Here is a 144,179-nt window from a genome sequence, read left to right on the forward strand (position 1 = left end):
TCTACACTCGTTAATTTTCATTACAATTGGTATCATAACAAGGTTATTTTTGTAGAATTCATTTGTTTAGAGTGGTGAGCAATGGCAGGAGGTTATGTTACCATATTTGAGGTCTAGAATTTTGATGGCTCAAATTCTTCCCTTTGGAAGCTGAAGATTCAAGCTTTACTGGTAAATGATGGTTGTGATTTAGCTTGCAAGGGAGTTTCATCAAAGTCTACAAATATGACTGCATCATATTGGAATACTATGGATAATATTGATAGAGCTACAATCCATTTATCTCTAGCAAATTCAATTTTGTTCAATGTTGTAGAGGAGAGATCTACTCATAGTTTATGGAGTAAGTTTGCAAAGTTGTATTAAAGGAAGTCTTTGGAAAATCAAATTTTGTTATAAAGACAACTATATAATTTGAGGATGCATGAAAATACATATGTGATAAATCTCCTGAATCATTTTAACACATTGAAAAGGAAGTTGGCTTCTGTGGTAGTTAAGATTGATAAAGAGGATAAGGTAACAATTTTTACTTTTCTCTTTGGTTGATAGTTGGGATCAATTGGTTATGGCTCTCAATAATTATGTACCATGTGGGAAGCCAGTCATTGAAGATGTGGTATCTTCTTTAATCTTTGAGGATTCAAGGAAAATGACATCTCAAAGATCCTCTTCTAACGAAGCCTTAGTCACTAGAGGAAGAACTTGAGAGAGAGCCAATTTTGATCATGGACAAAATTAAGTCCAAATCCAAGGGGCAAAAATAGGATAAATGTTAAACTATGAGAAAAATCAAAACAACAGAAGGGATTGTAGGTTGAAAAATGTTAGGATTAATCTCAGACAGAAAATAACAGTTACATGCAAATATAACCAATACCAGAGAATAGTGGATCGCATAAAAGAGAACACAAGACACCAAGATTTAACATGGTTCACCCAACCCCTGGGCATCCACCAATAGTGAGTCCATTATTATTATTATCTAGTGATTACAACCTAATTACAATCTGTAATCCCTTACAGCTCAATACTACCACAAGAACCAATTTTCACATCACACATATGAAAATCCCTAACCCTAAGCCTTTTTATAAAAGCTTTTTTCCACTTACAAAATTAGGGCTAGAATTAAAAAAAAATAGTAGTTGACTCCTTTTACAATATAAGGTCATTTTTGGCTTTGGGGGTGCTGCCCCCAAAAACCCCCATGGGGGTGTTGCCCCTTGACCCCACCCTATATTGCAATAGGGAGTGCTCCTCTTAGGGGCGTTGCCCCCAAATCCTCGTAAAAATAATCTGGAAGAAAACTACATCAAATAAAGCTCTGAGTTTGATTAGGCTCCACATGACAACAATCTCCCGCTTGGAGATTGATTAGACTCCATAATAATAACCTCCCACTTGGAGACTGATCATAGCACTGCTAAACTTGTAGCTCCCATTGGAATATCAAACCACCCTAGACATTGATGTTCTTTTATTCTATTCAGTTAGAAGACCAAACAAAGCTGAAGAGGAATGCAACTTCTCCCTTGTCACTACCTTTATAAACATATCCGTTGGATTGTTATTTGTATGTATCTTCTCCAACTTTAGTTGTCCATCATCTAAAATTGATCAATTAAAATGGTACCGCAACTGTATGTGTTTTCTCTTTGAATGTAGAGCTGAATTCTTTGCAAGATGAATGACACTTTGACTATCTGTAAACACAAAATTATCCTTCTGAGGGTGTCCTGATTCTTCTAAGAAGAACTAAAACCATATCATCTCCTTATCTGCCTTTGTAGCAACAACATACTCTGCCTCTATAGTGGATAAAGCATTAACCTTCTATAATCTAGAAGCCTAGCTCACAGCTATCCCACCAACAGTAAATACATAATCTGTAGTACTCTGCCTGGTATCAATATTCCCTACCAAATCTGAGTCAACATAGCCCTGTAAATCAGTAATAGAGCCCCCAAAGTGTAAACACTTACTAGATGTTCCTCTCAAATATTTGAGAATCCATTTAACTACATTCCAATGCTCAATTCCTAAATGCCTCATATACCTGCTAACAACTGCCATTATATGTGCAATATTTGGCCTTGTAAATACCATAGCATACATAAAGCTTCCTACAACTGAAGCATAAGGTACCTTGGACATCTTATCCTCCTCTTCTTGTGTCTTGGGACAAATCTCCTTAGTCAATTTCAAATGACTAGGTAAAGGTGTACTGATAGCTTTAGCATTCTCCATAGAGAAACATTGCAACACCTTCTCAATATAATCAGCTTGGGATAATGTCAATTTCTTGTTCTTCCTATCTCTATAAATCTTCATATCAAGGATTTTCTTTGCTGCCTCCAAATCTTCCATAGAAAATGCATGTGCTAGCTAGCATTTTCAACCCCTTAATATGATCAATTTTAGACACAACTACAAGCATATCATCAACATATAAAAATAAAATAATGTAGTTGTCATCATCCAACCTCTTAAAATAAACATAATGATCTAAATGACACCTGCTATATCCATGCTCATCCATAAACCTGTCAAATTTTAGATACCATTGCCGAGGTGCTTGCTTCAAGCCATATAAACTTTTCTACAATCTACACACTAAGTTCTCCTTACCCTTGACATCAAATCCCTATGGTTGTGCCATATATATCTATTCATCCAAATCACCATGAAAAGTTGTTTTAACATCAAGCTACTCCAAATGCAAATCTTCAATAGCCACAATACTTAAAACAATGTCATCTTAGCAATAGGAGAGAATATCTCATCAAAATCAATGCCTTTTTTTTATGCAAATTCTTTTACAACTAACCTGGCTTTAAATATTTTCTTATCTCCATCCTCTTCTTTTAACCTGCAAACCCATTTATTCTGTAAAGCCTTTTTACTTGTAGGCAACTTGCATAAATCTCATGTCTTATTTTTTTAGCAAAGAATCTATTTCTTCTTTCATTGCATACTCCTACTCAATCTTTGTATCCACTTGCACAACTTCATCATAACATTCTGGTTCACTAGCATCAGTAAGTAAAATAGAATACAAAGAAGGAGAAAATCTTTCTGGAGGTCTATTGGGCCTTGTTGATCATCTAACATTCATTGGTGTGTGTGGTATTTGTTGTTGCGGTTGTTGTAGATCATGAGGAATTACTAGAACATCAACTTTTGGAGTATCATCCAACACTATATAATCATCTTCTTTTTTCTCATGTTGTTGCAATAGATCTTTGTACAACACTTTCTCATTGAATATGACATCCCTGCTTCTTACAATTTTATGATTTTCAAAATTCCAAAGCCTATAACCAAATCCATTAATGTCATATCCAAAAAATACATATTTCTTTGACTTAGCTTCTAGCTTGGTTCTATTTTTAGAATCTATATGAGTAAATGCTTCACAACCAAAGGTTCTAAGAAAAGAATAACTCACCTTCTTACCACACAATGCTTCCTTTGGAATACCATAGCCCAAAGGAGTAGAGGGACCTCTATTAATCAAATATACAATAGTATTGATAACCTCTGCCCACATGTATAAGGGCAACCCAGTGTGCAACCTCATGCTTCTTGCACACTCCATTATAGTCCTATTCATGCGTTCAACCACTCCATTTTTCTATGGAGTCCTTGGAACAATTTTTTGTCTACAAATACCATTAGCGGAACAATAATCTTCAAATTCATGACTGCAATACTCACCACCTTTATCAAATCTAAGACATTTTAATTTTTTTCCAGTCTCATTTTCAACCAAACATTTCCATTTCTTAAAAGTTTGAAATACATCAGATTTTTGTCTAAGGAAATAAATGAATACTTTTCTAGTTGCATCATCAATAAATGTAACATAATAATGAGAGCCACTAAGGGAAGATACCTGAGCTGGTCCCCATACATCTATATGCACAAGCTCTAATTTCTCACTTTTATTTTCCTTCCCAGTTTTCACAAAACTCACTTTTGTTTTCCACGCACACAACTTTCATAGAAATCCATATTAACACATTTTAGACCTAGTAAAACTTTCTTTGAATGAAGTACTTTCATACCTTTCTCACTCATGTGCCCAAGTCTATTGTGCCACAACATTGTATCAGAATCTACAACAATTATTTGTTCTCCTTGCTTAACTGCAACAACTATTCATGAATATTTATTTTCCTCTAAAACAATCAAAGTAGAAGGAACAATATAACCTGTACAAAGATATAAGGAGCCTACTTTCACACCTTTTCCTACTACAAGAAAACCTTTTGAAATCTTCCAATTTTTATCATTAAAAGTAACTACACAACCCTCATCACCAAGTTGCCTTGTTGAAATTAAATTCTTACTCAACCTTGGAACATGTCTTACCTTATGTAGTAGCCAATGATTCCCTTTTGAAACTTAATCTTAACTTTTCCCTTTCCAATAATCTGACAGAGCTCATTATTCCTAAAATAAATAAGCCCAAAATCCCCTTGGACATAATCAATAAAATAACCTCTATGAGGTGTAGCATGAAATGAAGCACTAGAATATATAACCCATGAATCATCAACACTTTCTAAAGAAAGAAGCAAAGCATCCTCTTCGGATTTGTTACTTACCACATTTGCTTCCTTGTTCCATTCTGGTTTATCTCCTTCATTGTTCTTTCAAGTCCAATAATATTTCTTCTTATGCCCTGTTTTACCACAATACCAGTAATCTCTCAGTCCTTTGGATTGAGACCCCTTCCCCTTTGACTTTCCTCTTGATTTTCCACAATTTTCAGAATTACTTTCTCTCTCAGTCGTTCCACCTCTACTTTGTGCTTTTAAAGTACTTCCTGATGTAGATCCACTCGAGGTTTTCCTATGAGTTTCCTCACTCAAAATAACATCGATCACATCATCATATTTTAGGGTATTAGATCCAGAAATAGAATTACTCACAACCATTACCAAGCCATTCCAGCTTTCAGGAAAAGAACATAAAATCAAGAGAGCCCTAATTTCTTCATCAAGATTAATACCCATAGAAGATAACTGACTAATAACAATATTAAACTCATTTAAATGATCCACAATAGATCTACCTTCTACCATTTTCATATTAAATAAATGCTTCATGAGAAATATCTTATTTGAAGCGGAGAGTTTTTCATACAATTTCCCTAGAGTTTTCATCAACTCTTCCGTTGTCTTCACTTTTGTAATATTAAATACCATTGATGGTGTTAGGCATTACCGAATGCTCCCAAGTGCCTTTCTGTCTAAAAGATCCCAATCCCCATTTGTCATAGTTCCTTGGTTTTTAGTTTTTCCTACCAACGACTTCCATAAATCCTTCTAATAAAGATAGTCCTCCATTTTCATCTTCCATAACTAAAATTTTTGCCCATTAAACTTGTCAACCCTCAACTTACCCTCGTTTTCCATCGCTCCAACTCAACTGTGAGACTCCCACTCAACCGTGAGACCTTCCTGCAGAGGATTGCTAAAAAAAATGACGATGAACTAGCTAAAAAAAATGATGACAGTTTGGCTCTGATACCACTGGTTAGGATTAACCTCAGACAGAAAATAATATTTATATGCAAATATAACCAATACCAGAGAATAGTAGATCGCATAAAAGAGAACACAAGACACCAAGATTTAGTGTGGTTCACCCAATCCCTAGGCTACATCCACCAACAACGATTCCAATATTATTATTATCCAGTGATTACAACTTGATTACAATCTATAATCCCTTACAGCTCAATACCGCTGCAAGAACCAATTTTTCTATCACACATATGAAAATCCCTAACCCTAAGCCTTTCTATACAAGCTTTTTTTTTGCTTACAAAATTAGGGCTAGAATAATTTAAATAATAGTAGCCGATGCCTTTTACAATATAAGGTCATTTTTGGCTTTAGTGGCACTACCCCCAAAAACCTTCATGGGGGCGTTGCCCCTTGACCCCACCCTGTACTACGACAGGGAGCACACCTGGGGCGCTACCCCTTGACCCCATATTGGGGTGCTGCCCCCAAACCACTGTAGAAATAATTTGGAAGAAAACTACATTGAATAAACCTCTAATTCTGATTAGGCTCCACATCACAACACAAAAAGAAACCAAGGAGAATCCTACTACAACTACCTCTAAAGAAAATATTGCAGAAGTTCAAATGTCATTGGAAGATGGAGACATATTAGTTGTTGATTTAAGAAGCTATCTACTTAATGTTTGGAATCTTGATTCTGGTGCTTCTTTTCATGACTCCTCATAGATACTAATTTTCTTCTCACTGTGCTTGTGATGGAGGTATGGTTTATTTGGAAATGACAACCTGTGTGAGGCTATTTATGGAGAGTTAAGAATCAAGATGTTTGATAGAATGGTTAGAACTATTCAACATGTGCTTATTTAAAGAAATATATTCTTTCACCTGGGAGTGTTTGATGACCAAGGTTTTCAATTTAGTGGTGAAACTAGTTATCTAAAGGTAACAAAGGAAGTCTTGGTTGTTAAAAAGGACAAAATTTTGGCAATCTCTATAAGTTGTTAAGACTAACAATGGGGAGGATATTATTGTATCTGATGCAAATATCTACTCATTAACAAATTGGTAGAGAATAAAAAAGGTAAGAAAATTAAATGTCTAAGAATAGATAATGGAGGTGAGTTTTATTAAGCATAATTTAATTAGTTTTCTAGTGAACATGAAATTACAAGTCAATAATGGAGTGAGTTGGGTGTATGCTAAGCATTGTTGGTTTTGGAGTAGAAATTTTAGGTTGCGGATATTAACACAACTTGTTTCTTGATCACTAGATCTCCCACTATTACTGTTGATGTTAAAATTCTTACGAAATATGTAAAAGTAAGCTAGTTGACTACTTATTTCTTTATTTTTTTGTTATGATGCTTACCCATATACTGTTAGCATGAATGTTGATGGTATTCCTTTGGAGGAGTATCCTAAGCATTACTAGAATAGTTGGGAAGATTGTTAGCATGGTTGACATGTTGCATTCATGTTTGTGTTTGTCATTGATGTCAACATAGTATTGTTTCTATAGAGACTAGTACGGTAGAAGACAAAGGATGAGTTTGTACAAATTGAGTATTGATGATGAGGTCAAGTGTAGTTGAGGATATGTTCTACATTCTGTCTTGATGTTGTGAACAAGTGTACATACAGAGAGTCAAAGGCATGCAAGAGTTATTCAAGAATTATAGAGGACAATGTGCCGATAGGGTACCTGAGAAGTAGTTTCTTATATTTGGATTGTATCTCTTATCAGGGATAGAATCATGATGAGTGAAGTTAGACAGACAACAGACAACCTGATGATGACATCCACAAGTTTAGAGGTTGAACATGTGAGAAGTTGTATTTACTATGAGCCAGCAATGTTTTGTAATTACAAAAAGATGCAATGAATTGTAATGTCTTAATGAGGTCCTATTATAATTAATTAGGAAAGCCTTAAGGCCGACTCGATGAATTATTTTAAGGATATGGTATAAAGGAAGATTATTTTCCCTACGGTCAAGTATGAAAAGAGATGTGATTTGTGAATTGTGAAAGTGATATGCAAAGTTGGTAAAAATGTGTAAGCGATCAAAGGGATCAGTGTGTTGTAAGTTTAAAGATTTGGTATTGAGATCTGAGAAGGCATCTGGTGCGGTATTGGCATAATAAGAGGAAAGAGAAAGAGTTCGAGTTGCGAAGTTCAAATTCATTTCTACTATTCTACAAGGAATGGTATAGAGACCAATTGGATAGTGAGTTTGGAGGTATTGCCCCTGAAGCTGTTTTGACAGTGGGTCCATTTGCCTTCTACAACTCCTAACAGGGTTGGAATCTCCTAATAGGGATTCAAAGTCTCCTAATAGGGACTAATATGTATTGAATCTATTTCATTAGCTCCTAATAGAGTCCATCCTCTCTTAAAGAACTTTTATATTAGTACATCATTTTGTGGGTACCATCCACACTAGGGTTTTCCCTTTGATCAAAGTTTTCCTTAATTAACATATCTAGTGTTATTGTGTATGTGTATCTTCTTATGGTTGCTAATTATATTGCTCACATGCTTAATGCTTAATAAGGTTGATAAAAGTTATATTGTTCTGGTAACTGATTCACCCCCCTAGCCCTCTCAGTTATCTTGATGAAATTTACTTTCTAACAATTGGTATTAGAGCATTGGGTCCTTGAAGGAAAACCTTAACAACTTAAGGAGATCAATGGCAAGTCATTTCAGAAAAGAAAGTCCTAAGTTTGATGGAGTTTAACACATTTTCTATGTATTACTCCAAGATATTGGATGATGACAAAGAATGAGAAGTCTATTGTGGAAGAAAGGAAACTTGAAGAGTGTAGTGAAGTTGAAAGATATCTATTTATGTGTAATATGCTTGCTAGAGAAGCATTATTGTCAGCTCTTCTAGTAATAGATCTAAAGATGAAGATGAGATTATTTGGAAGATCTTGAAAATTAAACCTTGATACCACCATTCAAGTAGACAACGCAGATGATTAAGCAAGTGATACCTTGCACTAAGAAGTTTACCACAGAGACTCTTCTTGGAGAACTAGAAGCAGTAAAACTCAGCTTAAAGCAAACTGGAGATTTTCCTAGAGTGGAAATCACTTTTAGTGCATTAAGTATTTTTTCTTCCTTGTCAAGAAGTGCAAGCACCAGTGGAGATTTTACTAGCAACATCATATTTAGGTCTGAAGGGGACAAAAGGATTGAAGAAGGAATTGCATTGCTCGTAAGGAGAGAACCAAATGATAAGAGAATATAAATGTTGGACTTGCGATGAATTTGATCATTATGCTTTTAAGTGTCCTAAAAGAGAGAAAAAGTATAAGAAAAATTTCAACTCTAGAAGGTCTAGATATTGTTTGTATGCAAATGAAATGATGAGTCTGATGAAAGAATTCAGAGTGAAAGTGATGACGAATTAGGATTTGTAGCTATAAAAGAAGAAAAACTTGATATAGAAGTTAGTGAAGAGAAAGTCCAAGTTTTGCAAGTTGAAAAGAAAGTTGATTGGATCATAGATAGTGATTGTTCACATCATATGATTGGTGACATAAATAAATTTGTTAAGTTCAGTAGTCATGATGGAGGGATTGTTAGAGTTGGTAACAATGTGGCTTGTCATATCAAGGGGACAAGATCTATTACTCTAGATAGAAAGACTAGCACATATGATGCTTACTTTGGTGATGTATTAAAGCATAACCTATTGAGTTTTGGAAGGTTGGTTGACAAGGGATATCAGTTACAATTCACTACAAAATACATGCATTATCAAGGATAAAGATGGTAAGTTGATTGGCACTGGTACAAGATCTAGAGGTAATGTTTTTCAGTTGAACCCTATCGAGATGACATATTGATGGGTACACAACCCAAGAACAGAATGGACACAACAGAAAAGGAAAAATTATATTAACTGAGAAAATAAGCTAGTACAAACAGTACAGAGAAAATAAACTTCAGAACATGCCCTAAGGGCTTACAATAGTATAAATCTGGAGATAATTTCTCCTTTCAGCACCTCCTCTCAAACTCCACTCCGAACTGCCTTTTACAATGCCAGAAATCTCCTTAAATAGACCCCAGAGGGTTAAGGACTAGGAGTACATTCTAGAAAGTGCTAGTAGGCATCCACCGACCAAATAGAAGGTTCCGAAAGCTGCGTTAGAAGTCGGTGCAAATTTAGAAGAATCCAGAAACGGTAACCGAACTTTCGGGAGGCATAACTTTTGAACCGTAGCTCCGAATTACGAACTGTTTACATTTTCGGAAAGCCCTCAAAGCGCTCTATGGCCCTATGGACTAGCTTCACTCGTCCCCCATTTTTTGGCCCTTTTTGAGGTCATTTAATGCCCCTAACCTAACTTTGAAGCATTCTTAGGAGGCCTCCAAAACTCGAAAAACTGCAATAACTTTCAAACCGTGGGGCCTTTTGACCTGATTCTTTTTCTGAAATGCTCTAAATCACAATTACATTCATTTGGCCAATTCACACCTTCTAGGTCACCAAAATGATGGCCAAATTGCATGCTCTTATTTTTTTGAGATTTTCAAACACATCGATAGTGGAACTGTGAGAGTTGGAACCTTTATTTGACCCAAATGGGTATCCAAAAATGAAAACACATGAAACCAAAACTAAGTCTAAGTATATTTTTTTGGGTGACACAGGATTGCCCTTATACCTCTGGATGCTCCTGCATCAGACACCCAGGGTAGATTGAAAAGTGACCCTGTCACTTAATGGATGGTAGAGGAAATCCCAAATGGGAAACCTCAGCTGCTGAAATCCAAGTTGAGTCCTCGATCGTTCGTCCTTTCCATTTGACCAAATACTCTTCATACTGCCTGTTTTTGGTATTCCTACCCACACGATGATCTAAAATGTCTTCTATCTCCTCCTTCTTAGAAGCAAGAATTGGACATGGCTCTAACACCAGCTCATCATCTGCACCATCATCATGATACTCTGTTAAATCTGCAATGTTGAAAATGGGAGAAATGTGAATACCATCTGGTAGCTCCACTTCATATGCATTTCCTGAGTCATGTTTCTTCAAAATTTTGCAAGGGCCAAATTTCTTCATTTTCAGTTTATTGCAAGTACCGGCTGGAAATCTTTCTTTTCGTAAGTGCACCATGACTAGATCCCCTACTTGGAATTCCTTATGTCTTCTCCTTTGATCAGCCCTAGCTTTATACTCTTGATTCATCTTGATAATGTGTGCTTGAACCTCCTCATGTAGATGCTTGATATGTTCAGCAAATTCTTCCGCTTCAGCACTTGTCCTCTCCCCTTGTTCTATCTTTCTCAATTCTGGTGCAGTCCTTGGGCTACTCCCATATACAATTTGGAATGGTGATTTTCCAGTACTCCTATTTATAGAGTTATTATAAGCAAACTCTGCCTGTGGTAGAATCAAATCCCATCCCTTGGGCTTATCCCCAACTAAACATCTCAGCAAATTGCCCAAACTTCTATTTACCACTTCTGTTTGACCATCAGTCTGCGGGTGATGCGTGGAACTGAATTTTAGGTCTGTTCTCAACTTCTTCCACTATGTCCTCCAGAAATACCCCACAAATTTAGTATCTCTGTCAGAAACTATACTCCTTGGAAGACCATGTAGTCTTACCACCTCTTTGAAAAACAAGTCTGCAATATGGATAGCATCGTGAGTTTTGTGGCATGGAATGAAATGTGCCATTTTGGAGAACCTATCAACCACCACGAATACTGAGTCATTACCCCTTTGTGTCATTGGTAATCCAAGAACAAAATCCATACTTATGTCCTCCCATGGCCTTGATGGAACAGGAAACGGCTGATATAGACCAGTATTGTGACTAAACCCCTTGGCTACTTGAGAAACCTGGCAACTTTGTACGAACTTCTTCACATCCTATGAAATTTGAGGCCAAAAATAATGTTCTCTAAGAATGGAAATGGTCTTATCTCGACCAAAATGTCTTGCCATCCCTCCACTGTGTTTCTCCTTAATCAGATTTTCCCTCATGGAACTCCTTGGAATGCACAATTGACTACCTTTGAACAACATGCCATCTTAAATCAAATAGTCTAACCACTTGGTTCTATCTACAGCAACAGGTTCTTTACAAGCTTTCCATGCTTCAGCAAAATCAGGATCCTCAGGGTACAAATTCTTGAGTTCATCAAACCCAACTACTTCAACCTGCATTACTGTAAGCAACAATTGTCTCCTACTTAGCGCATCTGCAACCCTGTTAGATTTTCCACTTCTATGCTTCAACACAAATGTATAACTCTGCAAGCACACTACCCACTTCATATGCCTCTGATTCAATTTACCTTGGCTATTTAGGTACTGTAATGCTTGATGATCAGTATACAAAACAAATTCCTTTGGCAATAAATAATGCCTCCATTTCTTTAAGGCCTGAACTATTGCATAGAACTCTTGATCATAAATAGAGTACTTCTTCTTTGCATCATTCAATTTTTCACTAAAATATGCAATAGGCTTACCTTCTTGGCTTAATACAACCCCAATAGCGCTGCCACTAGCATCACAATCCACCTGGAACACTTTTCTAAAATTTGGAAGTGCCAACACAGGCTGTTCTATCACCTTCTTCTTCAGCAATTGAAAACTTCTCGTAGCTGCTGCAGTCCATTTGAACTCTTTTCTATCCCCTCTTATTGTATCAGTTAGGGGTGCACATATGCCACTGAAATTCTTAATAAACTTCCTGTAAAAACTAACTAGACCATGAAATGATCTTACCTCAGTAGCCGACCTTGGAGTAGGCCATTCCAAGATGGCTTTTACCTTCTCTGGATCCATTTTAAGACCTTCGGGTGATATAACAAACCCCAAATAGACTAACTCCCTTTTTGCAAAGACACACTTCTTTAGATTAATTAACAGTTTCTCTTCCCTTAGCCTTTCAAGGACACTACGAATATGCAGTAAATGTTCTTCCAAAGTCTTGCTGAAAATTAAAATATCATCCAAACAGACAATAACAAATTTTCCCAAGAACTTCTTAAGTACCTCATTCATGAGCAGCATGAAGGTGCTTGGGGCATTCGTCAATCCAAAGGGCATGACTAACCACTCATAAAGACCCTCCTTGGTCTTGAAGGTTGTTTTCCACTCATCTCCTTCTCGAATCCATATCTGATGATAGCCACTCTTTAGATCTATCTTTGTGAAGTACTGAGCTCCACTCAAGCAGTCCATAAGATCATCCATCCTTGGCAAAGGAAATCGGTACTTGATGGTTATCCTATTTATAGCTCAGGAATCTATACACATCCTCCACTCTCCATCCTTCTTTGGTGCGAGTACTACAGGTACTGCACATGGACTCAGGCTCTCTCAAATCAAGCCCTTCCTCAATAGCTCCTGAACCTGTCTATTTAGCTCCTCTGTTTCAGTAGGAGTCATCCTGTGAGCAGCCTTGTTAGGCAAACTAGCTCCTGGAATTAGATCTATCTGATGACTGATTTGCCTTACTAGTGGCAATCCATCTGGAACATTATTAGAGATAATATCTCCAAACTCCCCTAGTAAATCTCAAACTTCAAATGGTATTTCACTACTACCTTCTTTATCTTTCCTAGGAATCAAAGCATAGCACATATGCTGATGTTTCATGCCATCTAAAAACTTCCTTCCATCCACAAGACAAATACTAGCACTGCTACATACCTTTTCACCTTCCTTTTTCATGGGCTTCAATTTGTGGCGAACTCCATCCTTTGTTAGAGAGTATGTGTTTGCATGTCCGTCATGTATTGCATGTCTATCAAACTGCCATGGTCTACCCAACAATAGATGGCAAACATCCATCGAAATAACATCACAGAGAACTTCATCATGGTAACTCCCAATTTTGAATTTTACTAAACATTGTTCACTTACCAGGACCTTATGATCATCTTTTACCGAAGAAATTCGATAGGGCTGGGGATGTTTCTCCCTCTTGAGCTTCAGCTTAGAGACCATCTCTTCTGATACCAAGTTATCAGTGCTGCCACCATCAATGATCACATCACAACATTTATCCTCACACTTGCATCTGGTATAGAACAAACTCCTTCGTTGTCCTGGTTCATTCTCACCACTTAGTAGGACTCTTTCATTTACCAAGGTCTCTCCTCTTTCTGCATCCTCTGAATGTGATGATTGTGCATCCTCATCCACATGAGCAACCCTAGCTTGGCCCTCAGTTCTCCTATCTGTCCTTCCTTGTCGTTGAGGGCATTCAAAGGCGCGATGACCTTCTTCATTGCAATGGAAACAGGTACCACGAAAGCCTCCTCTTCCTTGTCCACGTCCCCTACCTCTTCCTCTCTGATTTCCAAAGTCTTGATCGTGGGAGCGGTTGAAGCCCTCATTCCTCTGGTTCCTGCTAGTACCCTCATCTTCATTTTTCTTTTGAGTTTCATTGTGGCCTCCAGATGATCTACCGCTTCCCCTTCCTCCTTGACCGCGCCCTCTTTGTCTTCCTTCAAACCTCTTATTCAGCTTCTCTTCAACTCATAGGAAAAACTGGTATGCCTCTTCAACGCTGGTCATTCTTACCAGACTTAATTCCTCCTGGATGCTAGGTCGCAACCCATTGATATAACGAGCAACCTTCTCCTTATTTGCTTTTGCATGTCCCGCTCTAATCAAGAGTCAGTAAAACTCCTCTGTATATTCTTGGACTGATCTTCCTACTTGCTTTAACGCATGCATCTTCTTAAACAGATCTAGCTCATAGTCCATAGGAATGAACTGCTTCTTCAATTTGTCCACCATGCGATTCCATCTTGTGATCTTCTCCTTTCCTCTTCTATTTCTTTCCAATTGAACCTCTTGCCACCAGATTTTGGCATGGCCTTTCAGTTTGGCCTTTGCAAACTTAACCCTATCTGGGTCCCTGATATCCTCATACTCAAAGTATTCTTCCAATTCATTGATCCAATCGATCAACTCATCTGGTTTCAGATTTCTTGAAAATACACCCACTTCAATTGTGGGTCTTTTCCCAAACTTAGTAATGGCTCTAAAAAGCCTTTCCTCTGCATGATTCAGAACTTCCCCATCAAATTCCTCTTCTAGTCCCATTACTTCTTCTTCATTTTCATCCTCACTGTTGTCACCAGCGGCAACATTTGCTCCTCTACGGAGCTCCTCTTGCAATGCCTTCACCTGCCTTTGGAGGGCTCTAACCTCCTCAGGATTAATAGCTCTGGCCCTTCCACCATGCTCTCTTCATGGAGGCATCTTCTAACTCGAACCCACAACCACACAGTCCTGGTGCAAACTGCCTCACAGTCGGCGCTTTGTCTACACACTTAGGAAAACCTGCTCTGATACCACTTGATGGGTACACAACCCAAGAACAGAATGGACACAACAAAAAAGGGAAAATTATATTAACTGAGAAAATAAGCTAGTAGAAACAGTACAGAGAAAATAAACTTCAGAACATGCCCTAAGGGCTTACAATAGTATAAATCTGGAGATAATTTCTCCTTTCAGCACCTCCTCTCAAACTCCACTCCAAATTGCCTTTTACAATGCCAAAAATCTCCTTAAATAAACCCCAGAGGGTTAAGGACTAGGAGTACATTCTAGAAAGTGCTAGTAGGCATCCACCGACCAAATAGAAGGTTCTGGAAGTTGCGTTAGAAGTCGGTGCAAATCTAGAAGAATCCGAAAATGGTAACCGAACTTCCGGGAGGCATAACTTTTGAACCGTAGCTCCGATTGACGAACCATTTACATTTTCGGAAATCTCTCAAAGCGCTCTATGGCCCTATGGACAAGCTTTGCTTGTCCCCCATTTTTTGGCCCTTTTCGAGGTCATTTAATGCCCCTAACCTGACTTCGAAGCATTCTTAGGAGGTCTCCAAAACTCAAAAAATTGTAATAACTTTCAAACTGTGGGGCCTTTTGACCTGATTCTTTTTCTGAAATGCTCTAAATCACAATTACATTCATCTGGCCAATTCACACCTTCTAGGTCACCAAAATGATGGCCAAATTGCATGCTCCTATTTTTTTGAGATTTTCAAACACACTGATAGTGGAACTGTGAGAGTTGGAACCTTTATTTGACCCAAATGGGTATGCAAAAATGAAAACTCATGAAACAGAAACTAAGTCTAAGTACATTTTTTTGGGTGACACAGGATTGCCCTTATACCTCTCGATGCTCCTGCATCACATATTTGGTTGCAAAAGTGGATAATAGTTGGTTGTGGCATAGAAGTTTTTTTCATATAAATTTTGATAATATTGTGAAGGCTAGTAGTAGATTTGTTGTTAGAGATTTACCAAAAATTGTGAAGCCTACTAATGTTCTATCCAAAGCATGTGAAATGGCTAAGCAGAAAAAAAAACTGCTTTCCTAGCAAGAAGTTTACTATAATAGCAAAATTGGAGATTGTTCATATAAATCTGAATGGTCCTACTTGGACAAAAAGATTTGATAGTGAAAGGTACTTCATGATTTGTTGTTGATGACTTTACTAGGATGATGTGGGCAATATTCCTTAAAGAAAAGTCTAAGGCATTTGAGAAGTTTAAGTTGTTTAATAACAGAGTTGAGAATATGTCTGAAATGAAGAATAAATATTTAAGATCACATAGAGGTGGAGAACTTACCTCGAATGATTTTAACACCTTTTGTGAAGCAAATGACATTAAGAGATAGCTATCATCACCTAAGACTCCTGAGCAAAATGGAATTGTTGGAAGAAGAAATAGGTATGTAACAGAAGCAACAAGAGCCATGATGTTTGAGAATGATGTATCAAAGACATTTTGGAGAGAAGCAACCAATATAGTAGTATATACAATGAACATAGTACAAATCAAAAAAAGTACGAACAAGACACCTTATGAACTTTGGTTTGGACATACGCCATCAGTGAAATATTTCAAAAAAAATGGAAGTAATTGTTATATCAAGAGGAATGATGATATTGGTAAGCTTTATGCAAGGAGCAATGAAGGTATGTTCCTTGATTATTCATTGAAAAGAAAATCTTAGAGATGTTTTAATCAAAGAACTAAGACTATTATTGAGTTCGGAAATGTAAAAGTGGATTAAAGTTTGGAGTCAAAGAAAGAATGTTGGATTATAATTTTGATGAAGAAGAAGCTAATCCTAATCCTATCATAGAAAATGTTGAAAGTTTCTTTGAGACTAACAATGATTTTCATAATGATGTTCAAGTTGTGGAACAAAGAGAAGAACCAAGATCTAAGCCTAGAGAAGAAGTACAAGTTGAGTAAGTAATGCCTACACCTAACAAGAATTTGACAAAGAATTTTCCTACTAATTATATTATTGGAAGCAAAGAAAAAAGAGCTATGACAAGAAACAAAGTGCATGAAGAATTGTCTTTGATTTCTCAAGTTAAACCAAAGAGTGCAGATCAGGCATGCAAGAATGATCATTGGATTCAAGAAATGAAGGAAGAACTAGATCAGATTGTGAAGAATGAGACATGGGAATTGGTTCCTAAACCTAAAGACAAGAATATTTTTAAAAGTAAATGGGTTTTCAGAAACAAGATGAATGAACAAGGTGGGGTTGTAAGAAATAAAGCAAGATTGGTATGTAAAGGATATTCACAACTATGAAGAGACATTTTCCCATGTTGCCAAAATTGAAGTAGTAAGAATGTTCTTGGCTCATGCAAGAAGTAAACATTTCAAAGTGTATAAGCTGGATGTGAAGTCAACGTTTTTGAATGAAGAATTTTACATTAAGCAGCCTGAAGGATTCCCTTTAACAACAGAAGGAAACCTAGTGTGCAAATTGAAAAAAGCATTGCATGGACTAAAGCAAGAACTTATAACCTAATATGTGAAGTTATACAAGTATTTGGAAAAAATGGGATTTGCTAAAGGTAATGTAGATAGTAATTTATATTTGAAAGAAATTAAAAATGGCTTGTTGATTATTGTGATATTTGTGGATGATATAATCTTTGAATGTAATGATGAAGCAAGTGACAAATTTTCTGATGAAATGAAGAATGAATTTGAGATGAGTATGATTGGTGAGATGAAATATCTTTTAGGTTTACAGATTGTGTAGAATGGTGATGGTATTTTTTTTATCACAGACTAAGTATTTGAAAAATTTGTTGAAGAGATCTGGTTTGGAAAGTTGTAAGCCTGTTAGTACATCTATGATAAATGGTCATAAGTTATCTAGCAAAGATGAGTCACCTACAATTGAGAAGAAGTACAAATCCATGATTGGAGGTTTACAATATCTTACTCACAATAGACCAAATATAACAAATGCAATTGGTATAGTAGCAAGATTTCAAGTACACCTTAAGGATTCACACTATTTAGTAGTAAAGAGAATATTCATATATTTGAAGGGTACACTTGATTTTGGCTTGTGGTATGACAGATCAAATGACTTTACTCTATGTGCATATAGTAATGCGAATTAGGTAGGCAACATGGATGACAAAAAAAGTACAAGTGGTGGAACATTTTTCTTGGAGGAAGATTGGTTTCTTGGGTGAGCAAGAAACAAGATTATATTTCACAGAGTATAGCAAAAGCAGAGTATGTAGTAGTAGCAAACAATTGTAATCAGATCATGTGGATGAAATAGATGCTGCAGGATATTGGCATAGAGTTTTCAAAACTTGTTATCATACATTGTGATAACACAAGTACTGTGAGTATGTCTAAGAATCATGTGTTTCATGTGTTACATTCTAAGACTAAGCACATATCAATTGAGTATCATGTTCTGAGAGAGAAAGTTGCAGAGAAAGAAATAAGATTAGAGTATGTGAATACAAAAGAGTAGATTGCAAATATTTTTACGAAGCCTTTGCCTAAGGATACATTCGAGTATTTTCAAGGTATGCTTGGGGTTACACCCCTTCTTACTTCTGAGTAGATGATGCAAAGATTGCGTCATGCTAGTGGTACTAAACACTATTATTTATTTTGCACAGAATGCTGATGCTTCCTGTATGGGGGAGTATCTATGGTTGAGTAGAGTCAATAAGGACTATTGGTAGTTGGTTTGAAATAGTGTCTTTGGATACTTGAGTTGGTTGAAGACTTTGAGCACATGATTGACATAATGATGTCTTTGTCATTAATGTCAATGGGGGAAGATTGCATGAAAAAATATCCTATGAATGAAGGGGAATGTGCGTTGGGGGAGAGATTACATGTTCTGATAATATGTGGAGATGTATATGAGGAAAAGAATGTATGACATATTGGTCGGGAAGTATATCAATGGGGGAGAAAGTGTGAACAATTAATGTCATCCATGTAAGGATGAGAAATCATAGATAGAGAGTTGTTCCTATGAGTTTCAAATTTGATTGATGAAGAGGATTTGAAAATAAGAGAGAAATAGTAGCAAAGTTTGATGTGGTATTCATGGACTTAGATTGTTTTCATCTATGTTGTCATCAATACCAAAGGGGAAAATTATTAGCATGAATGTTGATGGTGTTCCTTTGGGGGAGTATCCTAAGCATTGCTAGAATAGTTGGAGAGATTGTTAGCATGATTGCCATATTGCATTCATGACTTTGTTTGGCATTGATGTCTACAAAGTATTGTTTTTGTAGAGACTAGTAGAATAGCATATTGAGAATGAGGTTGTATGGATTGTGTATTGATGATGAGTTCAAGTGGAGTTGATGATATGTTCTACATTATGTCATGATGTCATGAACAAGTGCGCGTACAAAGAGTCTAAAGCATTCAAGAATTATAGAGGATAAAGACAAAGTTCCTGAGAAGTAATTTCTGATGGTTGGATTGTATCTCTTAATGGGGATGGAATCATGATGAATGAAGTTAGACAGTGACAATAGATAGCCTAATGATGGCATCAATTATTGTGCAATGTTAGAGGTAACATGTGTGAGAATTTGTATTTACTGTGAGCTCATAGTGTTTTGTAATGAATTTTAATGTCTTAATGAGACCCTATTATAATTAATTGGGAAAGCCTCAAGGACGACTCAAAGAATTATTTTGAGGATATGGTATAAAGGAAGGTTATTTCCTTGTGGTTAAGTAGGAAAAGATATGTGATTTGCAAATTGTGCACTGATATGTGAAGTTGGTAAATGTGTGTAAGCGACCAAAGGGATCGATGTGTTGCAAGTTTGAAGATCTGGTATTAAGATCTGAAAAAGATGTATGATGCACTATTGGCACTGTAAGAGGATAGAGAAAGAGTATGAGTTCCGAAGTTCAAATTCATTTCTATTATTCTGTAAGGAATAATACAGAGACCAATTGGATAGTGAGTTTGGTGGTCTTGCCCCTAAAGCTATTTGGACAGTGGGTCCATCTACCTTCTATAACTCATAACAAGGTTGGCACAACTCCTAATAGGGTTTGAATCTCCTAATAGGGACTCAAAGTCTCTGAACAGAGATTGATATGTATTGAATGTATTTCATTGGCTCCTAAAAGAGTTCATCCTCTTACAAGGAACTTTTATATTAGTGCATCATTTTGTGAGTATCATCCCCACTAGAGTTTTCCCTTTGATCAAGGGTTTCCCTATTAACATATTTGGTATTATTGTGTATGTGTATCTTCTTATGGTTGCTAATTATATTGTTCACATGTTTAAAGTTTAATAAGGTTGATAAAAGTTATATTATTCTATTAATCGATTAACCGATTCACGCGCCCCCACCCCCCCCCCCCCCAACAACTCTTTCTTATGTTGGTGGTCTTTACTTTCCAACACATATTCCTAAGAAAGTAGAAATAAGTTAAATAAGAAGTCTAAAAAATGTATTTTTCTTGGTATAAAGGGTTGCAGGGTATCGAATATTGTTGTCCACAAGAGTATAGTTAGCCAAGATGCGTTCTTTAATGAAAAGGCAACAAAAGGAGGTGAAGAACAAAAAGGTGTTAACATTATCCTAGTAGAGGTGGAAAAACATATTGTCAATCTAGAAGTTCTAGATGAGAACAATTAGAAGAAGATCATCTAGTTGAGCAACAACCAAATTAGTCATAGGGTGAAATATCACCCCTTATAAGAAGATCCAATAGAGAATCCAAAGCATCGCAAAGGTATTGTCCTACCTGTAGCTATACTCATGTGTTACTAACTAATGTTTGTACACCCAGTTCGTATCAGGAGGCTTGTGAAGCAAAAAGTGCTGACAAATGAAGAGTTGTTATGGAAGAGGAGATCATATCTCTTCATAAAAATGGGACATGGAAGCTTGTCCCATTACCTATAGGAAGAAAAGCTATTGGGGAAAAATGGTTCTTGAAGTTGAAAATGGATTTAAATGATAATTTAGAGAGATACAAATCTTCGTTGGTGGCCACAAGGTTTGCTTAGAAATCTGCTATAGATTATAATGAATTATTTTCACCAGTTGTACATTTGAGTATTGTTATAGTTGTTCTAGCTCTTCTTGGTAGTCTTGATATGGTATAAGAACAGTTATATGTTAAAACAACCTTCCTGAATGGTTCTCTCTAAGGTTCTTTATATGCAATAGCCAGAAGGTTTTAACCCAAAAACCAACAAGAGTCTTCTTTACAAATTGGAAAAATCATTGCATGGTGTGTAATAGGCACTAAGATGTTGGTACAAGCAGTTTGATTCCTTAATGATGAGTATAGGGTTTAATAGATGTGAGGTTGATCATTACACTTACCTTCAAAGGTATGATGATGGCATTTTTATCATTCTACTTTCGTATGTAGAAAATATGTTGGTTGCATATCCCAACATGGGTAGAATAATCCATTTGGAAACTCAACTTTTGTTAGGGAGTTTGACATGGACTTAGGAAGTACAAAACAGATTCTTGGAATGAGGATACATAAAGGCAAAAATAACAAGAAATTATGATTGTCACAGAAGACTTATGTGGCAAAGGTTTTGCAACACTTCAAAATGCATAATGGATAACTAGTTACTTTTCCACTTCATAATTTTAAATGTGTTTCCACAATCCATCATATCAATTTTTAGCTTTTGGATTCAGATTGTGTATATTCTTTTGGGTCAATGTTTCGGGTCACACTCTATGAACTATCATTAATGAAAGAGAGAAGTAAGGAGATGCAAAATTGTACAGGTTGTAGAGAATGAACATATTTAAGAAGAAATAGAGGATGAGAGAGATGGAAGAATGAAAAACAAGAAAGAAATAAAATCCAACTAAGAGAACCTAAACCAAAGAGACAAAAGGAGGAAAGAAAGGGAGAAAATCAATATTAGAATAAGAAGAAAATAATAGAAAGAGAAATGAGACAATGCAAAATACTATGAAATAGAGAAATTAAAATATAAGAAGAAGAATACCTAATAAAAGGAGAAGATGCTATAATAATAAAACAATATAAATGCCAAAAAGTTAATAAGTACTATGATATAAATATCTAAAAGCCTAATCCACTAAAGAGAATAAATAAATAAATGAAAAAATAAACATTAATAAATAAGAAAATTTATAAAAATAAATAAATGAAATGGAAAAAAGAAAAGAAATAAGAAATATACCTATATGAATGAAAAATATCTATATGTTTAAATATATCTCTATATACATATATAAGATGATACAAGTGTGTGTGTGTGTGTGTGTGTGTGTGTGTGTGTGAGTGAGAGAGAGAGAGTAATACACTAAAGAGAAGAAATAAATAAAAACAGGGTAAAGAATAATAAATAAGGAAATTGATTTAAAAATATATATATTTTTTTTTGGAAATATAATGAATGAAATAACAATATATATGAATGAAAAGTATATAAATGTTTACATATATATGTATATACATGTATGATACGATATATGTACATATATCTATATATACAAATATAAGTATATACGCATATATGATGATGTATGTGAATACATACATACATACACACACTTGTCATCAGAATAATACCTTACCACAAAAGAAGAGAAGGGATGTCTCATGTACTACACTCATCAACAATTGGAAGTCTTATGTTCACCATACTATACACCAGACCAAACATTGCGCAAGCAATCAAAGTTATTGGTAAATACATGGCAAATTCAATTATTTATTATTGGAGAATTGTGAAGTGGATTCTTAGATATCTAAGAGGCACTTCAAATGTTGCTATCTATAGTGGGATTAGTCTTCAAGTAGATGAGTTTGGGGATGTAGATTTTGGTGGAGACAGATAAGAGAAAGTCTGTTATAGGTTATGTTTTCTCTCTAGTTGGAGGTGTTGTTTGTTGAGTTTCTAAGTTATAGACAATAGTGACATTGTCAACAAGTAAAGTTAAATATATGGCAACACAACCTAGCAAGGAGGTGATATGTCTTCATAGGCTTTTGGGTGAGTTGCAAGTAAAACAAGACAAAACAATTTTATATTATGATAGTCAAAGTGTTATTCACTTAGAACGTAACTTGGCCTATCATTCTAGAATGAAGCATTTTAATATTCAATATTAATTTTCTTTTTATTAGAAAAACAAGTTTTGAAGGAACCCTAAAACTCAAATACAAAGAAGATACAAAACTAAACAACCTGCAAACCAACTTGAAAGATATACAATATGCTCTTCAAGGAAATATGAACATAAGACACAATGCATAGACAGAGAAGGGGGTGCCAAACATTACAAACCCCCCATCAAGATGAACTAGTGATCAAGAAAAGATAAATCCTTAATAATCTAATCTCCCTATAAAAAGAAAAAGACAACTAAATTATGATTTTCCCTTAACCCCTAGCTTGTGGAAACCAGGGGAAGCATAAAAGGGAAACTTCTTTGAATGCTTTCCCTTAACCATAATCCATCCCTCTTCAATCCTAGCAACCACAAATTGTTAGGTCAATGAATCAACCAAACAGTTAGATCCAACAAAAACAACACCACTAATGTCAAGGCCAGCAGTAGTAGGACCATCAGCACCAAATCTACCCTCCACAAAACATATTTTGGTACAACCAACATCCATAGTTTTTTCATTGGATGCCAAAATAGACTCACCAACACCATGCTAGGCAGAGTTAGCAACATAATTTTTCTTGGGATATGTCAAATGGAATGATCACAAGTGTTCAGGCTGAAATCATTTGGTTTCAGGGTTTTGTGCTAGGTTATTCATTGGAATATGGCTAGCCACGGAGCACTGGAATATAGAGTAAGAACTGTCTGCTGACCTAACTGTTGTAATTGATTGAAGGCATTGTAAGCCCTACTCTAAAAAACATCAAGCATCTCCATAGTTATAGCAAGCACAATGTTAGCCACTGAATCTAGCAAGATCTCAACCTGCACTCCCAACGACTTGCAAATTTCAATGATCATCTTAATAAAAGGATTGATCATAGGTGTTCAGGCATGTTTAGATTGATCGCAGGTGTTCAAGTATGTTCTGATTGATCGTAGGTGTTTAAGCGTGAATGATCGCAAGTGTTTAGGCCAAAATCATTTGATTTCAAGGCTTTGTGCTAGGTTATTCATTGGAATACGACCACCCATAGAGCACTAGAATACAAAGCAAGAATTGTCTACCGACCTGACTATGTTACAATAGTAAGGTAAAAAATCTCTACCAATGTACCAATTAAGGCCCAAGAAAACAACAATGGTCATTTCAAACATAATATATTGGATGTCCAAGTCCAATACTTTTGGTGCCAACATCTTCAAATAGGTTCCAAGTATTTGACGGATTGTACATCACATAGCTATAAATTGTTTGACAAAATGCCTAGTCTGTAGTAAGGTTGTGAGCTTCTAGGGGCACCTTCTTTTATAAGCTATGGCAACCTTATTTGATCCAATTACACTCCAGTAGCTTGTTGATCACATGGCTAAAATGGAGTCTGCTAATGTTGTCCTACAAAGTGTTGTTGCTCAGTCAACTTCACTCTATGTTAAAATCGCAGAACGGTTGGCTTTGTTAGAATCTGAGAACATCACTCTACAAGATACTATGCAATCTCTAATTGCTAAAAATACATGCCTCAAAGATAATCAAGAATCTACTAGCATGCAACTCAAGGAATTAGACACTATAAAGGAGAAACAATTAGAGATTGTCAATAAGCATTCTTCATTGTTAACAGAGATTGAATTAAAGGTGAAGTCTTCGGCTTCTTTATGAAGTTTTGTGGCTGAGGTTCCTCTTTTAGGAATTGAGAAGCTAGTTCAAGGGAAGCTGGATGATGAGTTGATTAGGCGGACTCGTGAACTAAACTTACGAGTCTATGGTCTCTCCTCCATTGATGATCCCTTGACTACTAGATACTCTTTCCTCAAGGATCATCTGGACATTTTAGACATCACTCTTGGCAGGTGTTGGTTAGGTCCTGATGTTACTCTTTTCATCTAGTTCCTCTCCCTCTTCGATAGGTTGCGGGCTCTTAGGGCAAATAAAAAGTTATTCTCTCTTTCCTCTAAGATCTACCTTGATGAGGACCTCACCTAATCATAGGTGGCAGAACTCAAGCAAGCTCATGCTCGCATTGTGGCAACAAGACAAGAGGGTAAATATGCGGTCATCAAAAATCTTAAAGCAGTAATTTGTGACACCTTTCCTATAGGCTGGGTTCCGAGGGCGGCCTCTAAGGCCAAATGATTGGCTCAATGATAGTTGGGCATAGACTCTTTGTGTCTCAACTATTGGAATGGTAATGGTATCCTTTGGTCTATGCCTGGCTGGCTTAATGATGTTATTGGTTCTACCAACCTTCTTTTTATTACAGAGACACATGAGCGCCCCATGTATCCTCTTCTCGGTATTTTTAGCTATTAGTGGCTCTCCTCTTTTAGAGACAAAGTCAGGTGTTCTAGTGGGGTTAGAGGTTCTAGTGGGGTCGCCTGTCTTATTCAGGACCACCTTTTCAGTAGAATTTCCTTGTTTCACTCCGATAGCTACACTAGATTCATGTGGATTCGCATTGATCAAGGAACCTTGCTCTATAGAGATACCTACATCATTGTCTGTTACCTCCCACCAACATCTTCGTTCTATGCAATTCACAACATTGAGGGTGGGAACCCTTATGAGGACCTTCTTGAGCACATTACTAGATTCTCTGCCATGGGGGACATCATTATTTTGGGAGACTTTAATGCATGGACCAAAGACCTAAAGCCTTCTCTCCATGATCGCAAGTTTGATCCCATGTGCACGACTACTTCTGATCTTGGTTCTGTGGGTTTTCTTTGGCTCTCTGAGAATTGTCAGGGGCCCTTTACTAGGTATGGTTGTAATTTTTTATAGCTTTGTGAGTCTTCTAACTTAGTGATCCTGAATGGAGTCTCTTGTTTTCTTGGATCCAAACTCTTCACTTTTTGGCCACATGGTGGTGGTGCTAGCATTGTTCACTATGTTCTCTCTACTGCCTCCTTCATCCCTCTCATTTGCCACTTTACCATCTCTCACCTTCCTCTGGCTGACCATGCCCTCCTTATCATTACCCTTCGAGGACCCCTAATACCTTCTCCTCCTTGCTTATCTGCTTCTTCTTGCCCCCCTCTTCCATCCCCCCATGCTTGCACTTCTTTTTTCTTCTCTTGTGGTGACGTGGAGCTCTTCATCTGTCACCTCAGACGACTTTTCCCCCAAGACCCCTTCCTCGACTCTAGGGACATCACCTCCATATTCCACTTACTTGCATTTGCCTTGTGGGAGTCTACCCTTCTCTCCGTTCCTCACCGCACCTCCTCACTCACCCCTCGTCTCACTCGCAGGTTTTGCCCCATGAATCAGTGGTTCGATGAGGATTGCAAATCCTTTCATCACGTGCTTCGCTCTACTCTACCCACTACTTCTTCCTCCTCTTCCTCTTAGTTGAGGCTCAACTACCACTACTTTCTTCACCATAAGAAACAGAAGTTCACTTTAATGTAGTGTAAGTCTCTTTGTGCCATGTTCTTCCAGTCCCCAAAGCTCTTTTGGCACACCATGTTCCCTCGCCACGCCCCCCCCTCCCTCTACTCTAGACTTTCACTCCCTTACCTCCCACACCTCCACACTCTATGATATTCTTGGCCAGCCCCCTCTCCATCTCATCCCCCACCCCCCACCTATTGTCACCTCTTCTCCTTCTCCCACATTAGTGAGGGAGTTAGAGTTATGAACAATAGTAAAACTCCATATGATGAAGGATTTCAAGCTGAATTCTTCAAGTTGGGTATCTCTATCCTAGGTCCTTTTTTCACAGTGCTCTTTGATCGAGTGGTTTGTGTCGACTTCCTTGACTCTTGATCATGACATATTATCTACCTGATCCATAAATTTGGGCCAGCCTCTGACCCCAAAAATTATAGGACCACCATGGTTGGGCATACCTTTGCTAAACTCTATGTGACTGTGTTGAACGGTATCCTGTGCATTGAGCTTGATTAGCAATGTTGTCAGGCTCGGTTTCGTTCAGATTTTCAGACCAATTATCACATTTTGACTTGACGAGCCATCATTGAGGAGGCTTGCCACCACTTGGCAAAAGTTTATTATTTTTTTGACTTTTGCAAAGCCTTCGACTCTGTTCCTCAAGTGGCTCTCTTTTAGCATCTCAGAGACATCGAGATCTCAAATATTCTTCTTACAACTATTATGAGGTTATACGAGTGCATTGTGGGCAGATTTAGGACTCCACAAGGCTTCTCTAATCCTATTCAGAGCACTATCGAGGTGAAATAGGGTTGACTTCTCTCCATCACTCTCTTTGGCATCTACATTGACGAGCTTGAGGCTTTTCTCCATGATTGTTCGCTCCCTAGTGATGGTTGTTATTTACATTAGGTATTGATCTCTATTCTCCTATTTGTTGATGATGTGATTCTCCTAGCATCTTCTCCCGAGGGTCTTCAGTGGCTCCTTGATGGCTTGGCCTCTTTCTGCGACTCATGTGAGCTAGTTGTAAATCTAGGGAAGACTCGATTTATGGTCTTCAATTGTTTAAGGACATCCCATCTCCATTTTTAATTCTAGGGTACCGAGATCAAGATTGCATCTTCATATACTTACTTAGGGGTTAAGTTTTCTAGACCTCGATTCAGCCTGAGACTAGCCATGCAACCTAGAGTCAACAAGGGGCTCGGCTCCCTTGCTCTTCTTGAGCAACAATGCTTTCGACACCACTTCCAGGACACCACAACTAAGATGTCTTTTCTTGACTCCTTGGTTAGCTGACTATCCTCTATGGTTCTATTGTTTGGGGCCCCTCTCTCTTGGAGTATAACTAGGTCTTTGTTGAGAGAGTCCAAACTCTTTACTTTTAGCACAATATTAGATGTCATCGGTTCACACCACACAACATTGTTCTGACTGAGTTTAGTGCTCACCCTTTCAGATTGGGGACCATCCTTGATTTAGTTTGGCTACTTCACTGGCTCTGGAGCTTCGATGATTCCTCTGATGATCATCACAGATATTCCTACTTGGTTTATTTCTCCTCTATGGAGGTGGTGTGTTCTGACTCTGGTCACAGATCTCGTTGTTGGTACACCCAGGTCTCTACTCTCTTGGGCTCGGTTGGTATTAGTCTGAATGAGCATGTTAGACTTGACATCTACAAATAGTATGTTATCACGACCTGGAAGAATCCCCTAGGTGGGCTTCATTCGCGCATGGCTTTCTATGCTAAGCACTTTCTTGAGATCCAAGATAGGATCATCTTACGTCCATGGTACCTCACCCATCATTGGACTCACGCTCTTCACATCTCCTTGGGATCTTTCAGGGTGGATTCTCACTGGCTACATATTCAAACTAATCACCAGATTAGTAGGGAGGATAGAATCTATTGGCTTTGTCACATCGGGGAGGTCGAGGAGTCTTACTTTATTTTTCATTGTCCCATTTACTATGAGGTTTGAGGGAGATTATACTGTTTGTTCAGCGACCATGCAGCTTCATGAGCACACTATACAGTTCCATCTTTGCTCAACATCAACCCCTACACAACTTATCACCTCTTTCTTCAGTCCTACAGTTCCTACCTAAGGATTGAAGTGACCTCTCTGCACTATCTCGGTTCACACCAGATCTGTGAGACCCTGCAGAGATTACACTTGGCAATGTCCCTCTAGTAGACCTCAGAGGCAACCTTCCAGAGTACCTGATTTCCGTAATGTCCACCTTTCTATTTTGGACTACTTCTCACCTATGAGGAGTTCTTAGTTGTTACTCCCTTTTCTTGGTTATTTTGTTTTGCTTTCACATTCTTTCTGTGGATACCGTTTGGTGCTCCCTCTGCTGGCATCTACCCCTTTGTATTGTTTCCAGTCCCTTAGACCCTCATTGGTCTCTTGTTGGACATTAATAAATTTATCTTATCTTATCATAATCTATTCAAAATCAGCAACAACTGAACACCAGAACCAAATCAAGCCATAGGAGAGGTCGTATCAACTACATAATGGAACCAACATGATCAGTAGGGACATTCTCACCAACCTATCATTGAGAACAATCATATCATCTTAGGGGACTTCCCCATCCGATGTAGGCTTTTTGACCACCGTATAATGTTGCAAAAAAGCACCATTCCACTAGGAGGTGGGTTTCTTAGATTTTTCAGCTACACACAGAGCTGCAACATTTCTAGTATTGAAATGTTTCCTACATCTAAATGGAAGACTTTCAAAATCTAAAGATTGAATCCAAGAGCCAATAGGACTACATAGTCTAATCTCTGTCAGAAGACCTTTAGAAGCATTAATATCAACAAGAATTCGTGCATAGGTAGAATGCAATTTGTCAAAGGATTCTAAGTCCACCATTAAGAAATTACCTAAAGCCTCACTAACTTCCTCAAGAACAAAATCAAGCCAGAGATGAAGAGGAAGGTTAGGAACACATACCCAAATAGGCATTTTGCAAAAAAGATTTAGTTGTAGGATTAAAGTCCTTATGCCTTCATCAAAGGGAAACGATTTTCCCAAGTGAAGAAATGATCACATAGAATAGTTCTCCTATCATCAGCATTATCAAATCTGGCAATAAAAAAATCTCTTCATAGAGGAAAAATTTGTACAGAGTTAGTGAGATATGGATCCCAATGCTTGGAGATCCAAGTGTGGAGCTCCTTTCAAGAGGGCCAAATGCCCCTAAAATGACAGATAACCACATCCGCTTCGAGGCTTGTAGTCCATTACTGAATATTCAAGACAATGTCTTCCTCCAAATTGATTGAGATAGAGGTACAGGTAGGAGAGGGTTTGGAAACTAGGTGTTTAGTTACAACTCCCAAACCCCCACCAACACACCCAAAAAGGGAAAGTCCTTTCGTGCCTCCAAAACCCCTCATAACAACCTCCTTCCACTTAAAAGTCACTCATAGGATCACCTCATCTTCAGGTGAATGATTGTTCAAAGACCCATTCCATAACCCTTGCATCAAAAACAAAACACACCCAAAAGTAAGGGGAGCTTTACACATAAAGCCCTTCCTAGCACCCGATGTCACAAGTGGGGAAGGAACCAAGTGACATCACTAACCAACTGAGCCAAAGAAAGAGTCAAACGATCAACATCTCCCATTGAAACATTGGTGCCCGAAATAGATATTCAATATCATTTTGTTTGTGAAGTGGTGGAAGGAGAATAAATTTTTGGCCAAAATCTGCAATGATGTTAACCCTACAGATATTATGAAGGGGGCTTTAGGTAGATAAGATAAGATAAGATAAATTTATTAATGTCCAACAAGAGACCAATGAGGATCAAAGGGACTAGAAACAGTACAAAGGGAAAACGCCAGCATAGGGAGCACCAAATGGCGTTCGTAGAAAGAACGTAAAAGTAAAACAATGAAAGAACCAAAAAAAAAGGAATAACAACAGCTAAGAACTCTTCACAAGTGAGAAGAGAGAAATTCATTTGGTGCAGAACTTATCTTTCTCAGTAGACTACCTAATAACATAGGTAGCAATGGCAATGGTCTCTTCATAAAGGAATTTCATAAGTTTGTAATTTGACTTCAAGTTAGAGAATGTTCAAATGTGAAATCATCATTGACAACATCTAGTTGTGGTTGAGTCACCAAAAATAGTAATTTTGACACTTGTTTTACATGTAGTTATACAAGTCATACTTGCTAAATTTAATAAGAAGTATGTAATTTGGACTCTGCAACGTGGTTATATACAACTTTAAGTCATGATTGTTCATACATGTTAAACATTGGTGTAGCTATGAAAATTCCTCAGAAGTAAAATTGAGACATTTGCATGTGGTTTGTTACTGGTATATTTTTAGCACATTTCCCCACGTAAATTATGTGATGTGTGTTTGCTCTTCTCTAGAATCTTTTACAATTGCTAGTTTTCATTATAGATATGGGGCAGCCATAATTCATGGGCTCATTATGTATTTTACAAATCTACACATAAAAAATATGCCTACGACAAAAGTAGCAACGAATTAATAGTACTACTATTAAAACCAAAAACATGAAATGGATAAAATGAAGTGGAAAACAATGGTCCCAACACCACTTAAAGGCCACCAAAAGACTACGTGAAACAAGAGAGAAACAACATAATAATGATTTGTTTTAAAAATAGGTTAAAATAGTACTAACTCAAACCATTCATAAACTAACAAATGAGATCATATTCTTCATAGTAATTTATTGTTTGGTCCCTAAACACGAGATGGCCTATTGTATTGAACTCCAACATCTCTTGTATTCCTTTATTGTCGTGTCAAACATACCTAAGACAAAGTTACACTTGTTGGTGATAGTTTCATTATCAAGAAACACTAATTTCTCTACACATATTCATGCTTGTTTTAAACTTGTAGTACAATTATATGATCTCTTGGGGTAAGTTGATAAAGCTCTTAGGAGGCCTTGGGTAACTTTTTTGCCAATTGCTTTCATGTTATTGACCTCATGTTGATTAATATTGTCAAGTTTATTGTTTACTAAATCCATAATATAAATATACAAAAGGTATTAATGATCATGTGTTTATTTTCAATAATATGGTCTTCATATTTATATATATAATGTACCTATTTATAATAGATGGATGTCATTCTATGAAATTGTCTAGAGAAAACCTTAAAAAAATAACTTATGCTCATTCTAAAAGCATAATATTATTAGAAACAATATCCTTATAATAGTTGTATATTTTTATAATGTAAGGTTATTAAGTTTTATGCTTATATATTTAATAGTGTATACCTTCTCCTTTAAATAAAATCAAACAAACTATTTAATTATTAATTATACAAATAACTACTTTGAATGTGTTGAATGTGTCAAGTATTTTGTAACCTCATCTATATTGAAAGAGCTCTTGTCCCATTTCAAAGTCATGTAGGCTGAGGGGTTTGTTATGTTTGTGAGTTGTATTACTCTACATAAAATATTTACAATTGACCATGTAAAAGTGAGAAGTGATAAAATCAAGTTTTTGTATATAATTTTGTAAAGTGTTTTCTAACAGAATGATGTTTTCTATGTTTTTTTAAGGATTTTATGTAGTATGTTAAATTTGTACATGTTTAATTTTCATTTGTTTCTTTTATATTTTATGTAATGTGTTTATTTGACTATGCAAAGGAACCATATCTATTTGTCGCCATGTAAACTTTAGAATTTGAGTACTTATAGTGCAAGTTTCCAATTGTTTGGAGGAAGAAGATTTTAAGCGTAAAAGGGAATTGAAAAAACAAAAGAGGACTTGTAGTTGAAGAATTAGCTTTGCACCTGTCCAAGACTACATTGATTACATCTTTCGAAATTTCAATATCAATTGCATATTCATTTTTTCAATTTAAGGTTTCTTTCTTCGATGAACAAATAGTATATTTTTAGTGCATGCTTTAGATGATATTTTTCAAAAATATGGGGAAACATTTAATTAATTATTAACTAAAGTTAACAAATAAAAAAGTAAATATAGATTTATTGGTGGGATGTTTTGTTTTAATCTATTGTGTTTTGGTATTGCTTCTTTTAAGTTGGTTTATAAGATTTGACTTGCTAAATATGCATTTAATGATATCAAATTTCTACAGTCTATTGTACTACTAATCTTGTTCTTTCTAAATTAAACTATGTGATAATTTTTGCATCAACATTTCAGATCACACTGTATGATCCATCATCATCAAAACAAAGAGGTAAGAGAGATACAAAGGCTTTAAGCCAAAGAACATTAAAAGTATGGTTATTAAAAAGAATATCATACAACTATTACCAGAACAAGAAGTATCAGAATTTAAGAATATAGTATAAACCAAGGAATAATAAGAATATAATGAGGAAGGAATATCCTACAACTAATTATGAAGAATCAAATAAATAAACACAATATAATATAAAAAGAAGACGAAATGATTGCACCTTGACTCAAATATGTTAAATCAAGTATGATATAATTAAAATGCTAAATTAAGTATTGTAATGTCCCCTTTTTGGGACATTAGAAAATTTAAAGACATATTCATATAATATTAAAATTGACTATGAAAGCGTGGATTAAAATCATAAAAGGTCAATCTAATATGATGAAGTGGGCTAAAAGTGACAAGGAGGGATAAGACGAAAAGAAATGAAGGGAGCCAAAGAGTCACAGCTGTGAGGATTAAAAGGAGATGAGGCTCATTCATTTGCATGCTTGGTTTTATGATTCAAATTTCAGTTTCTCTCTTGCAAGAGTAATTTAGAAAGCTTCAACTTTTAGCTGGTGTGAGGACGTAGCCATCGTGCCAATAGACAGTGGACACAAACCCATTGTCCGTAGAGATATCACTTCAGGTGCCTCGCATGCGCTTTCAGGTTCTTCTCTTAGCATTCCAATCCGACTGTAACACTGTGTTTAAGATTGGACTTTGAATAATAGTTATTGTATTGTTTTTGTATAATGTAATACCCTATTTTAAGGTATTTTTATGAGAATCTACTAGTTTCTATTGTTGTTTTGTAATACATCTACCTATCTTTAAGTTTTGGATATTATTTTGAGATCAAAACCGGGTAAATATCTATTGGGGATACTTCAGTGGTATTAGACCTGGTTTTTCCTACCAGCCTAAATGGGTTATTACAAATTTTTTGGAATTGATTCATATTTTTGAAGAAGTAGTGAATTTTTTTATTTTTTTTCATTAGAGGTTTAGAAAAATTGATCTGTTGGTTTCTTTTGATCATTTCAGTGGAAGTCCATATATTCTAATTGGTCGCCTTCGCAAAGTGCAAGTGCAAGAGAGATGTTCTTTAAAGACTTTTGAAATATTAATTCTTTTGCTAGAAGAGTTTCAACTACAACTTGGCCAGAGATATGATATACAACCTCTTCAATAGAGGGATAAATCTTCAATATCAAGCATTCACACGTGATAAAATTGCTATGAGCGATTCAAAATATTTCAACCTTTTAGGTGTATAGCATGAGGGCTTTCTTGGGCGTTCACATAAGTCGTAGGACTCTATTCTAGCTGTCTACGATTATTGGCAAGTAACCCTTCATTATTGTGACTTCTTCTTGGAGAACAACATTGGTGTCTATTAATATGGTCACATACTTGGACTGAATTTTATGAAGACAATATGAAACAACCACTTTCGAGAATAAATATTTAGTATAAACGAAGGAAATTATATCATATCAAGTGACTTCCTTGATTTTGTTCTGGTGGAGGTATTCAAGGTGCATGTCGTAAATGGTGAGGGGAAGCCAAACGTCACTACTAGTTCGAGATGGAAATATGAAATATGGAGAGTTAAGATTGGTGTGATGAAAATACACTTTCAGGATATATTTCCTTGAGCCTAATGGTGCAACTTATTCCAAACTCGTAAAATAGTGGATTCATTTTAGAAAGATTAAACTATCGGCAACCATCACAATTTTAGCAAGCCAACAATAAAGAGTTGTAGAAGCTTATTGTAATTTCTATTGAATATGGGAGAACGAATTACAAGCCTTTGACAAAAAAGATAAATGAACTGGTCAAGCACAAATCATAGTGGCAAAAATAATTGGAGTCATTTGAATCTGGAAAGGCATAGGAAGCTTGGGAGCAATAGTAGTTTTTATTAACAAATTAAGAGGAATACGTGCCAATGGAACGAAAGTCATCAGACTACATTTGTGGAAGCAAAAGAGAATTTTTGTCTATTTCTCTTTGTGCGATTCTTTCTAGGCATTACATATCTTATAGAAAGAAGGAATGACACCTAGCACCCAATAGGAATTTGATCAATTCAGACAAAAAATGGTGATTGGGATGGCATCGACCAACATCGTAAGTGTATTGGTAACGTGCAGTTCAAAACTATAAGAATTTTCTTAAGGGAAAAATTCACCCAAGAACTAAGAACTCAAACACAAACACAACTGTAGACCAAGAGAGAGAGTATGATTAGAATGATGATATATTCAATATGCATTGTGAAAGTACACTAGGAGTGCTTGTATATAAAGGCCTCTGAGATACATCTAGAATGCCTCGTAATCAACTACATGATATGTCATACAACCAGCCACATATCCACCAGATATAGGTTATCCTCCATTAAGCACGAAAGTAAGTGCGGTGATGAGAGGATAAGCCTACAAGGGTGTGACATGCAAATCAGTGTTGTAGACACCATGTGCTAAAATAGAGTTGCATACTCCTATATTGTCAACATGACAAGTCAAAAAGGTGCGCAAACTCCTAAGTGTCTCACAAAATAAAATAATAAAATAATGCATTAACATGAGTAAACTTAAGGAAGTGTAAATAGTAAATACGTATTTACACCAACACCCCCCCTTAAGTGCAACTTAGGGGAATGCCCTTAAGCTTACGAAAACTAGGATGAAGATGCATAATGGGTCCCAGCTATTAGGCCATGTTAGGTACCCAAGTACATAATGAAATGCAATCTCTCATAAAATGAAGAAAGAGGGAAAACCTTATGGGAAAAACCCTCCCCCAAAAAGAGAGATGAATAGGGATGCATGGATGGATGGAGTAATCAAGACCCCCCCATTACGACATACATCTAGTATATACAAAAGTGAAGAATGAGAGGAGAGAGACAGAATAGGCTCCCCCCCCCCAAAGAAGAATGCTGACAAGTGAAAGCCGCTCCGATGAAGAAGCTGGTCCAAGAGTGTTGGATGACGTTCCTACCCTTAGGAAGAAACAAAGCCCTGAAGATATATGGTGGCCCTGAAACCTACTCAAGTATCCATGTACTGATGCTGATGCTCACCCCTTCCAATTGTTCTGAAAAGAATGAATGCACATCAGGTAAGGATGTGTATTGGACTTGTTCCACTTAACCATCTGATTCCTCAACTGACAAAGAGACCTCCTCCAATTGTTGTACATAAGGATCCGCAATCACGCCAACCTGTATAGATTGATCATGTAGAGAATGGACATGAGGGTTAGAGTGAGCCCTCGCAACAACTATAGAAGGATCACCTTCATCAAAGAGAAGATGCAAATCCTCAAGGTTGTCTTCCAAGTCAACTAAAGCTGGAGCTGGAAGACGAGATGTACCATGTTGTGATGGATCTTTCACTGTGGCAATGTATGCATGTGGATTGGACTGATGATGACTCTCACTACAACTGTTGATAGAACCCCACGTGTTTGAATCTGTTGAAGCACTATCGTTGGTGTCACTATCAATTTCCATTGTGTATGATGTGCCGAGAGGATTAGAGGATAAGTTGGGTGAACTTTCCTCAAAGTGAACATCCTTCTCCACAAAGATCTCATGTGTCTCTGGATCCATAAGTCTATATGCCTTAACATGGTCTTCATAACCGATGAAGGTACAAGGCCTAGGTGTTGGTGCCTTGCAACCCCTGGAAGATAGGTTTGCCCATGTTGGACAACCGAAGACTCTGAAATGACTCACAACCGGTTTTCTGGCACACCATGCCTCAAAAGGAGTCTTCCCGTCTAAGGCATTATGAGGAGACCTGTTAAGTATGTGAGTAGCACTGCTAATGGCTTCAACTTCAAGTGTAGGATTGAGAGACTTGGCTTTAATCATGCAACTTGCCATGGTTTTGAGAGTCCTAATCCTCATAGTTGCAACATCTGTCTTGTGTGGACTGAATACTGGTGGGTTCTGAAGATCAATACCCTTAATTCTGCAAAAGGCCTTAAGTCTTTGATCCACATATTTGTTCTCATTGTCCAGCTTTAGAACCTTGATGGCTTTCCTTGACTTGTGTTCAACATGAGTCTTAAAGTCTTGAAGCTTATGAACCACTTCACTCTTATGATGAAGGAAGTAGACCCAAGTGAATCTTGAAAAGCCATCAACAAATATGAGGATGTAGCGGCCTTGGCTGTCTGAAGTCACTGCAAAGGGTCCTACTAAAACCATGTGAACTAATTGAAGAACAATTGGAGCTATAGAAGACTTCCCTTTATCATACTTCTCCTTGAGATGCATATCCACTGAACATGATGAACATTCTCCCTTAGAAAAGTTGATGTTAGGTAGACCTTTGACCATTTGTTTTGAGTAAAGTTGCTGAAGAGAGCGGAAGTCAAGATGACCAAACCGATCATGCCATAATGTAGATTGTGAAATAGAGTGAGTCAACAAGACTTGAGAATAAGACTTAGGCACAAAGTGGGAGAAGGAATAAAGCCTCTTATCATCATTGACTTTCCCCACTGCAACCAATGAATCATCTCTAAGACTTCGCACCATCACTAAATCTGGAAGGAACTCAACTTTATGACCATCTCCAAGGTGAGTGATTTGGTAAACTGATAGGAGATTGGAGTTAAGGTTTGGAACGTAGAGAACATCTTTGAATTCCCCATTTTTCATTTCCACGTCCTTTCCCTTCAACTTCCATTTTAGTATCATCTCCCACGAAGATGTGTGGTACCTTTGACTGCTTCAATGAAGAAAAGTCTTCATTTGAAGAACCCATATGGTAAGAGGCACCTAAGTCAATTATCCATTCCGAAGAAGAACTTGTGTTTTCTATAAGTGCTTGCCCTTTACCCTTTGAAGAGGTTGGAGTTGAATCCATGGAAGTACCTGGCACTTGAATCTTGTTCTTCCTAAGTAGATTTTCTAACTCATCGATTCTTTTTGTCTTGCAATGATGTTCATCATAATTTGGCTTTTTGCAGTATGCACAAAAGAGTTTGTCCTCCTTGTCATTACTTCCCTTCTTGTTGGAAGAAGAACCACCTTGTTGTGAGGAGGATTGTTGTGTCTCAGATTGTGATTTTTGCTTCCACTGCTTCTTCTTCTTGTTGCATTTTCCTCCTTGACTTTATTGGTGCTCATCACTAGCCACCAAGGCTTTGGTCTTTGATGACTTAAGAAGTTCTAAATCCATCTAGTGAGACTATTCAACAATCAACATTTCTACGAATGCATCAAATGAAGGCTTCTGGTAAGTAGATCCCATGGTCAACCTGTGAGTATTGAAACTTGAAACAAAGGAAGCATACTCTAAAGTTAGCCTCTTCAGGATGTGATGAATCAACTTATCATCCTTCATGGGATTTCCACAATCTTTTAGAAGTGCCTTATACTCATTGGCTTTATTGATATAATCTTGAGTTGTGTCAAAATTCTTCGGATCCAAGAGAAGTAGATCAATCCACCTTACCATACAATGATTTGACTTTATCCCAAGCTGCTTTGGATTATGAACAATTGACAATGTGAAACAAGAGATCTCTATGAACACAATTCCTGATTAACTCCTAAAGCCTGTTGGTCTTGTCTTTGCCATTCAATGAGTTCTTTAGCATCAGTAGGTTTAGGAATTTTACCATTAATATAAAGACTATATCCTTTTTCCATTGATCTACTCCATGCAATATCTTTCCATGTAGAATAGTTGCGTGAAGTTAGAGGACATTTAAAACCCATGATGTAGAAATGAAAAGAGCACAAAAGAGAGACACAAGAACACAATACACCCCCCGCCCCCCCGCCCCCCCCCCCCCCCCCCCCCCCCTTTTCACTCAATCAAAAGATCTCCCCAAAAAAGATGCTTTTGGCACTTTATAAGTAGTGCATGTACAATGGGCCACTTGTCAAAATGAACAAAGTGGACTTTCTGATTTTTCTTTTACAACTACCTTTTGAGACCCAAATTTGTCACTAAGCATTGTAGCTCAGATTTACAACAATTCTGAAAAAGAATCAAAGCTTTATAATGCAGGAAAAGGCCTAATTCTAAAAGTGAGATTTTGGTCCACACAACCCAGAATCTGACTTCAGATCTAGAAAGTAGACGAAAAAAATGCACTTTCAAAAAAAACAAAACCTAAAAAAGTGAACAGATGTGCCCGTACGGAGCGTTTGAAGTTGCAAAACGCAGAATCATGCAGGTACAGTCACCAAAAAAAGTAATTTTTGCAAAACCTATGCACCAAAATCAGAAAAAAAAAACCACCACTAGAAAATTCAAGAAATTCTACCCAATTTCCAAAAAAATTGCACCTGAATCGGAGTCCAAATGTCCGAGTTATGGGCTCGCAAAGTCAGGCTACCAAATTGAAAAGCAATCTGGAGAGGGGTCTGGAGCAAAAACTGCGAGTCTAAAATTGACGGTCAAACGATCGTTGCCACAGTTGTAAAATGACAAGGTTTGACGATCAAATGGCCGTCAAATTTGACCTAGTGAATAACTGACGTCAGTGAAAAATATAGCCCTTACTGACGTGTCAGGATGAGTTGGCATCTGTACAATACGGATAGGCTGACGTGTCACACCATATACACGTGGTAGAGTTATAACAGTCCACGTGTCAAGTTGTGGCAGGTCTGTGTGTCACAGGAGTGACGTGGCTGACAGCATATGCGAGGACGCAGGTGATAGGGTCCATGTGTCCTTCGCTGAGTGGTCTGCAGGCGAGAATAGGGTAGTTTGCATGTCACTGTGTGAGTGGTCGTGTGGCTTGTGTGCGGGTATGCGTGTCATAGGGGTAGGGTGCTGCGTAAACTTGGGTCTGCAAACTATCCGTGGGTAGCCAAGTGTCACAGTAGGCGGGAATTTGAAAATAAAATAGTGGCCAACTATTTTGAAAAAGTTCGCCGAGAATGAGGACTACGATGCTGGAAAATAAGTTGTAGTCCCCGCTTGCTGGAAAAGTATATCCCCATCGCCAAGAAGAACTTCGTCGAAAAATGAGCTGACGGTGTCAGGTTCTGAATGGAAAGCTGTGCCGAACAAAGACGCCGAAAAACTTAAGTTGCGGCCGGAATGCGCACACAACATTGCCGGAATCGCAGAAAGATGGCCGAGATGCACACGGGCGTCGGAAAAAACCAACATGCAAGGCCAAAATTTTAAAATCTGCCAGAGGTTTAAAAGCGCGGTGGGGTATTATCCCACATGAGCTGTGTGGAGACCTTATCGCGGTTTAAATGAAAAGGGCCACCACTACTTAGTAAACAAAGCTGATCGGTTATTGTGGTGTGTAGCCGGTGAAAAACAAGCCGTTGCTGGTTTTTCGAAGCAAGAAAATGTGGTGTGCCGAAATTTGGGAGGTACACGGGTGGAGTTTGGTGTTGAAATTTGTTAGGCCACCACTGCATAAAATAAAAATACCCCCTTGCGACAAAATAATATTCCACCAAATTGCAAAGCCAGGATCTAACAACCTGGGTTTGCAAAAAAAAATTCTCTGCCGATGTCCGAAGGGCAAATTTTTTTTTTGAAAATTTGCAGTCGATAAAGTAGAGAAAAAAAATATAGATTCAAAAATAAATTAACAAGATCTGCAAATGACCATACTCGAATTGCAAATCGGGGCCTCCGGGTTCTGATTTGCAAAAAAAATTTGCCTCACGGTTGACTTTGAGCCAAGGTAGCTGAATTTATAACCGATTTTCATCGAATCAGCGTTCTGGACGCAATGGTGAGGTCAGATCTAGCTCTAAACACTCCCAATTTCTACAGTACTCCGGATTCAAGCTAAGGTGTTGAAGCAAGCGTGGTCTCGAATGACTATGTGATGAAAAAATCTCCAAGCTCTGATACCATGTAAGAATTTGGTATAGCTCTGATACCATGTAAGAATTTGTCTAAGGGCAAAATTCACCTAAGAACTAAGAACTCAAACACAAACACAACTGTAGACCAAGAGAGAGAGTATGATCAGAATGACGATATATTCAATATGCGTTGTGAATGTACACTAAGAGTGCATGTATATAAAGGCCTTTGAGATACATCTAGCATGCCTCATAATCAACTACATGATATGTCATACAACCAGACACATGTCCACCAGATATGGGTTATCCTCCATTAAACACGGAAGTAAGTGTGGTGATAAGAGGATAAGCCTACAAGGGTGTGACAAGCAAATTAGTGTTGTAGACACCATGTGTTAAAACAGAGTTGTGTACGCCTGTGTTGTCAACATGACAACTCAAAAAGGTGCGCAAACTCCTAAGTGTCTCACAAAATAAAATAATAAAATAATGCATTAACCTAAGTAAACTTAAGTAAGTGTAAATAGTAAATACGTATACAAAGGCCTCTGATATACATCTAGAATGCCTCGTAATCAACTACATGATATGTCATACGATCAGGCACATGTCCACCAGATATGGGTTATCCTCCATTAAGCACAGAAGTAAGTGCGGTGATGAGATGATAAGCCTACAAGGGTGTGACACACAAATCAGTGTTGTAGACACCATGTGCTAAAATAGAGTTGCATACTCCTGTGTTGTCAACATAACAACTCAAAAAGGTGCGCAAACTCCTAAGTGTCTCACAAAATAAAATAATAAAATAATGCATTAACCTAAGTAAGTGTAAATAGTAAATAAGTATTTACACCAACAAAAACAAAACAAATTTTGGTGAGATGTGAGTGAAGAGATTTGAAGGTAATCTTGGTGGTGACAATATTAGTCTACCATGGTGATGATTGTCACTCAAAGAGGTGAAGCCTTAAAGTCGTTGTTGACGATACAACTATGAGTTTGAGAGTATTAGTCAAGAAACTACAAGGAAGTGTGTTTGGATAGGATAGACGATAGGTGTGATTTGATTCCAAAAACTATTGTTGGAAGCTTGAGTGTTGGTAATAATTCCAAAAATTGCATAATAATTGAAACTAAAATTCGAGCGTTATTCTTAACAGTTGGTTGGCTCGATGTTTATAGAATATCTAAGAGTGTTGTTACAAATGGACCATTAGTTACACAACTTTATAACAGAGCCTTAGCCTAACAAATATTCTCAACCTTCCTGGACAATTGTGTCTCGCGCAGAAATGAGTTTTGGTAGAGAAGTTTGTGAAGACGTTGTCTTCGTTGGATGTCGATGGGCATAGTTTTGTCATATATATGATGTTAAGCTTCAATCTACGCATGTCTTCAACACACGAGATCTGGAGGTGGAATTCACGAACACCAATTAATACGACTGGTTGGCTTATGGTTATTCATTGCTACTGAATTTGTCTTCCTGTGGTATCATATCAAACTGCCTTGCACCCACCATTACTTCTGCTGGCTATTTGTACGATTTATCAAGTGGTAGATATTTATTTGAACAAACTCCTGATTACCATTCCATCACTCGAAAGCTTTGATCACAGGAGAATCATTGATGTTACCCATCAAGCATTTTCTTTGTTCCTATGATACATAAGCTTAGAGGAAAAGGAATCAGCATAGTTGACTAGGATTACTGATGTTCGCCAATTGAATAGGGATGACATACGGTATGCTCTTAAAGAAGCTTGAGCTAGGATTTCTTCAGAGTCGACAAGCATGATAGAGTCGCTTAAGTGGAATGAAATCTATGGTGAAGGAGGCTCAAGGAAAACGAATGATCTTAGTTATTTTATGTAATCTATGCATAACATGCAATTTAATTTGTTTCTATGAAGTTGTATGCATTACTTGTCTAACAACAAGTCTTGGGTTACTGGGATATGTATGCATGAGAATCCTTTCTATGTAGACATGGTGCACAAACAAAAGATATGAATATAGGGGCCTCAAGACATTGGGTTTTTCATTACTGTGTCATTGTCGTATGAAATCAAATATGACCATTGGTTGACCCCATGTTGTGAGCAATCTTTCAGAAGAAAGCTGCTAATTCTTCTCCATGCAAATGTTTGAGTCATATCACTGAATTAACAAACTATACAGATACATTACGAGTCTTTGACAACATGGTTGTTTCAATGGTTTGAAATCATCCTAGAAATCAAGAGTGTTCAATTGAACAGCCAACACAGGTACTTGAGGTGGTAAATATCTATTTGTGAAAAAGGAACACAAGTGTTGTTGTACCTGAGAATATTGATGTGAGGATACGAAGGCTGTAGAATAAATCCTTCGAAAGAAATTTGTAAATCAATTTTAATATCCGAGTGTATGTGCACATTTCAGTAAACTAGGGCACAAACATTTGCGAGAATTGATACAGTGAGCATGAGGGATCTTGCAGGAAAATCAGTTTAAGAATATGGGTTAACCATATTTCAAGGCAGTGAGAAAACTTAGTTCAGAAAGGATATTACAATAACAATCTATAGGGGAAGTATGTATTAGATTTGATATCCACATCATGAAAGATGTGAAAAACAATGTCTTTTTAGAGGAATTTAACAACACATTCAATGGCCCTCAGTTAAGAGACTTGCAAGAGGAGAAAGATTTTGGTCGACTATACGTACTTGGGTTGCAATTAGAACAAATCAAATTGTCGAACAATGTTCTCTCCAAATTGGAAGAGATAGAAACTTATTTGACCAAGGTAGAGCAGGCTGACTGTAGACTCTTAAATTGGGCTTTACAACCTTCAATGGTGACCTTGGTCTAGCTCAAGTTTATGGAGCATCCAAATAAACGGGTTAGCATTGTGGTTGCTTCTTGTCTCAATAAGATCATGCGAATAACATCCCCTACAACAACCTACAATAATGTGGTGATGAAGAAAGTTTTGCAGCTGATATGAGCAAAAGAAATTCAAACCAACACAGGGAAAAATTTAGCTAAGATGATTTCAGCCATGGATAATGAACATACAAGTTTCTAAGTTGGTGATTTGGAGGCCAGCTTTGATAGACATGAGGCCGATTGTACTCGAAGTAATATCACGTTGGAATCTTTGGGTGATGAGCCTTTGTTTACAAATGATAACATAGCAACATTTTTGCCTTTGTATGCAAATCAAAGGAATAAGGGAATGGAGGCCTATGTTTTTGAGAGGTGTGATGAACCATCTATTTCTTATGCTCATGATATAGATTTAGAGGAACAATCCAAGATGACACTGCAAGACGATAAGTTGTATCAACATGACAATAATGAGATGCATGTCTTAAAGAACTAGCTAAAGGTTAGTGAAGACATGGTTGTGGCATCGTTGGTTCATTATGACAGCACTCACAGGACAATTGAGGATCTCTATAGGAAGGCTCAAAAGGGAGTGGAAGGAGATTGGTTTGTTGTTGATTTGCAGATAGTCAAAACAGCTCTTGAAACTATGAAATCAAATTATTTATGTTTGCTTTCTGATAAGGATTATTTTATTAAGGTTGCTGAAATATATGTTGATCAGTTGAATAAAGAAAGGAATGGGATTATGGAGTTCAATAGGGAGCTTAAGTATGCTCATGAAGCTTTGGATAATACTTAGTTTTCTCTTCAAGAAGCAGAAGATCAAGTTAGGATCACAAATCATTTTTGGAATCATGAGGGTAAAGAGAGGCAAGAATTTTTCCAAGAAGTAATTGATGAACTTGATAACATTCAGCAGACTTATGACTTGTACAGATGTCCCAAAAGACCAAGTACTACAATTTCATATCACATTTAGCTTGAAAACAACCCCATGTTTGAAGTAGATGTTGATTGGACTTCCAATAATCCCCTTTTCGAGATAAACGAGGGGACTCCTTTTGATTGTCATGAAAAGGATGATCTTCACTTCAGAATATCAGATCCATGTATAGTTCCTAGCAGTGAATCTTGGTCACAAGATGGGAGTGGTGAATTGACTATTGTCGCTTGTCATTTGATCAATCCAAATATGGTTCCTAATTTCAACCCATACAAGAGTTGGATGGATTTTCTACATCAATCATTGAATAGATCTTGGTGGAGTATTGATGAAATATGTTTCAATCATAGGGAATGGCTTATTAGCTTCATACTTACTCATAGTACCTATGTACTTGGGGGTTCTCCAGATTGATGACGACAATATGATATATGATGTGCCATTAGTGTTGTTTTCAGCTTTTGAGCAACTCATTTGTTACATCATCTATTTAGGTTGGGTCATAACCATCTATTGGGTTATACATAGCTCCTTGATACATTTCAACCTCATCATATTAGTTGGTCATGACAACAAGTTTGGGATCCAAGTGTTGACCATATGTATCTATGGCTTGTTGAGGATTTTGTTGTAATTCTACTCAATTTGAGATTGGATACGAGGATAATCAAAGTTATACAACCTACAAATGTTACGATATTTCATAGACTAACATGGGATCCAAGGATCTCATTGATGGATGGGTTGCAGTTTGATACCTTACTTCGCAATGTGGCAAAATTTGTTTTCAAATTGGGCTACAAGAGAGCTACCTACAGATTCATATGGGATCCTAGTACTGATTGCTTGAGGACAAGCAATCTCGAGAAGGGAAGATTTGGACATTAGAAAATTTGAAGACATTCATATAATATTAAAATTGACTATGAAAGTGTGGATTAAAATTATAAAAAGTCGATTTAATATTATGAAGTGGGCTAAAAGTGACAAGTAGGTATAAGACGAAAAAACAAGAAGAGAGCTGAAGAGTCACAACTGTGAATATTAAAAAGAGAAGAGGCTCATTCATTTGCATGTTTGGTTTTATGATTTAGATTTTAGTTTCTCTTGCAAGAGTTATTCAGAAAGCTTCAACTTTCAACCAATGTAACGACGTAGCCTATCGTGTCGACTGACAGTGGCCGCAAACCCATTGTCCATGGAGACATCACTTCAGGTGTCTCACATGCGCTTACAAGTTCTTCTCTTAGCATTCCAATCCGACTGTAAAATTGTGTTAAAGATTGGACTTTGAATAATAGTTATTGTATTGTTGTTGTATAATGCAATAACTTGTTTTAAGGTATTTTTATGAGAACCACTGGTTTCTATTGTTGTTCTGTAATACATCTGCCTATCATTAAGTTCTTAATATTATTTTGAGATCAAAACAAGGTAAATATCTATTGGGGACACTTCATAATTGGTTTAGCATATTTGAGTCAAAGTGCAATTATTTTGCCTCATTATAATTTATCATATTTGAGTCAAGGTTCAATTATTTTTGTCTTTTTATTATAATTATATCGTGCTAATTTTTTTGATTTTATGTTGTAGGTCATCCTATCTTTGTTATCGTGTAATTATTCCTTGCTTTATAGTATTTCCTAAATTTTGTTATTCCTTATTTAGCATAATAGTTGCATGATATCTTTTTTAGTGACTTTTTTCCTTCTTTTCTCTTTACCTCACACTCCTTTGCATTCTCTTCTTATCATCATTTTCCTTGTCTTATGTTTTTTTTTTTCATTATTTTGTACAACCTAAGTTGGTCCAATGGTGGTGATCTTGTGCTCTTAAACGAGAGGTCACAAGTTGAAGCCCACAAGGGGTAGGGTATATGCGCCTTGTCTATAGCACCATTAGGTGCCTTCTGCGAGAACTATGGATTAGTCTTATATTACAGTCGCCATATGTATATCAAAATACAAATGGTTGGTATCATGGACTAAAAAATACCTTTCCTTTCTTTACCTTTTGTATGGATTAGTCGCCTATTACTGTCACCATATGCAGATCTGAAAACAAATGGCTGGTATCATTGACTATAAAAGAAATTTTGCTTTTTTTCTTTCTCTTCTCACATGGATCCACGTGTCATCTATCCCCATCAACTGGCCCTCTTTTTTAACACGTCCTATTCTGCAACTAATTAGATTGTCTCCTTAACTTTCATATCCTGATGATAGATCACAAAGTGTGATCATAAATGTTGATGCAAATAATTCTCACATAGTCTAATCCAGAAAGAACAATAGCATTAGAAATAAGCATGTTTTCTGGAGTGAATGTTAAAATGTTGCTGGCTTCTATAAACAAGTCACAATTTTCTTCATCCTTTAGCAGGGCTCTGGGCTATTTAATGAGGCTTAAGAGCAGATAAAGACACTTGAGTTCTATGGCTAAGGCTAACGCCGCAAGTGGTACAATTGCTTAAGGAGCTGATAATTTGAATTTCAATAGGGATGATGATTCAAAAACTGACAAGGTTACTCTTGATAAGGGCTATAATATTTCAAGGTTGAGATACTCATTTGTCTGCTATTTTAAGGTAGTGAATTAGGAAATACATGAGAAAGTTTAGGAGTTGGCTCAGAAGATTATTAACATCACTGAAGCCAAGGAAAAGATTAAAAAGCTATTATGGTTGTTTTCCAGTTTTGGTGCTGCTGCTGCTGCTGTGTTTCTTGTTGATGAATGATATGTGCCATTGAGATCCATGGTTGAGAACAAGTGTACTCCAGTTTTTCTATATCATTTTAACTTTAGTTTGGTGGCAGCTAGCTTTTATATGCCGTTGACATTTCTGGTATGGAGTCGTAATGTGAACGTGTGCTACTGTCTTATGAAGCCCTGTTTATACAATCTTAAATTGGTTATCTTGGTTGTATTTATGCTGTATTTTGAGGTAAAATTGTAAGTATACTAAAATATCAAAATAAATATCCTTAAATAATCAATAAACATAAAAGTATTAAACCCCTAACACTGACCATGAACTTGAGCCCAATTGAGACACAATTGTTGTACTGAACAGAAAATTTCAACAAACACTGCTCTACTAGAGTCTCGTAGGCTTTGCTCATTTCTAGGAATCATTACAAAGGAAAGAACTGTATACTGTGTATAAACTGGGTCAGAACCAACATTTTCAGTTGCAAATGGACTGTGCTGCTTTACAACATATTTCATGGGGCTACTGAGGAATTTGGGGGTTGCAATCCACTTCCAGGATTTGCAGGGCTTCAATTGAATTATTGATGAATATAAATACATTGTAAAGCACACAGAACTAGATATAGATAAAACATAACCAGATTGGAACCCTTGCTTGTAAATCAAATCTATATAAGCTCAGATACTATAGCCTGGATATGCATCTGATATTCAGAATTATCTTCCCTGTATAAGTCCACTAAATACTTGACTATTACCAGCAAGAGCTGCTTCCCATTCTACAGATGACAACAAGATTTGTGAAAGAGTGAGTACAACTTGCTTCATGTCTGGACGCAAGATGGGATCTTCTTCCACACATTGCTTTGCTAACATGGCCATCTTCATTTCAAAACAAAAAATTTGAACCATTAGATATTATCATAAAAATATGTTACAGTTATTTGACCAGAAAACAGCCAGATTAATTTTTTTGAATGATGAACAGACCTTATAGACACAATCACGTGGATATAGATCCGTCATATTTGGATCTATACGCTGCATTAAGCTGTTCATACTAATTGAACTGGGGGAATCTCGAAGTGCAGATAACATCTGTGGAATCAGATACCAGTCAAAACTTTAACATGTCCTCAATCTTCCTTCAGACGATCCTTCATCATACTTATAACATTTAAACAAAGAAAACAAAGTAGCAGTAAAAGGCTAAAGTGATATTAAAGATCCAAATTTTGACTATTCCTAAATAATATTCTGGATTGCTAGACTCTGTTTTTTACTACGGAAAGGCGTTGAAACAAAAGCCACAGAAAAGGTTAACATTGGTGCATGTCGATAACAGTTATTGTTACAACCAAAATTTAAGACTCGATGGCATGGTTAACTGAAGAAAAATATCAGAAGGAACACGATAAAAAGTTAAATTTGAAATGACAAAAAAGTGTAAAGACGAAAAGAGTACCAAATCTTATTTATTTTATCTACTGGTTGACTGAAAAGTGTTCCTGATTGCTGACAGAGGTTGCCATGCACTCTGAGGTGAAGACCAATGGCTAATCCGAATCCATGAGACCCTGTATTCTAAGCCAGAGGCCCTTTGTGTGAATTGAGTGGTAATGGTGGGAATCAAGTATTATTCTGTAGATTAACTAGATGACTGATGAATCAAAACAGTGATAGAAGAGCTATGTCAATTTTTTTTAATGTGTTTCGTAAAAAATAAAAAAACATTGTAAAGCATGGTAAATACTTTATATTTATATTTTGAATACATATGTGCACGCATGCTTTTGGAGGGGGGGGGCTTACTTTGTTCTTGTTCTATATTTAATTATGTAGGTTTTTTTTTTTTTTAATAAATATATGTTAGCAATATTTTGGTTAACAGTTACACGATCACACTATAATGAGAGAAAATTTGTTAATAACAAGAATGTAAAAGTATAGTTGCTCTTTAATGCATTCAAATTCATTAACATTGATTAATCATGTAGAGAATGGAAATAATAGTGCACTACAACAAAATGCAAACTATATAACACTTTGCAATAGCATGGATATAAATAGAGAAACCCTCGCAGAAAAAGAAAAACTCAAAAACAGACTTAAGATAGTTTCAATCTTTAATCAAAGAAAATTTCAAAACAGTCTACTTATCTCTTCAATAATCAAACTTAGTTAACTAATAGAAAATTAAAAGCTGGGACTAATAGCAATTTAAGAGCTGAGAGTGCTCAAGTAGTTTTTATGATCACTCCATGATTTTCTTCAAGTCCACAATTAATTCTCTCATTCAACTCTTTCAAAACTTATTTAATAATCACTCCATGATCATCTCCAAGTCCATAATTAGTTATTTTATCTATTCTTTCCTTTTTGACCCCTCTTTCACGTCCCAACACTTACCCACTTGTATATCTTGCAAGACTAAACAGGGTCCTACATTAGATTGTGAACTATTTCCTAAAGGCTAAAAGGTCCATAGATTTTATTACACCTAGGTTCCTTTGTTCTCACTCGCTGAAATAATTTGCAACATGTTGAGGTGTCAAGCTTTATAACATTACTCCATCAACCTCAACCATGTGTCCGACAAAGCGATATTGAACACTAACATGTTCCATACAAACATGATACAAGTGATATTTAGCCAAACTCACAATCAATTATGACCTATCTAAACTCAAAGCCCATACTTAGACACAATCTTTGTAACCATGTTGACACTTACAAACATGTAATTTGCTTCTCTAGTAGACAAGACGATTGTAGGTTGTTGTTTGCTCATCCAATCAACACAAAAATTCACAATAACTAATTATTCGTCTTATTACAATGGAAATTGCACTTGTAGTCAATTCAATTTACCAAAATTTTAACTACAATAGTAACAATACAACAATCTTGCACGTTCATTTGAGCAACTGCACTCTGTTTCAATCATGAGCATATCCTTTGAATAAAGAACCACTCCAACTCTGAGGATTATAACTGCTTCCAGAATAGGAATTGATTTCTGTTGTTTTTTTATTGTTATAAATTGCATGCCTATAGACTTCAGTACCATATACTCTAAAATGAGAAATTGATAGTCTTCATACTTCAAAAGGTATCTTGTGAATTAGAGTGTGAGAGATCTATTTATTGAATACCCTGTATTCATGAGGCTTTCAAGGCTCTTCTCACTAACCTGATTCAACGTATGATGTCACAATTTATAAAAATCAAAGTTTCCAGTTTCATTCAAAGAGTTATGCTATTAATGCTTCAACCTAATCAAGGTTCTACACCATGTGCACCTAATCAACATCAAGTTTCCTCTAGTTAATTTGCAACTAGTCCTTTCAAACATGGTATGCATCCCTGAAGCAATCGATTTTTCAAAAAAAATAAAAAACTTTGGATCTGCAATACATCTAAGAGAGTTTCCATCTCCCATCATTGAATGCCAATTTTAACTCTCCTCAACCCACAATCTTACGAGTGTTGTTCTCCTTGAGGAAAACTTCCCCACCATCATATGCTTTGTATGTCAGAACACTTCATATGGTAGGATGTACCTAAATCTATCAACCAAGAGTTATTAGAAGACATGTTAGCAAGAATAAATAAATAAAAATTATTTCATCACGAAAGGATCTAACACTAGAAGATTTGGAACACTTCTTTTTTCCCTTATTTCTACATTGCTTCTTGAGATGACTCCATTTATCATACTTCCTGCATCTCAACATACTTTTATGAAGGGTTTTGATCGTCCCTTAGATTTAGGCATCTCATTGGACTTATATTTACCCCTTTTTTGCTTACCACCACTTTGTTCCTTGGATTTTCCCTAAAACTTAAAAGACTTCCGCAAAACCATCACCAATATATTCCCATCTCCTCATTGAGTAATGTTGCGAAAACTGTTATCGATATACTCTCATCTCCTCATTGAGTAAAGTTGCAACAAGGTCATCCATATTTGGATCTATCAAAGAGCCAATAAGTGCAACAATTAATTTTTTCTACAATTTTAGGAGGGGACTTTAATGCTATTTTAAATCCCGAGGACCAAAAAGGGGGGAAAGGATGGCTCTTAGAAAGCCAAAAAGATTTCAGTTCTTTTGTCAATGACAATGGATCAGTAAATATAAATTTCAAAAAAGGGGACTTCACATGGACCACTCGAAGAGAAGGATTTGTGCATATAGCAGAAAAGCTGGATAGGTTTTTGGTGGCAGGAAATTGGGCAGAAGCAAATTGATCTTGTGATGCTGAAATTCTCCCTTACCAAGGATCAGATCACTTTCCTATAGTTCTTCGGATTCAAGATGAAAGAACTCCGGATAGATGCTCTTTTAAATTTAAAGCAATGTGGCTGAAAGCTGAAGGTTTCTCAGACATGATTGAGGAGTGGTGGGAAAATGCCCCACCCAGAAAAGGTAATAAAGCTTTTATTTTCTTTAAAAAGTTGCAATTTCTAAAAGAGCAATTAAAAATTTGGAACAGAGAACATTTTGGTAACATTTTTGATAAAAAAAAAGGATATTGAAGAGAAGTTAAAAACTCTAAGTCTCAAGGTTACAGAAAATGGGATGTTTGAGGAAGATTTTAAAATGGAGAAATTACCTAGGAAGGAATTGGATGACTGTCTAAGTAAAGAAGAGATATATTGGAGGCAGAAATCCAGAGAAGTGCGGCTAAAAGATGGTGACAAAAATACCACTTTCTTCCATAACTCAGTGAAAGTCAAAAGAGCAACAAATAGAATCTATGAAATCCAAGATATGGATGGAGTCCTAAAGAAAGATAGTGAGGAAATAAATTTGGAAGAGATAAACTTTTTCTCACATAAAGGTCAGCGAGAAGAAAGAGACAGACTTGAGATTGAGGAGGTTTTAAATATCATTCCAGCAGTGATAACTGAAGCTCAAAACAAAGCTCTTACAGATCCAATTAAAGAAAGTGAAGTTGTTCAAGCTTTAAAAGGGCTAGGGGGGACAAAGCCCCAAGGCCTAATGGATTTCCAGCAATGTTTTTTCAAAAATTGAGCACTATTTTTTTGAAAGATATATGGGAAGTAGTAGAGGAATCAAGGCAAGGAGGTTTCATTCTGAAAGATTTCAATAATACCTTTATAGGCCTTGTGCCAAAGAAGGAAACACAGCAATCCTTTGAGGACTTTAGACCTATTTCTTTATGCAACATAGTTTACAAGATCATCTCAAAGGTAATGGCAAATAGACTTAAGCAAGTGCTTAACTCGATCATTTCCACAGAGTAGAGTGGTTTTCTACCAGGGAGATCAATTTTTGAGGGGGTAGTTGTGGCTCATGAGGCAATGCACACCATTCGAGCTTCAAAGACTCAAAACATGATGGTCAAATTAGATATTAAAAGAGCATATGATGAGGTAAATCGGGGCTTTATGCTGGATGTGCTTAGCAGATTTGGTTTCAACAAAGAATGGATCCAATGGGTGAGAAGTTGTATACAAACTCCTCATTTTTCAGTCCTGATAAATGGAAGCCCTCAGGGATTTTTTGAACAAGAAAAGGGTATTCGACAAGGTGATCCACTTTCACCTTTCCTTTTCATCATAATGGCAGAAGAGTTGGGGAGGCTGATACAAAAAAAAAAGAGCAAGGTTTATGGAAGGGGATAAAAATCACAAAAACAATCGAACCCCTCACACATTTACAATTTGTGGATGACACATTTTTAGCAGGAGTAGCAAGTCTAGAGGAAGCAAAGGTAATGAAAGACACTTTGGAGTTATATGGTAAAATTTCTGAACAGTTTATAAATTGGAAAAAGTCACAAATTTTTTTCTTCAACACCCCTCGAAGTGTGAGATGTAGGGTCTGTCAAATTTTGGATATATAAATGGGGCTAATGCCAAACAAGTATCTAGGAATCCCATTTTTTGCAGGAAGAAACAAGGCAGACTTATGGGATAAGCTTATTGAAAAGTATCAAAAGAAAATGGAAGGTTGGCGAGGTAAATGGCTGTCCTTGGCTGGAAGAATACTAATGCTCCAAATAGTTGTGTCTGCAATGCCAGTCTTTGCAATGATGTGCCTTGATATCCCAAAAAAAGTGGTCCAGATATTGGAACGGAAAATGAGAAAGTTTCTTTGGAATGGAGCCAATGAAGACAACAAGATTCCACTGTTAGCATGGGAAAAAATTTGTCAACCCAAGGAAGAAGGAGGTGCTGGTTTGAGAGATTGGAATGTAATGAATAAAGCACTTGGAGCAAATTTAATATGGGCAATTTATGAGAATCCACAACTTTACTGGGTAAGAGTTTGGAAAGGAAAATACTTAGACACAATGGAAGATCCGAGGATTTTTACAATCCGGAACCCTCCGAAAGGGTCAGCTATATGGAACTTTATGTTATCTTGTAGAGATGTGATAACTAAGCATATCTCATGGCAAATAGGGGATGAGAAATCTGCAAAATTTTGGTAAGACTTGTGGAATGGGTTGGCAGTTCTTGGAGAAGCAAATGGTAATAATGAACTGAAATCTTACTTTAAAGAAAGGTGGGGTAATTCAGTTAAAGATTATTTGACTGAAAAGGAAGGTTTGATTGGAAAAGAATGGTGTTGGTGGGATGTGTCAAGGGAGGACTTGACAGAAGAACAAAAGATGCAGATGAAACATATCTTCAAGGATAGGACTGTGATGCTAACTAAGAGGAAAGACAAAGTTGTTTGGTGTGGATCATTATCAGGCAAATATTCAGTCAAACTGGGTTATAATCTTTTAGCTGAAACAAGAAAGGAAAGCTTCATTTCTAAGGACCTTTGTTGGAATAAGGATGCATTGCCTAAAGCTAGAGCCTTTGCATGGCTTGCTTATAAAGGGAGAATTCTAACAGCAGAAAGACTGAGGAGAATAGGTATTATAGGCCCATCTAGGTGGCCATTATGTGAGAGTATCATCTATTAATCCAGTGCCAATATGCTAGAAAATGTTGGGACATGGTTCAATTTAAATTACGATGGCAACGCCCAAGAGCTCAGACACTGAGGGAGGTCTTTGATGGATGGCCAAGGATAAATGGGAAATCAACTCTATCGAGTATATGGTCAGTAGCTCCTTCCTTGATTATTTGGGAGTTACGGAAGGAAAGAAATAGGGGGATCTTTAAGGGTGAAAAAGAAAGTTTGAGGAGATGCTTAAACAGAATTACCAATGCAATAGAAGAAATAGTTAATGTTTCGGCTACAAGGAAACAAGCAATGAAGATCCCTTTTACAAAAGATGACAGACTTATGCAGATTTCATGGCCGGGAATAAGATTTAAATCACCTTCAGGAGCACTGGTTACAAACAAAAAAATTAAGAGGCAGGAGAAGATTAAATGGGAAAAACCACAAGAAGGTTGGGTCAAAGTCAATTTCGATGGAGCTACAAAAGGCAATCCAGGTGTTTCAGGGATTGGGATTGTTTTTAGAGACAAAAAAGGGCACTTCATTATGATAGGAGCGAAAAAACTTCCTATTGGAACAAATAATATTGCAAAATGCCAAGCAGCTCTGATAGCAGTTCAATTAGCCATTAAGGAGGGGATTAAAAAAATCCATTTAGAAGGAGATTCTTTACTTACAGTGCAGGCAATTCCAAACTGAGTGTTAATGCATGGCATTTGCAACCATTTGTTAATATCATAGAGCAAGAACTTCATAAATTTGAAGACTTCAAAATATCCCATATAAAAAGAGAAGTTAATAATGAAGCGGACATTTTATCCAAATGGGCACTAGAGCTGAATGATGAGGAAATAAGGTTAGAGAAGGATAATTTGAAAGGAGTACTTTTTAAATTATTAAGCACATAAGTTTAAAAGGATGAACATATCAAACATTTAATGAGGTAGATGGCACAACATGAGTGTATGGAGATCCTCAATCTGAACAAGCGGTGCAAAGGAGTGAATGCAGGCATTATAATAAAGTGAAATGAAAGCAAGTAATTATCATTGATGAAATACTGTCAGCTCGCACGTTTTTGGTTTTGTTAAGTAAAGTGGGAAGTCGACTGGTATGTTTTTGGTTTATAGGAGTTGAAGCTGACTGGTGTGACTGTAGCAGCAGAAAGTTTGGTGTTAGCAGGGATGGAGCCTTCATTCACATTCAAAACAGAATGCCAACAGAAAGCATTATTTGGGTGAGTTGAAGACCAAAGACTGAAAAAGATGGTTAAATGTCCATCTCCAGTAGTGGTGGAAGCTCTACAGGCAACATTGGGTCCTCTTTTCCAGGAAGTAGAGCATAGGTGGAAAGTCCAGGTCAACATTGCTGCTATGACAATGGCGTGGGGTCTAGAGGTAGGCGAGTATGAACAAGTTGTAGGCTGGGTAATGAGGCAACTTTTTGAGGATGCCCTCATTCCAAACATGGAATCACTATTGGAATGGGCTCATCCGGGCTGGGCCTTTGATTACAGAGAAGGATGTGAAGATGACGAGGAGGGAAGGGAGAAAGGCATTCAACCCTTTGTAAATTGGCCTCGTGGACAAATGGATAGAGAGGCATATGTGAATGAATGTCGAGCAGCTTGGACCACCCTCAAAAATGCTATTCTAAATTTCAATGCACAACAATAGAGTGGGACCTCAAAGGTGGTCATCCCAAGAAAATGACGTTCGGCAAGAGGAATACGTCGAGGATAATGGGTCTGAAGGATGAAGGTTTTTTTTTTTTTGTTAGTTGGGTTGTTATAATCCCTTTTTGAAGTTTGCGGTTTCAAGCACAACAATAATGGAAGAGGAGTTTTTGATGATCAGCTCTAACAGGGAAGATAGGCTCTTCAGCTCCAAGGATGATGGATGGAGAACGGTCCTGGGTATTCAAAGCAAACTAGTATTCGATTCAATCGAAAGATGGCCTCCTGTAACAGGTTTCTTTGACCTTTTTGGTCTAGTTTTTGTCTTATTATTTTGTAATAACAGGTCAGGGGAGGAATTAAATGTAAAGCTATGTTTATAAAGGGTCAGAAGGTATAGTTGGTAGCCATCAGAATAGGTGTATTTTTTGTAAGTATGGGTGGGGTAGCGATTGCAGTTGAAAGGTGATTTCAAAACATGAAAAGGATACTGTTATACTGAAATGTAATTTTTGACTATCAATAAAATATATCTTATTATCGATCAAAAAAAAAAAAGAAACATTTATTTTCTTCTCGCATAATATCTATGGACAACAACTAACCCAAAGTTAGTTTAATGCATTCAAGTGGTCTACCGTTGAGTCTCCATCTTCCATTTTCAATGAATGTGATTTCGTTTTAAGATTGTTAATGAGACTTAGTCTAGCCAATATTTCACAACTTTTATGCAGAAGTTCCACTTTAAAAGATCAAATTTGTAAAGACCTAATCTATAGTACATTGAGGCTTTCATGTCTATCTTTCCCCAATCTTCGCTTGATAAACCCATGATATCTTTTCTTATTTTCAAAACTACCCATTGATCTCTTTCTATCAAGACATCCTCCAACTTCAGCTTCCAAAGATTGAAGTATACAACTGAACTTCTCAATCTTCATACACGTGTTAGCCTTGAGTCCTATCCTGAATTTTTTGTAACTATTCCATTATTTTCTCCAGATCCACAATTAACTTCGTCTAATCTTGTTCTTTCCTTTTTGTCAACTCTACATACCTTACAAGTTGTCATAGTTGAAATTCCATGACACTAACTGAGTCTTAGACTAGCCAAAATATAAGCTACAAATGACATCGTCACTCTAAGTGGAAGGCTCAAGTCTATGGATGCAAACAATTAAATAAACAGTTCCGAAATTAGAACATTGCAAGGTGTATCACACCTCAACATTTATATTTAAATATTTTTAATATATCGTATTACACCTGAACCGACAACTTGTTAAGTTAATGTTAAGTGGGCTATGGTACATGCCCTACAAGTGAGGTCAAACTAAAGATCTCACACAGGGCCCACATGTAAATATATAATCTTGACCTTCCAACTCAAAAACTTGTCGGAATATTACATTCAAAGGTATGTTCATTAATTATTTCTACCTAAGCAAATTGAAGATTCGTACAAAAGTTCTCAAATCTCTACCTTGTTTAAATTATTTTTTCCCAAAGATTTATTAGCTTCCTGTTCAATTTTCCGTTTGATGAGTTTTTAATTCATAAACACATAGAATAACTGAAATAGTGCATTAATATCGGGAATGGTGTATTGAATTTTGCTTTGGTGAATTTTGGAGTTTATTTAGAAGTAATGCTCGCATAGATTAAAAGAGTGGCAATTAAAAATGGTTGCACTAGTTTTAAGATTATAGCAAGATGGTTTAATTGAATGAAGACCAAGAGCATTGGAAAACCTCTGTTTAGAGTACTAAGCTAGATTTTAGAAGTTTGAAGCACAATGTGTTTCATATAAAGTTTTCCATGCAATTGAATCTTATAGTAGAGTTCCCAGTGGTATTTTTACCAAATTGTCTACATTATAGATAAATAAGATTAAAGGACATATTATTCTAACAAATAATGTCCTGTCCTTGCAAACAAGCATTGGATTGCTTGGACAACGACAAATTGACCTCAAGTAGTGAAAAGAAGAAAGCACCTATTGATTGATGATGGATAGAACTGGATCTACATTATGGGACCAAGGATATATCTGAGTATTCAAAGGCCAAGGTGCTTCAGAGAAATTATCCAAGTGGAAAAGGTGAGTAGGCAACTTCAGTGAGAAAATGGTGCTGTCAAGTCATTGTGATCGAATTTCCACCATTGCGATATTTTTGGAAGGATTGACTATGTTGTATACAAGAATTATAATACCATGAGGAATGAGCTATTCCAACTGATAGAGAGAAAGTTGTAAAAGAGTACCTCTAGGCATTTGACCATAATCGTGGGGTGTTGTAGAGGGAACACATTGAGTGGATACCCTACAAGATTTCAAGATTATTGAGGGATTATCGTAGTCAAGGACAAAAGGATTGTCATTTAAACCTAAGTGCAAGCTGTTGAGAGTTCAAGGGGTCAGGATAAGCATACCCTTGGAGGATATAAAATGGCACTAGTTTGTTGTTTAATCTTGGAAGTTGCAATCAATTGGTTTGACCCTAGTTAACTCAATATAAATATGCATTATGTTAGAAATTAGAATCAATCCACTTAGAATGAGAAAACCAAGATGATCAACAAGGATTAGAAAAATGGACTTGTTCTCTGTATCATTTCTAAATCACTCAATAGTTGCAGCAGCCAGTTAACCATGCACTCTAGCGAAATTAAATGACAGCATGAGGAACACTTGAATATGATCATTGTGTTTGCAATAGGATTGCACTCTAATTAAGCTCATGTTAGGAAAGCCTGTTGAATCTCATATATTGTAACTTCTAATTCTATGTAGATACGAATTACAAAATCACTAACTAAATCATTGAGAGTGAAAATCATTTAGTTATAATGTAGTCCATAATATAGAATATTGATAGATATTATTAGATATTGAGAGGTTATTATTAGGAAAATGCACCAATATTGCAGGCAATATGTTAATTTACAAGTTTGTTGAATCTTGTGTCCATGGCTATAAATCCAAGCGTTATTGTCATGTGAGAGGCAGCACATATGGTAACTCGAGTGAATTTGAAAATAGCGAAGGTCACTAATTTAATGTTTTTTTGGAGAACCATAATATAGGAACTCAATGCCTTAAAAATTGATATACCTACATTTGATAACAGACTTCGTTATCAAATCTGTAGTAGTAAAATACAACATAAAGTTCCCTCCATGAGTTGATCTTGCGAATGTAGAGGCCTTCCAAAGACCACAACCAAGATTTACAAGAGAGATAAATGATATTTGTTTTTTATAAGAATCCAAACCCAAATAACAATCAATACTGACAGCTATGGAATTCCAACAAGTTAAATCAGTAATTTGGTTATTGGTCTTGCAAGTCATGTCCTCTTTTGTGGCCTAAAATAATTAATAAATATTTTACAGCACAATGTAAGTGTAAAAATATTTTACAAATTCTGATTTTTATTTTGCAGCATCCTCATTAATCATTGTAACAAATTGTCAGTGGCTACAATGTTCAAATAAATCATATTGTAAGATTATTTGGTTGTCATAATTCAGAATTGACTTCATCTAACATTCTAAGGTTTTATGACATATATAGCAAGGTTTGATGTTTGTTTATTGCAATTGTGCATTGGCATATCAACTGACTAATTTGAAAAGTGTGCTCAGAATTTATGCTTGCTGTTCTTTTCAAGAAAAAATCACAAAAGGACAATTTAAATTGTTAGTTTCCTAGGGTTGTTCAATTGGGGACATTACATTGTAAATGTCAATTATAGTATCCATTACTAGCAGCTATGAATAATTGGACCAGGTTTTATATCACCTAATATACTCCTAGCAAGCAAATAGTGTCAGAACAAAAGAGAACCTTTTTTGTAAGACATCAGCAATACCTCAAGAGAAATGGAATTTCTTGCTTGCTATAATTTCAAACAATCACAATTTGTTGGTTGCTTCTATTTGAAAATGGCTGCTTGCGAATGGATGGTTCCTCAATCAATCATACAAGCTGATTTTGTTGCCCAGCTCCTTTGCTTTAAAAGCTTTGTCAGGGTTTCTTTTTACAGTCACATGTTCAGATTCTACAGCGATTCAGCTTAAACCCATAAGAGAAACCCATATCTGGTCCTTAGTTATTGGAAGATAATTATCTCTTTGGCTAACATTGGGTGTTCACATCAACAAGTAATGGTTTGGGGCTGCTTATGACAATTTAGTGACTTTATTTCATAAAATTTATTAATATATGGTATATTACTATGCAAATACGTATATTAGTATCTATTAAAATATACTTTTTAACATTTTGATATGTAAGTATGCGGTGAGTGTAACTAGTACCTTCTGGGGTTTATTTGTATATATTTGATAGAACCCTTTTAGTGCCAAGGACTTTGTGATGAAATGTTATTGCAGCATTTTTATTATCTTTATCCCACTCATACTATTTTTCCTTTATCTTCTCTTCATTCTAGTTCATAGTTTCCTTAGAATTAAATTATAGATGGATGAAAGGAAATAAGTACTTCTAAATGCATTCAGAATCTGTTGGACAACCAATATGATGTGTGAGTTACATGATTGTGATTGCCACAAAGATTTTGTCTAACTATGGTTTTGTATCCTATGCAGCTACAGGACAGAAACTATAACTAGATTTCCTGTAATGTCCCATTTTTTTGGATGAGTTAATTATAAAGTTATCAATTAAAATATATATATTGCAAGGTAACTTTATAAATTAAATAAAAAAAAATCTTCTAGAGGTTGCTGGAAGAAGCGGAGAAAAATTAAAAAGGAGGCCGACCTATCAAGGAAAAAAGAATAAATAGGCATTGAGGGCTCATTGCCTATCATCAAGTTTTATTATTGAATTTTTGCTGATGTGCGTTGTGGAGTCTAGGGTTTCTGCAAGTAGTCACAATTGGCCATTGAGAACGAAAACTCTCAATTGGTACGCAATTTTGAGGGTGTGAAAGATCACCTGAATTATTGCAACTGTGGGAAGGATATTTCAGTCCTTTCACTTGTGCTTAATTGTTGGTTTGGAGTTTCCAATGGAGTTGCACTTTCACCATATCATCTTCAGCATTCAGTCTCCACCATTTGATCAATCCAAGTTCTTCATTTCAATCTGTAGTTGCAACAAGTTCTCAATTGTATACAGCCAGTTAGGGTTTCTCTGTAATGTGCTATGTCATAATGTTTTGGTGCTGAAATTTGCCATATCATTTGTAAAAACATTTGGTTTTCATTGAATGAATACATTGGCACTATTATTTCTTTTATTTCAACAATATATTTTAGCAGTGTATTAAATTTAGGGTTTTGTTTAGTGGCCTATTGGTACGGGTCATTACAGTGGTATCAGAGCAGTTTTCTGCCAGCCTGATAGGGTTACCCAGCCACCATTTAATTTAGTTTACAAAAGAACCAACATAACTAAGAATATGGCTGAGAGACATTCTCAAAGCCCATCTAGAAGTGTGCGAGATGATGAGACTTTACAACAACAGGAGAGGCTTCTACAGTCAATAGAGGCAAGTACACAGGCAATGATGGTTATGATGCAACATTTGATTGGGGAAAATAGGAGGAATAATCATAATAATGACCAAGATGACAGGAGCATAGCAGGATCACAACATAGGACACGGTCTGGAACAGCTGACAGACCCACACGTCCTACATTCAGAGAAGAAACTCCAGCACGCACACCTGATGCTATGGTAACAAATATTGTAGATGAACTCTGACAAGCAAGGAATGAGTGGGATTCATTACCAGAATATGTACAGGATGGATGGACATTTGACAGGTACCTGAACTATAGAGCTGCGAGGCAGAAGCAAGTAGATAAACACAGTGAGTTGCAACAGGTCACCAACAAGTTGGTATTACCCACATTTGATGGCAGTGGAAAAATGACTGCTCGTGCTTGGATTCATAAGGTGGATACTTTCCTATCTTTGAAGACGATGACAGAATTTGAAGCACTCAAGTATGCCACTTTACACTTAGATGGGGCAGCACATGATTGGTGGACACATGGCATGATCACATTGCAACACAATCAGGTAACCACTTATCAGGAGTTTGTGGATAGATTGATAGAAAGGTTTGATAAAAAAAATCCTAAAGTTTATTTTCGAGAGTTAGCCCAGTTGAGACAGTCAAGAGGCTTAGAACAATTTATCAATGACTTCCAGAAGCTTGTTGTGATGGTGCCTGACATTTCAAAAAGGAGGCTAGTCATTTTATTCACAGAGGGATTAACTGAACCACTCAAGGGGTGGGTAAAGGCCTTTGATCCTCCTACATTACAGGAAGCCATGAAGAAAGCCCGCAGTATGGAACTTGCAGCTCCAACAAACCGGTTTAGTTCAAAGAGTTCTTCATCATTTAGAGATAACAAAGGGGAATTCAGCAAGGGTAAAGAGAAGGTTAGTGACTCAAAAGACAAACTAGCTGCACCTTGGGATAAGGAAACACTTAATGACCTACGTAGGAAGAAGCTATGCTTCTTTTGCAAAGGTCCCTATGAGTTTGGTCATGATTGTCCTATGAAGCCTAAGGGGAAGGCTAACCGGGTGATGGGGGCTTATTACGAAGGTTCAAATTCAGACATCTCAGAGCACCATGATGAGGATCCTGATGAGGCAGAGGGTGAAAAAGAGGTAGATAGTGATGAGAAAAAAGAGGCTCCAGAGATACATTTACAGGAGGCATGTCTGTCTAGTATTCAAAGAGAGGGATCTTTCAGATTTCGAGGAGTCTTGGCAGGACAAAAGATTATTACTCTGTTGGATACAGGTGCCACGCATAATTTCATTGATGCACGATTTGTGGAGAGGCGTGGACTCATTACTGAGGAGTTCGAGGGACTGAGAGTTAAGGTAGCTGATGGATATACTCTTCGTTGCGATAGGATGGTGCGAGATCTACCTTTGCGCCTGAACAACTATGAGTTTAAGGCAGACTATCATGTGGTCAACATGGGTGACATAGACATAGTACTTGGGATGCAATGGCTACATTCCTTGAAGGAGGTTACCTTGAGATTGGAGGATATGGAGATACGATTCGTGGTGGATGGCAGGACTCATGTGCTGAAGGCTATCTGTAATGGTGATGTCAGGACTCTCATTTAGGCGGTTGGAGAGATTAGCCAAACATAATAATATAGAGTGGGCAACAATATGCGCTTTGATGCCTACCCAGGAGGGGCAACATAAGACTGAATATCATCCAGATATTCAGAAATTGAGAATCAAGTATGGGAAGGTATTCAACGGGATTCCACCAGGCAGGCCACCAGACAGAGGTATTGAGCACATTATCGAGTTGGAGGAAGGTGCTAAGCCTGTCATGATCACACCATACCGGCACCCAAAACCACTCAAAGATGAGATCGAGAGGACCATCAACGAGTTGCTAGCAATGGGACACATCAGACCAAGTAAGTCACCCTTTGCATCTTCTGTTGTTTTGGTTAAAAAGAAGGATGGTACTCTACGAATGTGTATTGATTACAGGGTGTTGAATAAGAGAACTATAAAGAACAAGTATCCCATCCCACGCATCAATGAGCTGATAGGCGAATTGCATGGGGCTTGTTATTTCACAAAAATTGTTTTGAGATCAGGCTATCACCAGATCAGAGTTCGAGAGCAAGATATCGAAAAAACTGCTTTTAGATGTCATTACGGGCATTTCGAGTTTGTAGTCATGCCTTTTGGTTTGACTAATGCACCTGCCACTTTTCAATCTACTATGAACAAGGTCTTCCACCATCAGTTGAGGAAATTTGTGCTAGTGTTCTTTGATGATATTTTGATCTATACAGGAACATTTAGAGCACTTGGAGACAGTATTAAGCATTTTACAGAGCAAGTCCTTGTATGCCAAGGAGTCCAAATGTGATTTGGGGATGACAGAATTGTTGTATCTTGGACATATCATTAGTGCGGAAGGAGTGCAAATGGATCTTGAAAAGATCCGTGCTATTGTTGATTGGCCACCACCAGAGAACCTTACACAGTTAAGAGGGTTCCTTGGTCTATGTGGATTCTATCGCAGGTTTGTTAGTGGCTACTCATGACATGCAGCGCCCATGTCAGATTTGCTGAAGAAAGGGGCATTTGTGTGGACTCGGGAGGCACAGGAGTGTTTTATGCGGTTCAAGGAAATAATGACTACATGCCCAGTATTAGCGTTACCTGATTTCACAAAGCCATTTGAGCTTCAATGTGATGCTTCTGGAAAGGGAGTTGGTTCTGTACTCATGCAAGATAAGCATCCTATAGCTTATGAGAGTAGGAAACTCAGAGGGGCTGAGAGATCATTCAGCATATATGACAAGGAGATGTTGGCCATCATGCATGCCTTGGCCAAATTCAAACAGTATCTTGTGGGCAGCAAATTTTGTATTAAAACTGATCATAATAGTTTGAAGCACTTTTTGGGACAGCGAGACCTAAATGATCGTCAGGATAAGTGGGTGAGTAAGTTACAGGCATATGATTTTGATATCACATATGTTAAGGGGACACAGAATATTGTTGCAGAAGCTTTATCCCGTAGGCCACACCTCACTTCTATGATTCAGATATCAGAGGATTGGCGACACTTGATTGTAGCAGAATATGCCAAAGACACGTGGGCCTCTGCTATAGTGGAGGGGACAACAATCGACACCAGATACACTCTGATAGATGATTTGATCATTTACAAGAACAGGATTTACTTAGTCCCAGGATCGAAAGTGAAGCAGTTGATTTTGAGAGCATTCCATAATTCACCTATAGTAGGCCATCCTAGGTATTTCAAGACTTACAGGTTAGTACGGGAACGGTTCACTTGGAAGGGACTTAAGGATGATGTTTTGCAGTATGTGTGTGAGTGTCATGTTTGCTAGCAGAACAAACAAGAGCACACTTATCCAGTAGGGCTCCTATAGCCACTTCCTATTCCTGACAGGAAGTGGAGTGCATCTCTATGGATTTTATTACGGGCTTGCCCAAGGCCCAGGGGCGCGATTCTATCTATGTGGTGGTGGATAGGCTGACAAAATATGCTCACTTCTTCCCTATCACAACTACATACTCAGCAACTCAGGTGGCAAAGGTCTTCTTCAGGGAGATTTTTAGATTATATGGTTTGCCTCAGAGCATTATGAGTGACAGGGACAGCCGCTTCATGAGTCACTTTTGGCAAGAGATATTTCGGTTGTGTGGCACTGAGCTTACACCTAGTACCAGTTATCACCCACAGACTGATGGTCAAACAGAGATTGTAAACAAATGGGTGGAAGGGTATTTGAGGAATTATGTGGCAGAGCAACAGTGAGCTTGGGTCAGATGGATATATCTCTGTGAGTATTGTTATAATACTACATATCATATGACTATACAAATGACACCCTTCATGGCACTTTACGGTTATGAGGGACGTAGTTTCTTAGATTTGTTGTTGGGAGACAGTCGAGTACCCCGTGCAAGTGAACTATTACAAGAAAGTAAGGATATAGTTGCTACTCTCAGAGACAACATTGCTAGAGCTCAGAACCAGCAAAAACAGTATGCAAACAAGAAGAGGACTGAGCGTAGTTTTGAGGTAAATGATATGATTTACCTCATGTTGCAACCACATAAGCAGTCCACTCTTCTTGCAGTATGCAAACAAGAAGAGGACTGAGCGTAGTTTTGAGGTAAATGATATGATTTACCTCATGTTGCAACCACATAAGCAGTCCACTCTCAAGAAGAGTGGTGCAGAGAAACTCAAGCCACACTATTATGGACCATTCAAGATCATCAAACGAGTTGGTGAGGTGGCTTATGAGTTGGAGCTTCCCACAGATAGTAGAGTGCACAATGTGTTTCATGTATCACGCCTCAAAAAGGCGTTGGGTCAGAATGTGATGCCTTCTGCAGTATTAGCTCCCTTGGATGATGAGGGGAAATTGATCTTAGTGCCAGAATCCATTTTGGATAGTAGAGAGAAGCAGCTTCGCAAGAGAGTAATCAGAGAGTATCTAGTTAAGTGGAAAAATTTACCTATTGAAGATGCTACTTGGGAGGGAGAAGTGATTTTGCAGCATCCAGCATTAAGATTGCCTGAGGCCAAGCAATTTTAGGAGGGGCGGACCTGTAATGTCCCATTTTTTTGGAGGAGTTAATTATAAAGTTATCAATTAAAAAATATATATTGCAAGGTAACATTATAAATTAAATATAAAAAAATCTTCTAGAGGTTGCTGGAAGAAGCGGAGAAAAATTAAAAAGGAGGCCGACCTATCAAGGAAAAAAGAATAAATAGGCATTGAGGGCTCATTGCCTATCATCAAGTTTTATTATTGAATTTTTGTTGATGTGCGTTGTGGAGCCTAGGGTTTCTGCAAGTAGTCACAATTGGCCATTGAGAACGAAAACTCTCAATTGGTACGCAATTTTGAGGGTGTGAAAGATCACCTGAATTATTGCAACTATGGGAAGGATATTTCAGTCCTTTCACTTGTGCTTAATTGTTGGTTTGGAGTTTCCAGTGGAGTTGCACTTTCACCATATCATCTTCAGCATTCAGTGTCCACCATTTGATCAATCCAAGTTCTTCATTTCAATCTGTAGTTGCAACAAGTTCTCAATTGTATACAGCCAGTTAGGGTTTCTCTGTAATGTGCTATGTCATAATGTTTTGGTGCTGAAATTTGCCATATCATTTGTAAAAACATTTGGTTTTCATTGAATGAATACATTGGCACTATTATTTCTTCTATTTCAGCAATATATTTTAGCAATGTATTAAATTTAGGGTTTTGTTTAGTGGCCTATTGGTACGGGTCATTACATTTCCCCACGTTTCTTTTACAATTCATGAAAGGCTCTTGGGATGTGGTGGAAAGAAGATTAAATACATCTCATTGCACTCGTGATACCAGGTCACAGTTTAAGGTTTTCTCAAATAAAAATGTGAAATTTCAGCACTTTTCCAGGTTCCCTTCTGTTTTCTTTCTTGTCTTAAAACATCATGGAGATTAATAAATTTAGAAGAAACTAAGCAACTCAGATCCTATTTCTGTGATTTCACATTTTTGCCTTTGTTTAGCGCTCAATAATTTCATGAATAATTTCAACTATTGTTATTTCAAATATAGTTGCAAACAAGGGAAGAAGAACAGTGAAGGAAGATCTTGATATCTGATTTGGCAGTCGTACAGTTCCTGATATCTAAATCAGTCCTAGTGAGTATAGTTCAACCACCCTGGTAAATTTTCTCCCTCTTCTTCCTCTATGGATTCATGTTTTATAAACATGAAATAGTAGTTAGCGATTTCCTAGATACTTCAAATATTTGTTTTGCTCAATAAACTACAAACATAGGGATTGTACTCTTTGTATTATACGAGATATTAAGATCTACATATGTATTTGTTGAACTGCAAAAAAAGGCTGAGCTCAAATGCATGGGAGTAAGTATACAAAACCTAGCTACATTCTAAAAACATGTTCTATAGGGGATCAGATCCATTAGACAATAATGTCAAAACAAAGTATAACAATATTTCCAAATGGAAGGGATCTGTTTTTCTTCCAAATAGTCATGGATAAATTCCACCATCAAATTCATGCCATCAAACACCACCAATCCCAATATCTTCTTTAAGAATTGACCCCTTTTTCCGCCATACAATACCTCTATTTCTAAATGGAAGGGATCTGTTTTTCTTCCAAACAATCATGGATAAATTCCACCATCGAGTTTGTGTCATAAAACACCACCAATCCCAATATCTTCTTTAGGAATTGACCCTTTTGATGCCATACAACACCTGAAGACATGGAGCGGAGCCATTGAACCAGCTCCCCATGTTCCAAAAGTCTATGAGTATCCAAGGGCAAAGGGATACCTATACTGTAATGTGCCACTTCCAACACATCCTCCAGATTTCCCAAAAACTACCTTTGATCATATTTGAGGAAAAGCACTTCACAGTTTCCTTTAGTTTTCTTAAGTCTAAAAGAGAAGGAACAAACATTGAGGCAATGTTCAATATCACTCTATTTGTGATCTATGTGCAAGAACTCGTCAACCAGCACCCCTTAGAGAGAAAATAGATTGAGACTATGTCAGGTTTTTAAAATGCTCTACAAGCGTTTCTCAAAAATCAACCCCCAAAAAATCATCTGAACCTCAGAACAAACCAAATGGGTAGCAGCATCTATCACGCCCAAGAAAGGAATGAGAAAACCAAAAGCATTTACATCTCCTAAAGATCAAGGCAACTCTTCAGTGAGGATACTTGAGTGGAGGGAGCAAAAGTAAAATTCATAATTGACAGTTAATGTTGCTCTACTTCATATTATGCCCTTGCTCTATGAGTGCATCAACTATAGGATAACACAAATTAATTGATGAATTGTCACAAACATTGTTCAAATTGTCTGTATGCTCCTGGATTCAGTTGTATGAATGTTTTTTTTCATGAATGTTCCAGATCACACTCTATGATCCATCATCACAATGATGGAGAGCATAAGGAAGAAATGAATGAAGTTGCAGACCTAAACTAACTAAAAAGAGAGAGGGAGAGGTGAGATGAGAGAAGAAGTGCAAGAGTCTTGTTAATCACCTCTTGGGCTGTCTCTCTCATCTCACCTCTCCCTCTCTCTTTTTAGTTAGTTTAGGTCTACAACTTAAATCATTTTTCTCCTTATGCTCTCTATCATCCTGACGATGGATCACAAAGTGCAATCCAAAATGTTGATGAAAACACTCTTGCAATCAAATCCAGCAGCAGCATACAGATTATTGTATGAATTGGAGAAACTACCGTAATTGATTGAATTTCCTCCACTTTGGCCATAATCCCAAAGGCTCAATAACCAATTCCTTGATGTCATTGCCAACCATGTTGCCCAACTTTATGTAATTATCTGCTTCCTATAAATGTGCTTGGGTATGCAGCTTTCCAGATCCGTGAGATAAAAAAAGCACTAATTAGAGAAGTGAATTTAACTTTCACACTTAAAGATTTTTGGACCTCAATGCATTGACTAATAAGGTGGAGTCACCTTCAATATTTATCTTGGATAGCTTAACTTCAAACATTTTTGTGTTCCAAGGAGAACTTGTAGCTTGGCTTTGTTGTTGGTTCTAATTTCGTGAAACTTCCAAGCCTTGAAAACTACAGCTCCATTCCAATTGTGAATAATGCATCCCACACCAGACCTTATTGGTTTCCCTTTGGATCTTCCGTCAAAGTTCAGTTTGAGGCACCCATCTTGTGGCCATTGCCATTTTGCCTCCTTTTGATAATCTCAGGTCTCAAGACCCCTGGTTCCATTAATAGGGGTCCTAAACACTTTAATATTAACATTGACTCAAGGACAAATAAAAAAACAGGCATTTGCGAGTGAATGTAACAGTTATGGGATCAGTGCATATATTGTAAAGAATACGTAATTTGGGTTGCTGGGATGTGTGGCCTACCTTAAGAAACATATCCTCTATTTAATTTCGGCTCTGTAATTTCTTTTACTGCAACTAATTTAGAATTTACCAACAGTTGGGACCATTCTCCCAATCAGTTTGATTCCCCTAGGCTTTGAAAGAGAATGTGTTCTGGTTTTGGATGAAAACAAAAATAATTGAGCCAAAATTTGTCAATGCTCAAATAAAAACAGTGAAATGGATACTACTTACAATAGAAACCAATGTTCGTCTTTCTGGTGTGTTGGGTGCCACATCTTTGTTTTTGGCTACAGCTTCCTTTCCTGATATAAGCTCAAACAGTACAACACCAAAGGCATACACGTCACTTTTGGTTGTTGCCTGACCATCATGCAAGTATCTGCCAACCCATAAACCACCACAAAATGTTAAACATCTCAATTCTATTGTGTACCTACTTGTGCTAGTTTTCCTTCAATTTATGGTGTGCAAAGAAGAAGGGATATGCATTATTATTTCATTGTACTTACTCTGGAGCCAAATATCCAAATGTTCCAACAACTTGTGTTACTGATGCTTCTCCTTCTCCAGGTTTACCAACAAGTTTTGCCAACCCGAAGTCTGAGATCTAGACGAAAAACAAAAGGTCCAATGAGAAATCAACAGATCAACAAAATCCATCATATTGATGAGTGTAGTGCTGCCCCTGCATGAACCAGAAACATCCAAAGTGCATTAGAAAATAGGACCATACTGAATCAAACCTTACTTTAGCCCTGAAACAGTTGTCAAGCAGAATGTTGCTTGTTTTAATGTCTCGGTGGACATAGTGAGCCTTTGTGTGTTCATGGATATACTCAAGACCCCTGGCTGCATCTAAAGCAATTTGTACTCGAGTGTTCCATGAAAGGGGTGCATAACCTTGCGAAGAAAGTAGTAAGAAGTTTAGAAGTCCTCCAACAGGAACATGATATTCAGTAAAGTGGGCTTATAATTAATGTAAAACAAATCAAGGAGCACAAATGAACTAATCATGATTGCTAATAAGAAAAAAATTGAGGCCAGATGACTTGGCTGACAACTGTAAGCAAGAAGTCCTAATGCTGATCTCCTGCAAATTGAGAATGTCAATGCCTGCAAGTCCTTGTTATATTGCTCTACATACTTACGAGGAAAAGAGAGTTGGAGAGAAAGTTCACTTTATTATGCATGGCTTCCTATGTTATTAGGACTTCAAGAATAGTTTAATTAGGGTTCTCATAGGACAGAGACCCAAGGTTTGAAAATTACCATAGCAGCAAAAATCATTTGGGGAAAAAATTGGCAAACCAAAAGTACAATTTTTTTTCAAAAAATGGGCAAAAATTTTGATGTTCAATAAAACATTAAAAAACGTAGAAAAAGAGACTTATTTTTTTTAAACTTAAGGGCATTTCCACAGCATGCAGATATAGAGAGCAAATACAATAGAGTTTAACTCATGAATTGTAAAAAATATATTTTTCCATTTAATTTCAAATTGTTGATTACATGAGCAAATAGTCAGTTGACTTTTTAAAAGGGCAGTCACCAAATAGTTGTTTGAGCTAAAATATTAGCCAGGTCTATGAAGCAATTTTAAATTAAAACACAAGAACTAAATGATGCCAACTGAAAGAAGTGCTTGTTTATTAAGGGGATGTTTACTTAGGCTTCTCATAGGACAAAGACCTTGTAAAGTTTCTGCAAATTCGTTGGACTGAATAGAGATTAAATTTGACCTTCTCTATCTTCTTATAACTTGCTGTGAGTAACTTCAGATTATTGCCTTTAACTGGATTAGAAATGTAAATCAGAATTCTGTCTTTTACTTCTGCAATTCGTATGAGAGCAGTAATGACTAAGGAGCAGACTTGTATTGATCTTGTGTGCTCTTAGACTTCATCCTTACCCTCTATAGGTATAGGGATTAAGAGACATGTCCTTAGAAGGGAGGGACATGTCTCTTCCAAAAATCATTTGCTTAACCTCTAGAAGTCAGTGACTTTCTAGGAATAATTTAGATATTAATCACAAACCAAACAATGGTGATTAGTATTAAACTAAACCTCTAAGGATAGATGCCGATCTTGCAATGGAAATAATGCAAAGACTTAAATCTTTACTTATCATGCTATATCAGATCTGATTGATCTGTTATCAGATCAGTGTGTTTTAACAAGTTACAGATTTAACAGACCTAAGGTTTGAAAATTATCATAGCAGCAAAAATCATTTGGGGAAAAAATTGGCAAAACAAAAGTACAAAAAAAAATTTGAAATAATGGGGGAAATTTTGATCTTCAAAAAAAATATATTTAATCGTAGAAAAAGAGACGATATTTTTAAGACTTAAGGGCATTTCCATGTCATTCAGATATAGAGAGCAAATACAATAGAGTTTAATTCATGAATTGTAGAAAACAGATTTTTTTCATTTATATTCATATTGCTGATTACATAGGCAAATATTCAGTCAACTTAAGAGGGCGGTCACCAAACAGTTGTCTGAGCTAAAATATTAGCTAAGTCTATGAAGCAATTTTAAATTACAACACAAAAACAAAATGATGCCAACTGAAAGAAGTGCTTGTTTTACAAAATACCTTGATCTATCAAATAACATTGAATAGCATGGCCACACTGATTAATACAAATGCAAACAGCTTAAGTGGCAAGGACAATCCATAAGCCAACAGTCCATCTTATACCAATATCTTGAATTAAAAATCCTCAAGCTTCCACCATATAAGCATCTACAATATATAATTTTAAAAAAGAGGGTCTCCATCATAAAAATGTAATTTCTTCCCTCATCAGAAGTCACATGAGGTCTCTTTGAAACTCAATGAGCAAACTTCTTTTCAACAACACATTTTTTTCTAGGAGCAACAATAGAGGGGTCGCCTACTGACAAGAATCAAGAAACTAAAGGGCAATAAAGGGGATGTATTCACTCTTTCAAACAACGAATTTTGCACCAACACCATTAACCATGTTCCTAAAATGTCAACTCCAGCTTATGGCATTCTTCCTCTAGATTTTGATGTACTTTTTCCATCAGCAAAGCTGATTAGAAAAGACAAGATAGGCAACAATCAAGCATGGACAACTGGCCAAGAAGACGTTTATCACATTCTCTCTGCTATCTTATTGACTTTTTTCCCCTTAATGTCTATAATTTCAAAAGAAGTTTCTGGGAATATCTTGACATCCTGGGGAATCTCTGCTTCATTTCTGAAAAGGAAAGACATCCCACTTTTTTTAAGGTGGAGAAGAACTATAGGGGGATGGGTGTATGTGCATAGGGAGGGGAGAAGTTTCAGAAAGATGGTAGTAGGGGAAGAGGTAAAATTTGTCTCCGGGATCTTGGACATCCAGCATGGCTATCAGGTCAATAGGACATGTCCTTGCATTTCAGTGAATATATGTTTGAAATAATATCCATAGCCAACTGGATAAATGAGACATAGTTATGATGGTTATCATTTTCTTTGACCACGAAAATCATTTTCCTTTACTCCTGTAAATATTTAACTTTTTTCACGAAAAGTTGTAGAATTTGAGTAAATAGTTTATGTTAAACCTTTTCAATAAACACCTATTAATAAAAGAAGAATGACTGATATACTAATATATCAGTACAAGCAATACAATCCACATAATCCATGTATGGAAATCAAATGTCAAAAACCCAAGCAGTTGAAAAACTGGACCTTTAATTAAGATCCCATATGTGAATATGAAGAGATTTACCTTTGTCTCTCAATAATGCATCAATGCTACCCAGTTACTAATAATACATATATCTAACAAGACAAAGTAGCAAGTAGTCAATCCAAATTTTAGTAGGAAGGGAACTATTGTAAAGATAACTATTATCATACCAAGAAAAATCAATTTTCATTGTCTCATGTAGCAATTCTTATTGGCAAGTTTGAAGTATAGAAACCAATGGTGTGGCTACCCATTGCTTCCTCTATTTACCCTGAAGGTGGGCTTGTTCAGTTTATCCAGAACAAGTAAGTACAAAAGAAACTGCAATAAGAGAAGTTATTTTTATAAGATAGGAATAAATCAGTAGTGGCAATACCCTTGCTTAAAGGATCATGCAGGCGACTACTAACTGAGCTTTTATGTGCAAATTCGTACACGAGGAAGAGTTCATCCTCACTTGCCGCATAGCCAATGAGCTCTACCTTGTAACATTAAGTATTTAAAAATCAATAATGACAAAACAAACCATGTACCTGAATGAAAAATGGAATAAAAAATCTCAATTTAAATGAGCATAAAAATCAATTACCAAATTTGTATGGTGCACTCTGCAGAGAACTTTCATTTCTACTAGAAACTCTTTAGTTTTAGTAGCTGTCATCTTCTTGATGGCAACTTCCTGTATGAAAACAACATGAACTTCATAGATATAAGTATGCACACACAAGAATGCTGACTATTTCAATTGTACTGCAGAAAAGATTTTCAGAGCATTAACAGAAATTATTTTTTAAAAAGTGGACATTATACTTAATCACACCACCTGATCTCGCAAAATTCCAAAATAAACAGTACCGAATGCTCCCTGTCCAAGCAAATTTGTATCTTTAAAATTTTCGGTCGAAGCAAGGATTTCTTCATGAGTAAATACAACTGGCTTTTCAACGTCAAATACTCCAGTAGGCATATCTGCAATGAAAAGAATATTTAGAAACTACAAAAGTTTCAGGTGGAGAAGTCTTGCATATGTTAGTCATTAAGTTTCAAAGTTACATGGACACAGATATGGATACAAATACAGAAATAGATACAGCCATTTTTAAGACCCCCAATATGGATACGGCTCGATATGACATTAATATTAAACATAGAAACATATTTAATACAATTTCCTAAGATATTAGAGGAGTTTTGCTTCACTTCAAAAGTAATATACACTCCTAAATGCTACAGAAATAATTAAAAGTTAATTTAATACCTTACAGTATACAAAAACTATAGAGTTGCATTGGAAGATGACCCCAAAAATGAGTTGCTGAAACAGAAAAACGTTTCATTTATCTTTCTCATTTGTTCTAGGCTTCATTTATACCAAAAACAAAAATTCGTAATTTTTTAAATTTGGATGGTTCATGTCATTTTTTCTAAAAAAAATGCATCGTATCCTGCATGGTTGGAAAAACAAAGTATTTTTGGGCAAGGATGGGTACAATATCCGATGAGTATCTACACCACATCGGATCCAAGAGTACATGCACCCAAGAAGGTTGTTCAAATCAAAATCAAAATCAAAACCATGAGTCTTATAAAAAGGAGCCAAAGAGAAAAGTCATTACTATCCAACTACTAAAAAGTACCATTAAGAAAAAACTTGTTATAATATAATTCATAAGTGAATAACAAAGTGATCAATGGGATTTGGCTGTCCCTTTTGGTTTTTTCCTTCTCTGTTGTTCCTATGGAGGTGAATCTACTCCTATTGAGGTGGGACGGAGTTTTACAGGTTAGTGGCGGAATGGGTAGCAAAGTGTCTCAACTATTGGTCACATAATGTTTGTCGGAGCCATTTCAAAACCGACTCTGATGGTTTTGGGGACCATGCTAAAACCCTTCGTTTGTGATTCTTATGGCAAGTGTTTATTGTGTTATCTGTTGGCTAGTCAAAGTAAAGGTTATGCTAGCCTTGCTAAAACCCATGTATTTTTCAGATTAAGAGTGCCTAATAAAGCCCATGTTTTTTTTTTTTTCATGTTTAACAGAACCTTTTGAATACCTATTCTTTAAGTTGTAAGGCTTAGGCCTGCTATTTATTTAGCTCATGCTTTGTATGATGATACCTTTCTAGGCTGTTTTTACTGTGTTATTGGTTTGCTGCTGCTTGGAAATGTTATAATTTATGCAGCTGGTTGTTGATGTTGGGTTCCATATCCCCATCAAAATATGTTTGTAAAAGGCTTTTGAGGGCCCTTCAAAACCTATTTTTTCTCTAATAAAAAACAAAGTGATCAATGCAACCACTAAACATGTGTACCCAATATTCTAAAAGCCTGCTAGTACTAAAGTACAAATGATATGGAAATACAAATCACCAAAAGAGATGTCATCTAATAGCAAAACCGCTATAAAGTGCAATAAGATTCTTGAAATATGTCACCTATAGAATGTTATGAGACTCTAGGACTCTTCTATGCAATCTCTAGTAGTAATCAAGTAGATCCTGGTTAAGAAATGTCTCTCCGCATAACTATTCTATACAAAGAAGAAGAAAAATATCATACCTAGTGGATGATCTTTCAAGGGAGCCTTTATCAGAATAATATATTTGTTATTCCTTATTTAATATTTAATGGTCAGCATTGTGACTTCTGTACATATTAGATAGTTTCTAAATTACAATTGTTTCTTTATAGAAACATCATCTTTGTAACTCCTATAAATGACTGTTTGATCATTCATTTAATTCATTCAATTATTAACCAAAACATGGCATCAAAGCTAAAATACCAAGTCTGTTTTTCTATGAGATTTTGAATGAAAAAAAAATAGTTTTTCAGGAAAAAAATTGTTGTTTTTCCTTTTTCCCTGGGCAGATAGATTTTTATCTATTGGAAAATCATGAGCAAGTTTTTCGAGTTGGTTTTTTTACCTTCATATCTTCTAATTTTTTGCTCATGTTAGGTATCTGTGACTCGTTTATTTTCAGCTTGTCGCTCTATTCTCAGTTGGCATCCACATTTCTAAAGGATTTTTCTTGGTGTTTTCATCACCATTTTTCCTGCATCCACATTCTTTATAAACACAATTTTCTCTTCATGCGACAGTTGTTCATTTTGTCTGCCTGTTTGTGGGATTTTTCCTTCAAAAAAATCTTTTGTTCATGGTCACATTTCTTTGTTATTACACGTGAAGGGTCTTGCAACTTGTATTTTCATCTACATGGCCCAAGATTTCTCATTTCTTGAGTTTTTTGACTCTGACATCCATTTCCTTGGTCATGTTCAATTACAGACAGGATTTCCTTGCTCATTTACCTAATATTTTATGGATTTTCTACTCATTTTGCTTCTACATCTGCCTCTGTCATTTGCACGCTTTTCAGACCCGCCCTCGGTTTTCACTTCCAACTACGGGTCTGTGCGCAACTAAATCATTTTTTTCTCTCTCAAGATTTGACTCTGTTCTAGGGCACAATATTTTTCCAACTGGCTAGGGGCTTTTGTAAAACATTCTCATTTTTTGGTTGAATTCAAATTTAATCTACATATCCTTTGTCGGTCCTTTTGAGAAAATTTTTGGGTCATTGTCAAAATATTTCAGGTTTGCATCTTGGATTCATGTCAATTGTACTTCATATTTTTGAAGTCTGTACCTAAATCTGCCTTTCTGTGTTGGGATTTGTGCCTCAGGTTTTGCAATTTGTTTTCCACCTCTTCAATATTCCTCATTTTGTATGCCTTGAAAAGTGTGCAGATGGTGTCTTTGACCAACATAATGTCAGAAGGCAATCAACAATTCAACAACGCAAATTATAGCACATGGAAGCATCACATGATGACTATCTTTGAATATCGCTACCTTGATGAGCTCATTTTGGGTAAACAGACTTGCCCTACCGAAGCTCGACAAAGATCGAGATAAGTTTGACAAGCACAACCAAAAAGAAGTCATGCTTATCAAGCTTTCAGTTACAGATGATCAGCGGTTACAATTGGCATCCGAAATGTTAAATTATAGCTTCAGTAGAAGTGAAGTATATATTACTTAAACACATGAATTTGTAATATATATATATAATCATTCTTTTATATATATATATATATATATATATAATCATTCTTTTATATATATATATATATATATAATCATTCTTTTATATATATATATATATATATAATCATTCTCATCTCTGATATTAATTATATCCTTAATCATTCTTTTATATATATATATATATACATATATATATATATATCGTGCAGGCTGCATTTATCTTGTCTGAAATAGCCGACGGCAGAATTTGTTAAGGTAAGCACATCTTAGTTAAAGTCCACATAGGGACATGACCCTACGTGGCTCTTTGGCCACGTAGAGTCATGTCCCTACGGGGACTTGATGCCAAGTTCATACAAATAAGAGGACGATGCTGCTTAGGAAAGAAGATCAATAATAAAGGAAATCTCTGAGTATCTACAAATGTCATATTAGAATTAATAATAAGTGATATCAGAATTAATATAGGTATTTCTCTATCAGAAGATCCTATCTACATTTACATGGTATCAAAGCCTAATTGATAGAGCATCACAGTCAGGCTTATTCAGATTTAATCTATTAAATTATCCTCAATCTGAAACTATGGTGAATCATGTAAGATTAGAAGGCAGACTTGAAGAGGCCTCTAATTTTGCATCATGGAAAATACGAGTAATGATCATTCTTCGAGAAATGGAATTAGAAGGATACATAGAAGAAAATAAGTCTATGCCTGAAAATGAACCAGACAAAACAACATGGAAAAGACATAATAATAAAGCAATAAAAATCATTACAGATTCTGTCAAAGACCATATACTCCTGTCAATATCAAGCCTCAAAACAGCATATGAGATGTTCACCACTATTAAGAATACATTCGAAATTAATAATACCAGCAGACTGCTGACATTGAAACAAAAACTACTATACATCAAAATAAACAATGGAGAGTCTATTACATCATATTTTTTAAGAATTGCAGAATTAAAAGATCAACTTGCTATCATCAGAAATCAAGTAGATAATAAAGAACTATGTTTAATTGCTCTAAAAAGGTTTACCATTATCTTGCGAAACCTTTATCCGTGGATTAAGCTCTCGACCTGAGCTACCAAATTTTGCGCAACTCAAAAACACTCAAGAGGAGTCAAGACTAATCTCAAGAGGAATTAGTTCACATCAAGAGGGAGAAATTCAAGCTCTACAAACTAATGCAAACAATAAAGGAAAGAAGGATCAATTCAAATGGAAAAGAGGAAAGCGAATTCAACAAAACAACAAGGAATTCAACAAAACATACAAGAAAAGAGATTGGTCCAAAGTACAATGCTTCAAATGTGACAAATTTGGTCACACTCATAAAGTCTGTCCGGAATGGAAGAAAATTCAAGCAGCCCTAGCTGAAGTTAAGGATGAAAATGATGAAAATTTAGCATTCTATTTAGCCCTCTCAAGTGAACTTGACTCCAACAAAAATACATAGATAATAGACAATGGAGCATCTTGTCATATAACAAGCTTTAAAGACAAATTCTAAACTTTTGAAGGATACTCCTCTAAAGAAGTAACTATTGGGGATAATTCTACATCTCCAGTAAAAGAGATTGGATCATGTTCAATACAACTAAAAACAAGAATCACTCTTCAACTAAAGAATGTATTGTTTGTACCCAGTATAAACAGAAACTTGGTCTTAATCTCTGACCTTGCAGATTTAGGGTATTGAATTACATTCCAAGAGGATAAAGTACTATCCTGGCCCAAGAACTCCAACATTAAGAATGCAATAACCATAGGGTTCAGAAATGAAAGTTTGTACAAACTCTATAACCATCAAAATCTAGCTCTAATACTACTTCAAATACTAATATGTTTGTACAAACTCTATAACCATCAAATACTAATCAAATATGGCATAGAGGACTTGGACATCTCCATTTTCGTGCCTTACCATCCATAGAGGAAATAGTAACCGAGCTACCTAGTTTAAAACCTGATCATTCTGGAACTTGCAAAGGATGTGCTTTAGGTAAAAACACAAAAGGGTCCTTTCCCAAAAGTGAAACAGTGACTTGTGTGGTCGGATGTATCTACCTTCTCTAAGCGGAAGTCTATACTATGTAATTTTTATAGATGACTTCTCTAGGAAAACTTGGATTTACTTCCTTAAAGAATCAACTGAAGTGTTATCCAAATTCAAAGAGTTTAAAGCCCTAGTTGAAAACCAAACTGGAAAGAAAATCAAAACCCTAAGATCCAACAATGGGGGTAAATATATTTCAAAAAACTTCAAAGATTTCTGCATCACTGTTGGGATTAAGAGGGAGTTTTCTATACCATATAATCCTCAACAGAATAGAGTCGCAGGCAGGAAAAACAAATCTATTAAAGAATCAGTCAAAGCTATGATGCATGACAAAATCTCCACATCTCATTCTGCGTTGAAGCTTCTAACACCGCAATTTACATCCAAAATAGATGCCCTCATTCAATATTAGAAAACATAACTCCTGGAGAAGTATTGACAGGAAATAAGCCAGACTTAAGTCAACTAAGAATCTTTGGATGTCCTGTATACATTCATATTCCCAAGGAAAAGAGAACTAAACTAGAACCATCAGGAAAGAAAGGCATATTTATAGGATACAATGAATCATCAAAAGGCTAGAGAATATACGTCCTTGGACAAAGAACTACTGAAATCAATAGAGATGTAAAATTTGAAGAAGACATTGCTTTTAACCTCTCAAAGAACATTGATGAATCATACTCAGAACCAACTACCGAATTAGATGAGAATCCCCCAGTGGAGAATCAGGGGGAGATTGATTCAGGAAGTCTTGCACCTCCAAGTTCTAATACTGAAAATACTGAAAACCCTATCAATAAAAAGAGGCCACTTTGGGCAAAAAAAATGATAGAAGAAAATCAAGTAGAACCTCATGAGGTATTAAGCGAAAACAAGAGAACAAAGAGCTATTTGTGTTATGTTGGACAAATATCTGAACTCATCAAAACAGTACCTACAAGTGTTGAAGAAGCATTATGATGTCAACCTTGGAAAGATGCAATGATTGAAGAATATCAATCCATACTAACAAATGACATATGGGATGTTGTACCCAGACCTCAATAAATCAGTTGTCTCCTCCAAATGGTTATTCAAAATCAAGCATTCACCAGATGGTAGTATTGGAAAATACAAAGCCAAATTTGTAGCTCACGGATTTTCACAAAAGGAAGGAATAGATTATTTAGAAACCTTTGCTCCAATTGCTCGTTACACTTTTGTCAGAACCATCATAGCCATTGGAACATCCAAAGGGTGGAAGATAGACCAAATGGATATTAAAACTGCATTTCTAAACAGTGTAATCGAAGAAGTATACACTGAACAACCAAAAGGATTTGTCATCCATGACAAAAATTCCTATGTATGTAAACTAAAGAAAGCACTATATGGTCTTAAACAAGCCCCTAGGGCATGGTACGAAAGAATATACAATTATCTTTCAAAGTTAGGATACTCCAAAAATGAAGTTGATCCTAATATATATTTCAAAATAGTCGATGGTGTTATGATTATCCTTGTATTTTATGTTGATGACTTACTAATAACGGGTAAAGAACACCTTATAGCGAAATGCAAACAGGATCTAGCAGCTAAATTCGACATGAAAGATCTAGGACTTCTTCACTAAAGTATGGCAAAAGAAGTACATCTTTCTAAATCAAGTAAAATACATTGTTGACATCCTTCCTATGGAAGCAAATCTACATAAACTGAAGAATGATGGATTTGAATCGGAACCCATTGATCCCACTTACTACCAGAAAATTATCGGAGCACTGATATACTTGGTGAACACTCGTCCTAATATCTATTACACAACCAAAGCCTTAAGTCAATTCATGTGTGAGCCGAAGAAGATCCATCTCATGGCAGCCAAGCACATCTTATGATACTTACGTAATACAATTGGACTAGGTCTCAAGTATGATCAAGTTGAGATTAACCTTCATGGATATTATGATTCTGATTGGGCTGGCAACTTTATTGATCGTAAAAGTATTACAGGGTGTTGTTTCAGTCTTGGTTCAGCAATGATCTCTTAGTTTAGCAGAAAACAATCATCAATTGCCTTAAGCTCTACTAAAGCAGAGTATATAGCTACATCTATGGGAGCCATAGAAGTTGTGCGGTTAAAAAAATTACTAGTTGGATTATTTAGGAAGCCTTTAAAGCCTACAATCATGCATTGTGACAATCAAAGTTGCATCAAGTTGTCAGTGAATCCAATCTTCACAACAAATCAAAGCATATTGAAAATCCCTATCATTATATAAGAGATATGGTGGACAGAGATGTTCTCAAGTTAGAATACATCAGCACAAATGAACAAACAGCTGATATACTCACTAGATCTCTATCCAAGCCCAAATTGGAGTTTTCCAGAGGTAAACTTGGAATGATTCAATTATGATTGTAAATATTGAAATCAGATCTCAGTTTTGAAATATATATGTATATTCATATAAATTCTTAATTTAACTGTTACTATCTTATAGTTGCATTTGATATGTAATGAAAGGTGACAATCTTTCATTGACATATATATAAACAAAAGGTAACCATTGTAAGGTGACGATCTTATAAATGGTAGACCTGTTGTCATGGTAGACTACATTAAGTTGTTGTTTCGAAGTGCCAGATGTCATGGTAATGAACATATCATAATCAGACTTCACTAATTGTTGTCCCGGAGTGTCGGTGATTGTTATACTTGTCATAATATAGATCGTGACATTGTGATTTCTTGTTATCTGATAGACTACATTAAGTTGATGTCCCAGAGTGTCAGAAATCAGATAATCTATTCTCCTGATAAGTATCAATGAGATTGATACTAGTGCACATATCAAGAGAATATGAATTCCCTTGTTGATTCACTTCTCCCTCGCTAAGAGGGAGTGTTAAATTATAGCTTCAGTAGAAGTGAAGTATATATTACTTAAACACATGAATTTGTAATATATATATATATAATCATTCTTATCTCTGATATTAATTATATCCTTGATCATTCTTATGATGATATATATATATATATATATATCGTGCGGGCTGCATCTATCTTGTCTGAAATAGCTGCCAGCAGAATTTGTTAAGGTAAGCACATCTTAGTTAAAGTCCACGTAGGGACATGACCCTACGTGGCTCTTTGGCCACGTAGAGTCATGTCCCTACGGGGAGTTGACCCAAAGTTCATACAAATAAGAGGATGATGCTTAGGAAAGGAGATCAATAACAAAGGAAATCTCTGAATATCTATAGCAGCATTTGTTCAATTCAGAATTATATTACTGTCATCATATATATATATAAACACACAAGTATAATATGAACATCACTCTATCATATCAGAGTTTATAATAAGTGATATCAAAATTAATATATATATATTTCTCTATCAGAAGATCCTATCTACATTCACACGAAAAGACAATTGCAAAGATCCAAACAATTTTGAAGGATCTCCATGGAAGATAGAATAAGATCCATGCATTCTTCCTGAAGAACTAACTATTTTTGAACATAATGGATGAGCATATGCCCTTACAAGAGCATCTAGGAGAGATAAAGGACATCCAAGATCAGCTAGAAGCCATTGGTCAGAAAATGGAATAAGATGATATGGTAGTAATAACCCTAAAGAATCTACCTAAATCCTATGAGCACTTCATGGAACCGCTCAACACTACTAACACAAATGTTGACTTAAAGTTTCCAAACTTGTGCACCAAACTTCTGCAGCGAGACAGTTGGAAACAATAGTTTGGTAGCAGTATCACTTCATCCTCCTCTAAACAAGCCTTCGCAGCCAAATCCTTTCACAAAGATAAAGGCAAATCGCCATCAACTGCACCATAAAGGCTCTAGCTAGCCTCTGGATAGCTCAAAGAACAAGAAAGTTTAGTGTAACTACTACCACAAATTTGGCCACTTAATAAAGGACTGTCGGAATCAGATTGCTTATGAATAGTGGAAGCAGGGCATGTCTTAACCTATTCCAGTTATTCCTCTTACGTCTAATGTTGGTTCTTCTACTCTTCGGCCCAAATGGTGGGCTAGCCCATCAGTGATCTTTGTCCTAATGAGCTCATCGAGGGTAGATATTGTAGAGGCAAGAGCAAGCAGCAAAATAGAGTCAACTTTACTCTCATGGCCAACATTTGTGGTATTTTTGAGCCTCAACATATACTGAGGCTAAAGGGAAACCTGCATGGGAAAAGGCTATGAAAGTTGAGCATCATAGTTTTCTAAAGAATAACACTTTGATTCTTTTTTATCTTCCCCCATGGAAGAAGCACATTAGCTGCAAATGGGTGTCTAAAGTCAAGTACAAAACTAATGGAACCCATGACTAGTGTAAAGCTCGTCTCATTGCCAAGGAGTTCTCACAAAAAGAAGATATTGACTATGAGAAGACTTTTGCTCCTACAATCAAAATGAGTACCATACAACTCGTCCTTGCCTTAGCAACTTTGTTTGGTTGGAAAGTCCATCAGAGGGATGTTAATAATGTCTTCCTTAACGGTGAGTAGTAGGAAGAAGTCTACATAACGTAGTCTCCTGATTTCAAGGTTGTTGGAAAAGAATTTTAGTTGTGCAAACTACTGAAATCACTCTATGGCCTAAAACAAGCTCCTCGAGCTTGGTACATCAAAATTGACAAGTAGCTTATAGATAATAGTTTCCAAAGGAGTCCATCTTATTCTAATTTATATGTCAAAAACACTACCTCTTGTTCTCCATGTTGATGACCCAACTATCACTAGCAGGTCAACACTTTTGATTGAGCAGATCAAACAGAACTTGTCTCAATCTTTTGACATGACAAACTTGGGACTTCTACATTATTGTTTAGGTATGAAAGCTTGGCAAACTGAAGGTAGTATCTTCTTATCGTAGTCTAAATGTGCTTGTGTTCTATTTGACAAGTTTCAAATGCAAGACTCCAAACCTACATCCACACCTGTGGAGAAAGGGTTGAAGTTGACAGCCAAATTAGAATCGCCTATGGTGAATGAATCAACAATAAGGCAATTGGTGGGTGGTCTCGTCTACCTAACTACTACTAGGCCTGATCGCATTTTTGCAGTGAACTGCATTTCACACTTCATGACAACCCCCAAGGCTGATCATTTGGTAGTAGTGAAGCATATGTTGCATTATGAGAGGGACACTTCTCACTTTGGTCTTCTGTACAACAAAAGTCACAATACTATAGTTATTGGCTTTCATGACTCAGATTGGGAAGGATCCATTGATTACATAAAATCATCATCCGGGTATCTTTTCAGATTGGGGTTGGGTGCAGTCACATGGACTAGACAAGAAGAAGCATGTGATGGCTCTTTCCTTGACAGAAGCCGAGTATCAAGGAATAGTTAAGGCAGTTTGTGAGGCAGTTTAGCTTTGGAGGATGATTTCAAACATGCTGATGACTCAAGCAGATCCCCCTCCCTTGTACTATGACAATCAAGGGGTGCTCAAACTGGTCAAGAATCAGGTTTTCGAAGAGAGAACCAAGCATGTCAACCTTCATTGTCAAGCAGCTGATTGAAGACAGATCAGTTCAGTTGTTGCATGTTCCAATTGTGAATCAGACAACATATATTCTCGCCAAGTCTCTGAGCATGGACAAGCTTGTATAATTCAGAAGGCACCTTGGCGTAATTTATAGATTGACCATTAAGGAAGGGTATTAGAATAATATATTTCATAATAATTTTCTTATTCCTTATTTAATGATCAATATTGTAACTTATCTAAATATTAGATAGTTTCTAATTTACAATTGTTTCTTTATAGAAACATCTTCTTTGCAATTGCTATAAATGATAATTTGATCATTCATTCAATTATTTACCAAAACAACCTTCAGTTCATATTAGTTGTCTAACAGTCCATGTTAAAGGGAAACACCACACAATTGTCTCCATTGCAGCAGGATCTCAGCTTAAATACTTCCAAAGTATGCTTATAAAAGGGGGAAATATTAATACAAGACCTGCCATTTTCTTCTAAGCCTTCAAAAGAATGCCATACATGTAAAACTGGTTCCTTATAAGCCAGCATTGTTCTCATAGAACTTGAGCATCTCGAATGAAACAGACAGAAGCAAGGTGACTATTGTGAGAATCCTATAATTCTAGAAAGATACAAGCACAAAACAGCATACAAGGTATAGGAAGAAGCAGCAGGTATTACAAGTCCAAGACGCACTGAAAACAAATGAAAGAAAAGGCGTAAGTGGACTTTAACATGTACAGATAATGAACAAAATCAGTTGCTACCTTTGAGAATAATTAAATTAGGAATAAGGTTTCCCTATATATGTACAGCTTAGTATTTCTCATAGATTATAGAAAGTTGGTATATGCATTTGTCCAACTAGGGCAATATGTGGCTTACCAATTGGAAAATACAGATTAAGACTTCACCCTGGTCTTTACAGGTTGGTATTTGTCCCCATCAATAGAAAAGTATCATATCTGACTATGTTTATAGATGACACTGAAGATTGAACTTAATTATTAATGTTGAATATTGTAGCCCTAAACCTTCTGGCCATTTTGAAGTCCCTGTCCATAAATTCTTTGGGTGAAATCAGTCATACACTTGAAAGGCCATATTAACCTCCAAGTTTCCAACAGAAGATATATGTCCATTAAGTTTCTCCATTCAAAACTTGCAATAACCAAGAAGGGAAGCCTATAAATAAAAACAAGCAGGAACAGTACCACATTTTGACTGATTCAACATTTAGCCAATTATTCATTTCAAGTAAAAGAGAAACGGAATATTTTCATACCTCTTGAGAGGCTTATCTGGCGATTACTGGACACATTAGGACTGATGTCATCCCCCTTCCCACAGAGAGAACCCCTTGATGGAAGACAAGAGCCTGACCTACAGAGAATGGGATGTTTTTCTATGTCTTTTACATTGTGATTTTTGGCTTCCCCATATTTGGTTTTTTGACAACACGCCAACTTATGCCTTAAAATCCACATTAGCACAACAGCAAGAATCAAAAGCAAAACAATTCCAACTAAGCCCAGTATCCATCCCAGCGAGAATCTGCTTGATATATCCTTCGGAACTCCTGCAGTAGCAGTATAATCAATTTGATTCAGTGCTTTGTCAGACATAGTATCATAGGGTTCATTCTACAAGGCAAAGAGTACCATTTCATGTTAAAAATATGTTTACCAGCAGAAAGTAAAGAGAAAAAAATGAAGTAACTTCCAAGAAGAAAGTTGAAACACAATCATCAACATATTAAGATTCAAAATCAACATGATTGAGTACATATTATAAAGCTCCATCAAGTCGTTTATTACTGCAAATAAAATCCATCAACCAGCTGAGTTATAAAAGCCTCCCCAATATCTGAGAAAATACTATATAATTTCACTTATGGACTGCCCCATCATGAGTGTTAAAGACAAATTCTGTAGAATAATATAATGCTTATTTTCATTGCAGCTTTCACCAGAGAAGCAAGTCCATCCAGATCACCATGTCAGAGATTGCTTATACTCTTCATAAATCACCTAGCAGTTTTTCAAAGACCTCAGATTGTGCTTCTATACATCCATAAAAAAGACTTAAATCATTAATCCTACCAAATGTAGAAACCAAAAAAAACGCATTAACAAGAAAGTGTGTATAAATTAAGTCTATGATTGTTAGTATACTCCTTTGTGTAATTCAAAAGATGTGTCCTTAAGAAGCATATTATCTGATTCTTTACTTTTTTACTTAAATGCTCCTCTGTTTTTGACATTTTCATTCTATATACCTTTTGGGTATTGTTCTTTCCATTACTGTCAATCTCCTTTTGCTATAGGGTTATAGAGGCACTGAAAAGTTTAAAATTAGGATGGCTTCAAATGCATTTTCGTATTGGTGTTTTTAACACTTTGAATGGAACACAGAATGCTACATTGTTTATCTGGTCTACTGGATACAAAGCCCTGTTCATGTTAAAAAATATAGAAGTCCTTACAAAGGTAATGATGAATTATCTAAAACCCAATATAAAACAGCATTTAACTCACTGTAAACAGAGATAAAATTATGAAAAGGAATATAAAAACTGTGCTTTCCTTTGCCATACAAGATTGGAGATGGGGTATGACTGTGCCTGTCTGGATATATATCTTACGTGGCTGCACCTGTTTTGGATATGCCTCAAATATAACAATCTTGTAACTGTACTCTAACTGGATATCACACAAAAGAAACTAATTTACTGAATCCATATCCATTGATAGAGGTACAAGGTCAAAACGCTCAGGGTTCAACAAACATAGGTAAGAATTAGTTTCAAAAACATAATTAAAAATCAGGATATGCTACCAATATCACAAGTGAAACCTACATCCCAATTATGATCCTTTTGTAACTATTCACCATAGGATCATAAATCCTCAAAAAATCCCTTTTTTATCGAATTTAAAAAATCCCTGGTCAAAATGATATTTTCTCTAAAAAAGTGTGCTTTAAACCATAATTTTCAACAATTTTTATAGGTTTTAACCACAAAAAAATTCTACCAAAAAACATTTACTGTCAACCGACTTGAAACCAAACCCTAGTGACAAGAAATAGCTATTCAATCATGTAGTTTCGCTGATATTAGTACAGACCTAAGACTAGCTATCAGAATATGCTTCACCATAAAAGATTCGCCAGATTTTATCAAGTTGGAGAGACAAATCAAGGGAAACAACTTTGAATACCAGATTTTATCAAGTTGGAGAGACGAATCAAGGGAAACAACCTTGAATGGACATATATTTCTAATAAATGATAAGGATGCTATAGTAGAGATATGTTCTTCCGTATGGTTCTACATTTGATATTAAGGAGAATAAAACAGAATGGTTACAAGATGAGCTGTTATTTTCCTTATCATTCCACACTAATGTCATTTGCCTTAGGCTTGTAGTAAATCTTTCCACGTATATAAATCCAAAGACACAATTTAGACAGAAATAGTAGACAATATCATAAATAGTAAGTAAGGCTTCAATTTGATTTTTCAAACATATATGAAGTTATGAACCTTAAGACTACTTGCCAAAAGTAAATATACAAAGCCAGAATAAACTAATATGAAACTCTATTGGTTTGATATCCAAACTAACAAGGTTATTTTTCTTGGAATTCTTGTGATACTGGCTATTCTGAATATATTTAACATTTATGACTTCTATTGTAAACAATAATGCCAAGGTGGTTGTTTAGATCATCAAGGTCAGGTTGGGACAGATTTTATTTTCAAATGCTAACAGAGCGTGATGATTTGGTTCTTCAATTTGACACTAGGCATCAAGTTTTAATGTCAAGTGGGTAGAAGATAACAATTGCATAATAAGGTGGTAAGAAGAGTATATACATAACAATATAGACATTATTTCACCGGAAGCATAAGGGTTCCCATCAGAAAGATAAATATCAGTTCGTACTTTGTAGTGCTGAAAAAAAAAACTATACCAATATATTATATCAAAATGAAGGATGATGTTTTTATATTTAAATTTCTTATATATTTATTATTCTACAGGCTCAATGCCTTGTTAGTTATTAAGAATGACTGCTTAAATGTGTTTCTTGCAGTTGTTAGTGAACTACATTCCATTTAGGATCATCTCATACATGGAGGTTCACAAGGCCTGCAAGGAGAACAATAGCTGTACATGAATACTTTAGGTGTACAGTGTATCATTCTATGCATGTTAAATTGGTCTCAGGAAAACTAGCACATGGCCTTGAGAGAAGTCATCCCCTAGTAGTCCAAATAGATTTCGGGACAAACTGCCCCACTGAAAGGGGATGTTCCTCATGCTTTGATTTTTCTCTGAAAATTGTAGAAATTAATTTCTCAACTCAAAGTCCGTCAATATTTTTAACTCTACTTATACACAAAATCAAGGAAAGTTTACTAGGTATAATAACAGCTAATATTATAACTCAAATAGTTGCTCTCTTCTTTTGTACTAGCAGGTCTTTATTATCTAATAAAAAATATTTAACACTTACTTTGCTGTTTTACAAACCTGTTGAAATAGGTAGAAGTAAGACTGGGAATAATTCATATCATTTAGTCTTTTGCGATGTAATTTCTGTTTCAAAGCATTTTCTAGGACTCTATCCCAAGCTATTGATTCAAAACCTATTGAGTAGAACTCTCTAATTCTTTCCTTTGTCATATGATTTCCTTTCCACACTCTTAATATAGTTCTCTTCCACACTATTCTAGAAATTGCAAGTACTGTTAAATCACAAATTTGAATTAGTTGAATCATGGTTTATAATTTATTATGTCTGCTGAGAAAAGAAAACTGTAAAATTAAACCACTTATTCTCAATGAGAATATTTCATATCATTTATAGTCTTTTGAGATGTAAAATTCTGTTTCAAAAGCCATTTCTTACTCTATCATGAGCTACTTGATTCAAAACCTACTAAGTCGAACTCTGCAATTTCTTCCTGTGTCATTGATGAAAATATTGTCATTGATGTCAAAGATGAACAAAACTTAGCATCATCAATGTAAAAGGAACAGGTTGAAGAATATGAAGGTGACTTACAGTTTAATGAGCGTACAACAGTCCAAACAGAACCAGTGGTATATGAGAAGGCAAAGCATTATAAATTAACATGCAGCAGTGTTTACAACATTGTTCATCATAAAAAAATATTGAGAGATATATATGGATGGAAGTGTTACAAATGTAAATGGCGGAAAATTTGAATGAATTAATCAGAGATCAAACTGATCTATATATACAAAGAGGAGAGTCGAATAGAATAGAAACATTCTATTCTAGACTATACTAAATATTAGAAACATTCTAATATTTACAGAGATATAATAAGATACAATAGTGAGCATTAAAAGGAAACATGAAGGTTATTTTAATACCCCCCCTTAATGCTCAATCTATTTACTACACCAATAGATCCCCTGAATTTAACAAACTTGTCAGGACCAAGGGGTTTAGTGAAAATATCTGCTGATTGCTCTGAGGTAGGAACATAGCGTAACTGAATAGATCCATCTTCTACTAATTGTCGGATGTAATGGCAATGAAGCTCGATGTGCTTGGTTCGTTCATGACACACTGGGTTCTTGGCAAGTTTGAGTACGCCCTGATTGTCTGAAAACAAAGAAGTCGGACCTACTTGAGGAATATGCATATCTGCAAGCATCTGCTGGAGCCAAACTGCTTCACAAGCTGCCTTGACAGCTCCTCTATATTCTGCTTTTGTAGAGGAGAGTGCATGTGCCTGTTGCTTCTTACTGGTCCAAGTAATTGCTGCAGATCCGATACTAAACACATAGCCAGAAGTAGATTTCCTATCATCAACTGAGCCGGCCCAATCGGAATCAGAGAATGACCCAGAAGAGAGCTCGAAAAACCCAGAAGGAATCTTCTGTCGTTTTCTGGATCCGCTGGCTCGAAAATTGAGGCACAAAAATCAAGGCACCCAGAAAAAACGGACGACAACCCAGTTAGCTCTCGAAAAACCCACCAAGAATCTGCAAACAAAATATTTTTTTCGACCCCAAAAATTAGGGTTTCGAAAAAAAACGGCCCTGGCTGAAAAAGGCTTGAAAAAACTTCAGATTTCTTGATAAAAAATGGCAGATTTTTCTTCAAGGATCGATGTGCATGGACGAATGGGGCTAGAGTGTGCTGAACAAACATAGGCAGACCCGAGTTCGAGAATTTCTCTAGGCCAAAAACCCTAAGCGGGTTTTAGAGAAATTCAACAGAAAAAATTTTGAAAAAATTTAAACAAATAATTTCACAAAGAAATTATAAATTTTTTCGAAAAAATTTAAGTAATAGCTCTGATACCATGTTACAAGATTCAAGAAGAGTTGGCAGATTAACGGATTTCCGGATGATTCATTGATTAACAGAGGAACAAATGTGTTCCTTATAAAGAATTACAAGGACGTTGTTTCTTTCTAAAAGAAACAACGTAGACTAAAGACGGAATTAGAAACAAAACTAGAGACAGGATAGGAAACATTCCTATCTGGACTGAAGAAAAAAGAGACAGGATAGGAAACATTCCTATCTAGACTGAAAATCGGACTACAGACAAGTAGTTGACTATTATAGAAAGTATAAGATATTATCTTAATAGGAAGTAGTATGAAGAAATGGCATATACAAACAAAGGAATTGAATGGAATTGGAATGATTCATTAGAAACTATACAAATATGATAATATGTTAGCAAAGATAAATCATTGAAAGGAAAGAGTTGACGGCAAGAGTAATGAAAAGAAGCCCGACAAACATGAACCGGTGATGAATGTTAAGTAGCCCTGATTGCTTGAAGCTGCAATGAATTCTTAGTATTGAAGACCCAGTAAAAACATCAGAAAATTCATAAGAGATGGTTGTTTCACAACAACAATAGTCCTTGCTGTGATGTTAAATTAAATAAATCATTTTTCAAATATGATGTGTGATTTGGAGGAAGATACGATTCAAGATATGAAGCCCGATAATCTGACATCTCTCCATGCTAATACCAATCAATGATGAATCATTCGAAATAACTTACCCTACAAAAATATAGAGGCACAATTCATATCTATTGTATATGTATATGTTTCAGAATATACAATTATAAAAGTTCTAAGTCTATATCATGCAGCGATAAGTATTATAAGTCTTTCACAGGGATACATATTTCATGGCATGTTCGAATCACAAATAAAATTGCCATTAATCAAAGAGGAGCCGTCAGAATTCAAGGATGTATATCACAAACAGTTGTGATTAATAAGAATAAGACGGCAATAATAAAATGAACAGGAGTTTAGACAGCAATAAGAGATGGCATATTGAAAGCAATTGCAAGTAACGTTATGTGTGTGTTGTCAATACATCAGACAAATAAAACAAAGGAAGGATATTATGTTCATGCCATTCAATTAAAATGGAGACAAAAATACTGTACAGAAATAATGGTGCGATTATGAAAGACAAGTGTGGATGGGAATAAAATCATTATAAAAACAGAGGCTGTGATAAGACAGAGATTAAGAAGATAAAATCAGTGAGATACAAAATTATCGAGAGGTGTGGTATTAGGTGTAGTTTCTAATTAAAGTCCCATAATAGAGAAGAAGACACGATTAAATGAAGAGGCATTATTATAAACTAAAACATTAAAGGTTGAAATTCTAATAAGGCGTCTCTTCAGTCAAGAGACGCGACTTTTATTGAAACAAACAAGATATAAAGAACAAATTTTATTGTTTGAAAATAAGGGAGGAGGAGAAGTAGTAAAACAGAATATATATGAGGAAAAGGGCAGAGCAGTGAAAGAAAAGAGAGTGGAAAATATTCAGATGTATACTATAAGTATGTGAAAATAATACAAAAGAAATTAAGTAAGAAAGATTGCTGCTCTGATAGAGGATAGAAAGAAGGATTATCTAGATGTATTAGTGGAGAAATTTTGTAATCAAACCGAAAGAATATTACATCGCTGTGAGAACCATTAGAAGATTGTGTTTTCAAATTGGTGAAAGAAATATAGCAGATTCAGTGAAGAGATTTATAAATTATCCATCATCAATTGGGCAAGCAACATTATCAAGGTGGAAGAGAAGTTTGAGTGCAGTGGGTCAGTGCTCACAAAGACAAGCAGAGGGAGTTGCAGCTTCCTGTAGGTTGGAGCCTACGAAGTGTAGGAGTTGGAGCTTCCAGTGAGTTGGTGCTCATAAACATAGAGGTCGTAGCCTCTAGTAGGTCATTGCCTACAAAATCTTTGTAAAAGATCAAAGTTTATATAAAAGCATTTATTATTGTGGTTTTCTCCCGCATTGGGTTTCCAGGTAATTCATTGTGTCATTGTGTTCATGTGCATAATTATTTATTTCAGCATTTGAAGTTATTGTTTGGATCAAAGTTTTCAATTGGCAAAATTGTTAATATACTGATTCACCCAGTATATTCGTGTGCTCTTCAGTCATATGATTTCCTTTTCACACTCTTAATATAGTTCTCTTCCACACCATTCTAGAAATTATAAGTACTATTAAATCACTTATTTGAACCAGTTTATTCCTTTTTGTAATTTATGATGTCTACTCAGCAAACTGTTATTTCAATGTCTATCCGGAGTTTGAGGATTTGAGATCCTTGAGGCCAACTTTGATAGTCGCGAAGGTTGAATGACTCAGGAGAGGCTCCAAACTAGGAGCTTCATCATCCGGACCTGCAGCCCTCTACCATAGCTCTATTTGTAGTAGCAATAGCCATTGGTTACTTCTGATTTTTTGGTGATTTGTGCTTAGTTTATACATTGACTTGGTACAAACTATATTGTAATTGAAATTTTTTCAGTCTAATCCTCTAATTATTATTTAAGCAATGTGAATGTTTTGTGCAATGCAATGTAATCAGCGATATGTATATATACGACAAAAACCTATTTTCTAAAGTTTGGCAGTTAAACCCTCCATTTTGTTTGCTCTCTATATCTCTATGTTATATAAATGCCCCCTTTAATTTTTTTTTAAATGTAGTCTGTCTTTTTTTGACAAGTTTATACATTTTTTGTTAAATTCTTTTTTTTTTCAAAAATTCATTTACTTTTTGATTTGCTTGTTTTCTCCAAATGATTTTTGTTGCTGTTGATCACTATTCACTTCTGCATGGAAAAATAATAAATAACTCCAATCTGTTGATAGCATCCTTACCTTCCTTCCTCTCTCTGCAATTAAATAAAGAATGAATAACTATGATATAATTATAATACAATAATGCCTTTGAGTAAATTTACCAATTAGGCATCATCAAGATCATGACTGTAGGGGATTTACATAGGAAATGGACAGTCCTAAGTGCTAGCCATAATCAATAAAACTGATGGCTGATATTACAAGTTGGATTGTCATGTGTACAATTCTATGACATTTAAGTTACTGCAAAACAGTTCCCATAACTGTGCATATGTATATAGGGTGTATCTCTGTCTCTATCTATGTCTGTGAGGGGAAAAATATTTTTAAGACATTATTTGTAGCTTTTCAACATATAGGGATAGCCTTGTTTGATACAAACTAATAAAATTATGTTTAAGATTTATAATATGTAGTTTTGCAACATAGAGATAGTCTATTTCAATGCAAACTCTTGAATAAGTGTTCTATGATTTTACTACTTAAATTTTACTTTTGTTATAGTATGCAATTATTGATTCATGCAATAAATTTTAGAACCATCTGAGCTTCTGATGTAATATTACCTTGATCTGAGGCCACAGAATGAAAAGTTGCAGATGGAGAAGGGGTTGGAGCAATATGTTCTTGGACGCGATATGGAACTCCAGGAACTGTAGAGGAGATAACATCAAATGGTCAATACACAATAAAATCGGCCTTTGATCAAAGAAAATCATAATTTTTTTCTTCAAAAATTATATAGGGTAAAATGCACAGCACAGTAAGTGAAAAATGGAAGACAAAATGCTAGTTATTTGAATTTGAGAAACTACTAAATCGTATTTTCCTTCATGGATGACAATAGATTATTTATATCACTAACAAACTCGCCAACTACTTGCTACACTCACAATTACTCGCAAGTTTCTGCTACAGACAACAGAATTTGCCCATGATTTGTGTGATCAGTCTGCCGCACAAATTCACGAGTATTTTGTGAGTGACTTGATATGCATTTATCAAGACTGACTCAGATTTAGTGAGTCTGACAAGAGAATGTCTCAAAAAACCCTTATTTTGTCATTTTCTTTAGCATTTTTTACCTCAACAGCATGAATTGGTTGCCAAATGACCTGGAAGGATTTATCAAAAGTGAAATTTTTTTGAAAAATGCCATGAGCATTTAAAGCCGCTATGGCCTTGAAGACATTAAGACTCCAAGAGGGTCATTGCTCCTCAACCCAGCTGGGGGCTGCTGCATTCAAACTCTAATTCTGGTCTTAAAAAGAAAAAAGAACAATTAGGGTGCGCTGGATGGAAAAAAACAATGTTTTCCCCCTTTATTTGGCTTGAAATGACAAAAAACAGCATCTTTTCCCTTTTTATTTTAATTTTTATAAATAGTTCAGCAATTTCCAATTTCCCTCACTTTTACGAAGTAATTGAATTCTAATTATACTTCTGTTTTTCTAGGTCAAATCGAATTTCAAGTGATGCTAATTAAATGAAAAATAGCACGTGTTCTCTAAATTCATTCTTTATGTTTTATTCTATTATTTAAGTTTATTTTGTGTATTTGCATAATTTAATTTTATTTGCCGAGTTTTTCAATGAATTCAAGTCTGATTCAAACTATAGGTCTGCTAAATTTCAGCCCAGTTAGGGATTATGAACTATAATTTATTATGTTTTTAGGAAGAACTGTGCAAAAAGGGCCTATTCAAATACTAAGGTAAAATGAATAACAGCCAATTTTGCAAGTGCAATTTAAATGGAGTGCCATTCCATCCACAGATAAGATAAAAAAACAGTCCCCATAATAACACTGTAAACAGACCAATTGTAAAAACTTTTTAAAGCCAAGAAATTGTCTAAAAATGGAAAAAGGATACAATATCAACATGAAAACCTTGTTCAATGTGACAGAACAACGTGTAACACATCTTAAATCTTTCTTTACGCTCTTGTTGAGGCTCCTCTTTATCCTCCGTGTTGTTTTCTAGTGTCAACAATCTTATGGGATTTAAGCGCCTTGTACAATTTGTTTTTACCATCTTTCTTTCACCTCCTTCAAATTTTAAAGTGATTTCAACGTGTGCAGATTACAAAGATTATTTCAGATGGAACAAATGTGACAATTACTAAGAACCAAAATAAACACCAACAACAAATAGAATACACAAGACACTATATTGATACCCATTTATTCTGCAAGGTTGCATGCTCCAAAAATTGATACGCAGAATAATGTAAGTTTTATTTTATATGAAATCGACAGAAAATGTTTAGAATCTCGTATGTTATAATTTAGCATGTTACATTTTGCATAACTGCTTGGCAAGGTCTTGATTTTTGTTCCACGAACCATTAAATCAAACCCAAGGGCTTGATATAAGGGGAAGATCCTCAGTTAGAAAGCTCTCAAAGGTGTCCATCAACATGCCAGTCATTTATTGTAGGTTTAGGCAGCAAAGCAAGTATTTGTTTGGTAGGTCTAGGAGGTCTATTTTCACAAGTTTACTCTGTGCATCAATTTCAAATCTACAGCCATCAAAATCAATTTCCACAGATTTAAAAGTCAGCTGAGGTGTAAACAGTTTTAAAAAAAAAATCAAATATCAATCATCTTAGTCAATTCAAATTCCAAAAACCAAGTATCAGTCATCTGTCATTTCCATTTCCAATTTTGAAATACTCATTTATTATTTGCTATTTCATTTTGCTGTTAGGTCTTCACACCATTGCCCCATTACAATGGCGACCCCCTCCTTTTTGCTTTGTAGATTATTGATATGTTTGCTTAGTCCTACTTTGGCGGTGTTTTGCAAGTCTCAAGTAGTTGATGGGGTGAAAGCTAGGATGTCCAGTTCACCTATACTGGCTTCTGGACCAGGTAAAGTTCAAACCAGTACCTGGTCCTGGTACAGTTCAACTGCTGGTCCGGGCAGGTTCGATTTTTTGTCACCAAGTTCAAACCAGATGGTCAGCCATTCGTACCTGAGCAGATCAGCCACCTGCAGTTTGAACTGACGTCGAATTGCGTTGAACTAGGACTTGTGAACATTTTTTGAGTCTTTTTTTCCAAAATTTATAAAATTTTGACATCCACAACCCTAAAACGTGGATATGAAAGGCTTATGCTGACTTCTCATTCTCATTTGTGGTGTGCAAATAGGTTATTTGTCTTGAGAAAGAGCAAATAAGTGGTTGAGCACAAATTCGGTTGTGCGGGAGGAGTTGGTTGATTTGTGGACCTTCTTCAAGTGTTTGTGCCTCATTCCTAAACCTTTGCAAGCTTCCAATGAATGGAACATGTAAGTTCTTGTTCATTTGCTTTTTTATTTTTTTCATTTCTCTTTCATTGTCCATAAGATCTACCAATTTTTTCCATAATTTCTCCTTCTATTGCTTTTGAGTTTTATATTGAATATGTATAAAATTTCTTGCCATAGGAAAAGGAACTACAATGGCATCTACCTATTCCTCAATCAACAATACCAAACAAAGAATAGAACCCCTGTCTGATTCTCCTTTGTGGCAGCATGTTGATATTGTAAGACTCCTTCCAGGAGGTGGTGCATTCTATTGAAAATGTCAGTGTTGTGATGTAAAAAGGAATAGCTCATATTTTTGTGTAGTAGGCCACTTGTATGGATACCCTAGAATAGGAGTCAAGAAATACCCTAGAAAATAAAGTGCACCTGTACCAAATGCAGCAGTATTAATATATTTTCAAGAGCATGAAGCAGCAGAAGAGAGAGAAGAGCGTGGGCAAAATACAAATGATGGCACCAGAGATGAAAGTAAAGTAAAGCAAAGGGAATGCAACCCCTCACAGATGCTATGATAGAAGACCACCCCTTTTATACTACCTCAGCTGCCCTTGAGCTTGAAAGTGAAGCACCCCTTACACACAAAAGAAAGGGACCACTAGAAACTGCATTTTAAAATCAGAGTCATGAAATTGCCGACATTGATGTGACAAGGTGTTTGTATGCAAATGGGCTGCCTTCTAGTGTTGTTTGCTGTCCATATTGGAGGAAGATGTTGAAAAATGCCAATGAAGCTCCAAGAGGGTATAAAAGCCCCAGTTATGTGAGAGTACGAACCACCTTGTTGGATCAAGAGGTCAAGGGGATTGATGATTACTATAACAAGTATTCATATTAACCACTTCCAATTCAAACAATGATTAATTCCCTATTTCAATTTCCCATGAATTTACAACGAAAAAACCAACACTTTCATTTCATAGGAGCGATTAACTAATTTAACCAATTCAGATGTAGTCTCAATGGCTATCACAGGATTGGGGAGTGACGGATGTAATAGCTCCTCGAACCATGGAGGAAGCTCTTGAAAGGTACATCTATTAGGATCACAAGGTTAGGAAGGATGATTTCATCCAGGATAACAAGAGGAAGGTCAATTGGAATGCCACCAGCCCTCAGTCAAGGGCTCACAAAAAGACCTTTAAAAACTTTTAAGTCTAACAAATCTGATTTCAAGGGGAATAAAAGTGAAGAATCTAAAGGAAACTTCAGAGGTAACAATGGAAACAAGGGAAATGAGAAGAAGGGACCAGCAAAGGATTGTTTCACTTGTGGCAGAGACCACTACGCCACCCAATGTCCTAACAAAGCCATCTCCAACCAGCAATCACAACCTCCCTTTCCTCCTTAGCAGGCCATCTTCCAGCAGAAAATTCATGCAACCTCGGATAACCGAAAGGCAAATGTGAGGCCTTACCTCGACCCATCATAACATAGATGATATATTCGCATTTTGATGCCTTATGACTCTATGTTTTGACACAATTTTGGATTGGTTAGACAATGACTCGCATTATTCATTTACTTGGGATGTTTACATTTTGATGATCTTTACTTATGCTATGGACTATGACCTATCTTATATGTTTTGATGATTTAATATAAATGTTTCAGTGGTTCATTGTTATGAGAAACTGAATCATGGTAGTACTTGAAATGTTTATTGGTTATGTTTACGTGAGAATTGATGTTGATGTATAAGTCATGATGTTTTAATATTGCAAGTATTTTATATGACTTTACTTAGAAAGGAAAAGTTAATTGAGAATGAATCATGCATGTCAAATGTTGAATTCAACTTTGTAACATTAATTTATTGTAGAAATATTTGCAGGAGATTTTTCCTTGGACTATTGATGCTCGAGTTTAGTGTGCAAGATTTAACCATGGAAATTAAATCGAAGAACCAAGGCCTATTCTTATGTGAACTCAATAAAGCCAAGGTTGAATCTATTGGAAAGATCCAAACCTCGTTGTTATGTGCTTTATTTTGCTTACGTGAATTGTATGTATGTAGTATATTAAATCCATTTTGTAACTAGAGACGTGTCATTGTGATGTGCAATGTGCCGTATGGTGTCACTTGACACTTGTAATGTCCATGTGTGGATGGCATGTCAAATTAGGGTTTTGCAAGAAGCTACTTAACAACCTCAAGCTTAACCCCATTGGAGTACCCAACTTAACCCCACTTGTAAGAGTTGTTAGGAGAAGTCACCATCAAATTGAATTTCGAATTCAAACTTTCAAGTGACTTTAGAGGGTTGAAAAGTGGTCCTAAGGTGTTATTTTAGTGAAATTTAGGTTCCCATATGTTGTTTTGGGTGTGAAGGCTTCACTCACCCTTGGGAGGGACGAGAAGCCTTGGGTGAAGGGGTTAGTTGGGCTTGACAATGTAGTTGAGAGCCTCTTCTCATGGAGAAGAGAGGAATTTCATGGAGTATGGGCTCTATGATGCCATGGTTATTGAAATTGTGTTTTGGGATTGAAAAGGGAAGTTACTGTAGAGAGAAGAATGTATTATGAAAGCCTTATAGAGGCATTGTAATTTTCATGTTATGTTATTTGTAAAAGTATGGCAATTCTCCTCTTGACAAGCCCACCTTCACCCTTTGTTTATTGTCCCATTTATGAACCATTGTGAGGCCATGGTTGAGGGTGTTAAATGTTGTAATTGTGATGTTTATGCATTTCTAAACTTGTATGGTTGTAACCCGTTTGAGCCTCGGTTCTCCTAGCTAGGTTGGGAGGTGAGCCTCCATGGTTTTGCTTAAATGTATTTGCAGGTTTTGCACACAAGGATCAAGTAGGAGAACCTTGGAATTGATCATCATGTTTTGTAGTATGAAGAAAAAAAAATTGTTGCCCTATTTTTGCCCTAATTTTTGGGCATGACAGAAAAGCAACAATTGGGCCCCATAGAGACCACAAGTAAGATTTAAGGAAATCCCATCTCTATATTAATTGATAATAGAGCAACATAACATTTTATATCCCCTGAATTGTTAATAAGTAAATTCCCAAAAAGAATTGGATTTATGGCAAAACCCTGAACTGTTGAATATGCAAACCAGTCAAAGGCTCAGGTATATCATTGTCTGTTTGAGGCTTAGGTAGACTTTATTAATGCTGCAGCTTCAATCGGATTGAATAGATCTAAAGTTGATCCCCTATGGTTATTGGTTAAACATTATTGCATTTGATTAATCAACAATTTTATATATATTGTTGTTAATAGTGTCTAATGCAAATTAACTTACCATAACCAATATTGATTAACATAAAGACATGTCTCATAAAGAGAAATGTCTCTTCTACTCCTATATATACATTCAGATCTGCACTTGGAAAACACATACCATAACATTAGGCAATGTCATTAAACTTGCACCAATCTTGAAAATATAACATGGCATCAAAGTCAGGCTGCAAATATAAAAGAATAAAAATCAATGCTAGGGGATTTGACATACGTTCAAAGGATGGACCCTATTACGAGTCAATGAAATACATTAAGTACATTCACTCCCTTTTAGGAGACTTTGAATCACTGTGAGGAGATTCCAACCCTATTAGGAGTTGTGGAAGGCAAAAGGACCCACTGTCCACTACACCTCTTTGCCAAATACAATCTCACTGTCAACTCGTTGTGCCTTATCCACACCAAAGACTTCCCTGACCTCGAGATACTCAATATTAGATTCGTTGGATCTTACATCTGGGTTCGCTCACTCACACTACATATACTTCACTCACAACTACAATCGCAATCACTTGCCACAATTACACATTTAACCATAAGGAAAACAACTTTCCTTTATACCAAGTCCTCAAATTAATTATTGAGCCAGCCTTGAGGCTTTCTCAATTTACAATTATAATAGGACCACATTAATATAATACAATACATGTTACATTACATCTTTTCATAATTACATAACACTATCGGCTCATAGTCTTCATAATTCTTCACACGTGCAACCTCGTACTTAGTGTGATCAACCACACCATCATCGTCACGTCTTCTACCTCTATCCAACTGCACTTAACCAAATTCTATCGCTGTTAGAAGATATAATCCAATTACTAGAAACCGCTTCTCAAGAACTCTGCCAGAACACTGTCTTTAATAAATCTCAAATAACTGTCAATTGTCTTCATATTTCTTCATGTGCTCTTAGCCATGTCATCATGAAACTTTGTAGAACATGTCCTCAACTGCACTTTCCTCATCTTCAATCCTCAGACGTCATGATCTCAATCTCTGTATGCTGCTATGTTCTTCACATAATCCTAAGTATGTTGACATCAATGACAAATACAGTCATGGATGCAACACACAATCATGCTAACAATCTCCCAAATGATCCAGCAATGCTAGGATACTCCCCCATAGGATTATCATCAACATTCATGCTAACAATCTCCCCCTTTGGCATTGAAGGCAATATAGATGAAAAACATCTAAATTCAATGAATACCAAATGTATCTCTGCTGCAATTGCTCAAATGTACTCTCTTTTCAGATCCTCTTCATCAATCAAATATGAATCTCAGGAACAACTCTCCATCAGTGTGCTACTCCCCTATAGATATACTTTCCCTATTGACATCAATATTTTCTCCATTGAATGTTTTTCATGTACACGTCTTCTCCCTATTTCAATGTACCATGTGATGTTTCTCATGTACATCTTCTCCCCCATTAACATCAATGACAAAGGCATCATTATGTCAATTGTGCTAAAAATATATCTTCAACAAGCTCAACTGTTCAAAGACATTATTAGATACCAATTACCAAGAGTCCTTCATGACTCATCTCAAACATAGATACTCCCCCAAAGAGGAAGCATCAAGCATCCAATCTAGATAAACAATATTACCCTCTAAAAGTGGCCTAATGCAATCTCTGCGTCAACTACTCAGAAGTAAGCAGGGGCATAACCCCAAGCATACCTCTCAAATACTCAAATGTATCCTTCGGCAAAGACTTTGAAAATATATTTGTTATCTACTCCTTTGTAGTGATATACTCTAGTCTGATCTGTTTCTCTACAACTATCTCTCTCAAAACATGATACTTAATAGATATGTGCTTTGTATTAAGAATGTAACATAGGATTCTTAAACATACTCATTGAAATTGTGTTATCACAATGTATGATAACAGGCTCTCTAAACTCAACTCCAATGTCCTTCAACATTTGCTTCATCCACATCATCTGATTACAATTATTTGTTGTTGCTACATACTATACTTCTGTTCTGCTCTATGAAATACAGTCTTGTTTCTTGCTTAGCCAAAAAACTAATCTTCCTCCTAAGAAAAAAGCTCCATCACTTGTATTTTTTCTATCATCCATGCTGCCTGCCCAATCCGCATCAGTATATGCACATAAGGTAAAGTCATTTGATCTGTCATATCATAACCCAAAATCAGGTATACCGTTCAAATATCTTAAAATCCTTTTCATTGTTGCATAATGTGATTCTTTAGGATTAGCTTAAAATCTCACATCAATACCAATTGCATTAGCTATATCCGGTCTTGTGTGAGTCAAACATTGCAAACCTACAATCATAGATCTGTACTTCTACTCAACAGTAGGTCCATCTTTGCTAGATAACTTATGACCAGTTACCGTAGGTGCACTTACAAGTTCACAACTTTCCAAACCAAATCTTTTCAACAAATCTTTCAAATACTTAGTCTATGATAGGAAGATACCATTACTATTTTGCATAATCTACAATCCCAAGAAATCTTCATCTCACCAATATTGCTCATCCCAAATTCCTTCTTCATTTCACCAGCAAATGCTTCACTTGCTTCATCATCACCTCCAAAGATTATATCATCCACAAACACTTCAACAATCAATAAAGCATTTTCAATTTCCTTCAAATACAGATTACTATCTACAGTACCTTAAGCAAATCCCAGTTTTGCCAAATATTTATCCAACCTCACATACCAGGCTCTAGGTGCTTGTCTCAATCAATACAAACGCTTTCTTCAACTTACAAACCGTATCTCCTTCTTTTGTCAAAGGAAAACGTTCAAGCTGCTCAATGTAAACTTCTTCAAGTTCTCCATTCAAAAATGTTGATTTGACATTCCATTTGATACACTTTGTATTTCTTGTTAGCTGCATAAGCCAAAAACATTCTAATTGCCTCTATTCTAGCAACAGGTGTTAATGTTTCCTCATAATCAATACCTTCTTGTTGTGAATAACCTTTACATACTAGTCTTGCTTTATTTCTCACAACCTCACCTTGTTCATTCATCTTGTTTCTGAAAACCCACTTACTTCCAATAACATTCTTGTATGTAGGCCTACGAACTAATTCCCATGTATCATTCTTCTCAATCTAATCTAATTCTTCTCTCATAGCTTTAATCCAAAAATCATCTTTACTAGCTACATCGGCTTTTAGGTTCTACCTACGAAATCAAACATAATTCTTCTCTTTGTACCTTATTCCTTGTCATCACTTCTTTGTCCTTGCTACAAATAATTTGATTAGCAAGATGATTCTTTATCATATTCTTATTAGGTGTCATTGTCTCAATTCTTACTTCAACTCTAAGTTCACTCCTTGGTTCTTCTCTTTGTTCCACAAACTGTATGTCATTTTACAAATCTCTGTCAATCTCATAAAACAACTCAATATTCTCTTGGTTAGCCTTTCGATTAGTCTCTTCATCAGAATTATAATCAAGCGTTCTTTCTTGAATTCCAAACTTCTCATCAATCTTAACATTTGCGCTCTCAACAATAGTCTTAGTTCTTTGATTAAAACATCTGTATGCTTTACTTTTCAATGAATAACCAAGAAACATACCTTCATCATTCTTGCATCAAACCTACCAATGCCATCTTCTCTCTTAATGTAACACTTACTTCCAAAGATTCTAAAATACTTACCTAAGGGTGCATGTCCAAACCAAAGCTCATAAGGAGTCTTACCAATACCTTGTCTGATTTGTACTTCGTTCATTGTATATACTGTTGTATTAATTGCTTCTCTCCAAAATATCTTCGAGACATTGTTCTCAAACATCATAGCTCTTGCTGCCTCTGTTATTGATTTGTTTCTCCTTTCTGCTATACCATTTTGCTCAGGTGTCTTAGGGGATGAAAGTTCTCTTTTAATGCCATTTACTTCACAAAAATTGTTAAACTCATTTGAAGCAAACTCTCCATCTCTATCAGATCTTAAGCATTTAATCCTCAATCTAGATTCCTTTTCAACTCTATTCTTAAACACCTTAAACTTCTCAAATGCTTCAAATTTCTCTCTAAGAAATGCTACCCACATCATCCTAGTAAAATCATCAACAAGAATCACAAAGTACCTTTCACCAAAGAACACTCCTATCTCAAGTCTATGTGCACTATCTCCAACTTCGTTGATGTACTGAACTTTTCTTCTGCTTTGTCATAACACATTTCTTGCATACCATGTTAGTGGGCTTTACAATTTTAGACAAATCTCTAACAGCAAGTGTAGTGCTCACTTTCACGATGTTATCAAAATTTATGTGACAAAACCTCTTATGCTACAACCAACTGTTATCAACCTTAGCAACTAAGCATGTCATCTTAGTAGGATTCAACTGAAAAAAGTTAACTCTTGATCTTGTACCAATACCAATCAGCTTACCATCTTTAACTTTGATAATACATGTCCTCTCTACGAATTGCAACTAATATCCCTTGTCAACTAACTGTCCAACACTTAGAAGATTATATTTCAGACCATCAACAAAATAAACATCATTAGTGTTAGATTTCCCATCAAGAGTAATTGACCTTATTCCTTTTATGTGTCGAGCTGCATTGTTTCTAACTCTAATAATTCCTCCATCACAACTGTTGAACTCAACAAATTTATTCAAATCACCAATCATATGATGTGAACAACTACTATTTATGATCCAATCAAATCTCTTCTTTTCAACTTGTGAGACTAATGCCCTTTCTTCTCTAATTTCTTCTTTTTCACAACTTTCTTTTTTAATTGCAACAAATCCTATTTCATCACGTTCATTATCACTTTCACTCACGAATCTTTCCACACTAGTTCCCAAATCTTCATCATTTGCATAAAGACATTCTCTAGGTTTCCTAGGCGTGAAATTCCTCTTAAACTTCTTCACTCTCTTAGGGCACTTAGAAGCATAATGACCATATTCATTACAAGTCCAACATTTAAAGATTTTCTTACCTTTAGGTTCTCTTCTCACAAGCAAGGCAATTCCTTTTTCGATCTTTTTGCCTTCTTCTAATCTTCCTCTTTTGCTACTAGCATAATCTCCACTAGTACTCACACTCCTTGTCAATGTAGGTTGAACACTCAATGTGCTAAAAGCAGTCTCAACTCTAGCTAAGTCTACACTTTGTCTCAAACTTATCTCAGTTGATTCCAGTCTTCCAAGAAGAGTCCCTTTCATGAACTTCTTTGTCCAAGGTATAACTTGTTCAATCATTTGTGCTATTTGCTTATATGTAGGTGTCAAAGTTTTCAAGATCTTCCATATAATTTCATCTTCATCTTTTGTTCCATCACAAGCCTTAATTCCTGCAACAATTTCTGATATTCTACCAAAGTAACTTCTTACAAATTCATCTTCCTTCATTTTAGCTTCTTGAAATAAACATTATCCAATTATGCAATCTAACTTTCTCATCATACTTATCACCTTCATAAGTAGATCCCAAAGCTTTCCAAATTTCATGTGCCAATTTAAAAGATCCTCCCTCACTGTACTCATTTTTAGGAAGGGCCGACAAAAGTGCTTCCCTAGCAAGCATATTGCACATAAACAATTCTCTTTGTGGTTCAGTACATTCCTCAAGCTTATCTTCTTCAACCACTTCTTTCTCCTTCTTAGTGATCAGCCAATATCCTGGATCCCTGCATAGCAAATGTGTCTTCATCTTCTCTTTGCAACTGACATAATTAGTTCCATCAAACTTCAAAATTTCTTTTCTTAAATGACTTGCCATAAATCTCCTTAAACTATTAATCTTTTCCTTCGAGGACCTGATGCTCTGATACTAATTGTTAGAAATGTAAGTTCCGCCAAAGTCACTGAGGGCATCCAATTAAAACAACTTTTATCAACCTTATTAAATCTAAAACATGTAATCAATAAGTGCAACAACCATACCAAATCACCATACACAATAACACCAGATTTTATTAAGTAGGGAAACCCTTTATCAAAGGGAAAGCCCCGGTGGGGTTGGTACCCACAAAATGATGTACTAATATATAAGTTTCTTGCAAAAGGATGGACCCTGTTAGGAGTCAATGAAATACATTCAGTGCATGTCAATAAGAGATTTTGAATTCCTATGAGGAGATTCCAACCCTATTAGGAGTTGTGGAAGGAGGAAGGACCACTGTCCCAACAGCTTCTAGGGCAAGACCACTAGAACTCACTGTCCAACTGGCTTTTGTATTATCTTCCGCAGAATAATACCAACAAACAACTGTCCATTGCACCTCTTTGCCAAATGCAATCTATCAACATGTCGTGCCTTATCCACACAAAAAACTTCCCTAATCTCAAGATACTCAATATCAGATTTGTTGGATCTTACATCCAGGCTCGCTCACTCGCATTACATATACTTCGCTCACAACTACAATCGTAATCACTTGCCACAATTACACATTTAACCACAACGAAAACAATTTTCCTTTATACCAAGTCCTCAAACTAATTATTCGGTCAGCCTTGAGGCTTTTCCAATTTACAATTACAATAGGACCACATTAAGACAATGCAATACACGTTATATTACATCATTTCATAATTACATAACATTGTTGGCTCGCAGTCTTCTTAATTCTTCACCCGTGCAACCTCGAATGAAGCACAATAACCACACCATCATCGTCATGTCTTCTACCTCTCTTGGAAGATATAATCCAATTACCAGAAACCACTTCTCGAGAACTCTGCCGGAACTCTGTCTTCAATAAATCTCAAATAACTGCCAACTGTCTTCATATTTCTTCATGTGCTCTTAGCCACGTCATCATAAAACTCTGTAGAACATGTCCTCAACTACGGTTTTCCTTGTCTTCAATCCTCGAACCTCATGATCTCAATCTTTGTCTACTGCTTTGTTAGTCTTCACAGAATCATAAGTATGTTGACATCAATGACAAAAACAATCATGAATGCAACACACAATCATGCTAACAATCTTCAAAATGCTCCAACAATGCTAAGATACTCCCCCATAGGATTATCAACAGCATTCGTGCTAACATTTATTTGTAACTTTGCAATTTTGCTTATTTTCATGCACACTTGTGCCTTAACTATCATTGTTTAACATTACCTGTATGTCAGTGAGCCTCTGGTAGTTCTCCTACAAGTTTTTGATGGGGAGAAGCCCTCTATGGGCTACATATATGAGGTTATGGTTAGGGCGAAGGAGGCCATTAGATCCATATATGCAGGAATTGAGGATAAGTATGGCCCCATTTGGAAGACAATTTATAGATGGCAAACCCGGCTTAGCAAGCTCACCCATACAACAGCTTATTTCTTCAATCTGGTAATGCATTTCTAAAATAACTTCAAAGTGGATGAGGAGATCTTAGTGGCTTGTACACAATAGTCCAAAAGATGTCTCGTGATGGATCAGCTGCATTGTACGAGATGGACGCATATAGTAATGAAACATGGGTGATTTTTGCAAGCAAGATGTGCGAAAACTCCCAGACAGCATTGCAGCCTAGTAGAAATATACATTAAACTTAAGATTCTTAAGTTTATGACTTATGCATTTTGATTTTATAATCTAGCCTTTAAAGTTGGAAATGAGACTGATTTTTTTTCTATTCCGTGTTTTAGATAGATGGTGGCAAATGTTTGGGCCTACAACTCCAAACCTTCAAAAAATTGTCATCCACACATTAAGTCAGTCATGCAAAGCTTCTAGACATGGGCGCAATTGGAGCATGTTTGAGCACATCCACTCGAGGAGCTGTAATAGATTGTCTACGGAGAGGTTGAACGATACATTCTTTGTTTATAACAACCTTCATCTAGGACCAAACAGATTGTGGACATTGACTCTTCTCTAATCACTCTAGTAGAGATTGATCCAGAGTCTGACTCACTAAGTCTACCAATCATGTCTTCATTAACGAGAACCATGAGTGGGTTGGCTAGGCAGACAAAGAGGCTAAGATTGTGGTTATGGAAAAGGAGAAGGATAGAGTACAATCATGCATAGTTGATGTTGATAAGGGTGGCACCTCACATGCAAACACTATGGTTGCTCAGTCATCTAAGACCTACCTTAGATGCCTTTGTAGGAGGTAGATAGATTACTCTGAGGCTGAGCCTGAGCCAAAGCTTGAGACTTGTTTTTGTTTACACGTATGTTAGGGAACATTTGATGGCATGGATTTCACAGATTTTATATATATTTGGCAATATTCATAAATTCTATATATTTGTGTTTTCTATTTCCTTCAGCTTCAATTTACATTTGTAGTAATGTGATAGATGTATGTTTATGTATGTGATCAAATTGGGTTCTATTTGACGATGTTATAGTGTCTTTAAGCTTTATTTAGTAATGGGTGCATGAAACAAGTTTAAATTGTTAAAAATCTCTAAATTTCAAGGGTATTTTTTCTAGTTTTATCATGGGACGTGTCCTCGAAATGTTTTATGCCATCCCCATCTTGGGGACTTGGGGATGCCTAGGAGACATTGACTTTGACTCTCAAAGTAACACAAATATGGCATATGAAATTTTGTTAATTCTTATATTTTACGGTTCTATTATGTAATAGGTACATGCTTTTTCCAAGTTTTCATATGGATATTTTAAATTTCTCTATATATTTTAGTTTTCCACTATTTTTATACAGCAATCCCTTAGCCATCCCCAAAATTGGCAAAAAATATTGACGCCCTGATAACTCACCCCATCAATATTGTACACATCCCAGAAATTTAGGGCAATAATGGTTTTTCGTTGTGTTGAGTCATTGACTCATGAGTCCAGTCAGCCTTGCCAAGTCTAAGTCTTGGAACTTTCGTTTGTTCCTCTTTTTATCTATTCCTAGATTCTTCCAAGTCTATTTAGACTATTTTAGCTTTTGTGTTTTTGTAAGAATAATTCATACAAAGCCAAAACTAATTCAAAGAATTGGGAAAAAATTGAAGAAATTTTGAAACCAATAAAAAATTACATAAAATTGTCAAAAATGATCTTCAAAAATGCATAATATTAAATTTACAAAGGTCATGGGGATCACCTTGTGGTGTAGTGGCGACTTGGTTGCACTATTAGTGGTGCAACCAAGGTTCAAATCCCCGCTTGGCCCAAAACAGTGTTAACGCTAGTTGGGCCCACCTTGGTTGTCGTGTGTGGTGGCAAATAGGTGCACTTATATAGTGTACTCAAGATGGAGATAATGGTGTTGAGGTCGCTCGCCAATCAGATGGAGAGAACGATAATCAACTCTCAAGACTGTCGTTGAGCTCAATAACTTTTGGTTCTAAATCTTTTATGAACTTTCGTCCGCAATTCTTAGCATGAAACGACGAAAGGAACAAAACCTTGAAATCTCCCTAAAATCCAAGATTGAACGACTAGGTTGACATGGAAAGACATCCTACAACCAAGTTAACATAATTTGCTTCTTCGAAATTGACGACTCTAGAAAGCTTGCGAACTGTAGGTTCCACATCTGTATTTTTTTCGCTCCCAACCTACAAATCAACACATGATAGAAAGGTTTGGGGTTGGGGTTTGATCAAGGCTTGCCTTGGTCAAGCCCTGGGTTAAGGAATTAACTGTAAATGAGAAATGCAAATGTAAAGGACTATAAAGAACAAGATAAATGTTAGGATTCACCTTGCCCATGTGTATGTAATGTAGATCTTGAATTAAGAATTCAGGACATCTCCACACTTTGCAATGAATCTATCATAACTTCATCATGGTGCCATGGATATGGATATGCATCGATGAAGAGGATAAATGCTTCAATGCGGATCTCCTCCCTTGATGGCCAACAATACACTAGATCTTGAAGAGGAAATGCTCGCAAAGGATTCTCCAATGCTAGATAAAATCTCCTTGTTTGAATGCTTGAAAATGCTTGAATACTTGAACTCCTTGAATGCAAAAGGCTGAAAATCTTCGCTAGAGAGCAGAGCTTGGGTGCACGAATGAATGAATGAGTGAGATATGAGATGTGAAATGAAGCCTCCAAGTCTCCTCATATATGAGTTTTCAGGCTGGAATACAATTTCGGGCAGGAATACAATACAGGCAACTAGATAACAATCACAAACCAATTAAATCCCCGAGGACTTTTGGGCCCTAAGATCCAAAACTGTTGGGGACTAGGTCGACCTAGTCCAAGACTATGTCAACCTGGGAGGACCAAGTCCAGACTAGGTGAAATTGGGTCCACCTAGCCCAAGAGGATAAATCCTGGGTGCCACAAAGAGCCAAAGCAGATACCAAAGAGATAAGGTGGAAAGATGGAAGAGAGAGGAGGAAAAGGAGAAAAAGAAGAGCGAGGATGAGAATCTCCATGGTTCGAAGAGGGAATCATAAAGAGGAGGGAGCTCAACAATCTTAAAAGGCAAGTGTGTCCATTTTAAGATGGTACACCTTTAATTCTATATTCATATGTTCCTATTACATGCTTTCCTCCCTTTAATTCTTTATTCATGTGTTCCTATTACTTGCTTTCCTACTTTATCTCTTTGTACATATGACATGATTACACCACTCTATTTAGTTATAACCTTTTTATAAGTGAATATTAACTTTCAATTTGAATACTTGTTTTATGTTCACAAGCATTTTCATAACAGCACGTGTGCAAGTCAATATTGGTTCAAAATGTAATGGTGACAATTATATACCTTGCACTTTTTCCCTTTGTCTCTGGATCTTTGATTAAGTTGACCCTAGTGCATTAACTAGAAGGAGTGGCATTTTTGTGTGTAAACATTTGCAAAGAACTTGATCCCCTTAAATCTAAGATATTCACACATCATACGTTAAACTCGACTTTATTTTACCGTTTTCTTTACTAGAGTCAAATCCACGAGCAGAGAACTTAGCTTGAAACAAATCCACGTAATGGAAACAAACTCCAAGCTTTTAAACTTACGTTTAATTTTCTCCTAAAGCTAACCCTTCCCTTGTTGAATTAAGCAAGATATATTTAAATTAGTGTTGGGGTGTTGTACACAAAGGGATAAACCTTGATTCACCTTTAGATATCTATGATCAAGCACATGTATTCAATACAAAATGTATTATCGTCAAGCATAACATCAACATGCACACATCATAAGCATATTGCATAATCGTGTGACACATATTCAATATTTTTCCTAAAACAATTAAAATCAAACCTAGGGGCTTGAAATAAGGAGAGGATCTTATTTATTGACACTATGGTAAGCTATTGTTGTCAGAAATAGACAATACTAAAAGGGGAAAGTAAATAAGTATTGTGGCACTTTTACTCCAACTATATATTTCAAAACATAACCATGTGCATACACAAATGAAGAAGTTGAAAAGTGAAGTACAAAACAATAAGAAACTCATGACAACATGATTTCTTTTCGTAAAACCCTAGCCAAGAGAAAACCTCGGTGGGGATGGTACCCACAACAATAAACTAATTTGAAAGTTCTTTGCTAGGAGATTTGGCCTTGTTAGGAGTCATTAGATACATTTAGTACATTGGTTCTTGTGAGAGGACTAGACCTTGTTAAAGGTCTCAACCCTACTAGAAGTTGTATTACAATAGAGCTCACTGCTCTACAAAGATATTAGATCTATAAAACAAGTAATAGGTACAATAACAAAATAACTAGACTGATATGATTGATATTTGCTATATCTTATTAGCCCTTTGTATATCTCGCATTTGATTTTGGCCATGCAACAACTGATCTAGCCATCAAAATAGCATCAGAGCATCAATAGCATACTTTGCATGATCCAATTGTCCTTATTATATACCCTTCTAAATATATTGTCCAGTCGACCTTGATGATGAAACGTATTAATACTCCTGCAAAATTCATTATCAAAACTTTCTAACTAAGGGTTAGCATCTAAGATGTTGTCCCTACATTGCCAAGTAATTGAATTGCCTTGCTAAAGCCAAAATGCCCAATCTCTATCTCTTATCCTGTACTCTGCAATAGAAGCCTATCTTCACATCAACCAACCAAAATATATGCTAACTGACATAGTAACTGCAGCGAACATGCTAATATCATATACAAACTCAACATTATCATTATCCAAAATTGTGGCCAATAAATGTTATCTAGTAAAGCTCGTTGATCAAAACATTACATTTGCTAGCAATTTTCCTGAACTTAGGCAATTTTCATATTAGCCAAAACTGAGTGTAACTCCAAGCGACATACCATCTAATGGTGTTGCCATCAGTGACAACATCCATGCCTTCATAATTGAGTACTTGCCAACAATTGCAAGTTTAGAAAACATCAAAATAATTGCTCATAATTTCAAGGTTTTGGAGGTCATTTATGCGAAACAAGTTTGAATTCGCAATTGTTGAGATAAATTATATAGGGTGCAATTAACCAAAGGTTCGCGCAATTTTAGATCCCTGTTGTTTTTGATTTGGAAAACAGGTTTTACAGGGATCCTGAAACCCAAAGTTTTACAGCATTAAACAACTTAAAGCATAATAGACGAAAAAAACAAAAACTGCCTCAAAAGGCCAGAAACAAAAAGGCCCGAAGCCTGGGAAGCAAAGGCCAAGAACAGAGCCTGACGGGCAGACTAGTGTCCCTTCTTCTCCATTGCCTGCAGGATTTCTGCAGCGTCACTTTCCTTCTGGATGGCCTCTTCCTCCTGGATCGTGGGGGGGAAATGCATCTGGTCCCCCTAACTTTCCTGGATTCCAGTCTCTTTCTGAGGATCCTCCCGACTGGTTCTGTGCTTTGTACTCTACTCCACGTTCCCCACAAGACCGGCATTGGTCAGATAGTCCCCCAGATTAACAATGTTTTCATTCAAGGTATGGAGGGTATCCACAATCTGTTTAGTCACAACCTGGTGGACGGAATCCAGCCTTTGGACCTTCTGCTCGAGCCGGGTGATTCTGTCCTCCTGATTATCACTGGGGTCCTTGCTTCTGTCTTTTTCCTGGCTGCCCACCTGGTCTTTACTACCTCTGGCCTCATGATCCTTGACTTCCCTATTGTTTCAACCAAGTCATTCTAGAAAAAATTATAAAACTTGATTTACATTATTGTCACAACATTTTCCATCTCAAACTCTATGATAGACATTTTGTTTCTTGATCAGTAATTTTAGATCCCTATTGTTTCAACCAAGTCATTCTAGAAAAAATTATAAAAACTTGATTTACATTATTGTCACAATATTTTCCATCTCAAACTCTATGATAGACATTTTGTTTCTTGATCAGTAATATGGTTTTATTTTATTATTAAGTCGAGTTGTAGCCTAGCCTGAACCAAGGGCAGTTACAACAAGGAGAACCACCTCTCCCAAACTCACAACATTTGATATTATAGACCCATAAATATGTCAATACTAAGAATTACAAAATGCTCCTTTTTTTAATGCGAGCAAAGAATTTTGTCAAAACTACCCTCCATCTTAGACTTCTTGGCTCTCCTCCCCTTCACTACCTATCATCCTTCTTCCAACCTACCAAAATCATTATATGGTTCCATGGGCTCATCAATAAGAGACTTTTCTTCCCTTTCCTAATTACCTAATCTACCACCATCAACGGTACATCTGTTCCCCACTTTAACTCGCCTGCTTGCATTTGAACCAAAGCCCAACCTTAGGCTCACAGACTGTGCATTTCTCCACAATGCTTCCTCATTTTTTCCTCATTGCCGACCCTTAGAGCTTCTAACTAGATTTATCCACATCAATATCCTTTGGAGACTCCATGTCCAAATGACACAAATCACGCCTCCTAGTCATTGATCTTCCTTCTTCCTCTAATTTTGTTGACTTATTAACATGCCCATCGTTGTTGTGATCTACCCTCTCTAAAGCATAGTCCTCTTTCTTTTCCACCGAAAAGAAATTGATGGAAGTTTCCTTCCACCAAGTTGCATATTTAAGTCCACTCTCTTTAGGCAATTTTCTACCACATGCCTTGATTGGAAGCATCTCCTGCATCTTAATGGGATGTCTTCATAATCCACTGGCTACATCCACTCATCACGTCCCCATTTTAGAGAGCCTTCAACAGGAAGAACCTTCATAAAATCCACCTCAACCAAAATGTGTGCATATGTAGAATGAAAAAAAAATAGGAATCTATAACCACACTAATGAAATTGCCCAAGGAATTTCCAATAGCTTCAAGACATGAATCGAACCAAAACAGTCACAAAAAATTTGGAAGCCTTACCCACAAGGGAATATTGTTGAAAGATTCGATACTTGGGTTAAAAGTTAGATACCATGGTTACAACAACAAAGTATATATGTTATCCCAACTCCAAAAAGATTCGTTGAAGACTTTCTTTCTACCCAAATCATTATCAAATGATAGGGAAAAAAAAAAAGCAACGGGTACATGGATAAATTTGAACATTACCCTCCAAAGTTGGACCTCACGTATTTGATATCCATCTATGTAACTCTCCAAGAGATGGCCAAAACCCCTTAAATCTTCCAATCGATCTCATATCCCTAACAAAATTACATTGTATGTGATTTCCTCCTAAACACTGGCATCCAAAAAAATTGAAACTTTCTTTGCTAGTGGCTTGAAGCACACTCTATTCCTACATGCCCAATACCAGCCTCTTTAGCCACCTATATGACCCATGAGCAAAAGCATTATTCCTTGCCCTAATTGATTGAGTCCTAGATCTCGCACCACCAATGACCCTATCTTAGGCTCAGCTAGGCCCATAATCCAACTATTAGGACCCCCATTAGATCCAACTTGTGTTGGTTGTGTCATGGAGCAGTTACCCATCTCAAACCCACAAAAATATATTGATTTTATTCTCTGTATTTAACTACCCTTACTGCAACCTACACCAAATCCATCATCCACAAACCCTTGCATATGGTGGTCGTTTGAGCCCTTGACCCTACATTTTTTAGTTGCACCTCCCATCAATGATTTGAACACAATGAGTATCCACCAGAACAAAAGCCTTAGAAAAAAAGTTGCCACCAAAGGGCAAGCTATCTCCCATCACATGCAGGCAACACCGATGGGCAGCCCCCAAAGAAACGTCATCAAAGTCCATATGTTTGCCATTGGAACCCTTGTGGGGATCAAACCCAACAATTGTAGAAGGATAAGAAGTGTAGGAAACCCTAGGTGTCAAGGGAGCCCATAGCAGCAACATTGCAGCCAATCTTCTATGATACACATTTACTATCTATTATTTGACTTCAATTTTAGATCCCATAAGTATGTAAAATTTATTCCAACTATTTATCTAGACAAATTTCTATATTTATTACTTCATTTTAATTTTAAAGGTATGCTTTATTCCGTTGCACAAATGTACTTATTATAATCAAGCATTAAAAATATATTTAATTAATTGTAATTATCAAAACAATCATTATGATGAACAATAAAGAGGACAACTAAAAAAAAATTATCCTCAAATGTAAATAAACAAGTCAATGAATACAAATTTTAAAATAATATTACTTCAAAATAATTTTAATTATAATCAAGTATTAAAAAAATATTAAATTAATTGTAATTATCAAAACAATCATTATAGTGAACAATGAAAAGGACAACTTGAAAAATTATCCAAACGTAAATAAACAAGTTAAAGAATACAAATTTTAAAACAAAATTACTTCAACGTAATTTTAGAACGGATGAACAAAATTACTTCAACATAATTTTAAAAAGGATGTTTATGCTTTTACACGAATATACTTAGACTATAATCAAACATACAAAAAAACTATTAAATTAATTGTAACTATCAAAACAAGCATTTTGATGAACAGGGCAACCTCAAACGAAAAAAGCAAGTCAAGAACACGCTAAGTCTGCCTTTGATGCACTACACGCTTTCAAAGATTCTGGGAATACTTTGCGAACACTGCAGTTAAGCTCACGTCGCTTCGCGAGCAACTTTTTTAAATTTGGCTTCGGAAATAAAGTCTTATATTATCCCTTCAGGCTAAACTCAACGGACTTTACTATCGGATCTGTTGGAGCCAATAGAAAATGCAAAAGACAAGCAAAAAGTAACGAGATCGTAACTCAGTTTAAGTAATCCCCCAAAAAAATATCCATCCAGAAAAGCAACGTACCCAAATTCAAAGGTATGTAGTAAACAGTTCCGGCAGAGAGGAAATTGGGATCGGCAATATTGTTCACAGTCTCGATATCCTGCATGCTGACTCCAAACCTGCTGGCAAGATAAGCCAGAGTATCTAGGGGTTGAGCAACATAGGTGAGCAAGTAATTCCAGACGCTGCTGGAACATCCGCAGAACAGCTGCAGAGACACCACAGCACCCAAATGCACATTCCTGGAAGTATTATTAGGCATCCATGCCAGCCCCTCATAAGCACTATCCAGCATCCGGCCCAACGACCCCCTTCGCCTCCTCACTGTAAATGTGGTATTGATTAAATATTGCTTAGTGGCAAGGCAAGAACACTTTTTTTTTACGAAAAGAAGACGATTCGAGCCCGTATCTGAGCTCCCGCCATCTTCTGCTGTAATGTCCTTGGGCAGAGCATCGAAGAGGCTCTGCACCTCGGCTAGGGTTTGCTCCGGGGCGAGATTGTAAGAAATAAAGGACTCGCAGACGCGGCTAACGTCAGAGCAATTGAGAGGCAAAGAAGCCTCAGATCGAGTTGCAAGGAGCATTAGAGCCGTTAGGAGGGGAAGAGAGGAAAGGGCGTTAAGCGCCATTGCGAAGGCCTCTGAGTTCTGAAAAATTAATGGCTGTCAAACAGGCGGGACATATTAAGGGAGAGCTAAGGAGTGAGATATGTGCTGGACACAGGCTGTCTTTGTCGAATGCCAAGGATTGTGCCCCTCGCGCCTACTGTTCCGCCGGGGGTCCCTCCCATATGACCGTCGCCGTGTCGCAACAGGGGTTTTCTTAGCTTCGTCCGATCGGTCGTTCGAATCCCAAAGGACAATAAAATAAAGAAGACAGACAGATAATCTGACAATGTAAGGGCTGGATTCATTCCAGAGGGCTTTAAGGGCATCCATACCGTTCCGTACAGGAGATTTTCGGAACATAATTAGTGAAATTAGATAGTTGAAGGTAGGGTAGGAGAGCAGGTGAAACCTGGAGTGCGCAGAGGGAATGGCGCTGCCCCCACGTGCGGGGCCCGAGTGGAGCAGGTCTGCCTCCATAGCAGCCATTCTCGTCTCTCAGGTTATTTTGTCTCGCTGCTCAGATCTCGGAACTTGCGCTGTTAAGAACCCCGTTACACTCCGTGATACCTTACCTGTATCGGTATTATAATGAATATGAATAAGGTTTTCGTACTGAATCAGTCCAGCAAGAGAAAATGCATGCACATGCTACGTTTCTTTTATTTTTTTATTTTTTTTTAAAGAAATCCGTGTTTAATTAATGGAAGGGTTTTATTGTTGATTTTTGGTGTTGTCAAAATCTGCTGGTATACAATCTCAATCTCATTGCTTATGATATAGAGTCATGCATTTAGCAAGACTTATTGAGGACCATTCAACTTCACCAATAGACAAAGGACCCATTGACAATAATTTTGTTTGGCCAAAAGACACATAGGTCATTATTATGTGAACTTTTTTTGGTAACTTCTAAATTATTAGGACAATAAAATCATTGAGGTTTCTTCTATGTTTTTAGTCCACTTTATTAAATCTACTATTATGTTGTGACTCATACATTAGTTTCTATGACCAACTTTCTTATAGATCATATTATATGAACTTTTTTCATGATTTCTAAAATTTTGGTGTAACAAAGCCCATGCATTTGTCCTTTGTTTTTTCGCTCAAGTTACCTATAGTAAATAAATTGGTTGTAGTTTTCTTTCTTTTTTTCTTTCTATGCAATCCTTTATCTGGATTGTTATTCTTTTATTATAACTTCAAGCTTTGTTCAATAAAAAAAAATGGTGTATTTTGCCCTATGGACTTTCTTCATTTTAAAATTTTGTTGTAATAAAAATCATGCATTTTTTAGGTCCATTTCTATTAAAATTTCTTCATGTACGACTATATATAAGTTGGTATATTTTTGCAATTTCCTTATTTGGTCTATAGAACATTATTTTGTAAACTTTATTTATAACTTTTAAAATTTTGATGTACAAAAAATATATATTTATTCGTACACCTACCAAGACATTTGTCACCACTTGAGGTGTACCATATTTAACCAATGCAACTCATAAATCTCATGCACAAATTTTCTTTTAAAAGAAAAGTTAAGTAATAGAATACCTTCTAACATATCCTATTTAACTAATCCATATAATTTACATACACAAGATAGTGACATGTACTTACTAACTATTTAAAGATGACAAGTGTAATAGTTATTGAGATATGATTAAATTCATGAACTTGACTATGCAACAATATCAAATTGTTTAGCTATATGAGTGTGAGTTGGTGATTAGAGAGGAGGAATTGATCTTTTAGAACTTTCATAATTGTTATCACCAATGCATAGCGTTTGTGCATAATTAAAAATATATTTCTCCTGGTATAATCATTGCATAGACCATTGGGTTGCTGGTTAGTGGAAATAAATGGAAGAAGAACAGTTGTTTGGTGAACAACAACAACCTCAACAAATATTTCAAAGGGAATGAAGGTCAGGTTGAAATGCATGTTGGCTTCAAAAGGGAACAATTGTCACCTCCTTGGACCCAGGCATGCCTAATGATAATGAAGCATTTCACTTTGAAATGGAGGTTCAAATTTTTCTATTTTTTGTCAAAATCATGACCTCGTCTCCTTTTCCTAATATCTATTAAATTTCTCAAAAAACTCAGTAAGGGAGGTTGTTGATGCCACAAATGACCAAGGGAAAAAACCTACATCAAGGCTTAATTTATAGGATGTACAAGTTTCACATGGCCTTGTGTCACCCTAAGTCTATTGTTTTGTAGGATTCTCCTCATTCATGCTCACCACAACCAAATAACATAGTTAATACTCCTGGGTCTAGTAAAAAGAATTGTATCCATCACTCAAGTACTTCAAAAATTACCTCATGATTATGAACACTATAAATCCCTGCACCTTCTGTCATTTCTATTGAGCATTATGATGTGAAAACAATATTACCATCCCCTTAATGACTAGTTAGAGAAAGGGAAATAAATCCTCCCATTTAGCCTAGAAGGCCAAATTTACCATCCAAAAGACGATTACTAAGGAAGAGGCTAATAAGGAGAATAGTAAAAATAAGAGTGTAAACTTAGGAGATCTCACAGGCTAGAAAGTTGGTCAACTAACAAAATTTTAAAGACTCCAACTAGTCAATTATGACTCTAAGGAAGAAGATGAGGAACATGAGAGTGAAAGTATACAATGAAGGAAGGGAGGGGAGAGAATGTCAAAGGGGGAGGGGTAGTACTAAAATGACAAAAAACTTGGTTAAATCCACAAATTATAGTTCTAAAGATATATTTGATAACATACAAATGTGTACTTAACACAAGATGCCATGCCTAAATAAGAGGAAGAAAACAAGACCAATGTTAAAGGATTTTGCATTAAGTATCAACTAAAGAGTTGGAGATGTTGAAGAGAAAAGTACATGATTAGGAAAAGAAGATGATTAATGTCTTCAAGTTTAAACTTCAAGTATGCACAAAGATGTCACTATTTGTATCTTATACAAAAGTAGGTCTTGGAGAAGGATGTTGAGGATGAAGCGAATCGTAAGGAACTATTCAAGTTCTCACCTAACGATTAAAGCCATGTGTCTCATCAATCTAACCATGATATCAAGTTCATGGGTCAGCTTAGTTTGCTTATGATATATATTGTTGTTACTGTTAGTTTTCCATAGGGGCTTTTTGTTCACTAGCTTATGGTTCTAGAGTTAATAATTTATTAGTTCATATTATGTTTAAGAAGTATCTTACAATATTTTGTTGGACTCTTTGTAGGTTTTATGGTAGTTTAGTGTTGGCGTGTCATTTATACTTCTTTTTATGGTCTTTATACCCTCAAGTTATTGTTTTTGAAGGGACTACACCCTTGTTTTGTTACTTATTAATATAAAAAATAATGTAGTACACAAAAAGAGTGTATATCAAGCAGATCAAATATCAAATTATTATTGGTAAACATCAATCTAACCATGATATCAAAGCCATGTGTCCCATCAATCTAACCATGATATCAAGTTCATGGGTCAGCTTAGTTTGCTTATTATATATATTGTCGCTACTGTTAGTTTTCCATAAGGGCTTTTTGTTCAGTAGCTTATGGTTCTAGAGTTAATAATTTATTAGTTCATATTATGTTTAAGAAGTATCTTACAATATTTTGTTGGACTCTTTGTAGGTTTTATGATAGTTTAGTGTTGGTGTATCATTTATACTTCTTTTTATCTTCTTTATACCCTCAAGTTATTGTTTTTTAAGGGACTACACACTTGTTTTGTTACTTATTAATATAAAAAATAACGTAGTACACAAAAAGAGTGTATATCAAGCAGATCAAATATCAAATTATTATTGGCAAACATCAATCTAACCATGATATCAAAGCCATGTGTCCCATCAATCTAACCATGATATCAAGTTCATGGGTTAGCTTAGTTTGCTTATTATATATATTGTCGTTACTGTTAGTTTTCCATAAGGGCTTTTTGTTCAGTAGCTTATGGTTCTAGAGTTAATAAGTTATTAGTTCATATTATGTTTAAGAAGTATCTTACAATATTTTGTTGGACTCTTTGTAGGTTTTATGATAGTTTAGTGTTGGTGTGTCATTTATACTTCTTTTTATGGTCTTTATACCCTCAAGTTATTGCTTGTTTTGTTACTTATTAATATAAAAAATAATGTAGTACACAAAAAGAGTGTATATCAAGCAGATCAAATATCAAATTATTATTGGCAAACATGAACACATTTCCAAGGTTACCTACCCAAAAGATCATCAAGGTTTCTACTCAATCAATACTATTGAATTGCAAAATATTGTCGTGAATGAATACAAAATACTCATTTCCTCATGCATATACATTTAATTTAGTTATATCCTTTGTATTAGCAAATGTATTATTCATTAATCAAATTACATAGTTTTTTTCATTGACCCTTGGTGACATACAGATAAGATGAATATATTGGACTATGGATGCTATATTAAGAACTAAATATATGTGTAAATCTTAAGAGTTTATATTTGATGTAGTTGTTTCCAATCTTCAAAGAGAAACAATTACTAAACTTGATCTCAAACATATATTAGATGACTAATAACCCCATAAAAAATCTAAATTTATATTACTAATAACATTGCACTAATAACTTATTATAAATTCAAAGATTAATCAACAATGTTCTTTCAAATAGTATACATCATATTTGAGCGAATTAGTTATTAAATTAACAAAAAATGTCTTTAAGAAAATTGCAATCCTTTTGATAAAAAGTACTTTATATCATAATCATACCAAGTTCAAAATCTAAACTGTATAGTTTATATATCATCATTATTGTTCAGTCATTATATAATAATTAGAAAAGAGACCAAAATATATGCATGCATTTCTATCCCATTTAAAATTGAAAAACATTTAGGAAGAAGGGTGTGCAATTTTTGTACTTTCAAGGGAGTCAAATATAAAAGACACTTTCATTTTAGAGTGTGATACTTGCAAAGACATAAAGAACAAGGGCTATGTGCAGTTGAAGTTCCTGCTAAGGTGGGGGACTAGAAGAAAGAATAGGCATAGTTTTTTATTGACAATTTCAATTAGATTGTCAAATTTGTGAATGCTTGTACATGTCCAATATTAGCAAAGGATGCTCCAAAGTTTGGAGAGTAAAGGGGTGAAAAAATGATATAACTGGTTTGATTGCAGGATTTCATCAAATTTACTTGACTTTCCATGCTGAAAGCACCTTCATAAAGGAAGAGGTATCAAATTATTTCAATTTGTAAGAGTCTTTACAAAAGAAGATTAATCAAATTTATTCAGGTGAAAAAAGAGTCTTTTGCAATCTAATCTAAGAGAAGGGCTTATGTTAAAATATTGAAAAAAATGAATAATGAGGATTTCATGGTGAGCCAACATATTAAGTGTATTTTTTTGTAATCATAGGACTTATGGTCATCTACATGATATGAGAATACCCTACCAACAGAAGAAAATGTTTAGATTTGTAATATTTATATTTCAAAAGATTGAAAATCCTGGCAAAAAAAATCCCCATTATGTATGTGATTCTTGTGTTCTTATCAAAACATACCAAGCCAAGGGAAGACATGGGGACAAGTATCTCATATTCTTCAAACTAAATAAGTTTTGAAATTGGGGTGGTTTCATAGGTTGTTGATTTATTCCTTATGATAAAGTTTTCCCATGCATGGTATACCATCTAAATACAATATGTGAGCTCAATTTCCATTATAAAACTAAATAAGTGAACACAAGATGCATCTACCATATTATGTTAAAATTACCATCACAAATAGTTAAGCACTTTCAAACTACTAGCAATATTTTTGCATCCCATTAGTGTCATTAGTACAATGTATACATTGTTAATAAATGTATTACATTGTTTAGGGTAAACAATTAGAGAGGTAGTTTTGTACACTTAAACTATTTTAACTTCTTTCTACAATCTTCAATGCTATATAAATACATATCAAATGTAATATCAACATGTCATTGAAATAAAATAATTTTTTTTTCTATTTTCATAACAATTAGTATCAAAGCCATAATGACATGCCTATAATATTTTAGATGATGAGTGTTTGATTCTTCATTTCTAGATGACACTCTAAAGATGGTTCTACCATGTGATTGTTGGGATTGTAATGAGTGGTAATATCTTTACTCCATAGACATATGAAATAGATTTAGAATTAAGAGAAGAGAAGGTAGTAGAAAGCAGAGTTTTATTGTTCTTGTATACTCTTGTCAATGGTTGTTTATTTTTATTGCTTCAACATGTCATGAAACATTTCTTCCATACTCAATTGTGTGGACTCTTATCCCTAGCATACAAGTTCTGTAATAAATTGATATGTTGCACAGAAGTATTTATCAAATGGTTGCACTTTCTCACGAAAAAGAAATAGTTGGTGTAGAGGAAATTGACCTACTAGATTAAAAATTATATCAGTATTGTAAATACATGATCTACATGGAATGGTGACATAGTTCTAGTTTATTAGATTGAAATTATAATCAAGAAAGTTAGCATTTTGGTTTTCCCAAGCCCAACAAGAAGAGAAGTGTCAACAAATATTTCTGTGATTGAAAATATAAATTGAATAAGGGAAAATTGAAAGAGCAATCTAATAAAAGGAATGTTGCTAACATTTATGATGAAAAATCAACAAATGACGAACATGGTTTTAATGAATCATTTGGTGATAGTTCTATTTTTTCTTTAGTACTTTTACCTTTCATTTTTTGGAGGTTTGTGGCATAGGAGGAAGGAGAATTTAATCATCTCAAGTTAGCATCTCACATTGAGATGATGTTTTATTTGAGAAGTGTTTTTGGTTTCTTGGTTTATTTATATTCTTGTTACTGCTGACATATTTGAAGATACATGTATTGTGAATTTAAATTTGTGGAGGTAGGTAAGGGGTTTTGTGTAGAGTTAAAAATGGATGATTGTCCAATAGCTTACAACACTGTGATCGAGGGAGTGATGGAGGGAGAAATCAAGAACCTCATATGGGGGATACACCTTCATAAGGGTTGTAAGACAACTTGATGGAACTCCACTTGATTCATGGTTTGTTTCTTTTGTGAAGATTTTCACAAAAATGTGTATACATATTTTGTTCAACAAATTTTAAAATGTAAACCTTGACGGGGGGTTTCTCAAGAGATGAAATTGTATGTTTTCTATGAATAAAATTGTAGGAACTATGCAATAAAGGGGGGGTCTTTAGTATAATGTATTACATTGTTATCAAATGTATTACAGTCTTTAGGGTAAATAATTAAAGAGGCAAGTTTGCACAGTTAAACTATTTAACTTCTTTTTGTCATCTCTACCACTATATAAATACCTATCAAATGCAATATCAACATGGTTTTGAAATAAAATAATATTTTATTTCTATTTTCATAACAAGTACTAACTTATAATCTTGATAGAATGGCCACACCAGTTGTATGCAACCATCTGCAAATATTTTTTTTATGGTTGAGACTACATAAAACACTTGTATGTTACAAACAAGGGATTCCAACCTATTTTTGCATTGATGATATTTTTTGTATGCTTGACATAAATTTAAAAATATGGAGGTTAAAACAAATATATGCTTGTACAATAAAATTCATGTATGGTTTTTGAATCCTAGCTCTCTTGCAACTATTGCTTGAAGCTTGCAAATATTGTAATTACCATTAGATATGCATAAAACAATCCTACAAAAAAGAGAGTACATTTTTTGACAAAATCAATTGGTTTGAAGTATAATCCTACAACATTTAGCTCAATATTTTTGCAAACATGCAACCTTTCAATTTACTTCTATTTGGGGTTGTTGCATTCCAATAAGATCCCCCATTCATTAGCGCAAGATAGGATTTTACTCATGACGTGAAAGAGCTTTACCATTTTCTAAACCTATTGGAATTGGCCATGAAACAAACCAAGACACTATGGTTGTATCTAAATTGGAAAAAAAATGCATAAAAGTAAGTTAGTTTTACAAATGTTCCTAATTGATTTTCAATTTCTATAAAAATCTGCAAAGTGTAAAAAATTGTATTCTATCCACTTTTTTTATTACTTTGCTAGTGAATAAAGGCAAGCATCACACAAAAAAGAAATTCCCAATGCTAGATGTTCCTTGGTTGTTGAAATAATAGTATTGTCTAATTCCTAGTAAATAAAGAGTTTTGAATGGCTTGCTAGGAAGACAATTATCATTTAAAGCTAAAATTTTAATATATAAAAGTATTACACAATATAAACACAATCCTATCGACAAAATATGCTTAGTGGGAAAATTTCGTTAGATAATTGAGGGGGGGGGAGGTGAATCAATTATGTCCAGTTATCTTAAAATCACTTCAAACACTTTGGGTACCAAACAAACTTCATAAACATCATAACCATTTACTTTGTAATCTCATTCAACTTCTTAATTAACTCATGCTATCAATTTGCTTCCAAACTGTTCATTCACTATTTATGTTATTATTGACCATTTAACTAGTTGTTACCAAGTTACGATAAAAAGTAAATAACATGTAAATTACAACATAACAATCACACATTTGACACCAAGATTTTTAACGTGGAAACCCTATAAAGGGAAAAACCACCTAGGACTAACAACCTAAAATTTTCACTATTCTGAACTGAGCTTTCCTCGGAGCCAACCTTGTTAAAGGTTTACATACACATTGCTAATGTGACCTAGATAGAGGATTTAGACCAAAAGATCATGTAGACCTTATCACTACTTAATCCTATCTAAAGAGTGGCATACTCTAAAGGACTTATAAACACCTTTAATCAATGTTACCATATAGGATTTCATAGACTTGTTAGGTCCACTCTATTAAGAGATTTTCCTTCTATAATGGTAAGAAAGTAATAGTACAAATTGATTTATTATGTTTAGCACTATGTTACTTGTTCATATCTCCTTTCTGATTGGTTTCTTTCTAATATCTTTCCTCTAATCTCTTTACTAATTGATTCACTCCTCACTTCCACTTGTTCCTTAACTCTACTTTGATCTTCTCTTTTCTCATCTTGGTTCACCTAGCATTTTTTAGCTTCAACAACTTTGCACAATCATCCCCTTAACAATAATAATTAGCAACACCAGTAGCCAAAAACTTGTTTCATCTTCTCCTTACATAGTAGTATATGTGCTTCTAGATTCTTCCAATTATTGTCGCTTAATCATAATTTTTGATCTCAGATTCATTGCATTTAGTCACTTAGAAAAATAGAACTTTCATAGAAATTTTTGCTCATCCTTATCCTTCTTCAATCTCCATCATTGGATCTTCATCATATTTTTCCAGTCATAAGTCTTGTAAAAAACTTTGACTCGTGCCTTTGAAGTTCTCAAACATTATTTATTTCCATCAAGAGTCAACCTCAAATTCCTTTATAAACTTATTTTTTCTTTCTGCTACTCGATGAGCATAACATTTCACTCGAGTAAAACATCACTCGGTCAATATTGATATTACTTTGTTAATACTAAACTTTCAACTTTACTTTGCCAACTACCCGGTGAACACTTTAGTCACTCGTGAACATTGTTTTCCTTCTTTCACCTTGTCACTCAGTCTAGCTTGTATAGCTCATTAAAATATTACATGATTGTAAAATAATAAAACTAACATTACATTATCACTATCCAACTCATTCAAGTTCTCATTGAATACCATACTTATCAACTATGTCATCATCATGTTTTCTTCAAATCCTCTTCATCAATAAAATGATATGACACTCTACTGAATTATTATAATGTCTAATCAACTAAAAACTTGACATCATTGACAACATAAAAAATGATATGACTCTTTTACATACATTTGTAGCATCATCAATTACATTATCATTTGGGGATAACAATCTCCCCCTTTGGCATTGATGGCAACACATAAAATATGATTTTACATTATAAAACATTACATAAGATAATCAAATGTATGCATGGAAAATAATACAATTTTTTAGTTCTTTGTCTCCGTTATCAAGTTCTCAGCATCAAATTTCCTCAACATGTGTACTTGGCGTATATCTTCAACGGCACCAATCTTCTTCAATATTTATCCCCCTTAGGATATGATCACCATTCTTTACTAATTCTCACAAATTATCTTCCTCTTAGTCATCTACTCCCCCTTCACTTGTTCTTCTCTCCTTTTGGACATAATCTTATTTTACTAATATTCTTTCTTGGTATACTTCTCCCCCTTTGACAACAATGCCAAAGGTAACTATAAGTTCCAATGTGAAACTTATTAAACCTTGTAGTTATCCTTGAACCTTGCATGTACTATATACATCAATTTCATCACAATAATCTTCACAACTTCATAAAACTCCTAAAGAGTGAACTCTTGCATCAACTCCATAAAGATATTTTTGTTCATCCATGAATTAATGCAACATGCATCTTCACCTAGTGAATTTTGGATAGGGGCAGGACCCCCCAGTTTACCTCTTAGATACTCAAAAGCATCCTTAGGCAATGGCTTAGTAAATATGGTTGCAATTCACTCTTTATATTTCACATATTCAAGCCTTACTAGTTTCTCTTGTACTTACTCCCTCAAGTAATGATACTTGATTGATATATGCTTTGTCTTTTCATGCATCACCAGATTCTTTGATATATTTATTGCACTAGTGTTATTATAATAAATAGTAATAGGCTTGGTTATCTCTTCTAGCATAGATTCTAATAGTTTCTTAATCCATACAATATTTGAACAGTTGATTGCAACAACATGATGCTCAACTTTAGTAGTAGATTGTAAAATACAACTCTATTTTTTGCTTAACCATGTTACCAATCTTTCTCCTAAAAAGAAAGCTCCACCACTTGTTCTTTTTCTATCATCCACAACACTAGTCCAATCAACATTCATGTATACTTTAATATTAAAGTCATCGTCAGGGTTATACCACAGGCCAAAATCTTTAGTTCCTTTCAGATATTTGAATATCCTCTTCACAACAGTCATGTGTGTCTCCTTGGGATTAGAGGAAAACCCTACAACAATACCAACAACATGTGCAATATTCGGTCTACTATGTACAAAATATTGTAATTTACCAACCATTGATATGTATTGTATTTTATTTACATCTGCAAAGGTATCTTCCTTTGATAATTTCACTACAATCACCATAGGTGTGTCGACTGTTAAGATTAAACCACAGACAAAAATAAGAATTACATGCAAATATAAACAATATCAAAAAATTATAGATTGCATTGAAGAGAACACAAGACACTAAGATTTAACGTGGTTCACTCAAACCCTAGGCTACATCCACCAAACAACAATTCTAATATTATTATGATCCAGTGATTACAACCTGATTACAATCCATAATCTCTTACAACTCAATACCACTGCAAGAAGTAATTTTGCATCACACCTTATGAAACAATCCCTAATCCTAAGCCCTTTTATACAATTATTTTTGCCACTTTAAGTTTAAAATTAGTTACAACATGTCATCCATAAATTAGTGAATAATCGGCCATACATTGGTGAATAATTGACCATACATTGGCGAGCAATAGCCAAAAAAAATAATTGGGCCAATGCCCTGAACCCCAAAGAATTTATGAAGTATGTACAATACTTCCTTGATCAGTCATGATAAACTAACACTGACTGGCTTAGACTCATCCATTCCAAATGTCTTCAAGATTTCCTTTGCATACTTAGACTGAGTCACATACATAACTTTCCTTATTTGATGAACTTGTAATCCAATGAAATATTTGATCTCACTAAACACTGACATCTCAAATTCTGTACTTATTTGATCAAAAAATGTCTTACATAACATGTCATTTCCTCCAAATATGATCTTATCCACAAATATTTCAGCAATTAACATGATATCATCATATTCACATTTCAAATATAGATTACTGCTCTCACTTCCTCCAACAAATCCAATATTAAACAAATAAGAATATAACCTTTCATACCATGTTATTAGCATGTGTTTCAGTCCATACAATGCCTTGTTTAATTTTTAAACCATGTTCCTCTGATCAAGTTCAATGAATCCTTCTAGTTGTTCTATGTAGACTTCTTCAAATACTCACTTAATAAATGCAAATTTACATCCATTTGATAAACTTTAAACTTCTTGCAGGTAGCATATGCCAACATTGTTCTTACACCTTCCAAACTTTCCAAAAAGTCTCACCATAATCTATTCCTTCTTCTTGTGCATAACCTTTGCAAACTAGTCTTGCCTTGTTTCTTACCACTCCTCCATTTTCTTTCAATTTATTTTTGAAAATCCATTTTGTTCCTATCACATTCTTATCTGCAAGTCTCAATACTAATGTCCATACATTGTTCTTCTCTATCTGATCAATTTAACATTTATCCAATTCTCATTTTCCAATGCATCCTTAACCATTCTTGGTTCAAAATCAGCTATCAAACAGGTACTATCTCTTAATTTGTTTCTTGTCTATACTCCAATTTTTCTGTCTTTGATAACTTATTCAGGGGAATTATTCCTTCTCACATATTTTGCCAATACAGGTTTAGTTCTTTGATTTTCAATATTTTCTCCACTCAGTAGGGATTCAACTTCTTGCTCGAGTTTTACTGTATGGTGCTCGGGTAAAGTAGCTTGTGACTTAGTAGCTCTTGGCTATAACTCAAGAAGTGTGTCAGGTGCATATTCATACACATACACAAACTTATTGTAATCTTCAAGTTCCTTCTTGCTTTCCACATCGATCTTATCTACAAATTCATCAATCCTCACATTTTCACTTTCAATCATTTTGTTAGTAGCTTTGTTCAAACTTTTATAAAATTTTCTCTTAGATGAATAGCTAAGGAATAAAACTTCATCTCCTTTTAAATCAAATTTACCATTCCTTGCATCCTTGTGAATATAATGCCTACTTCCAAAGATTTTGAAATAACTAACATTAGGTGTATGACCATATTAGAGTTCATAGGGTGTCTTATTTGTTCCTTTCTTCAACTAAACTCGGTTGAGAGTATAAAAAACTATGCTAATAGCTTCTCTCCATAATATCCGTGCAACTTATTTTTCAATCATCAATGTCCTTGCACAATCTATAATTGATCTATTTCTTCTCTCAGCAATTCCATTTTTTTTTGTGGTGTTCTTGGTGTAGATAATTGTCTCTTAATACCATTCTCAACACAAAAATTAGTGAATTCAATAGACATAGACTCACCACCTCTATCATACCTCAAACATTTCAATAATTTTCTAGATTCTTTCTCAACTCTAGATTTATATCATTTGAATATATCAAAAGCTTATGATTTCACCTTCATGAACATTACAGTCATCATTCTAGAATAATCATCAACAAATAAGATGAAATATATGTCACCATAATAGTTGTCCACACCTATTGGTCCACCTAGATCTGTATGTACTAGTTCCAAGATACCATTAGAGATGTGTGTTTTACTTGAAAAACTTGATTTTTTCATCTTACTAAGTTGACATTCTTTACGCATAACATTCTCATATTTTTGCAGATTCGGAAAACCTCTAAGTCTTTTCTTTCTACTCACCTTCACAATGTTCTCAAAGCTTTACATGACACAACCTTTTGTGCCACAAACAGACATCCTCAACTTTAGCAAATTAATATGTCTCAATAGTAGGATCAAGATAAAATAAGTTACCTTTTGTTTACATGCCAGTTCTAATGAAATTCCCTTCATCATCATGGATCTTGACTTTGTAGTTCTAAAACTCCAATTTGCGACCTAAATTGTTTGACTAAGCAACACTTAAAACAATATACTTTATTCATTGTACCCATTATGCATCATCACATTTGATCTTATTATTCAAAATTAGTGATCATTTTCCCTTCACTAGACATGGAACATCATTACCTAATTTAATTGTTCCACCATTATCAATTCCTTCAAATTTGTCAAACTTACTTAGATCACTAGTGATGTGATGTGAGCATCCACTATCTATAATTCATGAATAATTTTTGCTAACATTTGAAATAAGGATAGTTTCACTTTCATACCTTTCTCCATTGGGATCTTCCTTGATTGCAACATATAGCATCTCAACTACTTCTTTTTCTTCATCAATATTGGACTCGGTGTGCTCTTCTTCAGCAATGTAGCGTAATATCTTCCCTTTATCTTTGTAATCCTTTTTCTTCATGTACTTACAGTCATTTTGTCATTTTTTCACTCTTACTTCTATTAGGACATTTAGCAACAAAATGACCAACTTCATTGCACTTGAAACAAATCATGGGTAGTTTACCATTGAATTTACCTTTACCTCTTGATAACTTTCTTGTAAGAAATGCTTCAAGTTCATCCAGATCATCTTCTGATTCAGATTAACTTTCTTTCATACTTTTATTTTCTTTCTTTAAACTTCCAATGGTTAGTCAAGACTTAAAAGCATTTCCAAGTGTAACCATACTATTAGATCACAATTGCCCAATTCAAATGCAATCAACTAACCAACTAAATTTTCAAGTGTTAGCACATCACCAAACATAGCTCTCATTTCTTGAATTGCAAAAACTTTGATAGCATAAATAGGAAAAATAATTATAAGAACTTTACTTATGATTTCATTGTCATTGATAATTCCTCCAACAAGTCTAATTACTCTTACAACTTCTTTGATTTAGTTCACATAATGTGCAACATTTTCACCTTCTTTCATTCTCATGTCACCATACTTGCCTCTAATATTTACAACTTTATCTCTCAACACATTTGTATCTTCACTATATACAAGTGTCAATTTGTCCCACATCTATTTAGCATTTGTTCAGTTCTTGATATCATCAAACTCGAGATCACTAAGTGTAGATGCAATCTTAATCGTCAACCTATTGTGATTCCTCTTCTCTATCATTTGTTCCATAGTCATAGGAGCAGGAGGTGTACTGTATTCACTGTCTAACTAGTGAGTAATGTTATCTCCAATTTAAGATATGTGTAACCTCATTCTGTCTTACTATCATGAGAAATTCTCCTTGTTCACTTTTGGTACTTCTCTCTTATACATCTTTAGATTTTTAGCCCAAGTTCCTTTAAACTTCTTTCTCTAAGCATTGTGCTTTGATACCAATTCTTAGATAACCAAGAGGGAGGAGGTGGGGGTAGGTGGGGGTGGGCAAGGGTTGAATTAGTCAAGTTATCCTACAATCCCTTGAAACACTTCAGTACCAAATACACTTCATAAACATCATAAGTATTTACTCGCTAATCTCATTCAACTTCTTAATTTACTCACACAACCAATTTACTTCCAAACTGTTCATTCAATAATTTTTTTATTATTATCAACCATTTACCTAGTTGTAGTAAAATGTAAATAACATGTAAAACAACTTGTAACATAACAACAATCACATATTTGACACCATGAATTTTTACGTGGAAACCCTATAAAGGGAAAAACCACCTTGGACCGGCAACCCAAAATTTTCACTCATCTAAAGTGAGCTTAGGTAGGAGCCAACCTTGCTAAAAGTTTACTACACATTGTTAATGTGACTTGGTTAGAGGATTTACACCAAAAGATCATCTAGACCTTGTCACTCCTTGATTGTGTCTAAAGGGTGGCCTACTCTAAAGGGCTTGTAAACACCACTAATCAATGTTACCATATAGGATTTCATAGACTTGTTAGGTCCACTCAATTAAGATATTATTCTACTATAATAGTAAGAAAGTAACAATACAAATTTATATGTTAAGTTTAACACTACCTTGCTTGTTCATATCTCCTTTTTTATCAGTCTCTTTACTGGTTGATTCACTCCTCCTCACTTCCACTTGTTCCTTAACTCTTATTTGATCTTCTCTTTTCTCTGCTCAGTTCACTTGGCTTCTTTATAGCTTTAACAACTTTTTATAATCGTCACCTTAACAATAATGATTAGGAGCATCAACATCCAAAAACTTTTTCTAGCTCCTTAAATAAGAGTCTCCATGCTTCCAAATTCTTCCAATTATTGTCACTTAATAACAATCATGGATCTCATATTCATTGCATTTAGTCACTTAGAAAATAGAACTTTCATATAACTTTGTGTTTATCCTTATGCTTCCTTAATCACCATTATAAGATCTTCATTGTATTTTCAAGTTGTAGATCTTGTAACAAACTTTGACACATGCCTTTTTACTTCTTGAACATTCTTTATTTCCACCAAAAGTCGGCCTCAAATTCCATCTTTGTAAACATGTTTCTCTTTATGTTACTCAGTGAGCATAACATTTCAATTGGGTAGAATATCACTCATTCAATATTGATATTACTTGGTTAAAACTAAACTTTTAACTTTACTTTGCTAACTTCTTGGTGAACACTGTAGTCACTCAATGAACAATGTTTTCTTTCTTTCACCTTGTCACTCGGTGTAGCTTGTATGTCTCATTACAATATTACATGATTGTAAAACAATTAAACTAATATTATATTATCATTGTCCAACACATTCAAGTGCCCATTGCATACCATACTTATCAATTCTATCATCGTCATACTTTCTTCAAATCCTCTTCATCAATCAAATGATAATACACTCCACTAAAATAACATAATGTATAATCAACTAAGACTTGACATCGATGACAACGTAAAAACTAATATGACTCTTTTACATACATTCATAGAATCATTAATTACATTATTAGATGGGGCTAACAAGTGTGTCTCAATCTTCAAGAATACTGTAAACTATAGATATAATAACATCTACAAAAGATCTTTAGTGGAAAACTATGTCCTAATCTTCAATCTACTCAGAATAAAAATAAAAATTCCCATGCACATAGTGTTGAAATATGTAAAACAATCCTTCGATAAGGAAGCTCCTACAAAGAGATTCAAAGATGTTATCCTTCATTACATTTACTACTTATGTGTATATTTCTTTCATTAAATTTATTAATCAAGTGTAATGACCATAATCTATGATAATTTTTAATGACAAATGCTTCCATATATACCCTATAATATAATCAAGCTAGAATTAACCTCTATAATTGTCCCCTTAATATAATTACCCTATAGTTAATCTTTCTAATAATCCCAAAGCTTTATAACTTATTTCAAAAGTTAACCAATAAATCCAACAAGGGCATCTCAACTCGTACAAAATGAGCTACGTGAGAAAGTCAACTACTTTGTAACCTTATAGGCATTGTACTATTGTGGTCCTAGCCACATAGAATTCAACCCCCACTTTATCTTGACATTCAACACAAATTAATAATTTTCACAACTGAATTAGGATGGAGCAATAAATGGACTCATTATAGAAGCTACTCATTGAGCCCCTATCAATGAGATTTGACTTCCTTACATTTTAACATGACTATTCAATATTCTTAAAAATGTAAATATCATGACCCTAGGCATAAACTATTAGACACACATTGTATCCTAGCATTCAACCACTTTCATTTTTTTTCATCTCCAAAAAATGAGAAGTTAAATAAGTGGCAATAATACTTCCAAAAATATTGTACACTTTATTATATACTTGGCAATTCAACCATCAATGTATTATCTTGACATGCGATGATGTTTCACGATACACCAATCTAACTATAAATTATCTAGTAATGATGACATGCTTGCCATTGATCCAATTTCTACTCTCAACATCAAATATCAAACTTGAAAGAGAAACTCAGTCTTAAAATAAGTATCAGGCATTTTCCAAAGGTTGTTACAATCATAAAGGAAATAAGAAAATGTAGTTGTTTAAGAATTCTTTTGGAATCAACTCTATTTAAGATTGCTTTCTAAAATCTTCATGGACTATGAAAAAATCATGTCTATTTATAAAATGTGATGCTGAATGATGAAATCATTAAATATCTAGTAGTTTATAGAACCATAGAGAAACAATATATGTATATATTGTTAATCTTAGATTTGTTTTGACATATGAGTGACAATATACTTAAGTCATTTAATTATTTTACGCTGAACAAGTAATACATACTGAGCGTAAGTTATTAGATAGTATATGTCGAGTGACAGATATTTAGTATAAGTTGAGTAACTAGTAAGTGTCGAGTCACTCAAGTATCGAGCAGATGGTATGTGCTGAGCTATTCAGATGCCAAGTGATTAGTGGATGTTGAGTCATTCAGAGGCCAAGTTACAACATTGAAGTTGTAGTTGATGCTAAGCATCAGGGACTTCAAGTGCCAGGTTACACAGTTTTGACATAGATGTTTGTAATGGCACAAACTTCTATGTAAACCATTTTTGGGTCGACTTAAGGTGTAGTGCCTACCCTCATTCACATCTTTTCTGGACATTGTTGTTGTTATTATTAGACTATGATGGACTAGTTTTATGTTGATGGATTAGTGGTATTGTTTTGACACTATTAGACATTATGTTATGGATTCAGTGGTTATATGATGAGATCATTTAGATTTTACATTTCATGCATACATGATGATCATTATACTATTTTCAGTTATTATTGATGATTAGATAGATGGTTTAATTATCTTATGTGTTTTATTATGGATACTTACCCCATACTTGCATGTGTATGGTGTGCGTGTTTTCTTATTGTATGGCGTTTCTGATGTGGTTAAGGAAGGGAGTCGTAGTCACCTGCTTAGTCAGGATCTACACAATGCACCACTTCCTGCCATTGTCTATTTAGCTTAGCATTATATATATTGTATGTACATGCATGGTTTTTTCTGCAGGTTGCAGGTATCGGGTATCGACTTCCCTGAATTGCCAGGATGAGCGTACCCTATTATACTATCTCAATGATAAGAGAAGGGAGATAAATTCTCAAGTCCAAATCTCAAACCTTTAAGCCAATTGTCCTAGTGAGGTAGGACAAGTATTTGGATATTTTACCCACCGAATGTGTCAGATGACATAATTCATGATTTTTAACCCTTTAGACTGATTTTGAGTGATTTGCTCTATGATGGGTTTTCATATTTTATCTTGGAAGTCTATGGTGAATTTTCTATTAATTAAGTCTTAATAAATAGATTTAATTAATACATTAATTATTTGAGAAAAATTAATATAAAATATCATGTTATTTGATATTTTGATTGTAATTAATTAAATGTGAGTTATTGAGGAAAAATGAATTAAATAAAAGAAAATTAAAAATTAAAAATTAATAATAATAATAAAATAATAATAAAGTAATAAATAAATAATAATAATAAAAATTATAAAAGTTAAAATGAAAGTTATAAATATTTAAATAGAAATTATATAAAAAGTGAATTGGAGTTATAAGCTTGCATGGGAATTAATGCACTTCTCTATTTCTCATGTGTCAATAACACGGGGGTTAGTGCATCAATTAAGCACATGGTGTCTACAACCCTATGGCTTATCTTGAAGGTTGGAAAAGACCCATGCTTAGTTGGTGACACCTTCCAGCTGTTTCTAGAAGCATTCTAGATGTTTCCTGAAAGCTCTTTATATTCAGGCATTCATAGAAGCCTAGACATAGCATTGGGAGAGCAATTGGAGCATTGGAGGACTCGAGAATTCTGAAGAAGGGAGGAGCTTGCTCTGCGGATTTTCTGAGGAAGAGCGATTTAGCATCAGAATTCGGGTAGATTCTTGTGATTTTATTTATGCTATTTTCGCATCATGTATTCCCTGTCTTCTTCGTGTCTTCCATATGTCTTTTGAAAAGTTTCATATTTATATGCATTCTCAATATGGGTAGATTAATTTTATTGGAGAATTTTATGTGCATTCTATAATGCAAATATTTTATTCTTAATTGTAGATATAATCTTTGTGGAAAAGAAAAGAAAAGACATACATGGTTATATGTTCAGATCTGCACACACACACACACACACACACACACACACACACACACACACACACACACACACACACACATATATATGAATATATGAATATGTATACATTTATTATGAATTCAAATTTTATAATTGATTCATAATAAATGTATATATATATATATATATATATATATATATATATATATATATATATATATATATATATATATGTACTGATACATATATATATGTACTGATACATATATATACATATACCTATGTATATAATGCACCGAATTAAGCGATTGATAAAATCACAGTGGAAAATTTATTAAATCGCATTGCGATTCATATCGCATGAAACAAGTATACATATTATATGCCGTGGGCACGATTCGTACCCCACGCCGGCGGAAGGCAGAGACCTACCGTCGCAAGTCTGCGACAACAGGGGTACTATGTACTCGCTATCGGCGCAGTGCCTACGACTGCAGGTACTGTGTACCGTAGCAAGTGTTTTGGGGGTTATTAATGTTAATGTGACGCAAGGGAAAAATTTTTTTAATGTTAAAATGTTTATATACAATCGATTTCTCATTGCTATATAATGATGTCAATCGAAATTGTTAAATCGATTTTATGAAAATGTATATATATATATATATATATATATATATATATATATATATATGAAATATGTAAATATGTTATTGATAAATTTAAGTTATTTTTATTTGATAAATAATTTATATTGAAGGTTTATTTTCATAAGGTGACTCTTTAATAACTTTCAACTATTTAATAATTTAAATGTTTTAAATTATTAAATAAGGAATTGATAGTTGGGTGGGGGATGTATCAAACAAATGTTATTAATGTGAAAATGGATTTTAGTTCTAATAAGGAAAACTTTTATTTGTTCAAAAACAATATATGTGTTCCTCCATTCATTCTTCAAACTTGGAAACATAAATTGAGATCTCTACATTTAAACTCAAGGTGTAAAACCAAAACATGTGTTTGCATTGTGTATTCTTTATGCTATTGTTTTGGGTTTTTGGGTTGACTAGTGTTGACCAGTGTAGGACGTCTACCAGAGGCTTGGGGGTTATGTGATTGTGGTGACATGGTGATGTTTTAATCTTGATCTTTATAAACCAAACCATGGTTATGTGATGGAATGCTCTATGTATTGGTTGTGATTATTGATTGTTATAGTTGAGATTCTTATGTATGAGACACTTGACTTAACCATTATTTTGGTCATCGATCAGTTATCCTTGGTTATTTTCTAGTCGCCATGATGGGACTGTGATGTGGATTTATTTTTGATGATGTCATGATGTGACATGTTGACTCAACCATTTTTTGAGTCTTCGATCAGTTTGATTGAGATATATTTTGGTTATTAAGAACCATTGGATACTTTGATTATCAGTGATACTTCAGTTGCCAATAGAGAGCTATTGTGTTCATGATTTTCTATGGATGTTTGCTCATGGAGATTTGATGCTTGTATGCATATTTGATGATTTTATTATGGATTATCTTTTGTGATTTTGAGATTTATGATTCCATGAGCATTAGGGTAGGATATCTGCATGTAGTGACGGGAAGTGGCTTGCAATGGGGGTCGGGGCCCTAAGAGGCTGCCAGGGTAACTCATTGTAAGTTGGATTAATAAGTGATAACATTCATACCTAATACTAACTGAATGAACCTAAAACAATAAGAGTTTTGTTCTCGCCCATGCCTTGAGTGCTTGTACAGGCTAGGATGGGAGTAGTGAGATGCATGGTTGCGACCTTGCATTCCGTAGTATGCCTCGTCAGTATGACAGGATACTAGTGGCCACATGAAATCAGTATGGACCCGTGGAGTTTAGCTAACTGCTAGGGTAACTTGTATGTGATAATTGCGATGACACTTTCCCGTTTGCATAGTAGGTTCCTACATGTCATTGTGTGCCTCTGGAGATTAGATGTCAGATTTTGTGTTTGGAACCTTTGAGTTAGTATACTTTTAGGATTCCTGGACTTATAGAGATATGTGCTATGTGATTTTGATAGCTTGTTTGGGACTTGAGATTATCTCCTTAGCACGGTGGGAGTGGACCACTTAGGTACCACGCGGTCGAGTGGTAGTGTATTTTCCACTCTTATCATTTTGAGATTCATTAAGACATCATGGCTGATGCGTCCTTCATGATGGTGGATATGTATCCTTTTTCATTGATGATTAACATATGTTAGATGATGTTATCTTATGTTTTTATTTGCATACATATGATGTTGTATGTGTTAGGAGTGACATTCCTACTATGTAATACCGATGATCTCTTCGGTGATTTGGAATGTTACGCACGGAGGGATGGCTAGGATCCACGATGGTCTAATGATGCTATTGACGGTTGGGAGGAACCGTGCACTTAGTTTATTATGTTTGATCCTTATGATGGATGTATATGTTTTCTATGATGATGTAACATGAGTATCATGTGATTATCTCTACTTTGATGTATCATGGATTAGAATAGGATGATGTACCTTACTCTATGTATGTATATTCTTTTGAGCTTGTCATACCCTGTGGCATGTACAGAGGATGAATGAGCATTTGGAATGTAATGTATAAACATGGACTTATCATTATTATTTCATGTGGATGGTGCACTAGATGGATTCATTAATGTTAGTTGTTTGGAAGTAATTCAACGTTAAGGGATCTTAAGGAATGTAATCTGTTATTTATGTTATGTTTAATTTCAGATGGACATTGCTATTGCTTCCATTATTGTGCATAGGTTATATGTGGTGTTTACTTGCAAAAAAAAAAAAATGCTACTAAACTTAGTGAAATTCTAGGTTAATTCTTTGGATACCTTGGTGGGGCATTACATAAGGATTGTTTTGTGATATTTGATGATAAGGACGAATCTTAAGTGTGAATCCCTATGCATTAAATGCATCCAATTAGAAAAAGGGAAGGTTTAAGTGGTAATATGAGTGAATCACTACTGTTGATTCATACCTAACACTAAGTCACCTAGGTCTTCTTAAGGAGTAAAAACACTAATTTTTTTATTAAAAAATGCTTAAGGAGAATTGAAGAGAGTTTTGGATACGCAAACAGAGCATTCATGGTGATTAAGGTATTATGATTTGAGTTACATTGCAGAATTAGTTAAAGGAGAATATAGCACAGGAATCAGAGGACAACAAAGATACATCTAATCAAGAAGGATCAAGTACACATTAGTATAGAGGTGATCTAACATCAAGCAACAGAGTGCTAACCAAAGGATCATTGCTGAGACATTCTAATAGGTGAATCAGTTAAATCTCTTAACAGAGTAGTCTTAATAGGCTGTTGTAAATCCTTTAACGGGGTGCTTACTTCATTTTAAGTAAAAATCCTCTTACCAGGCACACTTTTAGAAGGGTATTTAAATCCTTTAATAGGGTAAGATCTAACAATCTTGTAAGCCTTTAACAGGGCAGACCTTTCATAGGGTAGATCATGTTTCATCATCAAACATTGTAACCTTCACTGGATACACTTTATTACTGCAGTAGTGAAGATTTGTCGGTGTCATCCCCACCCTAGTTTTACCTTCTCCTTGGAGGGTTTTTGGGTAACCAAATATCTTGTGTCATACATGTGTTGAATATTTTACTTTCATGCTATGGATGTATATGTCTAATTTGGTATTTTAGCTTATATGCATAGATTGTGAGATGGATGTGTGGCGAATGATTTTAAGGTTGAAAGTTTTAAGTATTGATTCGTTCCCCCCTCCCCCTCTTAGAGTTTACTTCCCTATTGTATTTCCAACAATTGGTATCAGAGCATAGTTCTCTGGAAAGTAAAGCTTTGCAACTTTGAGGAAAGATCTTGGAAATGGAAGTATACAAGTTGGGAAAGACTATTAAGAACCAGAAGATTGAAATACAACTTGCCCTACATTAGTTGAATGAAGCAAGGAATGATTTGAAGATATCATTGAAGAGAAGGAAGGAAATTTCTATTGAAGAAAATGACACACAATACCAAGAGATTGACATTACTAAATTATTCGCAGATGGAAACACTAATGAATTTGTTGGAGCAGTTGCAGATCAGATAAAAAATAATGGAACCCTAACTAAAGAGGTCTAAAATCTCAAAAGAGAATAAGAAGTCCAGTCAATATTACTATATGAGGTGACTAAGCATAAAAAGATAGTTGAAGAGGACAAAGCCATGATTGAAGATGACAAAAGGATTTTGACCAATAGAGCGGAAGAGAAAAAATTAGAGGTAAGTAGGATTGCTAACATGCAATTGGAAACTTTGGGTCAAATGATGATTGCAAATAATGAACTAAGTGCAAAGGATATTCATATCACAACACTGAAGTTGTAGAATGAACAACTTAGAAATGATCTGAAAAGAGGAAAGGAATTTTCTAATAGTTTCAACAAACCTAGTGAAGCCATCAAGTACTTTGAAAAATTGACGAGATCCCCTATATCTAACAGTAACACTTCTGGATTGGGTTACACTAGTACTAAAGAAGGAGAATCATCCAAAAATGGTGAAGAAAGAAGTAACAAAGGTAAGAACTCCAAACCTACTTGTCATAATTGTGATAAGATAGGTCATACTGCTAATGTTTATAGAAGCAAGATTGCAAATCAAAATCCTAAGCAAAATTTCATGGGTCATTGCCACAAATGCAACAAACAAGGACATCAGGCACATGAATGCAGAATCAAGACCCTAAGCACACAAAGATTTCCAAAGGATACTGCTATAACTATCAAAAGTAGCGACATAGAGCATATGAGTGTAGATCCAAGCCTAAATGATCATCAAACAAGTAGACAAAGGTAAAACACAATGGCAATTCTTATAATTGGGATTATAATACAAGGTATAGTTGTCATTGTTGTCAAGAGTATGGACACGTTGCTGAAAATTGCATAAGAACACATTTCAAAAGTGACTACAGTAGATGGTTAAGTCCAACCACATGTTTTAGTTGTTTAAAGACTAGTCACATAAGTAAGAATTGTCCAACAAGGTTAAAGGCACCAAGCAGTGAGTTCAACAAAGACAAAGGAAAGGAAAATGTTGAGAATGTCAGAGATGAAATGAATAAGACATGGAAGAGAAAGGAAGATTGCAACACAACAAATTCAGATGGGATCACTTCACCCAATGGGTCAAGTGATCACACCTCCTCCAATTAAGCAATCAAGAGATATGTGAAATTGCTATTTAAAAGGATATACTATACATTATTTTCAAGGTTTTAGTTCTAAAAAGATTACACATGCATGAATAAAGATGCAAGGTGTTGATTATAACCTAGAAGAAATCTTTAAGTTTTGTTAGTTTTCATGTTGTTTCTGAGCATGAAAAGTTTCACTATGGTTGCCGAGTGAAATGTTAGTTGATGTCGAGCTATCCAAGTTGATAGTGTTTGTAAGGAAACTCAGGTGCAGAAACAACTTCCTACACTAATCCCTTAAGAAAATTATTAGGAAAATTCCTATTAAATCCTTACAATTTCACATTTGATATTATGTAAACAATAATATTGCAGTCAACCATGAATGCAGAAAATGCATAGAGAAAGAAAACACATAAACATATAAGCATACTCCAAGATGCTCTTGTAAGGAAGAAGCAACAAGAACTCCTCAGACAAGAGCAAAGGTAGAAGCAAGCTTCGATAGATATCAAGGATATTTTTCTTGATGCATTTAGCTTGCCAACACCAGAAGAAACCAAGCTGATCATAGAGTAGTTAATCGGCCTTGTTGAGAAGGTAAATGATGTAGACCTAGATACAAATGTCAAACTACTTAAATGGTCTGAAAGGAAATTTTAACACAAGGTTGATGAAAATATATCAAGTGATATTGCACTATCATAGGTTGAGTTAGCAACCAAAATTGACAATGTAAAGAAGGTACTAGAGAACATTTTCTCTTTGTAGACCAAATTGTGTAATCCCACACTTTTCAAACAAGATATAAGGAGTACTATTTTGAGTTTGGAGAGTCATATACAGTCATTTGGTATAACTCTACCAAAATCTCCAGCTCAAAGTGAGAAACATTTTAGGACTCTCCTCAACTCCCAAAGTCACTTAGCAGAGTTACACACAGACGAAGAAAACATCAAGGCTAAACTGATCAGCATCCAGTCCATTCTGACTCCACATATGGAGATATTGCACAAGGAACTAGCCTTTTCTAAACACTCATGAAGAAAGATCCACATCTTTCTATTCATGAAGGCTTAGTTCACCTTGCTATCAAGCTGGCTATCTAGATCAAGTTGTTGGAGGTAGCTTGTGATAATTGGGATGCTGCATTACAAATAACGCTTGAGGTCCACATTCTTTTTTTGGACAAACACACTCTAAGTGTATAACCCTTTGACATAAGTGTCAAAATGGGGGGAGAAATAAAGATGGGAGAAATAAGAAGCATGAAGGAGATAATATTTTTGAGGGAGATGACAAAAACATAGTATAACTTAGTAGGAGGAACGATTTTGATTCAGATATAGAACAACACAATCAACTTAGGAGGAGTTATTGAATTTTGAGCTATGACTAATGAGTCATAAGCTTTTTCAAAAATTTTAAGTTTTGAAATTTTGTATGAATGTAGATATTCTCTGAGTTATGTTTGAAAGGCTAAAGGTTATTTATATATGATCAAGTATTTTGCCACTCATGTCAAAGGGGGAGATTGTTAATCTCAGATTGGTTTTGACATATGAGTGACAATATACTTAAGTAATTTACTTAGTTCATGCCGAACAAGTAATACATGCCGAGCATAAGTTGCCAGATAGTATATGCTGAGTGACAGATATTTAGTCTGAGTTGAGTAACTAGTAAGTGCCAAGTCACTCAAATGCTAAGCAGATGGTATGTGTCAAGCTATTCAGACATGAGTGATCAGTGGATGTTGAGTTATTCAAAGGCTAAGTTACAACATTGAAGTTACAGTTGATGTTGAGCATCAGGGACTTCAAGTGCCAAGTTACACAATTTTGACATAGATGTTTGTAATGGCACAAATTTCTATGTAAACCATTTTTGGGCTGACTTAAGGATTGCTTTACAATCTTTGATGATAAGATGAATCTTAATTGTGAATCCCTATGCATTACATGCATCCAATAAAAAAAAAGGGAAGGTTTAAGTGACAATATGGATGAATCACTACCATTGATTCATACCTAACCCTAAGTCACCTAGGTCTTCTTAAGGAGAACAAACCCTAAACTTTTAAAAAAGAATGCCTAAGGAGAATTTAAGAGAGTTTTACATGTGCAAACAAAGCATTCATGGTGATTAAGGTATTATGATTTAAGTTACATTGCATAATCGATTAAAGGAGAATAGATGAAAGGAATTAGAGGACAATAGAGA

At 35.5% G+C, this 144,179-nt stretch overlaps 1 protein-coding gene across 3 annotated transcripts; it reads right to left on the minus strand.

The window, feature by feature from the left end:
• Positions 1–47,382: 47,382 nt before the first annotated feature.
• On the minus strand, positions 47,383–117,388 carry LOC149551870 (lysM domain receptor-like kinase 3). Of its 3 annotated transcripts, XM_089787368.1 has the most exons (11): positions 116,307–117,388; positions 94,192–94,278; positions 85,708–86,001; positions 73,617–73,762; positions 73,383–73,472; positions 73,170–73,275; positions 69,828–69,979; positions 69,589–69,686; positions 69,311–69,458; positions 48,008–48,115; positions 47,383–47,899 (listed from the first exon to the last, which is right to left on the minus strand). In XM_089787368.1, exons 1-11 carry the CDS (start codon positions 116,914–116,916, stop codon positions 47,735–47,737), a joined length of 2,004 nt encoding a protein of 667 aa, XP_089643494.1. In that variant the 5' UTR covers positions 116,917–117,388; the 3' UTR covers positions 47,383–47,734. The 3 variants fall into 3 exon arrangements, with proteins under 3 accessions (XP_089643494.1, XP_089643496.1, XP_089643495.1); XM_089787370.1 differs by lacking the exon at positions 85,708–86,001; XM_089787369.1 differs by lacking the exons at positions 47,383–47,899; positions 48,008–48,115 and adding an exon at positions 48,474–48,594.
• Between the last annotated feature and the right edge of the window lie 26,791 nt (positions 117,389–144,179).

The sequence above is a fragment of the Cupressus sempervirens genome, chromosome 6 (genome assembly GCF_028749045.1).
Source record: "Cupressus sempervirens isolate cs-2001-9-10 chromosome 6, ASM2874904v1, whole genome shotgun sequence".
Classification (NCBI taxonomy): Eukaryota; Viridiplantae; Streptophyta; class Pinopsida; order Cupressales; family Cupressaceae; genus Cupressus; species Cupressus sempervirens.

What these genes read in the sequence shown, in the direction of transcription:
- LOC149551870 (XM_089787368.1), bottom strand. Translation starts at nt 116,916, where the DNA reads ATGGCGCTTAACGCCCTTTCCTCTCTTCCCCTCCTAACGGCTCTAATG. An exon ending in CCAGATAAGCCTCTCAAGAG is followed by an intron (nt 73,763 to 85,707) that starts GTATGAAAATAT and finishes TTTTCATTGCAG; the next exon opens with ATATGCCTACTGGAGTATTT. An exon ending in GCATGATCCTTTAAGCAAGG is followed by an intron (nt 69,980 to 73,169) that starts GTATTGCCACTA and finishes TTTCTTCGCAAG; the next exon opens with GTTATGCACCCCTTTCATGG.